We start from the raw sequence: 144,179 nt of genomic DNA, 5'->3' as shown, positions 1-144,179 counted from the left end.
GCTAGGGCTGCTGTCCATAAAGGGGTGCTGTGTTGTCCAGGGGGGGTGCTCTGTCAATCAGGGGTGCTCTTACCCAGTGTAAAAAAATATAAAAGTGCTTTTATTTTTTGGGCATTAGCAATTTAGCTGCGCTATTATTGTTTGGTGACACTGCTGACCAGACCGCAGTTTATCGTCCACATATTTGTGACTCTGCAGGTGGTCTGTCCGCACTTGGCAGGGGTGCTTTGTTGTCCATAAAGAAGGGATTCTGTCTGTATTGTTCATCAAGGGGCTGCTTAAATCATTCAGGGGTGCTAATCCCCAGTGTAAAAAAAATAAAAGTACTTTTTTGTGTGTGTGTGTGCATTAGCAATTTAGCTGCGCTATTATTGTATGCTGACACTGCCGCTGTTTATCGTCCACGTATTTATGACTCTGCAGGTGGTCTGTCAGCACTCGGCAGGGGTGCTTTGTTGTCCATCAAAAAGGGGTGCTGTCTGTGCTGTTTATCACGGGGCTGCTGCCTCATTCAGGGGTTTTCTTCACCAGTGTGAAAAAAATAACAGTGAAATTAAATGAATAATATCAATATCAATCCACTAAAAAAAGAAAATATATATTTTTTGTGTACGTACACTAGCAACTTAGCTGCGCTATTATTGTTTGCTGACACTGCCGACACTATAAGTCGTAGTACAGTGTGTTATTCTTATTTATAAATAATTAATCTTGTGACATCTGAGTGGTATCGCAATGTATTATTCTTATTCATACATAATTAATCTTGTGACACTAAGTGGTAGCGCAATGTGTTATTCTTATTCATAAATAATCTTGTGACACAAAGTGGTAGTGCAGTGTGTTATTCTTATTCAAAAATAATTAAACTTGTGGAACTAAGTGGTAGCGCAGTGTATTATTCTTATTCATAAATAATTTTTTGACACTGTAAGTGGCAGCGCAGTGTGTTATTCTTTTCTTATTCATAAAAAAATCTTGTGACACTGTAGGTCATTGATACCGCAGTATAATATTTAAAATTGGCACAAATTGATGTGTGTGCTGTACCCCACTTCATTCGTGTTTGTTGATATGGAGAAGGATCAGTTGAGACTTGAAAGGAGAGCAGGAACCACATACTAGTGCTGGTGCTGCTGCCATTGCCACCAGTCATGACGATACTAGTCCATCTACATCATCTATTAAAGGCGATGCCCAAGGGCTTCAATATCAAGAACCAATCTTTTACAGTGGTAAAGAAGGAAACATCAAAGGGATAGTTAGCTGCAGAAAGACATAGAGTTGGCTATATGCCAGTTTCACCACATGAAGTGGCAAGGAAAGGCTAAGGCCTTGGCCTTTATTTATGACTGGTGGTTCTGCCTCTTAAGATGATGTAAGCACAAATGAACATGCTGACATAGAAATCGAATGCTTCTGTGGAAGTGCACCAGGATGAGCAGGATATTTGTGTAGCTGACGCTGATGAGGATGTTGATGATGAGGATGTTGATGATGAGGATGTTGATGAGGATTTTGTTTGTGTAAGTTAGGCACCAGTGGATGAAACAGTTGTTGACAATGATAAGTAAAAACCAATTGTCATGCTTGGGCACAAGACAAAAAACTTGGTAGTGTTGACTCATCTGCATCACCAGTGGGTTTTTTGGGAAAGTTTATTTTTTTCTTGGCAAATGCACTTGCTGGAAAAATTGAAGAAGAAGCCACTGCTGCATCACGTGCCACTTGAGCTGACAATTTGCTTACCAACAGCTCTTTGTATCTCTTCAGATCTGTGTCCATTGGGAAGAAAGACACAATGGCCCTCATTCAGACCCGGATGCAAGTGGCCGTTCGTACGTTCGGCGTACGTGCCGAAATATGTTAATTTAAGCGCTCGCATGTAATTTCGAACGCAGCTAAACTTCCTCCCCAAAGTCTACCGACCCCTCCTCTAGCTAATGAGCGAGCCAAATAGCGAGCGTACATCCCCAATGTGGCTTGCAGGGAACGCACGCACAAGTACAAACCGGAAGTGGGCCTGTCAGATTCCGATTACCTGCTCGTTCATTCTGCCTACCTCCTTCAATCGTATCATGCCAATCAATATATCAATTAGCTTAATTGCTCTTCACATGTGTTCGTTATTTTTTTTTTTTTCAATAAACTTTACTCTTGTCCGTGTTTTTGTTTACCCGCAGAATACGTACGGTTTAAACAATGGTTTTCTTTTGCCAAAATACATGTTTGAGCCAATTATCCATTTGTTTTCCGTGTTTTTACCCACGCATATTTTACTGGGTTCATTTCTTTATTTAAATTAGCTTACGCATGTCACTGCATCAAGCCTATCATAATACACAATAGATTTTTTGGCCTGTAGAACACATGACTCATACACTAACCAATAGAATGGTTCCTGTTAATTTCCCAACTACATTAGCCAATCAAAATTATTTTCTGGTCTTTATTAAAACTGTTTTATTAAAAATACACCATTGCCATCATGAGAGCCTCTGCATTCACCAAGCTAGAGCTTCTGGTTCTTACAGAGGTGATGGACAGGCGTATCACCAGCCAGCCTCCCCCCAGAAGCGTGCCACCTATGCGGAGGTTCGCGGTGCCTGCGTTCCTTCGGCTCACACCAACAGATCGGCCAGCTGGAGCGCAGGTGGTCCGACCTTCAACGGCGGACGCCCCGCTTGCTGGCATGTTTTCGCCTGCGTATAGCAGAAAGTAAGTTATGTTTTGTTTGTTTTTCCTGTTTATCTTTGCGGCCCTATCTGCGTGTGTATGTTTTCTTGTTTGGCCTGTTTCTTGTTTTCACTCATATCTGCGTGTGCATGTTTTCTTGTTTGGCCTGTTTCTTGTTTTCACTCATATCTGCGTGTGCATGTTTTCTTGTTTGGCCTGTTTCTTTTTTGCACTCATATCTGCGTGTGCATGTTTTCCTTTTTGTTTGTTAAACAATTAGCGTTTAGCAAGGTGATGTTCTAAACTAACCTCAATTTGTTTCCCATCATTTAGGGGCCGACCGAAGACTACGGCGTCATCGCTGGCAAAGACGTCGCTCTCGTCCCCTCTCTCCAACCCCCAGCCAAACCTCCTCTCCCCAAAATTCCCAAAATTCCCCCTCCACCCCAGCCTGCCCAGACCCTGTCGCCCATCCCTCTTGGCGATTTCCCCTCCATCCCAATTCCCCCTCCCCTCAACCCACCCCTCTCTTGACCACCCCATCTCCCGAGTCAGTCATAACCCCCCCCACCTCCTTGGGAAATGTGACCACCTCCGAGGAGGACGATGGAGTGGTTTCGGGGCCAGCCGTCATTCACAACGGTATGTTTCCCTTTTATCCTTTTTTTTAAAGGAAAATGTGTTGATGTAATCCTTTGTCTGTGCCTTTTCCTTTTTTAATTATTTTTAAAGGTTGGTTATATATCTGTTTGTATTTACATTTCACAGCTGATTTCCCCATACACTTATCCCACATGTCAAAACAGTCAAACTTGTATCTCTGGTTTACGGTTGCCTGATTTTTAAGGTTTTTAAATTTTTTTAATTTTTTTCTTGTTCAAGGTTTTTTTTTTAATGTTGTTTTGGAAACACTATTGTCACTATTTTTCTTGAGTAGTTTTTTAGATTCATAAATTATGGATTCATTTTAGTAAGCACCACAATTTTATAACCCACAGAGGACCAGAGGTGTTTGGCGGACCTAGCCGGGTGTGTCCAACTGATGCGGGGGCATGTGATTGGCCTGCTGGTGGTCCTGGATAGGATGGCGGGGATCCTGCACCCCTAATTTTTATTGTTTTCCCCAGAATTATTTTTCTAAAATAAAATTTTACATTTTGAATACAGTCTCATTCCTTGTCTGAAAATCTTAGATTGTTTAAACTTACATAAGTAGACTATTGCAGCAAGTATTTGAAACTAATGTAACTAAGATTGTGTTATGCTGTTTTTTTAAAGCAGGCACATGAAACACCTAACACTAACAATAGGTTTGGAGAGTTACCAGATGTTTTTTTTTTGTTTTTTTTAAATTTTAACATTCAAAAACATACTGATTCTACATAATACCTTTTGGTGTTGGTTTTTACCCACAAAGCATAGTTAAAAAATGAGCAAATTGACACATTACAGGATTAGCCATTAAGCAACTTTTCCTTGGGTGAACCTGCTTACACTTGCTTGTAATGTCGAAAAGAATTGTTTTGTTTCAAATAACCAAAAATTTATTCACCACAAAATAAAAACACAAAGTGTTGGGTCACAAACAATACACACAGTGATAACAAACTGAAAAAACCAGCAAACACCATAATAAAAAATAAGCTAAAAATCAAGAACTGGTTGATGAATGAGCATGCTAACATGATTCCACAAATGTTGCGTTTCAAAATTGGGTCCAGAATATATATCCAATGTGGCCCCATGAAGTCATTTTTTGGGAGCAGGAAGTAGTCATCGTTTCATTCCAAAATATTATGAAATAAAACACAAGATGGGAAATAAAAAAACGATTAATTTGATTGAAAAATAATTTCCTTTCGACATTGTGTCAAATACCTTATTTTGTGCCAATAATTACCTAAAGAATCTGGCCACCACAACATCGCGTATGGCCCCCCCACATACTGACCTCCAACCAACCTCGGGGGGGCCATCCTCAGGCAAGGTATCCTCTGGCTGCATTGAGACACCACTCCTTATGGCGATGTTGTGAAATATCCCACACAGGACCACAATTTTCAAAACCATATCCGGCAAATGCATGAGCTTGCCACCAGAGCGGTGGAGGCATCTGAATCGGCCTTTTAAAAGGCCGTTACAGTGCTCCAACACTTGCCTGGTGGCTGTAAGTGCGGAATTAAAATCACTTTGTGGGCCTGGTGTTGGAGCCAAATAAGGAGTGAGCAGCCAGGGCGTGCAAGAGTAGCCACTGTCTCCTGTGAAAAAGAAGTGACAATGTCAGGATCACTGTGTATCAAGCTTTGCATTGGTATCTACTAAAGGTCTCCACTTACCCAGAAGCCACGCATCACCAGCTTGTAGGTTGTTTAATTTTTGCCATATCCCTGATTGCCGGATGACGAATGAGTCATGTGCACTCCCGGGTAATTTTGCATTCAGGGACAGGATCTGGAGGGAGGCATCACATACCACCATTACATTCAGTGAGTGATAGTGTTTTCGGTTCCTAAAAATGGCCTCCAGTCGTGCGGGAAGCTGAAGTGGTATGTGAGTACCATCCACAACCCCTATGATGTGTGGGAAGCCAGCTATTTGGTAAAAATTGGCCTTGGCCACACTAAGGGAACCCATATCCAAAGGCATTTTAATAAAATGATGGAGGTGCTTGAAAAGGGCCTCCATCACTGCCCTCAGGATCCTTGAAAAGGAGGATTGGGAGATTCCCGCAACTATTCCCACCGTGGTTTGAAAGGATCCTGAGGCACAGAAATGTAACACCGCCATAAATTGCGTAAGTGGTGGTATTGCTGTTGGACTGTCAATTTGCCGCTCCAGATCACTCTCTATTAATGAGAGAGTGTCTATGATGATTTGGGGCGGAAGACGGTAGCGCCTTAACACCTCATCATCGGGCATTCCAAAAAGGGTGACACGTGTTCTATATATCTGGGGCATTGCACGCCTACGATGCCTACGCCTGGGACGAGATTGAGGTTGGTCGGCTTCCGGGAGCATGGCCACAACAATCCGACCAAGATCAACCTGAAATGGCAAGAATTGAAGTTAAGGTTTGTTTCCCCCAAAAAAGACAGAAAAATACTTATCTTTACGATACAATCCAAAGATGCTTGCATGCCGGGGTATTGTCATGATTTCCCAAACCTAAAATTCAACAGACCAGAACAAGGACAAAATTTGTGTTGCCCATTTTGTAAGCTTAATTTTGTAAAAGACAAAACATAAAAGGGGATAAACACACATTTCTACAAAGAGCAAACCGACATTGCGCCGACTTCCACAATTTGGGCCCCAAACAACAACCCAGATTGTGAACGGTAAATATCTCCCAATTTAACTAGAGAAATCAAGCCAACAAAAATGCGCTAATTAGTTCGCAATTTAACTAGAGAAATCAAGCCGACAAAAATGCGCTAATTAGTTTGCAATTTAACTAGAGAAATCAAGCCGACAAAAATGCGCTAATTAGTTCTCACATTTATGATCCACAAAAACACAGAAAAAAACAGTAATGTCCACAAAAGATGCGTAAAAAAAGTCATGAACATTTAAGAAACAAGTGAAAATCCAAACTTACCAATACACGATATAGAAGTCACAGAACAAAAAGGTCGTTGGGGCAGAGCCAAAAGAAACCTACAAAAGGAGAAAAAATAAAAATTGTTGGTACCAAAAAAACAAAAAAGGATAGCCAAATTTTACAAAAGGAAGACGGTAAAAAACTTACCAAAAAAATACACCACAACTAACAGAACCACACCAAAAAATGCGAACGGAAAGTTAAACCCAAAAAAAACCACACAGAACAAATCACATAACACCGCCAAATACAACTCCCGCCAACAATCCACTCCAACCAACGTAACCTCCAACAAACAATACCCGCCACCTAGACTCGAGTCGGCCAAAGCCATAAATAGTGTTTCTTTTCCAGCTCAAATTAAGGACAGATCACAGGAACGCACAATCAATGATGCGGCCGAATAATAAGGACGCATGTATAAATACGTCACGACCAAAAAAAAACGGTCTGGTGTATTTCTAGTTTGGACCAGAAAAATGGCTACAGACCAGCCAAACAATGGCCAAGAGGCGGCTGGTAAGTATTTCTGGCATTTCTAATCAAGGATTATTTTGAGCCAGAATATAGTGAAAGTTGGCCAGCAAAAATGTAACAATTTTATTGTAAATAGGTGTTGAGGATGACATGGAAGAGGCTGCTGGGCCCAGTATTCCGGCCAAAGCTGGGAAAAAGAAAAGGCAGCCACAATTCACAAGAAAAGAGATGGAGGTTTTGGTTCAGAAGTGTGTGGACATCCTGCCACAGGCAGACAGGAATATGGGTCTAAGCCAGAAGTGGAGAATGTGGGAGGAGATAGCCAGTGCTGTCAATAGGGTGGGTGATTATGTCCATCTAGCCCGGGATGTCAAACGGCGGTAAGTAAAAACCTGACCACCCAAAATAAAAAGGGTCAAATAATGCAGGAATAATGCCTAATTTTTCACCCACAGATGGCAAGACTTCAAATATCGCCTGAAGCAAAAAATAGCTGACAGGGCTAGGCATGCAAGGGGGACAGGTGGGGGTCCCACCCCTGTGTCATTGGAGTTTAATGATTTGGAAGAGCTGGCACAGGGGTGTGTGCAGGATGTGGAGGTATTTGGCGTGTCCAACATGGATACGGACATGCCAGACTTTGCGGCTCCTCATGTTGTCCCAGGTAAATGTTGTGATGTAACCAACTCTGAAATGTTATTGTGACAATATGTAGATTGTAATGTTCCTCTTTTCTCTTTTTTCGCACAGAGACACAGGCGGATGAGTCTGCTCCAGAGGGGAGCCTTGGCCGCAGATTTTCTGCTGGCTCTGCAGGGGAGGAACCAGTACATCCGGCTGAGGACCCTGCAGAAGCCAGTCCTGGGCAATCCCCCTCGCAGGCAGTGGCACTCCTCACAGAACTCAATTTTAAATCGGATTCCCATACGGAGATTCTGCAGAGGATGGACGCCAGTCTGCAACGGGAGGCTGAGGCCCTGGAGCAAAATGCTGCGGCCAACATGACCATTGGTCAGGCCCTGGCTGAAAATACCAGGGCCAACATCAGAATCGCCAATGCCCTGGAGCAGCTCGTTCACCAGCACATGGTGGAGCTGACCTCCCTTCCTGCCGTAACATCAGGATCCTCCACCTCTGGCACAACAACAGCCATTCCTCCAAATGTGCCTAGCCCTGTGCCTAGTCTAGAGGCCACAACATCTGCCTCTGGACAGGCCAGCCAGAGGACATCCCGGACCCGGTCTGGCACCCACCCTACCCCAGCCAAACGGGGAAAGAAACGATGACAGCACTGGCAACTTTTCCCACACTCCTTCTGTGCTTGCCCCATATTCCTTTCTGGCCAAAACTTCCCTCTCCTTTCTTGTGAATTGTTTTTTTTATTTTTGTATTTTTTGTACCAAAATTATCATTTAAAAAAGACAAATGTACCAAAGATTAGTGGGTAACAATGACCCCAAACTTGTACGTGAAAATGCACATGATTTGTTTAAAAATGTGTTTTGAAAATAAAACCTACAAATGGTTCTCTACTGTATTGTGACATTAATTGAAAATTGGTTTCTAGTTAATCGTGTACCACAAGGAAAAAACGAAATCTTAGCTTTGGATTTCCAAAAAATCAAGGGTTAAAAAAAAATGTTACTTTAAGGAACAAAAAAAAAACTCAAGCCCAATGCAAAATGTTATAATACACACAAACATGATGACAATATTGTTACAATATCAAAAAGCACTAACAAAATTGTAAAATACATTCCTACAAAAAAACGCTAATTGATTGTGTAATCCTAAAATTAGCAGCCGAGATTTTCAGCTGTGTACAGTTTTGTGCTATCCCAAAGAAAAAAAAAAAAAAACACATTACAAGCTGGTTTTCAATACAAAGTTGATTGTTTTTCTGACAAGCCGTGATAAATCGATGAAACATCGAGGAGGCCCAGGCCAAAGGACAAGGCCATCGCCATTGTGGTCGAGTAATCCAGACCCCAAGCTGTGTGAGCAGTTTGAACGGAAAGATGATCAGTCAGTGACGTATGACTTGGTATGAACACATTTGACGTTCGCATGAGCTAATTTATGTACGCCCCAAAAACGCCTCGCCACGCCTGCGTTTTTCCATCTCCACCCCCTCAACGCCCAAAAACGGCCTGTTCTGTCAATCACATTTGACATGTCACTTCCTGTTCGCAATTTGCCGAAAGAGTGACAAAAAGCTCGCAATCTGCCGTACGCACATACGCAGTGTTACACTGACGCATGCATGGTTTCTCAACATCGGAATGCAACGAGCGTACTGCTGTTAACAAGTGGCTCTGAATGAGGGCCAATGTCTTTATCCGTTCTTGGATGAAAATCCACTCCCAGCAGCAGCAGGCATAGCACTTAAGGATTCTCAAGAAAGACACAACATAAGACTTGAACCTTAAATCTTGCATTTGCTCTGTTTGGCTTGTCCACATATCTGTGGTTGAGTGGACAGTGGGTACAATAGCATTTTGGAGGCCACTAATTAAGTTTTTTTTTATGTTCTTGTACAGGTTGGGAAATGCTTTTCTAGTGAAATGGAATTTTTGCAAAGGATTGTTTAACAGTCAATTGTTTTTGAAAGCACTATTAGTAATCTTCCTGGTCCCCTTCTGGGATTAAAATCCTCTCCCAGCAGCAGCAGGCATAGCACTCAAGGATTCTTCTGGGGCAAGGACTGATGTGAATGAGGAAAATACTTTTTGTAAATGCCTCCCCTCCTCCCCTCCCCTCCTCCATCATAAATTTGCTTCGGAAATAAAAAAAATTAAATTACATTTACTACCAATCAACCCTTCCTGTCCCTGCCTTCAACTACATACATACTCCAACTCCCTCAGGCCTCTTGAATAATAAAAACATTTGTTTCCTGATGTGCCATGTTGGAAGTAGAACTGCCATGTGTTTGTGCCGCCCATTAATGCCGCTTAGCTTAGTCAGCCAGCTAGCTTGGTGCAAATTTTGTGCCTAAACCAGATGAAAACAATATTGTGAGCTGTGAGGTGGTCAAAATTGACTGGAAACGAGTGGAAATAAATGTTATTGAGGTTAATAATACTGTAGGAACAAAAAAAATTTGATTATAGCAGATTTTATCAATTTAAAAAAAAAAAAAACAGATCCAAAACCAAAATGAAAATACGCAAGGGGCGGTTTTGGGAAAACCAAATCCAGATCCAAAACACAAGGAGATACAGATCCAAAACCAAAACATGGGGGTCAGCACACATCTCTAATTTAAATAGATTCAAAATTGAAAAAAAATTGACCTTAAGTAAATATACCTCTTATTTTCTTAATTTCTACAATTATTCTGTGTACCACTGAGCATCATCTAAATAAAAACACTGTTTATTTTTATTATTACTACAGATTGATCATCTTTTCAATTTCATTATGATTTTATTGAATATGAGTAGTTGTTAGGAATATATAATACTTTTTTTAGTATAGTTTTTTTTATAACTACTGTAAATGTTGATCAACTTGCTTGATTTGCCGCCACTAGCATTAATCATGTTTGTTTTTTGTTTATGAAATCAGAGGGACCACGTAGAATGTCCTGAAAACTGTGTGTCAAGTAAGTAACCATTTGGGAATGCAATGTACTTAAGATATTCTATCCAATTCTGTTTTGCTTTTTTATATATATATTTTGGGTAGAATTGTCCTTAAATAAACAGTATAACATTACCCACTACAGACATAAAAATGCATATGTTACATACATATCCTTTTGATAGACCCAGAACAATCTGAGTTAGACAGAATCAAAATGTAACAATTTCCAAGAATATCCTTAGTTATAAAGAAAAACAATGTATGCGTACAGTAAGCAAAAACAAGCACATTAAACGTCTGGGAACAGCCAGTTTTCTCAAACAACAGATTTCTTTACCTTTATTTTCACTCTGTAAAAACATTTGGTTTACAATTTCACTTCTAGTGGTTTCTAGGGTTAACTTTGATGTTTTGTTCTAAATGAGTTTCAGAGACCATTTATCCAGTTAATCATGAGAGTAGGAACAGATTGAAACTTTTATCCTAGCTGGTAAACTGCCATCTCTTACTTTTATCCAAGTTTTCACATGAGAATGTCAGTAGGGAATGAAGCTGACAAATACATTCAATCAAAGATGGAATATTTTTTTGCTCTTAAGTTGCAAATGGCTTCATTAAAACCAAAATACCACCGTGGGGACTGCACGGAGTGGAACACTGGTACCTAAATGGTGTTTATGAGTAGGCTAAATGTAACGTGAATTAAATTTTAAAGGATAATAGTCAGGTAGGTCATAGATATCAGTAAAGTAGAGTCCATTAAGAGGATGAAAGGACCCAGAAAGTCCCTGATGGCATAACATGTGATAACAGTGCCTACTGTACAGGACGCATATGTAATGTTACATAGAACCTGAGTGCCAAACGGGAACCTACAACTATATTAGTAATATATGTTAACATAGATCTCAGATTACTGCAGAGCAATCCATCACTACAAGCAGTATGTGGCTTGGCAATTATAACATAATAATATAAATTTATTAAAACACCTCGTAATTTGTAGTCTTCATAGATACAATTTGCAGAGTGCTAAGTGTTTCGTTGCTTTTTTGAAATAAAGAAGAAAACACTATTTTTTTGAGAGGTAAACAGAGTGGGAGAGATATTGCTCAGATCCACTTTATAGTCTTTCACAGGTGCATGAAAGGGAGGGGAATAATCTAGACTAGAAAAAGAAGAAAAAAAGAGAAAATGAAAAAAACAGAGACGAAAAGAAAAAAAGAAGAAGAAAAGAAAGAAAGAATGACCAATAGTTCGTGCTATTATCATGTAGCATTAGGGACACCAGTACAGAGACACATTGACATGGCCTGGTGCTTAAACATATCTTTGCAAATATAAGCAACAAAGATCTCTGCATTTGTATTACCATGTAGTATTTAAATCTTAATTCTGGTCTATTGCAGTGTGCAGAGGGGGAGACATACTTACAGGATGGATGGAGAGTGCCAAATGTATTTTGCGTATCTTCCGACTGTGCATGTTCTGTAACCAAATGTACACAAGTACAGGCAGTGCCAAGTAACACTCATTTCAGTTGCATCTACACTTGTGATTTAAGGGGCATTACTGGGCTGTAACGGGACAATATCAAAGTTAAGGGAGGATGTACTGACACATCTGTATGCAGATTTGGAAATAAGCATAGGTCCTGGACAACTTTTCAACTGAATAAGACAAAGTAAGGGAAGCTTGTTTTATTTGCCCCATGCCTGCTGTAATATCCAATATGATAAATCAATCATTATCACTGAACTAGGGGCCTGATTCAGACCCGGACGCTAAGCAGGGGATGCACGCTATGGCCGATAGTCGCCCGTTTGCGCATGCATTTATGTCAATATGCACATGCATGAGTCACTCACTGCGCTCGGGAATTGTGCGCTCGTAGTACACAGACTGGACGCTAATTTGAGTGACAGATAATGCCGTTGGTGGGTGGTAACAGGGGAAGGTGCTTGTGAATGGGGGAGTGGATGTGCGAACACAGGCGTGTCTGGGCGTTTAAATGGCGTTTTATGGGTGTGCATAATTAGCAAAGAAGCATCATTGTACACGTCACTTGGTTGTATTTTAGACAGCACTGATCGCAGTGCTTGTGGTGGGGTAGGGTCTACCTCAAGGGCTGCGTGCAGCTCCGATGGCTCTCGATGTATCCGATTAATCACACACTTCCTGGAGATGATGGCCCTGATTCAGAGCCGGACGCAATTAGCGCTCGCTCGTTCAGAAAAAGGGGGTGGCTATTCAAATGAACTGTTTGCTCTTTCCGGTCTGTTCACGCCTCTATGTCTGAACGAGCGAACAAAACTTGCGGTAGTTTTTTTGATAACTACGCCCCCTGGCCGCTCGCATCCTACGTCATGTCCACTATTTATTAGATTAATCGAGTACATCGACCAACGTATGAACTGCTCGCTATTCTTGTGGTTGGTTTTTCCTACCACAAATTTGCGAGCAGTTCTGACTATAAAACAACCCAGTGACGTGGTCAGTGACGCTGCTGTATTAATTATGCACACCCATAAAACGCCCGTTTTGACCTTTAAGCACGCCTGCATTCTGATCTCCACTCCCACTTTTCAAGCACCTTCCCCTGTTACCACCCACATACACCTCATCCTGTCACTCAAAGTAGCAGGCATTCGCTATATAGCGAACAAACGATTTTCGGCCGCACTGACTGGTTCGCGCATGCGTATTAAAAACCGTACGCATGCGCAGAAGTGCGAACATCGCTCGGAACGAGCGTACTGCCGCTTACGAGCGGCTCTGAATCAGGGCCCATGTGTGCTAAGAGAGAAAGGTGGGCGTCTTTATACCAGCGTGTGTTCACTCTGCGGTCGCTCTCTAAGGTCCTTCCACCAGACAGTGCGATCGCAGCATTTGCATACCCGGCCCCTTTTGGCTACGTGAGAGCCCAGCTTAGCGTCCAGGTCTGAATTGACCCCAAGATACTCTCAATTGAGATCAATATTCTGTATGGGTCTGATGATTTACAGTTGAGCATAAAACAGAGATTTTTAAATAGATTCAAAACTGTATCTGTACAATTACGCTTCCAAGGCTGTTATTTAAGTCACATAACTCTTAAGAAAAGTGCAAATTCTAACGTACAAATGTGTCTGAAGCAGAAATGCAGCCATAGGGCCTGTTTCACTACCGATCGCAACTGCGATTACGCATGCAATCGGCCGATTGTTGCGTTCTGGCATGCGAATGCATCGCAGTGCCTGAGCCGGCCAGTGCGATCGCAGTGACTACGTAGATCCATCACAGACTGATTGACAGGAAGGGCCATTTGTGAGAGGTGATGGGGGGGTGGTTGGAGAAACGCAGGTGTGCCTGTGCGTTTGAACGCCGATGCATGGGCGTGCATAAATTATCCACTGCAATGCCTTATGCAGCTTGAGGACACATAGCGTGTAATGAAGTTAGCAATTTCTGAGTAAGGTCAGAGCTTGTGCAAGTGTGCACGAGACAGCGATGATACTCGATGTTACCGATGGTTTCGCAGTCTTGCTAAACATTACGGATGTGTGTAAGGTAAAGTGGGCGTCCTTATGCTGTGTAGTAGCGACATAGCAATCGCAATGGATTAGCTGACTAACGCAGTGGAATTGCATGCATAATCGCTATTGCATTCGCAGTTGCGATCCGTAATAAATCAGGCCTCTAGTCATCAGCAAGACCTACCAGTCAAGCAGAAATAGCAAATTTCTGAGATACATCTAAGTCTAAATTTTCAACATCTCCAAAGGTGCATGATTGACTTTACTGCCCTTACTTTATTGACTTTACAAGTGAATTCTCTTGATTCTCCAAGTGCAACTGACCACAAGTACAAGATGAAACCTTTATGCACATCACATTCTAAATGGCACAAATTGACTTGTGGAATACATTACAGTGTTTGACAGGTTGTCAGCGTTTGGGGGTGGTAATAGAGGGCTGGTCAGAACAAGGCAGGAGTGTCTGACTGATTATACGCCATTACGTGGGCGTGCATAAATTAACCCTTGCGATCTTCCACGCAGCAAGAGAGCCCTCTGCGTGAGTGGATAGCTGCCGAGTCTGCAGCTAGTCAGACCTCCCGCAAGGGCAAGATGGGCGCTTGATCTGCGTCAATGTTACAGATAATTATGCAGGTATGTGTCGTTGCACGTAGGTAAGAAGGCAAACATTAGCTATGCAAACATTAGCATATTTTCGCAGCTGCATTGCGAACGAAAACACAGCTGTGATCACAATAGCATCCATCTCTGAATCAGACCACTATTACATATACTTACAAAGAAAATATATGCTGTATCAGGGGGAGGAAGACGCCTGTATTTCTTATGGTTGGGGTTTGCAATTGGGAAATTAGATGTGTATTTGTCTCTTCTTTACCATTATTACCATAAATATTTTGTTAGTATTATTTGGAGTTGCACAAACAATTATCCAATTATTATTATATTACAGCAAAATAAGAAAATTACAGTAGTTTAAAAATGTACTGATGAAAATGTATACATTACTGATTTTATCTAATTGATAGATCTAGTGCTTTTTTAGAAAAAATTGTTTTTGTATTTTAAAGTGCCGAGAATAAGTGGTGGCAACTTTTTATTTTTGTCTTTCCAATAACGGCTTTTATATTGTTGCTTAGCTGGCAACCTAAACCTGAAGATTAGATTGAGCGCCAACAAATTCTTTCCCCTCTTTTAGAAGTGATGGAAAAGGCTTCAATGCAGCATAAATGTGGTGCACAAAATGTTGATGCATGTCTGTTACAGTGTGTATATTAAAATCAATAATAATAATTCCTTATACAGCTAAAACCAAAATATATAAATGAGATGTGATAATTTTTCCAGAGCTTAGAGATATCAACAGAGAAACCAGCTCACAATACAAGCTAATTAGCATTTGTTAAGGTGTTCAACTCCACAGCATACCCCCAACAAGAGGCTTTTTCCTCTTGAAGCTTCCTCACAGGTGATTGGACATGAGTTTCAAAGTAAAGGATTGAAACAACCCCTTTTTGAACAAACCTATCAGGTAATAGGATTCTCACAGAGACACAGGTAAGGGAGAGCAGGATGGCATTCACACTGTGGACACATGCTTGCAAGGACACAACAGAGACACAGGCAGAGCAGACTCCCCCCCCCAGAAGGCCAGAATGCAGCTTCATTCCCCAGGGGAGGCCTGGAGATATCTACGCAAAATGGCTAAGTAAACTGTACATTAGATAGCCTATATGGGTATTTGTAACTAGTTTGATTTAATCTGTTTATAGCTTGTATAGATAGTTTGTAGTGATTAATATTGTGGTTCATAGTGGAATCTTTGTTAACGGCCATGTTATCAGCTGATGATGAAGGAACCCGTAACTCGGTAGTGGTCAATTACACTGTACTAAGTTTATAAGTAATGTACACTGTTTAGTAGTTTATACTTTGTGAAACATTATATAATGGAATCAGGTTGATATCAGCTAGTGGTTGTGGTTCCATGGGAGTTGCAGATTGCTAGCCATATTGTAATAGTATTGTGAAGTTATATATTATCATAGTTTGGGCATTTAAAGATGGCTACCTCCATGTGGTGTGAACAAAGGAAATTCCATGTGCTCCATGTTTCCCCATTGAATCATGTGCTTGATTCAATGGAAGTTGTGAATTACTAGTCTCGTGATCATAGTTATAATTCTACCCAGTTTTGGTGTTGTATAGTACAAATAGGTTGTTATAGATATTAGAATTATGATCATTAATGGATATATGATTTACAGAAGTTACAACATTATGCAAGTTTTCTTACTTTCAAAATGGAGTGTATTATGGGAGTTTTCAATGGGAGTTTTCATAATGGAGTTTGCCTAGGGATCATGAGGCTTGCAAACAAAGGAAAAACATGTGCTTCGGCCCTTCCCCCTCCCCACGGTCTAGTGGGTACTGGATGAGGTCTGTTGTAGGATGGTATTGTTGTATATTGGAATCAGCTTGTGTTGTACATGTTGGAATATTAAATGGTGCAGTGTTTGCCTGATGTGTTGGCATATGATATTCAGCTTGCATATTTAATTAACTATGGCATTATGGAAGTCTTCAATGTGAGTTTTCAAAATGGAGTTTGTGTTCAGAGACCATGCGGTTTGAACGATAGGACAAAGGGTCCCAACAACCTCCACTCACACACTCGGTAATTATATATATATATATATATATATATATCTCTCGTCTATATTGTATTTTAACAAGCATTGATTTTATGAAGATTGATTGGAAGAATATAAAACATTTTACTTATAACACGTTGTGTGCATCGTTAATGTATGAAAGGAAATTATCCAAATGATTTCAAAGATATATAATTCTGGTTAACACTTTGCGAAGTTCATATATTTATGTTACTTATAACCTGATAGTTATTATATGAAAAATAGAAATTTGCTTCAGATATATTGGGATTAAACAAGCTGGCAATAGCCTGTGTGGACAACAAGAAAGAGGAAAAAAAACACCCCTTATCAATGTCACTGTGCATAAAAATACAACAATATAAAATAACTTTTAAGGCTGTAAAAACGAGCAATAGTTTTGCATGTGTGCAATGTTTTATTGACCGTGACATGCAATGTGCTTTATTATGAACAAGTGGGCTACTAAGCCCTTATTATCATATCCATGAGGGTCAGCAGGGCTGCCATCAGAAATACTGAAAAAATAGCCAGGAGCCCCTTCCTGTTGAAATGGATGGGGAGAGGGCAGAGGTGGGGGGAGCTGTGGATAATGTGGTTGGAACTACAGCGGGGGATGGGGCATCAATTGGTGTGTAAACTAGTTTCAAATTTCTCAAAGTTTGGTCTGTGGCATACTTGCCGACTTCTGACATTTCCTCCCCATGAGAAAGCCGGGGAATAGAAGCAGGTATGCTGTTATGGGGGGCGGGGCCAGACGATCTGCATCATAAAGCACCGTTCACTCACTGTAAAATGCCGCAATTCCTGCATATTTGATTAGGGGGCGGGGCAGACCCGCTGATCCACAAAACTTTTTTCCCCATTCTTCCCACCTCACTAGGAAGTTGGTAGAATACGGGATAAGTGTCTACTTTCCTGGGGGTGCTGGGGTTCCGTTTACCCGAAAAATCGTGAGCCTCCCTCGACTTCCGGAACAGTAGGCATGTATAGGCTGTGGGGGTTGTGTGAAACCTGGACCTTAATGGGGGGGTGCATGAAGGACTGGAACTGGGGAGGCACCGGGCAAGGAGGGCTAGACTAAGGGGAATAGAAGGACAAGGAAGTTTGAACCTATTGGGGGTACAGGGATGGCTAGACATGGCGGGGATGTGGCATAGGGCAGGAAAGGCTGGACTTTAATGGGGGCCACAGGCAGGGGCATAACTAGTCCTAGGGGGGCCCCATAGCTAAATTTTAACAAGCCCCCTAGGCCTGCACCCCCCGTCCATGCTCCCCCCTGCACCCTTCTCATTCACCCTCTTCTCGACCACCTGCTCCGTGGTCATGAAACTATATGAAATTATACAAATACAGAAATATAGAAGAGAAAACTTCTGTAAATTCACACACACAGAAAACCAGAATCTATACAAAATATATAGGGAAAGCTACGTTGATTCTATATATACATATGTAAAAAATGCCGGATCCAAATAAAAATACATTCAAATAGACAGATCCACATATAATAGATTCAAATAGTTCGATCCATATAAAATACACTGAAAAAGCCAGATGCACATAAAAAAACACTGAAAAAGCCAGATCCACATAATATACACTGAAAAAGCCAGGTCCACATATAAACCAATTCAAAAAGCCAGATCCACATAAAAAGACAGATCCACATTAAAAAACATTGAAAAGCCAGATCCACTTAAAAAATATTGAAATATCCACATAAAGTACCTCCATAACACTTGTGCAGTCATATGGGGATGCCTTCACTGGCAGTTTTTGCCATTTAAATCAGAAGCATGTGCTTACCTGTCATGTCCAGGTTTCTCCAGGTTGCTTCTGATCATCAGCCAGCAGGACCCCATCGCATTCAGCAGAAGAGGAGGAGGATGGTAGGAAATGAAGAAGGGAGAAGTGGAAGATGAAAGGGGGTTGTGGGATGAGGGGCAAGGCAAGAGTAAAAGTGGTTTGTGAAGGTTACAGGGGAAAGGTGGGTGGTGGGGGCAATATATGGGAAACCAATGATGTCTGGATATGGGAGGACTGTAACTGGAGGGTCACTGGACAGGTAAGACTGGACCTGGAGATGTAGAGCAGGGAGGGCTGGACCAAGCAGGGATGCAGGGCAGGGAGGACTGGACCTAGGGGCAACAGGGCAGGGAAGGCTAAACTAAGGGGAGGGCTGGACCTATTGGGGGCACAAGGATGGGTAGACATTGTAGGGGTTAGCACAGGGTAGGGAAGCCTGGACCTTAATGGGGGGGTGCATGTAGGGCTGGAACTGGGGAGGCACCGGGCAAGGAGGGCTAGACTAAGAGGAATAGAAGGACAAGGAAGTCTGAACCTATTGGGGGTACAGGGATGGCTAGACATGGCAGGGATGTGGCATAGGGCAGGAAAGGCTGGAATTTAATGGGGGCCACAGGCAGGGGCATAACTTGACCTAGGGGGCCCTGTAGCTAAATTTTAACAAGCCCCCTAGGTCTGCACCCCCCAGTCCACACTGCCCCCTGTACCTTCTCACTCCCCCTCTTCTCGACTTACCTGCTCCGTGGTCATGCTGCACAGGATAGGCACACTCTCCCTGTTGGCTCCATCTAGGGTTGGCCATCGACCATAGCTGATTCATAATCATCTATGGTTTATGGCCAATGTTGAATGCTTTTGCCATTGATGGGGGAGAACTAGGTGGTTTCCCTCCATCGATGTCTAAGCATAACCTAACGTTTTTGTTTTTTTACAAGGTGCTGGGACATGGAGGATAGCTCTGCCCCTGGCACCCGCGAAGCCCCACCCCCAAGTTCTGATTGGCCCAGGGGCCAGTCAGTCTAAAAAGAGGGATGACCATCAGTTGGTAAAACCATCAATGGTCATCCATTGCATAGTTGGTTGCCATCAATGGCTTCATGCGATTATGCCATTTATGGTAACCATCGATGGCAACCATATTGATGGCCATCCCTAGCTCCATCTCACTCTCCTCACTGACTGATGCTGGGAGGAGGCGGCCATCAGTCAATGAGGAGATCCGGAGGCGGAGCTGACCGAGAGGACACGATAAAAGTGGAGGGGGCCATGAGCATGGAGCAGAATACATGTAAGTAAAGGAGAGGCAGGGCAGGTGCACGGGGGGAGAGTGCAGGGCCACGGACCAAGGCCTGGCATCATAGGTGCAGGTGGAGGGCTGGGCCCCGGGTCGGTCCGGGCCCCATAGCAGCCATACCCCCTGAACCTATGGTAGTTACGCCTATGGTAACAGGGCAGGGAAGGCCATGATCCATGTACCTGGTTGCAGCAGGTGCACTGGCAGCCAGCCAGGAATTAGAAACAACTGCAGCATTTTGAATATGGTGCCAATCACAGCTTGCAAACTGGGAGCCAGTCAGGAGCAGGTGCTGTGGCCACTCCTGATTGGCTGCAGTGTGAAGCCCATCATACACAATATCAATTAATACAGATCAGCAGTCAGCTAGATTCGATCTTGACATATTTCTCCTCTTTAACAGTATCTTTCACTACAGCATCCATGTACTAATCACTAAAGCATCTCTGTACAAATCCCTAGAGCATCTCTGTACTAATCAATAGAGCATCCCTGTACTAATTACTAGTGCATCTCTCCACCAACCACTAGAGCATTTCTCAACCAGCCACTAGAGCTTTTCTCCAAATACTAGAGAACCCCTCCACCAGTTGCTATAGCATCCCACCAGCGACCACTAGAGCAGTTTTCCACCAACTACTAGAGCATTCTGCCACCAACCACTAGGACATTCCTCCACCAATCACTAAAACATCCCTCCATCAAGTGCTAGGATATCCTCCACCAACCACTAGAGCAAGCCTGGACAACTTGTGGCTCTCCATGTGTTTTAATATACCTTACCAGCTATAAGCTACATGGGAAAGCATTCTGGGGATTGTACAAACACAACATCTAGAGAAACACAATTTATCCAAGCCGGCACAAGTGCCCGCTTGAGATTGGTAAATGGCATATATTTGTTTTTATGTGTGTGGTAGGGAATATAGATTGTAAGCTCCACTGAAGCAGGGACTGATGTGAATGCCTAAATATTCTTTGTAAAGAGCTACAGAATATGTGTGCTCTAGTTAAATGACTGATAATTAATAAAATAAATGCAGATAAGGTGCACCTGGAAACACCAGGTGCACATTGTCTGCGTATTGGAAATTGCCGTGCTACATTGTGCAAAATATGGTGTGACATTTGCACTCTTTTGTCTCATTACAATAATCCTGCTCTGCAAAAGAAAATGTTGTTTCTAGTATGTACAAAAACTAGGTATAACAGTGTCCCAGTCCATACTCTACTAATAACTACTGTATTAAACCGAACTTCTGTCTCTCTACCTGTGCAGACTTCTGCTTATCCACAAACCTCTGAGCAGAAATCTAGACATACTCCAGTCGAAGGCTACTGAAGTCCAACAATGCTTTGACAATGCAGGACAGACCACCACTGGGTGATATACATTTTATTTACATAAGACTCCATGGTCTCGGAAATTAAATTGCAATCACTTGGTCACAACATCACAACAGCTGATTTTCATCATTCTGTGATACAAGCTCTTTATTTCCCATCATCAGTCATTACTGTACTGTCTCTTGTTTCAAAATCTTTACTGCCCTATAAAGTCACTGGGACTGTCACAGACCTTGCCTAAATAAGATAATAACAATGAGTGTGTCAAATAACTTCACATTGCCCTTAAACATGTTTTATCTGCACAACTAAAAAAAGCCAACGTTAACAAAAACATACAGTACAAACAACATTTGTCCATCAACCATCTCATCCCTCTTTAGAGTCTCCGGATATCTATCTCTCTGTAGCAATGAGGCAGATAATCTACACACCAGATATTATCAGGAGAAATGCATCTCATATTAAATAACTAATAAACAGATGTGTGTTACTACACATGATATATGTATTTTGTTCTGTCACCTACAACATAGGGCTTTCCTTTACCTTTAAATAATTTAGTCCATTGAATTTAAAGCAGATGAATTTATTAAAGCACATGAAACGTCACATTCCTTTATAAGTATTTTTGTAGGTGATGGATTCTTACAGTACCACGTTACAGTACCTTGAAGAAATAGGAAAAAATATATATATTGCCTGAAGGTAGAGCAGTGAAATGAATGTGCTCTTCATTACTTTCTTGGCTATGTGTCTTTAGAATATAAGAATCCTAAATTATGGATGATGGTCAGAAACGAGCGCACACATTTATTAAATAACTGTTAGAGAGACACAATCTGATATTTGCCAAGACGCTTGTTTGGCAGTTACCATGTGACAGGACCAGCACTGGGCTTATTTTGACAAAGCCTCTGGGATGTGTTAAAAAGTAACCAGAGCAAATCGCGTACTGGAAAGCATAACTCAGTCAGGGAGAACTATATGATTGAGGAAGACGTGGGCAAGAGATGCCTTGCCAAAACTCAGGGTAAATATTTGTATCAGTGTGAAAGCCTCACATGGCTGAGGTCAGTCCCGTGGAATTTACATTGTTTATAAACGTAAGTTGTTCTAATTCGGATTTTTTTTGGCAGCATCACTTAAAAATAAAAGCAACAGCTTTCTTTCAAAAATATTGTGATTTTCATAAAGATGTTTTAACTACTATTATTATTAAATATTTATAAGGCGCCAGGATTTTCTACTGCATCGTATAAAACAAGGGAGGTTATTTATGAATGTGGAATAATGTAAGTGAGCAATGCACTTTTACATACTACATCTGTGCATGGATCTCCAACTCCCAACACAGGTTCTCTGCATCCTCCTGAATACAGTACTATTAAATTTATCCCTTCCCTTACAAGGCCACAAAAGACATAAATACCTAGTCCATTGCAAATTTCATCTCAAAATACTCTTCATCATGCACTCTTAGATTTGTCTGTGACTTACTCCTCCGCTCCTCTCTGATAAATACAAGACTACATGGGTGTGGCAACTAGAACTATGGAATTCCCTGCTATTTCCTACCATCCTATCTGGCTCCTCCCTTTTCTCATTAGATTGTAAGCTCTTTCATGTGCATGGTCATGTAACAAGCAAAGGTCAAAACATCTGGGTCAGAATTTTGCCAAGGGTTAATGCAGGAGTGAGGTTTAATAACAAGCTGGTCATACACAGAAATCTATATAATAATCCGCTAAGGTCTTTCCCATCTGAAACATGCATATTCTCCCCTTCAATGCCTCCAAATCCAGCAAGTGATGGGACAAATATGGATGGAGGAATACTCTGTGCTGGGAAGAGGTAAGTATATACAGCTTGACAGAGCAGGGGTGGGGTTGGACAGAGTGGGGGAAGGGATGGCACCAGCAGTGGGCTGAACAGGCGGATCGGCATATGTCAGGTCTGATATACTAGTCACAATAATAATGAACGGCAATGCAGGAGACTGGGTTTGCGAAGCCTAATATTCTGACAACTTCCTGTAGCCAGAATTCAATTTAAATAGGCTGCCTAATAGAAAAGCCCACCTCCAGTGACATCACATGACTGAAGGTGGAAGCACCAAGCAGAGCCATGTCCTTTCTGCCCTGTAGTGAGGACACTGCACATGAGTCTCAAGCAGACAAAAGGGACAGTCAGGAAGAATCAGCTGACCTATGCCCAAGGAGAGAACAGCATCTGACCCAGTAAGTTCTTGCTGAAGTCCTGCGGTGTCTGACAGATATTTGATAAGTGAAGAGATGTATGTTGGTGTCTTTTTGTTGATAGCCTTACGTGTAAGTAGAAGTATTTTACATTCAATTTAGTAAAATACAGGTAACTAATGTAAGGACTGGCAGAACATAGCAGCAGTAGAAGTAGAAGTAAGTTTTGCTAGAAAATCAGTCTACTGTAGATGCTGCATTTAAATCAGATTATAGAGGAAAGGAGAAGACTAGTAAGGAGACTTTTGCAATAATGTTCTTGTTTGGATGTGTTTCTTAGATGAATGTACAGGATATGGATACAGATTGAATGTGGGGAGCAATAGACAGTTCTGAGTCACAGATGATATCTAGGCAGAAAGCTTGAAAGGTAGGGTTTATTGTCATATGTAAAACCTTGTCACAGTGCTAAACAACTAATCATCATAACAAAGGACAAAGTAAATAACATTTCTATGTGGTCACCATAAGAACGTGGATTATCAGTCAGTGATACTAAAGATAAAATCAGTGACAGATGAGCAATGAGGCATCTGTCAAAGACAGCAAAATTTAGAGACAGAAACAGTCCAGTATGGCATTAATGGACATTTTCCTGCTGCATTAATGTATTTTATTAGGAAGGAGGGAAGGATAAAGAGGATGCTTGCCAAAGCTGCAGATACATTAGGCATCTAACAAGATAGTCAGTCAAGGTGTGTGTCGAAATGATGGATACATGCATTCCAGACAGATGTGAATTGGTTTGGGTTGGTCATAGATAGGGGATGTAGTCTGGAAGCCGATGGTCTAAATGCCGACCGCCGGCTTCCAGACTCTAGACTCTCTAATCCCGGCATGATATTATTGACAGGCGTTGAAAACTCGACGCCTGTCATTTACCATATGCCGGAAGACCGACGCCCAGCATACCGAACGAAGGTAAGCCGGGCATGGACAGCCACAGGGGGAGAGGAGGTTTAGGGTTCCCGGGGGGACTTAGGGTTAGGCACCCCCCTGGAAGGGTTAGGTTTAGGTTAGGGGAAGCGGGGGTTAGGGTTAGGCACCCCTGGGGGGAGGTTAGGGTTAGGCACCCCCCGTGGGACAGGTTTAGGCAGCGGGGAAGGAGAGGTCAGGCTTAGGCACTTCGAGGGGGTCTAGGGTTAGGCACTTGTGGGGGAGGTTAGGGTTAGGCACCCCTAAGGGAGGGTTAGGGAGTAGAATTAGGTGAGCGATACTTACCTTATGGACGATCGGGATCTTCACCCTTGCTGGGCTGCCGCTGTCGGGATTTGAACATGCGGCCGGCGGTAATACCTACTACACCCATGGATAGTGCTTGTGACACACTCCAACTTACTAAATTAAATGTAAAGATGTGCGCAGTGTTTTGGTTCTAAATCATTGTCATTATTTGGTTTTGGCAAAACCACCCTCTAATATTATGGTTTTGCATTTCTTTACAACTTTACAAAAACAGCTAAAAGCATGTAATTTGGACCTGTTTTTGGGCCTGATTCAGACCCACTCGCGAGCGGCTGTCCGCTCGCAAGTGGGTCGATGTTATGGACTGAGCATGCGCACGATGGAGGGAGCTCCGTCGTGCGCATGCGCCAGACGCGACGAGCGAAGGAAAGTCCTTCGCTCGTTGTGTCCGATCAAAGGGGGCGTGCTGTCAATGTTGATTGACAGCACGCCCCCTTTGGTGGGCGTGCCTCCCTGACGGGGGCGTTCCCACGGGAACGCCTCCCATCAAAAGCCGGCCCACTGACATCACTAGTGAAAACCTCAACCGCAGGCTCCGGATCGCAATTTCGATGGTCGCGATGGTCACGACCATCGCGGCCATCACAATGCACGCTCGTATAGCCTATGGGTGGTGACCCACAGCTATACGAGCGTCCAGGAGGACGCTCCATTTTCATGGAGCCCGGCCCTCATTCAGAGCGTGCGCTCTGCTCAGAGCGTACGGCTCTGAATGAGGGCCTTTGTCCCTACATTATTATAAACATCAATAACATTAATTTCCAGATATTTCCAGTCTATTTTGACAACCTCACAGCTCACAATATTGTTTTCAACATTTGCCATAGGCCTCAGCGAGCAGGCTGGCACTAAGCGACACAAACAAATGGCAGTTTAAAAGAAAATAGCACATCTATGAAACAAAGTGGCACAGCGGTGGCAGACAGGAGTCAGTTTAATTAACTATACAACCTATACAATCTTATAGAATGTTTTCATTAATCAAGAACTAATAGCTTAAAAGTAAAAAAATAGTAGAAAATGCAATATATATTACAAGATCACAGGCCAATACAAATTGATAATTGTAGAAGGAATTAATATTTAATAAGTTAATATTAAACTTTTCTAACCAACAAATCACAGGCCCAATTAAATCAAATAACAGGCCCAATCAAATCAAAGAGAGTATTATTACCAGAGGGTGCCTATTACCTGTAGTATTTCCATAAACTCAGTTTGGCTGAGATAATCCACTGGCTTCTTTATTTTCCATAATAGTTTACACGTATTCATACTGTCACTATTACTATTCACATTCATTATACAGGAGTGGTGATAATCACATGGAGACTTGTAACCTTGTCTTCATGCTGTCAGAATTTTACTTTGTATTAGGGATGTGCAGGCTCGGATAGGTTCGAGTTTATACGCCGAGTTCGGATTTTTCCCTCCAAAAAAACGGAACTCAGAAAGAGGCAAAACGTCATCTTGCATGGACAAACATCATCATTCCTGGACAAAGTCTGAGTTCCGTTTTTTTGGAGGGAAAAATCCGAACTCGGCGTGCAAACTCTAACCTATCCGAGCCTGCACATCCCTAATAATCCCTACTTTGTATTAATAAAATTTTGATTCCAGGCCAAAACACCCACTAACACAATCATGGCAAACCCCATTATGAAAAGTAGTGCATAATGAAATTGTTCTTGCGCCCTCTCACCCAGCCTTATGTTGAATATTAAAAAGGACATGCACATTTAAACAAAACAAGCACTTCAGTGACAGGGACTGACACTTTTGTAGCTAAAGTGCTTGGTTTGTTTGGTTAAACCAAGCTTAAGGCAAACAGTGTTGATCATCCTCACAGTTGAAAGAACTTGTCATCCTCATCAGCACCCGAATCACTGTTTTTAAATTAATTCTCACACAATATTAGCTCATCTCCACTGGAATCCACAGTTACAGTCTCTGTTGTAATTGACTGCAAAGGTCTTTATCATTGAATTTGTATTTCATTTAGATGAACATCAATTTTTCCAAATTTTTGTGGAATTAGACTCCTATGCCAATCACTCACAAGATTCCTGTATGTGCTACACACTCTTTCCGAGTACACAATGGAGGGTAGGCAGATGAAGTACCTCATAGCTGCAAGGGGCTGCAAATTGCCTTTTTAATTTCCTCCCAGTATTCAGTGGGACTGTGTCACAAGTAAATTTGTACATTATCATTAAAGTAATCCACCTCATTCTCTTGATGCTTACTGAATAAGATTGATTTATGACAGAGGTGTCAATAAATGTGGGCAATTCTTTTAAGCCTGACTTGATGTCAAAATGTTTCACTATGGTGCACTGAATTGACTCATCATCATCACCAATGAGTCTCTTGGAAAATTTCAGTTTTTTCCTGGCAGCAGCATTTGCAGAAGAAGCTGAAGCAGGAGACATTGTCATGTAATGAGCCTCTTGGGTTCACAACTTGTTCTCAAGGAGCTCCTTGCATCTCTTAAGATCTGTCACATTACATAGGACTAAAACCTAGGATCAAACATGGTTGCCAAAATATACTGATCCAGTTGCAAGATGTTGCAAACCATTTGGTTATGGCAATGCAAAAAAGAAAGAACTTGATCTACAAGTTTAACATACTTAGTGGAATTGCTTAGTTTCATCTCCTCCTTTAGTTTCTCTAGCTGCTTTTCCAGTAGTTTAAGGGAATCACCTGACTCAGACTGGCAGTGTCTGAATTCACTTCGCAGGATACAATTTCAAATGATTGCATAAAACCAAGAGTATTCTCAAGTGTGCTACAGTAAAGTAGTAATATGTTACTCCTCTACCTTTATCATGACTGGATGTGCACATCATGATGACTTGTTGCTGTTCCTTTAGTTGCTGAAGCATAAAAAAGGTGGAATTCCAAAACTCTTAGGCATTATAGACAGTATGCTGCTGCTTATCTCTATGATGTAGTCATCTATAGTCCTGAATGGCTTATCCAGGGAACAAGCAGTGTTAGATTCATCCATGAAGCAGGATTGACAGCCAACTCAAAGTGGTACTCATGGATGGAAGAGATGAAGTATCTTGGATATATCATAGGCAATGATATCATGATAAAACATAAGCTTAATACAAAATTGGCCACAATTCCTAAATAAGAAGCAGGTAACAGCTTTCATAGGAATTACAGGATATTATAGAAAAATTATACCCAAATTTTCAACCATTACTGTCCCTTTGACTGACCCTACCAAGGGAAAAAGAGTCAGTTATGGTTAAGTGGAACCCTGAGGTAGAAATGGCATTTCAGGCATTGAAGGTAGGGGTGTGCATCCAACCAGTTTTGATGACACCTGACTTTAAAAATTAATTTGTTGTGCAGACTGATGCATCAAATGTATGTGATAGGTACTGTGTTGACTGAAAGCAAAGATGGTGTAGAGTATTCTCTTATTTATTTAAGTACTGGAGGAAATTGAATATACATGAGAGAAAGTATGCCACTGTTGAATAAGAAGCATTGGCAATTAAGTAGTCATTAGAAACACTAAGGTTCTACCTTTTGGGGTGACAATTTAGACTGATTACAAGTCATGCGTTATTGAAGTGGATGGCTGAGAATAAATAGACCTATGGGAGAATAACTATATGGTTCTTGGCACTGCAAAATGTAAAGTTTTCAGCAGAGCATAGGTTGGGAAGCTAGCTGGCCAATGCAGATCCTTTGTCCCATGTTTCTTGCTTAGGGACTACAGGTGTTCTGCCCCATAGGTCAAAACAGGAAAGGGGATATATGACAAAAATACAGGAAAGGATGTCAATGGGAGATATATATGGTCTAGGTTTTAGCATCTGTAGGTAGACAGAAGCTGATTAGCATTCTTGATTGCCAGACACCTGTGAAAGGCTGTGTCAGTCTCTGTAATCACTCTTTCACTGCCTGGGGAACTGTTAAGAGATGCTGTGATTACAGAATGTAAGTGCTGTGTTAAAGACTTCTGTTTTGTGAGAGGGATGTTATTTCATGTAAAATGGATGATAAATTTGGCACCCAGATACTAACACTCACCTTTAAAAATGTGAATGAAACTAGATATACATCAAATCCCATTAGTAATAATTCTCAAATATAAATGTGGCTGCTCTCAACCAGTGAACTGCAATGGTGAGTAGCAGGTAAAATAATATAGTGAAAAGTGAAGGAAAATATAGAGTGTGTAAAAGTGAAGCATAATCCAATGATAAATAGACACCATGAATGAAACACAAAATAAATGCTTATCTTAGTTTTCACTTTTCAGTATGTAACCTAAAAGGAAGAAAAAAACAAAATAGTGTGTACTGTTTTTAAAATATAACAAATTGTATCTAAGTAAAAATATTAGTGGTATAATCCACCAAGGGTATACAGTAGCTAGAAACACATCATCCCAAAAACTCTCACCCAATATGGTAAAGTTAAAAAGTTTTATTTAGACAACCAATGAAAAAATCATCGGTAAGTAGCAAACATATAGGATTGAATAATAATGATTGCTTATCTGTCCATAGAGGAGTCCAAGGCCCTGATTCAGACCCGGACGCAATGTTAATTTAAGCGCTCGCACGTAATTTCGAATGCAGCTAAACTTCCTCCCCAAAGTCTACCGACCCCTCCTCTAGCTAACGAGCGAGCCAAATAGCGAGCGTACATCCCCAATGTGGCTTGCAGGGAACGCACGCACAAGTAAAAACCGGAAGTGGGCCTGTCAGATTCCGATTACCTGCTCGTTCATTCTGCCTACCTCCTTCAATCGTATCATGCCTATCAATATATCAATTAGCTTAATTGCTCTTCACATGTTTTCCCTTTTTTTTTTTTTGAACAAAAATTATAATTTATAAAAGACAAATGTACCATATATTAGTGGGTAACAATGAACCCAAACTTGTACGTCAAAATGCACATGATTTGTTTAAAAATGTGTGTTGAAAATAAAACCTACAAATTGTTCGCAACTGTATTGTGACATTAATTGAAAAATGGTTTCTAGTTAATCCTGTACCACAAGGAAAAAACGAAATCTTAGCTTTTGATTTCCAAAAAATAAAGGGTTAAAAAAAAATGTTACTTTAAGGAATACTTTGTTAAAAAAAAAACCAAAAACTCCAGCCCAATGCAAAAGGTTACAATACACACAAACATGATGACAATATTGTTACAATATCACAAAACACTAACAAAATTGTAAAATACATTCCTTCAAAAATACGCTAATTGTGTAATCCTGAAATTAGCAGCAGAGATTTTCAGCTGCGTACGGTTTTGTGCTATCCCAAAGAAAAAAAACAAAAACAAATTACAAGCTGGTTTGCAATCCAAAGTTGATTGTTTTTCTGACAAGCCGTGATAAATCGATGAAACATCGAGGAGGCCCGGGCCAGAAGACAAGGCCATCGCCATTGTGGTCGAGTAATCCAGACCCCAAGCTGTGCGAGCAGTTTGAACGGAAAGAGGATCAGCCAGTGACGTATGACTTGGTACGAACACATTTGACGTTCGCATGAGCTAATTTATGTACGCCCCCAAAACGCCTCGCCACGCCTGCGTTTTCCCATCTCCACCCCCATCAACGCCCAAAAACGGCCTGTTCTGTCAATCACATTTGACATGTCACTTCCTGTTCGAAATTTGCCGAACGAGTGACAAAAAGCTCGCAATCTGCCGTACGCACATGCGCAGTGTAGGGCAACTGCCGATTCGTCGGCAGCTGGATCGCTCTGTCACCGCCGGCAATCGTGCGGTCCCTGCAGACCACGCGATATGCCAGCTCCCCCCTCCTTCATCTGAATGGGATCAAACATCGCATCCCAGTTCAGATGATTCTGCTGGAAGATCTGGGTATGCGATGTACGACCCCATGGGAGCGCGTAGCATGATATCAGGTACGATATCGTGCCCATACACGGCACGATATAGCACCTATATTGTGCCGATCCGTCGGATAGGCACGTATATCGTGCCGTGTATGGGGGCCTTAAGAGTGAGGCTTCCTCATGACGAAGTCTTAAGGCCCCCATACACGGGGCGATTTGTATCAGATCCAATGGAACATACGATTTCCCTTGAAAATTCTACCCTTGACATTCTGTATGATTTGCGTTTAGAAAAGTGTGGTTGTCCAAACGACCATACAATACGATGTATCTTAAACGATTGTAAATCGTTTATAATAATTCGTATGCAGCAAATACACACACGATGCATCTGCAGGAATGTCAATAAGGAAGGGCTTATCTAGGTAGTATAAAAGGCAGCATCCATTTTAGATCTGTGCACACTCTGCTCTGTGACTAGTGAGGCTTGGTTTTATACCCTGCTGAATGCTGTACTTTGCTAGTGTGTTTTGCTTTGTGTTAAGGCTTGCCTTTACAAAGTGTGATTATTCTGCTTTCTGATGGATTCCTATCGCCATAAGCTATAGTACTGTTAGCCTATGGCTATCTGAGGCTGAAAGGTGTAGGACCTGAGGAGAGGAGGATGCGGTCCTGCTGGACTAAGGAGTGGCTGACGAGAAGGGAGACCCACTCCCATATGCCCCTGCTGATGGAGATTAGGGAGAACAGCCCGGACGATTATTGCAACTACCTGCGGATGGATGACACCACATTCCAGGAGTTGCTGCGTCGGGTGACCTCACTATATCCAGAGGCAGGACACCAATATGAGGAGGGCCATTCTGGCAGATGAGAGGCTCATTACGATGCTGAGGTACCTGGCTACAGGGAGGTCATTTGAAGACCTGAACTTTGGGACCCTCTGTTCCCCCAAGGCATTGGGACGTATCATCCCGGACACCTGTGATGCCATTGTCAATGTCCAGTAGTTCCACTACTTCAAAGTAAGTAAAACATTACACATTTTTTTCTTGTGAAATTATTATTATTTTTTTTTTTAAACACTGGGGTTTAATAAAACAACCAACATGGCTGTATATATCTATAATGTTTGTGGGTACATAAATTCCAAACCAACATGGCTAATTTATTTTGTTTAACAAGCCAACATGGTATATTCACTATATAAAAATTGGTATATCCTAGGGGTGAGCGAGTTCGGATTTCTGAAATCCAAACCCCCCCGAGCCACCCTGATCCGAGGCCGATCCGAGTCAGGCTCCACTTTTCCCGCCTGACTCGGATCTGAAATCGAGGCAAAACGTCATCATCCCGCCTTCCGGGTCTCGCGGGTTTTGGATCCTATATAAGGTACCCGCGTTGGCGCCATTTTCTCACTCGGCTGTGGACAGTGAAGAGGGAGGGTGGGAGTTAGGGCTGGCTGGGCTGTGTAGTGTAGTGTAGAGCAGTGTAGTGTTGTGCTGTGCTGCACTGTGCTGCTGTTGTCCATAGGGGCTGTGACCACTCCTCCAAAGTCCATAGGGGCTGGCTGTGTTGTGCTGTGCTGCTGTTGTCCATAGGGGCTGTGTCCACTCCTCCAAAGTCCATAAGGGCTGGCTGTGTTGTGCTGTGCTGCTGTTGTCCATAGGGGCTGTGTCCACTCCAAAGTCCTGTGCAGTGTCCCAGTCCTAAAGGGGTGCTGTAGTGTTGTCAAGGGGGTGCTCTGTCCATCAGGGGTGCTCCCCCCAAGTGTAAAAAAAATAATATTTTTTCTGTTTGTGTGTGCAGTAGCCGCACGTGCATCAACAAAGTAGTGCCAAGCGTGCGCCTGTGTCATAAGTAAAGGGCCGGCTGGCTTGACCGTTAAAGGGTGCTGTAACCCACAAAGTGCACTCCAAACAAAATAAAAAATATTTTCTGTGTTTGTGAATTCTGTTCACTGTGGCTGCACGTGCATCAACAAAGGAGCAGCACCAAGCGTTCGCCTGTGTCCCATACATAAAGGGCCGGCTGGCTTGTCCGTTAAAGGGTGCTGTAACCACCAAAGTACACTCCAAACAAAATAAAAAAATATTTTCTGTGTTTGTGAATTGTGTGCGCAGTAGCTGCACGTGCATCAACAAAGAAGTGCCAAGCGTGCGCCTGTGTCATAAGTAAAGGGCTGGCTGGCTTGTCCATTAAAGGGTGCAGTAACCCCCAAAGTACACTCCAAACAAAATAAAAAAATATTTTCTGTGTTTGTGAATTGTGTGCGCAGTAGCCGCACGTGCATCAACAAAGTAGTGCCAAGCGTGCGCCTGTGTCATAAGTAAAGGGCTGGCTGGCTTGTCCATTAAAGGGTGCTGTAACCCCCAAAGGGCACCCCAAACAAAATAAATAAATATTTTCTGTGTTTGTGAATTGTGTGCACTGTGGCTGCACGTGCATCAAAAAAGGAGCAGCGCCAAGCGTGCTCCATTGTCCCATAAGTAAAGGGCCGGCTGGCTTGTCCATTAAAGGGTGCTGTAACCCCCAAAGTACACCCCAAACAAAATAAAAAAATATTTTCTGTGTTTGTGAATTGTGTGCACTGTGGCTGCACGTGCATCAACAAAGGAGCAGCGCCAAGCGTGTGCCTGTGTCTCATAAGTAAAGGTCCGGCTGGCTTGTCCATTAAAGGGTGAAGTAACCCCCAAAGGGCACCCCAAACAAAATAAAAAATATTTTCTGTGTTTGTGAATTGTGTGCACTGTGGCTGCACGTGCATCAACAAAGGAGCAGCGCCAAGCGTGCGCCTGTGTCCCATAAGTAAAGGGCCGGCTGGCTTGTCCGTTAAAGGGTGTTGTAACCCCCAAAGTGCACTCCAAACAAAATAAAAAAATATTTTCTGTGTTTGTGAATTGTGTGCACTGTGGCTGCATGTGCATCAACAAAGGAGCAGCGCCAAGCGTGCGCCTGTGTCCCATAAGTAAAGGTCCGGCTGGCTTGTCCATTAAAGGGTGTTGTAACCCCCAAAGGGCACTCCAAACTAAATAAAAAAATATTTTCCGTGTTTGTGAATTGTGTGCACTGTGGCTGCACGTGCATCAACAAAGGAGCAGCGCCAAGCATGCGCCTGTGTCCCATAAGTAAAGGGCCGGCTGGCTTGTCCGTTAAAAGGTGCTGTAACCCCCAAAGAGCACTCCAAATAAAATAAAAAAATATTTTCTGTGTTTGTGAATTGTGTGCGCAGTAGCCGCACGTGCATCAACATAGTAACGCCAAGCGTGCGCCTGTGTCATAGGTAAAGGGCCGGCTGGCTTGACCATTAAAGGGTGCTGTAACCCCCAAAGTGCACTCCAAACAAAATAAAAAAATATTTTCTGTGTTTGTGAATTGTGTGCACTGTGGCTGCACGTGCATCAACAAAGGAGCAGCGCCAAGCGTGCGCCTGTTTCCCATAAGTAAATGGCCGGCTGGCTTGTCCATTAAAGGGTGCTGTAACCCCCAAAGGGCACTCCAAACAAAAAAATTTTTTTTTCCGTGTTTGTGAATTGAGTGCACTGTGGCTGCACGTGCATCAACAAAGGAGCAGCGCCAAGTGTGCGCCTGTGTCCCATAAGTAAGGGGCCGGCTGGCTCATTTCTTAAAGGGTGGTGTAACCCACAAAGTGCACTAGTCTCCAACAAAAATAAAAAAATATTTTCTGTGTTTGTGTGCGCCTTAGCCGCACGTATATATCAATATAACATAAATGGAGGACCAAACTTTCTCAGATAAAAATAAAATAGGGAAAGATCAAGAACCACTTCCTCCTAGTGCTGAAGCTGCTGCCACTAGTCATGACATAAATGATAACATGCCATCAACGTTGTCTGCCAAGGCCGATGCCCAATGTCATAGTAGAGGGCAGAAACAATCTCAAATGGCAAAGTTCAGGAAAATGACCTTAAAAAAAACATTTAAATCATCTGAGGAGAAACGTAAACTTGCCAATATGCCATTTACGACACGGAGTGGTAAGGAACGGCTAAGGTCTATCCCTATGTTCATGACTAGTGGTTCAGCTTCACATGACGATGGAAGCCCTCATCCCGCTAAAAAAATCAAACAAGTTAAGTTGGCAAAGCACAGCGAAGAACTGTGCGTTCTAAGAAGATATCACAAATCCCCAAGGAGAGTCCAAGTGTGGTGGCGGTTGTGATGCCTGACCTTCCAAGCACTGGACGGGAAGAGGTGGCTCTTTCCACCATTTGCACGCCCTCTGCAAGTGCTGAAAGGAGCACCCACAGTCCACTTGCTGATATGCAAATTGAAGATGTCACTGTTGAAGTAGAACAGATTGAGGATACTGGTGTAGCTGGCGCTGAGGAGGAAGTTGGCGAGGAGGATTCTGATGGTGATGTGGTTTGTTTAAATCAGGCTCTGGGGGAGACAGTTGTTGTCCGTGGGATGAAAAAGCCCATCACGGTCATGCCTGGGCAAAAGACCAAACATTCCACCTCTTTTGTCTGGCAATAATCTATCCAAATCCAGACAACTGTCTTGCCATATGTACCATATGTAAAGGTGAAATAATTAGGGGTAGGGACGTTAACCACCTAGGAACATCCTCCCTTATACGTCACCTGCAGCGCGTTCATAAAAAGTTACTGTCTAGTTCAGAAACTTTGGCTAAGACCGTAAGCAGTCCAGGGACACCTAAATCCCTTTGTCCTGTTGTATCCAAGCACCTGCAAACCACACCATCAACTTCCTCCTCGTCAATTTCCTCCTTAGCCAGGATCGGAAGTAGTCCTGCAGGCCATGTCACTGGCATGACTGACTCTCCTATCCAGGATTCCTCCAGAGGATCCTGCATTGCTACGCCTCCTGCTGCCGCTGCTGCTGTTGCTGCTGCTGGGAGTCGTTCATCATCCCAAAGAGGAAGTAGGAACACCACTACTTTTACTAAACAATTGACCCTCCAACAGTCCTTAGCGAGGAGGATGAAGTACCACAGCAGTCCTCCTGGAGCAAAACGTATAACTGAGGGCTTGACTGCTATGTTGGTTTTAGACGTGCGTCCGGTATCCGCCATTTGTGCAGTGGGATTTAGTCAATTGATGGAGGCAGTGTGTCCCCGGTTCCAAATCCCATCTAGATTCCACTTTACTAGGCAGGCGATACCGAGACTGTATAGAAACATCAGAAAAAGTGTCCTCAGTGTCCTGAAAAATGCGGTTGTACCCAATTTCCACTTAACCACGGACATGTGGACAAGTGGAACAGGGCAGACTAAGGACTATATGACTGTGACAGCCCACTGGGTAGATGTATCACCTTACGCAGCAACAACAGCAGCATCACCAGTAGCAGCATCTCAGAAATGCCAGCTCGTTCCAAGGCAGGCTACGCTGTGTATCACCGGTTTCAGTAAGAGGCACACCGCCGACAACCTCTTAGAGAAACTGAGGGAAATCATCGCCCAGTGGCTTACCCCACTTAGACTCTCCTGGGGATTTGTGATATCTGACAATGCCACCAATATTGTGCGGGCATTACATCTGGGAAAATTCCAGCACGTCCCATGTTTTGCTCACACAATAAACTTGGTGGTGCAGAATTTTCTGAACAGGGACAGGGGCGTGCAGGAGATGCTTTGGGTGGCCCAAAAAATTTCTGGCCACTTTCGCCATTCAGCGACTGCGTGCCGAAGACTGGAGCGCCAGCAAACACTCTTGAACCTGCCCCGCCATCACCTGAAGCAAGAGGTTGTGACGCGGTGGAACTCAACCCTCTATATGCTTCAGAGGATGGAGGAGCAGCAAAAGGCCATTCAAGCCTATACATCCACCTATGACATAGGCAAAGGAGGGGGTATGCACCTGACTCAAGCGCAGTGGAGAATGATTTCCGTGTTGTGCAAGGTTCTCCAGCCCTTCGAACTTGCCACACGTGAAGTCAGTTCAGACACTGCCAGCTTGAGTCAGGTCATTCCCCTCATCAGGCTTTTGCAGAAGCAGCTGGAGAAAGTGAAGGAGGAGCTAAGACAGAGCGATTCCGCTTGGCTTGTGGGACTTGTGGATGAAGCCCTTCATTCGCTTTGCCAGGATTCCAGGGTGGTCAAACTGTTGAAATCAGACCACTACATTTTGGCCACCGTGCTCGATCCTAGGTTTAAAGCCTATGTGGTGTCTCTCTTTCCAGCCAACACAAGCCTGTAGAGGTGCAAAGACCTGCTGGTGAAAACACTGTCAGCTGAAGCGGAACGTGACACGTCAACAGCTCCTTCTTCATTTTCTCCCGCAACTGGGGCTGCCAGGAAAAAACTTAGGTATCCTAAGCAACCCGCTGGCGGTGATGCAGGGCTGGTAGGACCAAGTTTGGACATCTGGTCCGGACTGAAGGACCTGGCAACAATTTCTGACATGTCTACTGTCACTGCATATGATACTGTCACCATTGACAGAATGGTGGAGGATTACATCTGTGACAGCATCCAAGTATGCATGTCAGACAGTCCGTACCTGTACTGGCAGGAAAAAGAGGCAATTTGGAGGCCCCTGTACAAACTGGCTCTATTTTACCCGAGTTGCCCCCCTTCCAGTGTGTACTCCGAAAGAGTGTTTAGTGCAGCCGTGAACCTTGTCAGCAAAAGGCGTAGGAGGCTGCTTCCACAAAATGTGGAGAAGATGATGTTCATAAAAATGAATGACCAACTCTTTCAGGGAGACCAGCCTCCAGAACGTACAGAGGTAACTGTGGTGGTGGATTGGAGCGGGGACGAGTTAATAGTCTGTGAGGATGAGGATGTACACAACACTGAAGAGGGTGAGGAATCGGTGGATGAGGAGGATGAGGACGACACCTTGCCTCCGTAGAGGCAGTTTGTGCAGGGACAGATTAATTGCCAGCTTGTCTTGTGGGGCCCAAACGAACCAATCATTTCAGCCACAGTCGTGTGGCAGACCCTGGCGCTGAAATGATTGGTTTGTTAAAGTGTGCATGTCCTGTTTATACAACATAAGGGTCGGTGGGAGGGCCCAAGGACAATTCCATCTTGCACCTCTTTTTTTTCTTTGCATTATGTACTGTTTGGGGCCTAGTTTTTCAAACTGCCATCCTGTCTGCCACTGCAGTGCCACTCCTAGATGGGCCACGTGTTTGTGCCGCCCACTCGTGTCGCTTAGCATAGCCTTTTGGACATAAAAACACTATTGTGAGGTGTGAGGTTTTCAGAATAGACTGGAAATGAATGGAAATTAAGGTTATTGAGGTTAATAATAGCATAGGAGCAGAAAAACCAACACATTCTGTGATTTTAGCTGTTTTTATTCTTTTTCAAAAAAAAATACAGATCCAAAACACAAAACCCAGAACCCAAAACACGGAAGGGTGGTTTTGGCAAAACCAATCCAGATCCAAAACACGAAGAAAGATCCAGATCCAAAACCAAAACACAAAACACGAAAAGTGGCTGGTGCACACCCCACTATATCCACAAGTAAAACTGGCTGATAGTTAAAATGCTAAAAGGAAACAACTTCTTAGCACTGTATCAAAAGTGCTATCTTGTCCAGTTTTATGTATCCCAATAGTTATTCAGCTGCATTGTATACAGCATGACAGATTGAACAGGCCACGAAGCACATGGCACAAGTCCAGATTGAGGCCCCGAAATGCAACAATCTGTCCTTGTGCCATACGCTTCGTGACCCTGTCCAACCTGCATCATCAACGCCATTTACCATGCAGCACCTATTGGGAGACATAAAACTGGATGATAGTTGTACATTTGATAATTAAAAAATTGAGGGGGTCCTCATCATCTGCCAACAAGGCACTATACACAACTTCAGAGGATGTGGAGGGGTTGCTTGTTTGAGGAGTAGGATAACTGGTATTGGGTTTGCCCCATTATTGGTGTGGCCTGGTAGGATGTTGATGAGCCATAGTTAAATGGCTGCAGCGTTGTATGGGGGACAGGGTCATCCGTGAGCCTAGTAGTTGTTGTACATCAGGCTTTGGGCATGGATTTGCTGGTTTTCATCCATTTCCCTGAGCGTGCTAGCTATGTGCGTGCCCAGGTGGTCAAACATGCTTTGTTTAAAGCCTGCTTGACTTGGTTCAATAGATCATCTGGCTGTTCCTAGGTTTTACGCTGGTATCTCCAGCGTTTAGGCGCAGGTTGTGGTGTTTCTGGCTTGCTTTGAGAGGCAATTTGTGGGCTGACCGTTAAATCCAGGTTAGGTGTTGAAGGCTATTGGAGGAGAGAGATAACTGTGTAATATTAATAACATCTTTTTAAAATGTTTAATTTTAAAAAATTTTATTCTAGTTCCCAACAACGGTGGAGGAGTGGCAGACCATTGCTGAGGAGTTTGAATGGAGATGGAACTTCCCAAACTGTGATGGAGCAATAGACGGCAAACATGTCCGGATTACCCCACATGCCCATAGCGGGTCCTTTTATTATAACTATAAAGGATTTTACAGCATAGTGTTTATGGTGGTGGTTAATGCCAATTATGAGTTTATTTTTGTGGATGTGGGCAAAAATGGCCGTGCTTCTGATGGGGGATCATTTAAGCAAACACTCTTCTATGAGAGACTTAGCTCCAAATGCCTGAATTTGCCGCCTGTAATGGAAACGAAGCACGGCCTGAACTATGTTTTTGTGGCTGATGAGGCGTTCGCTCTCCATGAGCATTTGCTGAAGCCGCATGCGCAATGGGGCCTTACAAAAGAGAAGCCCATTTTTAATTACCGATTATCCAGGGCTCGTAGAATAGTGGAGAACACATTCGGCATTCTATGCAACCGGTTCCGGGTTTTCCATACCACAATTAATTTGCATATAGACAAAATTGATTCTGTTGTTTTGGCCTGCTGTGTCCTCCATAATTTCCTATGGAAAAAAGAACTAACCAACAGAGGACATCAGAAACAGCAGTGCTGGACGACCCGGAACAATCTGAGGAAACAGTCCCAATGCTCTCTGCGGCACCACCTTCAGTCTCTTCAACAACAGCGACTGTGCGGGCTAAAGAGGTCAGGGAGCAATATCTGGCCTAATTCAATGGAGTGGGGGCCGTACTGTGGCAGGAGGACAGTATCCGCTAATGGACTACAGTGGACATGTAAACTGTAAATTATTAATATACTTACTACTTCACAAGAGTAGTCTTGTTCCATGTCTGGGTTGTCCACTCCAGGGTCCTCTGTACTCTCCACCATTAGGACCTATGATGGTCGCTGCGGCTCCTGCTCATGCAGGAATTTCAGCAGGTCATAGCACCACAGCGTAATTGCATATGTGTCATCAGCCCCTGCTCCGGATGCCCGGGACTCTTGTTGCTTATTTTTCTCCTTAACATATACAGTACGGAGATTTTGGATTTTGGCCTAGATCCATACTGGAGTAGCCTCTTCATGAAAGGGCTTACTAAAATCCACAAGCTCCAAGATTGCAGCGGATATCTTATTTTTATTCCGGTATCGGGACTTTTAACTTGCCACAAACACTCATGAGCGTGGAATAGATCAATAAACCCCAACACAAACTGCCTTTCTCTGACACTTGTCATTCCTGTTGGGAAAAGATATTGAAAAAATGTAAAAGTTGTAATGTTTTTATGTTTTAAATTTGTAAATAATACATTTTTAAACGTTGCCGTTTGACTAAATACATGCAGTTGTTTTTTTTGGGGGGGTAATATTTTACAGAAACGAGGATAACAAGCTTGCAAGGCCAGGAGGTACAAAGGATGTATACTGTATTTGACACATTGGTGGGCTATGACGTTGGTGGTGTAGGCTCATTGGTGTATGCATTGGTGGGGCAGGGGTTAATGCACATTGCTGGGGCAGGGGTTAATACAGATTGGTGGGGCAGAGGTATGCATTGGTGGGGCAGGAGTTAATACACATTGGTGGGGCTGGGGTATGCATTGGTGGGGCAGGGGTTAATACACATTGGTGGGGCAGGGGTTAATACAGATTACTGGGGCAGGGGTTAATACAGATTGGTGGGGCAGGGGTATGCATTGGTGGGGCAGGGGTTAATGCACATTGGTGGGACAGGGATTAATAGACATTGGTGGGGCAGGGGTTAATACACATTTTGTGGGGCAGGGGTATGCATTGGTGGTGCAGGAGTTAATACACATTGGTGGGGCAGGGGTATGCATTTTAGGTGCAGGGGTTAATACACATTGGTAGGGCAGGGGTATGCATTGGTGCGGCAGGGGTTAATACACATTGGTGGGGCAGTGGTATGCATTGGTAGTGCAGGGGTTACTACACATTGGTGGGGCAGGAGTATGCATGGAGGTGCAGGGGTTAATACACATTGGTGGTGTAGGGATGTATATACTCACTTGACAATATCAAAAACAACTCCTAACACACGATGCTGCTTCCTGCTGTCTTGTCCACCGTCGTCTATCACAAAATGGAGGAGGGGAGTGTCCAAGTGTACATCGTACATCGCATCGTAGTGCTGCAAAAGTGCGTAAGATGTATGTGAAATCATACACGATAGGTTGCAATCTTTCTGCAAAACCATCTGATCTACGATGCTGATACATGACGCCGGGGACGGGCATCGGCATCGTAATCGTGTATGAAAACACTACTTTTCACATGATTAATCATTACGATCAGTCAAAAACAGCCAAATCGTGTGAAAAATTGCCCCGTGTATGGGGGCCTTTATTCTTAGATATAATGATTGTTTAATTTGTGCGATTAAGATGCACATTCGAATGTAGTTGAGCAAATATATGCAACTGCGCGTGTGCAAAAAGTTCTGTAAACCCCTAACATGCAGGTGTTACACAGAGTGTACGCACAATGGTGCAGTTTTGATTGATTTAGATGGTATCAGATACAGTAGGTGGTGAAAAAGTGATGGGCAGTGACTGGGAGGTGGTTACTAGTGCAAGCAAAAATGGTCCATTCAGTGGGTGTATTATGGGAGTGTCATGGGCCTTTCAATAAGAACGGCTGCATTCCCAGATGCAGGTTACAAGCAGATGAGACCATGGTCTGATTGAGAAACCTACACTGCAATTGATGGCAGTGTATAAGGATGCACTATTATGGCGGCCACTGGGATGCTCTGTGTACTGTACGGCAGCCCTTGGGATGCTCTCTGTACTGTATGGTGTCACTGGGATGATCTGTGCACTGTATGGTAGTCACTGGGATTCTCTGTTTAATGTATGACATTCATTGGGATGTTCTTTTGTATTTGGAAATATGTTGGATATATGTTACTTTATTATTATGGTGGAATTTATCTGGCTGCCTCTTAAATATTTTGCACCTATTGTTAAAACATTCTTGTGTATGATGATATTATGCTCTTAACTTTTCACCATGAGCCCTGGACTCCCTGGTCTGAATCCAGCTCTGTAGAGTCTATGGCTTCTTGCTACTTCCACTCCCCTACTCACGTTGTGTCACTGCCCTTGTCCTGACTAAAGCAACAGTAATTTAATTATATACTCTATGCTGCTTGGGGACCTTGACTCTTTCACTGTATAACTATCAGTTTGTGCTACCTTCATTTACCTCCTTACATCAGGACACTGCCCTTGTCACATGCAGCCCATCCTCACTTACATATCACTCATCTCCTGATATATAACTGTGGCATCCTGCTTGACTCAATTTATCTCCTTATATCATGACATTATCCATGTCACATGCAGTCTGTCTTCACTCATATCCGGATATACTCTGTGCTACTGGAGCATCCTGCTTCTTCCACTATATAACTCTCAGACTGTGGCTTCCTGATGCCTCCATTTCCCTCCTCACATCATGACACTGCCCTTGCCACATACAGCCATGTCCTTACTAACATGTCACACATCTCTTTATATACTCTGTGTTGTTGGGGAGTCACTGCTCCTTCCACTATATAACTTTCCATCTCTGTCATCCTGCTGACGATGTCCTCACTAAGGGATGTATCAACCCTTGGAGATAAAGTGGAAACGTTGCTCAAGGCAACAAATCAGCATCTAACTATGTTTTATCTAGCACAGAGCCTGATTCAGAGTTGTACGCTAATCACACAGTCGCTGTGTATTTGTACGCTGCGGCTGTGTGATAATATGCTGGCACTGCAGGAGGCCTCTTCTGTAAATAAACTCTTTGTGCCAGCTTCTCTGATCCACTGGTGGATGTGGAGCCAGTGAAACCATTTGCAGATGGGTAGCTCCACACAGAGCAGCAAGAGAGTTAAATGAGATGGTACAGTATGCAGCATTCATGATAGGCTGCAGTGGGGAGAGATGTGTGAGTGGAAGACCCCACTCTCCCTTTCTTTTTATCACATACACTCATTCAATTTACATACCAATTTATTTTAGCAAATGCCAAGTTTTGGGGTTGGGTTAAGGGAAATCAACAATCACTCTGTGTACAGTGAATATGTCAATCTCACAATGCTGGTTCCGGGATACCCGCCATGGGCTTACTGCGCTTTTACATTTTACAAGCGTTTTACAATAGGAAAAGATCTACACAATATCTAATGATATAATTAAAAGTTATGTTTTAGATAACCATTGTTGACTGAGAAAGAGTGCCCCCAAAAAGGAGTTTTACTTCTACCCTACCTCTATAGGGTAGATCTTTTCCTACGTGCATGCTACATTACTCCAGGGGAGCACCAACAACCACTTATTTACAGGGATATTGCCCTAATGTGTAAACTCATGTTGGTGTGAACATACATTCTTTCCTGTTGGAAATTGTTTTTGCATCCTGTGCAGAATCCCCCAAACTCTTCTAGCATTTTACCCATGCAGGTGTTATAACTTTAAATATGCTGGTAAGCAGTATGTTTAAGGTTAGAACACCTGCACCGGTAAAATTATATAAGGAGCATTAAACCTGTGACGGCATCCCGGTGCCAGCATTGTGAGGTTGACATACTTACTGTAACCATAGTGAGTGTCAACCTCATGACCCCATACCCACATTTTGGGTGTCTTTATCTGCTGACTCCTTATGTCATTATTCAGCAATGGATTTTCTGCCTGGATAGAGGGGTATTTGTAATTTTTTGGATAAGAATAATTTTTATTGTTAAGTGCTATTTTTATAGTGTTATCATCATGGTTTGGCACTTCTCCCTCCACCAACAAGACATAGACTACTCACTTGGGTGGAGAGATGAGTCCAGGTGTGTAGTGCATGTCTCGGTGGGAGGGGAAGACGGAGTTTAGTCCATGACCCAGCGGAGGAGGAAGTGCCACAGCGGCACCCCTTGTGCTGGCTTCTGCACACGGCTATGGTAATTATACGCCATAGCACTGATTTTATTATGTTGGTGATTATTTTGATATTTTTAATATAGTCTTACACAGCGCTGTTCACACACTGCTTCAGGCTGCAATACCAACTCAACTGAGCACATAGTCTATATTCAATGCCTTAGACCATGGGGTATAAAGGGACATGTACAAAATCATAAAAAGTTAGTACTGGGATTCAAACCTGGCTCCCCAACACATTTTATCAATGCCTCTAATTTTTTAAGTCAACACATAAACTTACGGTCCTACATCTTCAAACAATTAACCCATCTCCCCTATGCTTACTGCCAATCAAGGGGAATTCTTGTTTCTCTTTCAGATAATTACCAATGTATCAACATTGTGTTTTTATTTTTACCCCTGAACAAACTTTGCTAATTAAATCAATAAAGAAAATATTGTTACAATCTGGTATATAATATTTGCAGTTATAATATGACCTCGAAACTTTGTGTAAAATTATAATCTACTTTTCTCCTGCCATGTAATGTTACTTAGCAATGCTAAAACACACACACATCTACAAGCATTCATCTTCCGTACTAAAAGCATTTTTTACAGAAATGGTAATTGAAAGATATGCTCGACTCGGCTGTTTGACGCTCAACTCACCTGAGACCTCCACTAGTGTGTACTGTTGCTGTCCACTCTTGTCATGCATGGATGTTTTTACTCTGTATGAAAATATTTATGGGACCTCTGGTGCATGATTTATAGATGCACCTGTCCTAACATAATTCAATGCGTTATATATTAATGTAGTATAATATTAACATTGTAGGAGCTAGCACTGCTCCTGTAGTGAATGTTTGTGTCCCTGACTGATTTACAAGTACAGGATACAATGTTAAAAATAAAATACCATTTTTTTTCTAGCTGAACACCTAGTAAGTTTTGAAGCAAAGTATATACAGTATATTAAACATGTGGTAGTCAGCTGTGAGTATAGGCCTTTTAGAAACATTTACCATTTGTACAATATTTTATATAAATAACTTTGTGAAGAATTCATCTATTTCCTGGCTAACGTTTTATTATCAGAAATGTTCTGCATGTACTCACAGGGGTGTAGATAGGTTTAAAGTACTACACACTTTTATTCAACAATGTAATGGGCAGAATCAAGCACTTGATCCGAATGACCAGATCTGTACCCAATTTGCCATGCACAGGTATAACCAATTCAGAAATACCTGGCATAACCACATGGTCATATTTTTCTCATCGTATGGACAGAATTTCAGCCAGTCCTGGTCAACAGCCTAAAGATCCCAACATTTATCTTCGGCAAATATTGTAGGCACTGCAACTTGAAGCGAATTAATTCTATAATATCCCCTTAGTATCACCCATTATTATCTCACTATCTCCATTAGATTATAAACTTTCATGAACAGTGTCCTTTCAACTCCTGTCTTTTAGTCTTCTCTGTATATGTCCACCTGTGCATCCTTGTATCTTTCCTCTTACATGTTCTTTATGACACTTATAGAGCTTGCTTATTACACCTAATGTTCAGTTTTATGATACTTAAATAGGTTGGTGGTCAGAATCCTGATGCCGGGATCCCGACAGGGTTAACATACTGACACTCTCCCTACTCTAGCCCTCCCTTTTTGATGCCTAACCCTAACGTCCGCCCTAGTGCCTAAACCTAACCTCCCCCTCCCCGCACCCTAAACCTAACCCTTCCCCCTTAGTGCCTAACCCTAACCCTACCCCTAGTGCCTAACCCTAAACCCAACCCTCCTCTAATCCCCGATATTTACTTTCGGGATGCCGGCCGTCAGGATTCTGGAGCCGGGATCCCGACCAATACTTTTCCTATTGGTCCTTTACATCTTTATAATATCCTCTACTCCTCAGAGTATAGTGCTGTAAATTTTTGTAGCACCTTATACATAAAGAATAATAATAATAATAATATTATTATTATTATTATTTTTATTATTATTATTATTAGGAACATACTGGAAAATGGAGGTTCCAATCAGTGGCGTAACTAGGGTATTTGGAGCCCAGGGCAAATTTGAAAAGGGAGGCCCCCCCCAACCTCCCGAGATGTGCGCGCGCCGAAAAAATGGGCATGGTCACTTAAAAATGGGGCGTGTCAACATGACACACCCCTTTATTTTCATGCTGAACATTCCTATCCATATGCACCTTAACCCCAGTAGTACCCCTTATACAGTACCCCCAGTATGCAGTTGTGGTCCCTCTTATACAGGCCCATAGTAGTGCCCCTTATACAGTATCCCCAGTAGTGGTCCCCCTTATACAGCCCCCAATTAGTTCCCCTTACTCAGTACCCCCAGAAGTGGCCCCCCCAAATGCAGTGCCCCACGTAGTGTTCCCCCTTATGCAGTGCCCCCAGTAGCAGTCCCCACAATGCAGTGCGCCCAGTAGTGGTTCCCTTATGCAGGCACCCTGTAGTGATCCCCCCTATCCAGTGCCCCCTGTAGTGGCCCTTCCTATTATTGCCCCCAGTAGTGGTCCCCCGAGTGCAGTGCCTCTAGTAGTAGGCCCCTTTTATAATGCCCCCAGTGGTAGTTCCCCCCCAAGTAGTAGTCCCCAGTAGAGTAGGTCCTCCCAATGGCACCCCCAGTAGTAGCCACCCCTCCCCCAGTAGAGGTCCCCCCAGTAGAAGCCACCCCTCCCCCAGTAGAGGTCCCCCCAGTAGTAGCCACCCGCTCCCCCGTTGTGCAGATAGGTTAAAAAATAAAATATATATATATATATATATAAATATACTTACCTGAATCTCTGCTCCTGGTCCTGGTCCTGCTCGCGATGCCACTCCTGCCCGGGCTGGCGGGCTCAGCATTATGGGACAGACGTCATGACATCATGATGTCAGTCCCATTACCCACTGCAGAAGCCAGATGGAAGTCCGGCTCTTGCAGTGGGTGCTGCAACAGTCAATGAGAGTCTATCTGACACTCATTGGCTGCTGTTTAACACACGCATCGCCTCCTGGCGCTATTGGGCAAGCGCTCAGGGGGAGGGAACGGGCTCAGGCGTGCAGCACAGGACCGGTGCTGGAAGCCTAGCGCCGGTCCTGTGTAAATGTGTAGCGCTGACCACACTCATTGCGGTCGGCGCTACACTGGCTAACTAGGGTGGGCGGGCCGGTACCGTGGCTGGCGGCGCCCCCCCGCGCCGCCGGTCCAACGGCGCCCAGGGCACGCACCCTGCCCGACCCCCCCTAGTTATGCCACTGGTTCCAATACAGTGCCATACCCTCTGTGGAAGCATGGAGTCTAATCTGTTGCAAAATTTCACTAGCAACTTCACTGCTACCAATGGAATGTAAATAGAGAGAAATTTGTCATTGAGAACAAGTATGTGAGAGCGGAAGTTTAATATGCAGTTGCCACATGGAGAACTGGAGACACCAGACACAGGGAACAAGGGGGTAGCTGTATTATAGCAGCACGGATCGTACCGCTATAGCTCTTCCTGCTTAGCCTCCTTACCGAGGTGACAGGAAACAGTAGCGATGAGATGTATGAACATCCCATCTGCCTGAGTGGGGGCATGAAAACGCCCCCTTCCGGTGATCCCTGATAGAGTCCACAGTGCATCAGCCTAGTGCTGATGCGCTTAGTCTCACCTCCCAGCCCGGCTCCACTGGGCATGCGCGAGATTTTACAATCACAGCCCAGAGCTCGCAGCCGCCACAGTTAGAGACAGTGCTGTCCTTGCTGTGGTGGGGCAACGACAGATGCAGCTGTCGAAATCAGTAGCTGCAGCTGTCTGAATGGTCAGTACTACTGTTCGGTTATACATTGGGTGGCATAACGGAGCACTGTCTTGTAGATAACAGCACCGATAATGACCGGGGCGCATAGCCCCTATCATTTAACACCCAACCCTACATTAATACATGGGGGAGGATCGGTATCAGCACACATAACGTGCACTGATACCACTAAACCCCCATATTGCCCCTTCATACATCTACCCCAGGATACAAGAGGAAGAACGTGGATGGTTAAATACCCAGCTCACTAAACAAGGAGGCTGGCTGTCAGTATGCAATCATGCAACTGTAAAGAGAGTGTGTACGAGTGTGCAGGCCATTCCCATTGCTGGCAGCATGGCCGGAGAGATTGTGACAAATGATAGCACACTATCTGTACAATTGATACTGTTTCTGTAGATCTATTCATTAAGATAACCTTATGTTTGTTGCAATTTTATATATTGCTACTATTTATTTGTTATATATGATGTATAATTAGCTTATTAATGTTCAATGAATACCGTTCTGTGTTTAATAAATTCATTCTTCTTCATGTAGAACAATTCAATAAAATACTTTTAAAGCAAAAACATGTGAGAGTTATAAATAAAGAGAACCAGGATTCCATTTCTCGATAGTACATTTGATTTGATAAATTTCACCTTTAATCATTGCGCATAATTCAAGATAAAGAAGTTGTCGCTGACATTATGGCAGATTGGGCTGGCAGGTTGTGTCTTTAATTAAAACCTGCTACAGATGCTAATCCATTAATGCTTGTTCAGTTGCTATATTATAAAAAGTAATTATCTGCCAATATATATTACAGTTAGGGGTGGGAATATTTTGGTCAACTTTCTGTCTGATGCAAATTTACATTTTTAATTTAAATCCTAGCACTGGAAAAAATACAAGTGCACCTTCCCACAAGCCAGCAATATAAAATATCATAGCGGCACTATAAATTAAAAATAATTACACCTACGAATTATTCTGGAATCTAATTTGCATTAAATAATAAATTAAGAGATTGGAAATAATATTTTCCCCTGTGCCCCTTGTTAAAGGTCTGTGTGATGAAGAGTTAGAGAAATCTTTAACTTAACTGTAACAGACTTTTGGAAAATGTTATCTACATAGCAGACCTGAATGGACATACTGTTCCAGGTTAATAGCCTGGAGATCTCCAAAACACTTTCTATTGCTTCCTTGAGTCTCTATATTGCTTAATAAGCTTTATAGATATACCCTACTATGATGAGCTCTAACAAGGATGAATAAGCCTGTTTGCAATTATTTATTCAGCCTGTATGAAATGTGAGTATTTTTATCCACTTTAGAATTTCTAGCAGATATGGTGGCCACAGGTGCGTGTTACTGTGTGTTACTTATAATGATATAATGTAAGATAAAATAGCAATGAGATCATTGAATGTGTCGCAAAGCACGATAATTGCGTTCAATTACCTCATTGTTATTGTTATCTTAAATGATGTTATTGTAACGCACAATTTTATCATTATTATCTTGATTTTATAGTGCCAATCATGAAGCAGCACTGCACAGAGAATATTTATCATTCACATCAGCACCTGCCCAGGGTCGTCTTTAGAGAGGAGGGGGCCCGTGTGCATTCCTTAACCGGGGCCCCCTCCTCTCTTCCCGGCTGCCGGCAGCTGACTGATGCAGCTGGCCGGCCACCGGAGCATTAGTAGACTCTGGGCACTAGAGTGTGCCCTGAGTCTACTGCGCAAGCGCAAAACGCCGGAAAAATGGCCGTGGTGGCCATTTTTACAGCTTTTTGTACAGCGCTGACACCCGGCGCGGGACCTTGGAGAGGTAAGTTTTAAATAATATGGGTGCAGGGTGTGCGGTGCGGGCCTCCCCAGCACCTGCCCCATTTGAGCTTACAGTCTAAATTCACTAACACTCACTAGGGTACGTTTATTTGTTGTTATTTTTTTCAAAACCTACCGTTATGTTTTTGGAGTTAGGGAGAACCAGAGCACACACCCACAATCACGGAAAGAACATGTAAACTTCACAAAAATGGTTCCCTCATTGGGAATTAAACTCGTAACCCCAATGCCATGATTCAAGACTGATAACTACTGTGCCACCATGTTGCCAAAGACCATGATATCTACAACCAGAGGTTGATCTGTAATGAAGCATTATATAGTGGCAGCAAAATCTAGGGAATTGCTTACCACAATTCAAATATTCTTGTAGCAAAATTCTAAATGAATGTTTCTGCTTTGTACTGTAGGTAGAAAGAATAATGAATAACGTGACACCATCTGTCTTTTGTACTATATATTACACTAATACAACAATTTAAGAGCTCATAAAGGGCACTATTTTGGTGACTACCTCAGGTGATAGTATGGTTGGCTCTGTCCTTCCATCTTGCCAAGTTATGTAACCCAGAAGGCCCCAATAGATTTCAGATGTACTCGCCCCTGCTGCTCCTCAGTATGAAATTCAGGGTACTAACAAATTACGTAGTACCCAGATGTACATTTTGGAATTACATTTTGTGTAATTAGGTAAAGGCAGTACAAGGGCATTTCTGTGCCTTGTGCCGGGCACCACCCCCCTACCCCCAGAGCATGATGTCATGTGTAGAGAGTAGGGCTGGCAGCCCAGTAATTACAGCTGTGGCCTGAGCTATTTGTCACAAGCCGCGGTGTTGCTAGGAGATGCAAATGCCGGGCTATCAATCACTGAACTCCTCCTACCTCCTGCCTCTCATTCCTGTACTAACCTGATTGGCTTCTGTGGCTTTTTCTATCCTGTCCGAAGGCTGCTCAGGTGCCGGTGATAGAGTTTCACATGTTTCCGTTTCTGGTGGTTGTTCCTGTTTACCGAGTGTCCATCTATCTCAGCCTGTCTTGTAATTCTCCTGCTGCTTGTGTCATCTAGGCGGCACAGGCCGCACCTCAGCATCCTATTGCTTGTGTCAACCTGGCGACACAAGGCGCACACCAAGGTCACCTGTGCGCACAATCCAGTATCCCTGCAGCTTGTGTCATCTAGGTGGCACAGACCACACCTCAGCGCTCTGTCATTTGTGTCAACCCAGCAACACAAGGTGCACACCAGCGTCACCTGTGCGCACAATCCAGCATCCCTGCCACTTGTGTTATCTAGGCGGCACAAGCCGCACCTCAGCGTCCTATCACTTGTGTCAACCTGGCAATATAAAGTGCACACCAGTGTCACCTGTGCGCACAATCCAGTGTCCTGCCACTTGTGTCAACTTGGTGGCACAAGTCGCACACCAGCATCTTCAGTAACCACCATTCTAAGTACTGTCACTTGTGTCAACCAGGCAGTGCAAGTTGCACTCCTGCGTCATCTCGTCAAGCATGACCAGCCACCAAGGCTGTTACTGGACTTTTGTTCCTCATCAGCCCTCAAGGCTGCTACACGGCCCATAGTTCGCATCACGCTGAGCATCATCAGCCCTCAAGGCTGCTACACGACCAAGGGCCGCATCTTGTAAAACATCACCAGCCCTCAAGGCTGCTACATGGCCCAGAGGCCGCATCTCACCAGGTGTCACCAGCCCTCAAACCTGCTACACGGCCCAAAGGCTGCATCTCACCAAGCATCACCAGCCCTCAAGCCTGCCTCTCGGCTGCAGCTAGCCAAGTATTACCAACCCGCAAGGCTGTTGCTGGACTTGTTCTTCATCAGCCCTCAAGGCTGCTGCATGGCTCAAAGGCCGCATGTAATAAAACGTCACCAGCCCCCAAGGCTCTTGCTGGACTTTCCACTGTAGAGATACCTAGTGTCATAACACGATTAGAGCTGTAAGGTGCTGCCTGGAGCATTTAGAGGACACTCTGGTCAGTGGCAAACGCAAAATTTTTAAAGGGGGGTTTCCAAATGCTTGATTTTACGAGTGTGGCCAGTCCATGGAGAGGGTATAATTAGCACTTATCCAGCTTTAATATGCGTCATAAGTGTTTTGAACTTTTTTGCATCATAATCCCAGCATATACAGGATCAGTGATCACACTAAGCCAATAAATGCAGCACTAGGGCCTTCCTACCTGAGCTGAGTGTTTTTGTTTCAGATGTGGTCACCATTCCAGAGTATAGGAGCAAGTTTGGGAGTCTGGGGTAGCAGCAGAAGAACCTAGCACTGCCCTGGACATATATGTACATATTGGTCTCGCTATGCACTGCATAGTGTATTATTATATGGTATTAATAATTAACCCTATTGATGGTCTATAGCATTGCACCCCTAACAGTGCATGTTTACTAGATATCCTAGTTGATGCACAGGTGTATTTATTACTGGCTGATTCATGTTAAAGGATCCACAGGTGGTGCTCATTTCATTTGTGATACCTAAAAGAACATTCTATTGTATTACTATTTCTATTGTGGGCCGGGGAGGGTAGTTTCCAGGCAACCGGAAACCCCCTGCGTTTGCCTATGCTGGTGGCACTAAAGCAGTGAATCTGGCTGCAGGGCACTGAGCCCTGTGTGGTGGCACCACCAGGGCCGCAACTAGGGGGGGGGCTGGAGGTGCACGTGCACCGGGTGAGCCGCTGTACCTGGTGCCAGTGACCTCCAGCCCGGCGCTGCAGAGAGGCTCCAAGCCGGACGTCCGCTGGTAATATTTATTACCAGCGGGCGCCCGGCTCCTTCTCTGCAGCAACGCGGTGCAGCCGGAACCGGAGGCTGGAGTTCTCTCCCGAACTCCAGCTTCCGGCTCTCCCCACGGGCACTATGGGGGAGACGTCATGACATCTCCCCCATAGTTCCAAGGAGCAGCCGGCGGACCGGACGCGACGCTGGATGCAGGAGCGGGGTTCAAGGTAAGTATTTTTTTTTTTAATAAGCTGCACTACAGGGGCATTATTATGGGGGCAGGGGCATTACCACAGGGGCATTACTATGGGGGCATAGGCAATAAGGGGCATTACTAATGGGGCATGAGCACTACAGGGGCATTACTATTGGGGCATGGGCACTACAGGGGCATTACCACAGGGGCATTACTGTGGGGGCATGAGCACTACAGGGGCATTACTGTAAGGGCACTACAGGGATATTACTATGGGGCATGGGCAATACAGGGGCATTACTATGAGAGCATGGGCACTACAGGGGCATTACTATGAAAGCATGGGCACTACTGGGGCATTAATATGGGAGCATGGGCACTACAGGGGCATTACAGTATGGTGGGCACTACAGGGGCATTACTATGGGGGTATTAACATATGGATATTACTATGGGGGCATTACAATATGGGCACTACTGCAGGGGGAATTACATGGGGGGCGCCAAATTACTGTCTTGCCCCTGGTGACAAAAATCCTAGTTTCGGCCCTGGCACCACTCACACACCACAAGTTATGGTACTGAATTAAAGGATCCCTCTTGACCCCTTAGTCCTTTGATCATGCTGCGGGATATGTGTGCACTAAATAAATATTAATAAATAAATCACAAAATGAAATTTAAACAAGCTGTAATTTGGAAAGTGTTTTGATAAGGAGGTGGGGATAAGAAACTCAGGGGGTGATGTACCAAGCGGTGAATAGAGTGGATAGTTGCCATAGCAACCAATCAGCTTCTACCAATTATTTTATAGAATGTACTTAATACTTAATATTTGCAACCTCAAAGCTGATTGGTTGCTATGGCCAACAGGTCCACTTCTCCACTCTTTTCAATGCTTGATACATCACTCCCTCAGTCATTAAGCAAGACGTTGTACCTAAATTGCTGGTAACTGTAATGATTTCTAATAGGCCACAATTCCAGTGCAGAACAGTTTTCGCCAAATGTATGAATGGCGTAGGTCTACGCATGTAATCCATGCCCACTTATACTCGAAAACTGTCACATCATGTCTAATAGATGCCAACTGTCCCTACTTTCCAGGGGACAGCCAGGTTTTAATGATTTGTCCCTGGAAATATCACTAGTTTCCAAAATAAACATTATGCCCTATAAAGTTCCTCAGTCTCTATTTCTTAGATACAGGTCTTACGTCTTGCCATCTATTTGTATTATTTTGTATTTATAAACTCAATTTATCGAGCAGAAGTACAGTATGTAAAAGGTAGAAAAATATTTAATAAACAACTTCAGTAACCATGATATGATAGTTGTTGTAGTACGCCAAGTTCTCCCAAGACAGTATTGCATGTAAGCTGTCCGGATGTACTGGCTCAGCAACAAACTCCCTGAAAACTGTCTTAAGTGCAGCCAACTATTATTTCCTGTGCTATATTTCCCCTTATAGAGACTGGTATTCATTTTCAATGATACTGTAAAAGGTTGTTTTCATGCCAGGAGCTAAGACTTTAAGGGGCAGCAGAACATGTAAATTGTGTAGCCTCTGCCAGTATTACTTCATTGGGAAAGTGTTGCCCAACCTGAGTATGTGCAGCGCCTAACCCCACCCTGCCCACATACAGTATGCACTGCTCTGACTGCCTGCAGTTCATGCAGTTAACATACCATGTCTGAGTAAAAGGTAGTGGGCACATACTGTACAAATTTATTTGCACAGTACTTCTGCAATATGAGGGGTAGAGTGGGTGCCACTTGGTGGGGGCCACTGAGATGTAGGAAGCTCTGGTGCTAAATACCTAGGTGCCTTAACTTTAATCTGACTGCATTTCTACTTACTGAAACAAGGGGGGTTCAATCCAATAAACCCATTTTTCTTAAACAAAATTACTGAGACTGCCTATGTAAAACACACATCAAGGTGCAGTAACACACTTAAAATGCTGAGCACAATAATTTGTTTTCAATATGTACAGTATAATAAGCACTGGAACATTGCTATATAGTATTATATCTGACATTAAAGTGATACATATTTTGCTCATCTTGTGAAACCAAACCTAGCATTCCAGGGTGACCTCACTTCAGATTCCATTCCTAGCACAGTAATGTTACCTTTTATATGAACTCACCTGCAATCTTACAAATACAGCTACAAGATTGATGAATGGATTTTAAAAATAAACACAGTCTCCATCCTTAATACTGTATGCAGAAACATGATTGTGGGTGAGTTGCAGTTAGCCTGTAGAACCCAATTACCTCCATTTTAAATGTGCTGGACTATCTCCCGCATACATGCATTCAATCATATGTAGGCTTACCATACTATCCCTTTAAACCGGGACACTCATGAATTACACAGGTTCTGTGGCTGATTAGAACCAGGTGAAATACAGACTTGAAGTTAGCCAGCCCCATAACCTGTGTAATTCATGAGTGTCTCGGTTTAAAGGGATAGTATGGTAAGTCTAATCATACACCGCGCTATTCATCCAGGAACGATCAATTAAGCGATCAATCAAGATTAGCCCAATTTCTTTAAGAAAAGATGCTATATGGCTATAGGGAAATATTAAGGTGCTAAAAATACATAATAGGGGGAGATGTTCTAAGCTCTGGAGAGAGATAAAGTGGAGAAAAATAGAGTAGCAACCAATCAGCTCCTAACTGTCATTTTTCAACAGTCTGTGAAGTTATAGTTAGGAGACTATTGGTTGGTACTTTATCTCTCACTACTTTATCTCTTTCCAAGGCTTAGTACAACTTCCCCTTAAACACTTAGCGCATGCTGTATACAACAGGAAATTTATGTACAGTATATTACTATATGGCAATGTTGTAAAGTTAAATATGTAAAATACTCAGATCTATCAACAGCTTCTCAGGGGAAAAAAAATATTCACAGCCAAAAATGACAATTAGATAAATTCCCTGGAAAAGATTGTTTGTAGACAGGTATGTTCATATGTCTATGAATAATGTTTAAATAAATAAATTAAATGAACATAAATGAATATGTCAAATTGCAATGCATGTTAAAATATTTTTTTATTTTGTTGTTTGCTTTTTTAGGGAGGGTGTATAATACAGCAGTATTATTGTTACCAGTCCCCTGGTGTGAATAAAATATCTTCTCAGTGCAGTTTCCATTTTGCAAGCAGTGAATTTATATCACTTATCTGTCAGGGAACAGATAGTACCTATTAAGTGAAATAATAAATACATGTCAGACTCGCTGTGTCCTCTAGATGGAGCTGTACTCTGCAATTCATTCACTGCACAACAATGAAGCAATTATTTCCTGTCTCCACTGAACAATTTCTTCTCCGCATGTTGTTTCGGGTTGGTTGTTCTGTTTATTTTAAAGCGTACTTTTGTGCGCAGTGGGTCCCCAAGTGCTTCAACGCTGTCTTGATATGTGGCCTTCCAGGAAAGAAGGACGAATACGATCTGTTCCCATGACACCCTGTGACTTTGAAGTGTCATAAAAAAAGGAACACCTAATCCTTGGTTCTCGTCCAAGTACCACACTCGCTACGCAATTCACAGAACCCTCCTGGGACAAGTGAGGAGTTTAGGTGTGTCTCTCTGAAGTCAGCCAGAGCTGGGAATGAGACAGATGTGTTTAAATTGAGCCATTTCATCTGCCGTGCACTAATAGCATTCATACATAGACATATTGAAATGCACACATTTTATTACCCCAAGTCTCATACAGACTTGTGTTGTTTATCACATCACAAACTTCCATCCAACAGAAGTGCTTAGTATTGTTATGTTCACATTACTCCACGAAGCAGGAAACATCCTGGACAATTAACAAGATAAACTTCCAGTAAGTTATTACTGATCTCCCAGGAGACCCAGTATCTCTATTGTCACACAGCCACTTCACATCTGTATACAATTACCATGCAGCAAAGAATCTATTCACGCTGTATTATATTATGCTTGCCAGTTGTCCTTAACTCATAAGGATGGTCTCAGGTTTTCAAGATTCATCCTCAGACATTTGTGTCCCTGCAAATGACCCTATTGATTTTGTATCAACCAACTGCACAATAAAATTCCATATTACCAGGGTAACCTATAGATATAGCTAGTCCCTTAAACATTGATACTGAAGCTAGAAGACTTTGGGGATGATGCAGCTATGATCACAAGCCAACTGTCATTACTCCCACATTGTCTACTTGCACCAGCCCTGTTCTTGGTGCAAAGGATACATCTGAAAACAGGCAAGTCTGCAAAGCCCACAGTTCAGCTGCCATGGCCTCTCTGTAGCATAATGTAATGTGAACTGGGAGCACTACAGTGTGTTCAACACTTTTTTGGTGCTGGGAATAGTTACACTTTATACTTGACAATTTTATTGGTAGGGGCTGTATTGATTTCACCAACAAACACACTGGCCCATCAATGCTGGATCCTACCATTATCTAAGCTAAATTTGTGTTATGCGTAATCTAATGTCCCTCCTGGCTTTAGATGGAATTTTTTTGTTTCAGTTTTAGAAACTGTCAATCATGACATGAAAATCATTGCATGCAAAGAAGGTAAAATTGATATTTACAGCATTGCTTTTACATAGCTTAGCTGACCTGATGCTGCATTAACATTTATTCAAAGCTTGTAAAACTTTCAGTATTAATTTATGTTTAGTGCTTACACATTTATAGGGCTGATTCAAGGTGCTGCACATCCACATTGTGTACGGATACTGCGACTTATAGCACTGCACATGCTTCATAGCCGAGTATACATAACTTTCAGCAACTATGGAAGATTCAAAATCATACACATCTCCAATTGCAGATGTGCTTGTGTAATGGGGAGGCAATGAGACATTCACATGTCTAGTGGAGCACATCACCACACACCACTAGGCTTTGTGCTCCAATTCCACCTGGTGCACTATAACGCCCAGCATACCCAATTGCTCCTGGCTGCATATTGGCCCTCATTCAGCTGCTAAACGCAGATTCCTGAAGATCACGCAGGTGCCTGACCCATTCTGCGCATGTGCAGAACGGGTCTGCGATCCTGCATGTAGACTGGCAGCAGACTGTCATTGATTGACAGTCTGCTGTCATTTGTGGACTGGGAGGGGGCGGCGATGGCCTCCGTTTCCCGATACGGAGGGGTGTCACCACCGTTGGGGGGAAGGGAAGAGGGCAGGATCTACGTTGGCTAATGGAGATTTCTTGGCTTCTTCCTCTCATCAGCGGCAGCCGGCTGCGTGACCCCATGGGTCACCTTAGCCGGCCGATGTTCGGCAGATAATTCAATGCTTCGTTGGACAATGCAGGTCAGATAATTAATGCAGCAGGAGGTGTGATGCCTACTGTGCATTACCATATCTGCACAGACGGAAGCAGCTTTGCAAGTCCGTCCGAATCTGAATCAGGCTCATAATACTGTTATACTGTACCTTATTAATCCCTGTGTCTACAGCCACCTGTATTTCTGCATAGTTAATAAACTTAAACTTCACGTAACAAATAACCAAAATCCAGCATGCACCATCAGTGCTCCCAGGGCAGAGAGCACTGAGCCCCAACTCTGCTAATACTCTGCTAATAGGTTATGGACCCAGTATCCTAACCCTGGTCACTATGCTAATTAGAGATGTGCACTACAGTTTTTCTGAAATACGAACACACCCAGACTTAGGGGTTCCGAGTCAAATCGAGTCCTAGTATGGAATCACTTTGGGGTTCCAATTGGAACAGAATCCCGGCTAAGGTCTGTTATCAGTTCAGAACTTGGATTTAAAAATCATACATGGATTTTGGATTGAATGTAAACAGGTTCAAATTACATGATTTTAGCTGTTTTTATTTATTTTTTATTATTAATTTTTATTATAGATTATTAAGGAATCCAAAACTGAATCTGAACCAAAACACTTAAGGGTAATTTTACCAAAACACAATGATGAATTAGAACCAAAACACGGGGCTCCGTGCACATCTCTAATGCTTATATGTCTGGCTCTTATATGTGCAGCAGTGGTGGAGTTGCAACTTTCCTGCTGGAGAGACAGTCCAGATATGAAAGGTAGGGAATCTGGGACAAATAAAGCCTGGGGCTTTGGAGGAAGTCAGGATGCTCTTCCATTATCTCCAGAAATGTTGTTACTGCCTCTGTATGCTTCCCAGTGTGCTTAACTGTGAATGTATTCCAAAAACAAGAACGCAAACAGAACACTACCATTATGCAAGACAACATAACAGCTATACTCGATATGGTGACAATATAAACATTTTAAAGTGATATACTCGTGTACATAGCCAGCATTAAAATAACTAATAAAATGCATTTATAATGTAGCCTTAAGTCTTCAGGTGACAATTGACAAAAGCCTTAAAAACATAGGATTCCATTGTCAATACTGTATGTTACTGTATGTATATTTTTATCCTGTGACATAGAATATACTGTTTATCTCTCTCTCTCTAAATATATATATATATATATATATATATATGTGTATATATATATATATATATATATATAATAAAGTCTGTCTGTTCGTTTGGGGCTAGTCTCTTAAAACACTGGATGGATTTTGATGGGGTTTTCACTATTCTATACAGCATTTGTCGAGGAAGGTTTCAGTGAAGCAAGTCATAGAAAAATAAGCTTCTGTTTAGGAGCTGGTCACAGTGCTGAACAGCAAGAGAGCATTTGAAACTGAGGCTTGGAATGAAACAAATCACAGAAAAAACATTTGCGCTGTGTAAGCGACTCCCTGCTGCTGCAGGGCCGAGGGCTGCACTCTGATTGGCTGTTTGAGACAATTAGAGATAATCAGAGATAGCAATGTGCCCTGTTGTTTAGCAGTAGCCTAGAGAGGGGAGGGAGTCAGGGACTGAGCAGGGCCATGATTGAGGTAGATTGAGAGTGAGAGTTATACTGCTATCAAGAATTTTAAAAAAACAAACAACCATTGTAACACCATCAAATAATTTCCAGTCGATGGTAGCAAACATTGGACAGCCACCATCAAATGGTAATAACACTACCATCGGAACAAAAACATTGATGGTTAGTAACTATCGGATTCCGTTGTCCATCCCTACATGCCCGGGGACATGCTGCTGATTATGCTTACTTTAGCTGCAAATACAAATCTCTCATCCATAATCCTCCTACCCTTCCCAGCACATCCAAGTGGCTGGGCAGCAGCAGTGCGGGTTGTGGGGACACTGGTGAGATGCAGGGGTAGGAGTGGGAAGCAGGGGGTTGTGGCGAGATGCAGGGGAGCATCTCACCACAAGGAGCTTAATTATCTGTAAAGCTCGAATTACTATGCACTATGTAATTAACTAATAATAAATAATACTGTTTTTTATATCATCTACATATTACAAAAATACATGATGTACAAACTTTCCCCTATGATATATGATATATCCAAAGTCATAAATCATATGACATACAAAGTGAAAGTGTAGTCTAGCATATCTCCCAACATATAGTCATGTGAAATCATTAGCCCCATCATCATTCCATCCAAACTCTGCCCCAATAGGCACAGATCCTCCCACTTCCGCACAAACTTTGCCTCTTTCAATGATTGCAAATCTGGACTGTCCTGACGGTTGGGAGGTATGGTACAGTCCAGGCTTGTCTTAACAGCAGTGTGGGCCCCGAGCAAAGCAATGCACTGGGGCCCCTACACACCCATTCATGGGAAAAATATGTAAATGGTCAGTAAAATTAAAACCTCCTGCATGCCCATCAGACCTCCCACACATGTTGGAGGATGAAGTGAGACTGAGGTGAGTACTAGTCACCTGGGGGGTGGGGGTTAGATCAGAATACAGTGCACCGGCGGCCGGCTTATAAAAATATCACAAATTTACCAACTGGTCGTGGCTGCAGTGGGGTAGGTTGGCGGGCCCCTTCAAGCTTCGGGCCCTTGGGCAACTGCCCAACAAGCCCAATGGAAGAGATGGCCCTGGTACAGTCACTCACCTGAGAATCAAGCCCTGCTCAAATTCAGCTGAAGTACTAGCCAAACACACCTGCTAAATGGTTATTTAGATGCCAGAGGAATATCAAGGGATCCTGAAATGAGTAAAGCAAAGCTCTATTTTATTATTTTACTTAAACTATTTAAACAGTTATCAAGCAAAACAAACCATATGAAATAATTTAAATATTCATTACAATGCAATGTAACACATTAATTATCCAAATCTAATTAATTTAATATATGAAGTCTGTTATCATGCTGGCAAAATAAAACAAGTGATGTCTACCCAAGCTCTTCATAAAAACTTAAAATGTTCACACCCTATTTAACCCTTATGATGCCAACAGCTACTTTATATAGTCTGTACGTTGATTCAATAGTTGCTATTTATATAATTAAGCCGCCATAGTAACTTTGAAATCCAATGCATCATTCTTTGGAGTAATTCATTTATAACATCTCCCCCTTTAACATCAACAAACACTCTCTCTATCCCTATGGCCTTCAGTCCGGCCACAACCTGTGAAGTACGGCTCTCTGCCAAATGCATGGTTACCACTGTATTTTATTTGTGGTTTATACTTGAGCAATGCTCTCACACTAAATATAGTAGAACCAGCAGATGTAGGATAATAAGTATATGACATAGGATATTTCAAGCATACATAATGTTGAATTCTTTTTGGGTGACCCTCAAAAATTATTTTGGCTGAGAGCTGTCCAGAATAATCTGAACTCATGGATTAATTGTGAATAAATAATGCTTTCGGTTACTAATCATCTATATACTGTACTATTATATGTAGTAGAGATGTGCGCCGACCCTCCTGTTTAGTTTTTGTTTTTTGTTTTGGATCTGGATCCCCCCTGGTTTTGGATCAGGATTGGTTTTGCCAAAACCTCACCTCCGTGTTTTGTTTTCGTGTTTTGGATCTGGATTTTTTTCTTTAAAAAATCATAAAAACAGCTAAAATCACAGAAAATGGGCCTGTTTTTGTTCCTACAGTATAATTAACTTCAATAACAATTATTTCCAGTAATTTCCAATCAATTTTGACCACCTCACAATATTATTTGCTTCATCTAGTTAAGGCCAAAAGGTTGCATCCAGCTAAGTGACACAGTGGGCAGCACTAACATTTGGCAGTTCAGCTTCTAATTTCCAACACGGATACAGTGTGTTATACAGTGTGGGTTGGATACACCAATAGTGCACTTACTGTGACAGCAGTGTCAGCAGAGCGGGGTTGCTGACGGTGTCCTCATTACATGGAATGGCAGTGCTGCTGTGCTGGCAGTGTCCTCAGTGAAGGGTACCAGAGAGGTCAGCAGTGTGGGGGTGCCAGCGGTGTTTTAGTGCAGGTTTGCTGGCTGTGTTGGCAATGTGGGGGTGCCAGCGGTGTCTTTAGTGCAGGTTTTCTAGCTGTGTCGGCAGTGCGGGGGTTGCTGGCGGTGTCCTCAGTACATGGAATGGCAGTGCAGTGGTGCTGGCAGTGTTCTCAGTGAAGGGTACCAGCGGTGTCAGCAGAGCGGGGGTACCAGTGGTGTCCTCATTGCAGGTTTGCTGACTGTGTCGGCAGTGCAGGGGTGTTCTCAATGCAGGGTGCCGGTGGTGTCGGCAGAGCGGGGGTGCCAGCGGTGTCCTCAGTGCATGTGTGCTGACAGTGTCGGCAGTGCAGTGGTGCTAGTGGTGTCCTCAGTGTGAGAGTGCAGGAGTGTCGGCAGTGGTGGTGTCCGCAGCAGGGGATGCTGCCAGTGGGGGTCCTGGCGGAGTCTGCAGCAGGGGGTGCCAGCGGTGTCAGGCGGTGGGGGATGGCAGGCGCCATCTTCTGTTTCTCCTTTGTGCTGTTTTCAATGGGCTTAATGCTGATTGGCTGAGAGCCGTGACAGATGGCGCTCTCAGCCAATCAACGTTAAGCCCGCTCAAAACAAAACTTCGCGACGCGACAGCGTGGTGGCGAGGTTTTGCCTCGGGTGAGGGATTCGGGGCAGGCAAGGAGATCCGAGCTTTGTTCGCATTGCCCCAGATCACCTAAATTCGGGTGGGTTCAGATCTCTGTGCTCCGAACCCGCTCATCTCTGATAGCTAATAGAAACAGTAAAAATATAATAATAATAACAATAATAATAATAATAATAATTTATTTCCCGTTATTTACCAGTTATCTTTCTTATTGTCATATATAACTACAGCAGATTGCACATATATTAATATCAGTGGGAAAAGGGGAAAGGTGCTTATAGTCTAGCAAGTGTGGTAACAGCATTAGCAATTGTGTCTGGGCCCAGTGGGCTCAGCTGCGACCCCTCTATGTAGTATGGCTTGAGGCCTACTTGTTAGTTTCCCTCCAGAATGTTTAGCATCTACAGGATGATTTGTGAGCCTCTAGAAAGGCCGACAACAGCACTTGTAGAAAGTATACAGTACCTCCCAACATTTGGGAGGGGGGAGAAGAGACATTATGTGTGCGTATCACTCCCCCTTATCATGTCATTGGTGTGGCTATGCATCATGTCCTCTTCACACTGGTGGGGTGCCCAGTGCTTCCCGAGCTGATGTGCTAACCCCAGCCTCTCTCTGCAGTGTTTGCATGTGGCATCCATTGGTGGGACCAGGATGTACCAACCTAGTCCTGAAGATGACGTGGGATGTCCAAGGATCTGTCCGATGGCGTTCAGCATTGAGCAGAGGTCGGTAAGTCCACTACTGTGTTTGGCATTGGGGAGGTTGAATCTAAAGAGACTCAAGTGGCAGCAATCAGCACATGGTAGACTAGATGGTCCAAGAGGTTCTTATCTGTCATCAAATTCTATATCTCTATCTTTAACTTGGTATCATCCGTGAATCAATAGCAGATTGCAACTGGTCAGTCACTCCAGAGCTGTGGTGGAGAGCCACATCATAGCTCTGCCCTCTCAAGGTATCTTATATTAGATGCCACAAGGTGGTTTCAGTTAGTCCATCATCAGCGATTTAGCTCCAAAGATGCAGAAGAGGTATATTGACACTGGGGAGTGCAAAAAGATGCCAAGATCAAGCAAGGACATGGGTGGGCTCAACTAGAGAAAGTCCGACCTCTGCGGAAGAGCATTGAGGACGCCAGCTATTTCTGAGAGTCAAGCAGGACCAGGAAAGTTGGCAGCATTGGAAAACAGAGAGCTTTACCAAGTTCCCTTCCAAAACTCTCCTTATAAAACTGGATAGGCACCAGTGGGTACTGGCGCCTACTTACTGTATCTTTAAACACTAGACCACGAGGGAATTCAACATTAAGCAGTGGCCACACTGTTTAGGTCAGATGTTAGACTCGTGTTGCTTGCCTCTGTGTTATGTTTGTATTATTTGATTGGCACTATACAGATAATGTTTAAAGTAAGTTGCCATACTGGGTCCGAAATGGTTTAGGGTCTGTGTTACTGTACGTTCCAGTTATAGAAGAGTGGTGGTGCACTATAGTATAGTATTAGAGAGTTGCGGGTGGTATCTCTCCATATTCCCTCAAAGGGCCCTGTGGCGGAAAACAAAGCTAACCAGTATAGCAAATAGTGAGAACCTGTGTGTCCTTTATGTCCTTTCTTCTTTCCTGGGCATAAGTGGGCCTTCCAATCCATATATGGGTACAGTTTTCCACCCAATGCACAAGCACCCATAGGTGAAAACTCAGTATCTGATGCTAAAAGTGCCAGTCATGATCTTCCACTCCATCCCAGGAAAAAACATTTGTTAGCACCAAGCATTCCTAGCCCAAGGAAAAAGGACCATACTGAATCTTTATTTTATTTCTTTGTAGGAGGTCCTCCTTGTGCATCCCATGGACATTGCAGCACGCCAACAAATACATCCAGGGAACTCCATCAGATGAACTGCAAAGCAGATTATATGTGAATTTCTACTAAGACCATTTCAGGTCATCTACTTGTACTCCTAAAACAACATTTAGAAGTTTGCTATCTGTGGAAGCGAGCCACAACACACGAAACGCGTGATGTATTTATATTATTGGAAAGTCTAACTGCTGTTATGAAAAACCGTCTGCTCCAATATCCGAGGAATTAATGAGAATTGAACTATTATAGTGTTGAATTGTTTATGTCCAGAAAGACTCATTTGGTAATTCTACAGGCACCACTGTACTTATGACATATCTATTTTTAAGCCATGAATGCCAATATGAATGATAATAATTGCATTAATTTGCAGTTATGTGATGGCAGTATTGGTTCAAAAGAATGATCAAAATCTGTTTGCATGATGTGAATAGGGAATTCCAAAGCCTCAACAGCGGGGAAAACAATGTGGTAATGCAAACAACACTGATCCCATTCATACGCATCTGCCTAAAGAGCACTGCAAACTACACTGGAGTATTTTTGCATTGTCATTGTTAGCAAGGCTGAATTATGCATTAGCCAGTCTAGGTGGTTGCCTAGGGTACAGTGGGTCCTAGGGGACATTCCAGCCAAACATTTAAGTGTAATCACATTTTTATCAATCAAACCTTCTTCATGAGTATGCAGAGTCCTGGGAGCAGGTTAGAGGAGGACTGTAAAATCTGATTGTGCCCTGAATCAGTAAGGGTTAATATAAAGACAGCTATGATGAGAGTGCAGCAGGAGTTGGTATTCATACTGCAGTGGGCCTGATTCTGGGGTGAACAGATAAGCAGTAGCCTTTGTCACTGCCGCTACTGTGAATTTATGCTAATGCTGCAGCCGATCGGCTGTCTTCTAAGACATCCACTAGCTGCGAATCTAATCTGCCATGGTGTGCAAAAAGGCGCACCACCATGCAATGCCGATCTGTGTTCCCCAGCAGTAACTATGGGGATGCAAGTGCATTACATCTTCAATGCATACACAGATGTTGTACATAAGTCCACCTCAGACTCAGGCCCAGTGTCTATGTTGGCTCAGCCTCAATCACAGCCTGAGCATCAGGGTTCAGAGGAGTGTGTGCTGAGCCCTGACTGGAGGGAATTATTACCTCTATAGCTGTACGCTAGGTGTTCATAGAACTACACATATATGGAGTTTACAGCTGCACAATTTGTTTCATAAAACTTTACAAATTGTGTATAACTGCACACTATATTATCCCCTGGTTACCATCTAGTACTAGACCAAGCAGCGTAAAGAGAAACTGGAATAAAATGCAAATTGACATTTTTTTTTTACATTGCACTTGCAGTGAAGATACAGCACGATTGGCCTGCGGACTAGAGGGGTGCGGGCCACACCGGGTGAGACCATCCGAGGGGTGTGCTATTTTGGTGTCACCCCATCGGATGAGGCCTGTGGGCTGCCCCAGCAGCTGCTGGAGCCCATTGGGTGCAGAGAACGGGGGGGGTGTGACATGCCATCACGCCCACAAGATTTGCACACATAAGGTGGCGTGTCTCCGGCGCATGAGAGGAGTCCTGCCAGCCGCAGCGGGTATCACCAAAGTAAGTAAAGCCGCTGCCTGCGGAACAGTAAAACTGCTTTTACCACTGCCAGGCAATAAGATCCTTTTTTTACAACGATAAGTGGTAATAGAATTTTTTTGTTATGATTGCATAAATAGCATTTCTAAACTTTTTTTAGAAGGCAAGATGAGTTTAAGGCAGTTTTTACAAAGGGAACTGTTAATTTCATCTCTAGACACCTGCAGGTAACATTTCATTCATTCTGTGGCAAGTTGTAATACAGGCAATTTCTATTATATTATATTTGCACAAACTGTAGCAAAGGTAATACTATGCTAAGGTTTTTGCATTTTTTCCATGTTTTACTTGACACAACTCTAGTGCATACATGACTACTTTCCCGGTCTGGCCGGGAGCCTCCCGAAAATCGGGTGCCGCTCCCGACCTCCCGGATAATTAAGTAGGCACTTGTCCCGATAATTTTCTCTCCCCGCGCCTGCCGGATATAATAGAAAAAATATACCTGTAGCGGGGGCCTGATGATGCGATTCGCGCTAAATCGCATCATCTTGTCCCTGCCCCTGCAACACAATGCCGAGATTACAGGTATTATGTTGCCAGGGGCAGGGCCGCTATGACGCAATTGTGAGGTCACGCCCCCCGACCTGCCCTCAAAAATGTGACACGCCCCCCAGCTGTGCCGAGTTGGCTGCCTCTCCCGGAAGAGGCAGCCAAATAGTTGGCAAGCCTGCTCTAGTGTTAACTGCACATATTCTAATCTTCAATTCTAGACTTACAGTATCTATGAGATATAAGTAAACTTTACAGAGCAGATACTGCACTTAGAGAGTAGAGTATTTCTGTCTCGGACTGAGGGGTGTCATTGTGCTATGACCGTGTTACAGGTCTTAGTAGAAATCTCTTCACGCCTTTGATTCTCTGTAGTCATGGAGAATGCTAAGGATACAGTAATATCAAGCACACAATGAAATTTTGAAGGTAAACAATTAATTTTATTACTAATTACTGTATATGAATAAAGAAAATGTATACAGTTATTACTTGTGCATATTGTACCATTACCACAATATTATGCAATGCTGTAAAACGCAAGCTGTGAGAAAAGATGGTTTGCTTACAGAATAGAGCAGTGTTTACCAACCTTGGTTCTCAAGGCACATAACAGTCCAGGTTTTAGTGATAGCCCTGCGTGAGCACAGATATTAAATAAAAATAACTAAGGTACTAATTAACACACCTGTACACAGGCATGGCTATCTTTAAAACCTGGACTCTTAGTGTGCCTTTAGAACCAAGGTTGGGAGCTCCTGGACTAGAGGAAAGGGAAATGAAAACATGAAGAGGTTCATTTGCTGACCATAAATCTCATCAGGTGCAACACATATACCTTTGTGCTATTGTACCTAGTTAATAGTTATATGGATTTGCACATTCACAAGCGTCCCTTGCTTTCTGTATTCATCTGCTCTAGCTACAATCCCCCCCCCAAGGGAATAATATGTATATACAGGGGCACCGAGAGGGGGGGGAGATGGTACCGCTCCCCGCCCTCTTTCATCACAGCAGCCCAGCACGCTGCTGAGTGCTGGGCTGCACTGGGAGACTGCTCGCGGCTGCTATGAAGCAGCCACAGCAGTTTCCTATGCCTGTGCATAAGATGATCGCGCCCCCCACTGGTTATGCACCCGGGCTGAGAGGGCTCAGAGCGCCCCCCTCGAGCGGTGCTGCAAAACTTTTTTCTTTTCTTGAAGGGGGCATGGCCACACCTCCCACGATTAGGCCATGCCCCCTTTACCCAGGCCCGCCGCGGCGGGCCTGTGTATATATTTTTATGTGCATCATCCAGCAGAGTAATGTTCAGAGGCTGGGCTGCCCCCGGAGACTGGGCAGTTTGTACTGTCACCTCTGCCTCTATGACAGGAGCCGGGTGCTGCAGGAGAAAGTCACACTGCAGGAGAATGTCACACTGTAGCACTCGGCTCCTGTCACTGCAGAGGAGCCGGCATTTTGGTGTCATCCTCTCCGAGGGTGACACCCGGGTGCGGCCAGCACCGCCCTCTTGATGCCACTGGTAATGTTACTGATTCTTAGTAAATTGATAGTCTGGATGTTGGTTCAGTACATAAAGGGACTCATGCAGAGTTGAATGCATGTTGGTTGTGATTGCTCCTGCACTGCATGTACAGAATCAGGGGCCTGATTCAGAGATAGTTGGTAATGCAGCCATGATCGCAGCGTCTCTCTCATAGCGATTGCGGGAATATGCAAATGCTAATCTCAGCCTTCCTCTGTGCAGGATGGTACGATGGAGTATAAGAGCAGTGTCGGACTGGGGCATGAAGGGCCCACTGAGGGAAGCAGTTGTAGTGGCCCATTCTTAAGGGGTGTGGACAGTCACTGCAGGAGGTGCGGCCAGCCCCTACAGAGACTTGGCCAGCCATTACACTTCATGTAATGGACCCTCTAATAGAGTAACAATATTTAATCAAGTGCACAGTCTGGAAGCTGACATTAGGCAGTGGGGCCCACTAGGGATTTCCCCTGTACCCCAGTTGGCCAGTCCGAACCTGTATAAAAGTTGTGAGACTTTCAGGCTGCGTGGTTTGTGCACTTGCAATGGAGATTGTAAACATTACAACATCGATACAACATCGGGCACACTATCATCATTTGGGGTAGCCTAGGGTCTACTCTAGCTACTCTCATCATATACAAATAAACATGGCCTCTGAAGCATTGGATTTGCAATTGGGAATTCAGCAGCATTCCCAGACGGAATCGGTAATACCGGAAATACAGATGGACGGGATGCCAGCTGTCAGTACACTGACAGAGGCATCCCGAAGGTTCAAATCCCGATAGGGGAACGGTGAGTTCTGTTCCCTTGTCCTATTTACCCCCTAACCCTCCTTTCCTGTACCCTAATACTAACCCTCCCTATCCTGCACCCTAACCCTAACCCCCCGGTAAGTGCCTAAACCTAACCCCCCCTTAGTGCCTAACCCTAAACCCCCCAGGTGGTGCCTGAACCTAACCCCCCCTGCCCGGAACCCGGAGCCTAACCCTAACCTCCCCCCTCCCGCAGCCTAATGCTAACACCCCACTGGGATGCCTAAACCTAAGTGCCCCTCCATGTGGCTGATACTCACCTTTCCATGGTGTCCTTACGATCGGGATGCCATCTGCCGGGATCCCGACATTGGCATCCCAAGTCATGTCGGGATTTTGGCGCCGCTTGTCGGGATGCTCACCGCCTGCAGCAGAAGTATAGGAGACAATGGAGGATACAGGGGCACTAAATGATAACTTGCCTCCTGGCGTCTGGGATGAACTTACACCACTGCTCACGTCATCCCTTCCCATACACATCTGTCACACTCCCATAACACACCCATGAAATTACCCCTTTTTGCGATCACTTTAGGTCAACTCCCAATCTCTACCCCTTCTCAAGTGTTAGCAATGCAGTTACGAATGCCATTGTACACTTAGGTTTGCGTGTGTACAGTAAGGGTTTCTCTGTCTTTGTGCTCGTGTGCAATAGCAAAAAAATGCTCAACTGTGGGAACTTCGAAACTGTGTCCCTCGCAGGCCCTAGATGCATATTATATGTAGATTTGAAAGCACCTTTGTGAGTGGGCTGCCCCTATGCTTGGTTTAATGTCCATCATTATCGTCAGTGAGCATTTGGCATATCTTTCTTGCAAACTATTTGTCTGAAAACTGGTGTGTTTACACTTCCAGCCAACTCTACAATTCCTGCAGTACTCTCTACAGCAGTGATTCCCAACCTCGGTCCTCAAGGCACATTAACAGTCCTGGTTTTAGTGATATCCATGATTGTGCACAGATGGTTAAATCAATATAACTGAGGTACTAATTAAGTCATTTGTGCTCAAGTATGGCTATCCCTAAAACCAGGATTGTTAGTGTGCCTTGAGGACCGTGGTTGGGAACCCCTGCTCTACACGCTTTCTCTGAACATTGCCTATTGAGATTGGCCCATTCTAAATAGGATACAAGTAAAGATTGAAATCTGTATGACTCTGTATCACACATAATCATTTACACTTTGGGCTTAATTCAGACCCACTTGCTAGATGCGTACGCTCTTTCTCAGAGTATGCAAATTCGGCTAAGTGACGGCAAGGCAGGCGATCGCACGGCAAGGCATAAGCACGCCCACTATGTCTTGGTGTGCGATCGCTTTGTATATGCAGCCCCCCACCAGCCTGCCTAAAAAGACGTCCACTTGCACACGTCATCTCCAGGAAGCGTATGTAACTGTCGGTACATTGGGGACCATCGGATGCATTCGCAGTGCTTGAACTATACCCTACCGCAAGCACTGCGAGCACTTTAGTGTAAAAACCAGCCATGTGATGTGTACTATGACCTCTCTGCTAATTATGCACGCCTTTGAAATGGCGTTAAGATGCTCAGGCACACCTGCGTTCGCACCTCCACTCCCCCATTTCTAGTGGCCTGCCCCTGTTACCACCCACAAACGGCTTGTCCTGTCACTCATTCAGCTGGGCTGTCTATGCTCGGCAAGAGTACGCTTCCTGATCGCTCTGACTAGTTCACGCACGCGCACTGCGACGCATACCTTCGGCAGCTACGAGCGAGCGCTTCTTAGCGACCAGGTCTGAATCGAGCCCTTAGTTCCAGAGCATGATCAGTACAAAAACACAGAAGACACGCTGCAAAAATGGACATACAGTACAATCAATTCTGCATCAGACCCAAAGTGGCTGCCTCCAGATTATAGGTGACAATTCTAATCTATTATTAAATTATTATATATATTTCATGATCTTTTATCAATGCCACGTCCACGCCCAACTGAACAAGTTTTAGTTAAACAAGTAAATGTTTTTACTAGAGATGTGCGGATCCGGTTCTCAGAAAACCAACAACAACAGTATTTAGGGACTCCTAGTCGAACCAAGTTAAAGTTCGGAATCACTTTGGGGTACAGAGTCGAACAGAGTTTCGGTTCAGATCTTCCTGTGGTTCGGAACTCGGATTTAAAAAACTAACTTGGGTTTTGGATTGCATGCTAACAGGTCAAAATAATTTAATTTTAGCTGTTTTATTATTTTATTTAAAAAACAATACAGATCAAAAACTAAAACACGCCAGGGTGGTTTTGCAAAACCAAAACTCGAAGATGAATGCGGATCCAAAACCAAAACACAGGGGTCGGCACAGATCTTTAGTTTTTACTCAGAAGTTGTTGCATTTGTGCTTTAATATTCCACATCAAATTTTATGCTTTACACATCTCGCACAAAAACAGTCCAATCCAGGTAGATAGATAAGTAGATAGACTGCCAATTATTAAGCAGCATACGGCCTGTTTTATTGCTGGACTGATTCTTTTAATTACCATGTTAAAATCTGTTACTGTTAGATGAGGGATGATGTTTGTAACCACGCCATCAGAAACAATCAGTGCACAGGACGATATTATTTCCTACAACTGAGAGGCCGGGTTGAACCTTTTGGATAAGCAGTATCACTGCCAGCTACCCAGTGGCATTAGTTAATGAAATGATTCCATGCTTGATAAGTCATGCACGGCTTTGATAAATGTATCACAAACTGAGTTTACATGGAATGACGAGGCCCACGGCACATTCTTGCAAAAATAGCATCAGTAGCCCTCAATAAACTTGTTTGATGGTGCAATTGAAAACTTTCTATTTCTATTTGTATAGATTTATATTGATTTACAGTTCACCTTTTCAGCACCTTCTTAAATTCTATAGGTTAACAAGGGTTTTTAACAATCAGGATTTTGTAGCAGAAACTGAAAGAAAATGTTTGTAGCTCAGGGAAAAGAATGCCAGGGTGCAGGGCCATAGCTAGGGTAGTGCGGCTGGTGCCATCGCACAGGGCACCACAGGCAGGGGGCGCTGTTTGGGCCTGTCAAATTTCTGTTTATTATCATTCTCACTTGTAGCTTCCTCTTATTTCATCACCAGCATCTCCTGGCCTCCTCATCTCTTCCCTGGCCCTTCCCCATGAGGCCATGGCCTTTTTATAGGTGCATTATGTCCGTTTGAAAAATGAGGGGGACGTCAATGCTCTTTCTGGCACAGGGCACCAAAAAGTCTAGTTACGGCTCTGCCAGGGTGCTACAGCCATGACCACCAATATATGGGTTTACTGTAGCCCCGGAACAAATGGGGGCAAGGGCAAGTAACCATTCCCTGTTGGGTGCACTCTGAAGAAGCATACTGAAGGGGCATGGTCACGTCTTTGTACTTGCCCATTTCCCTCCTGGTGCCCATTCAGACAGTAAGCACAATTTATCTCTTGAAAATTTATCCAGCAATATTGAAAATCTTAGTCGATTACAAAAATTATACCTCAATTTCAAGAAATATGTTCAAGACTGAATTCATTAAAGGACCATTTAGTAACCGTAGAATATATGGAAACTCTGCTAATTAGTTTTGAGCAGAAACACTTATTTATCTGCACAGAATGCATGGCCCCAGTTCTACTTTTGGAACTGCCCTGTAGAAGTGCTCTTCATGGTATTTGGTGAATTGCCATTTAGATGTGCATTACAGAATTAGTACAAGTGTCATTGTAAAGTCCTACATACAGTAATACCACTTCTCTTCGATAATTTCAACAATTAATTTTTGCTCTATAAAAACAGTACTATTGCCATTTTCTTCAATAAGATATGATAGTAAAGGGAAACAGTTTTTATTACATGTGTCACTGTCCTGAAGTTTAATTTTTTTTATTATTGTTTTTATTAGTATCACTCTTTAAAAAGAGTAACAGACATTACGGGGCATAACCAATTAGATGCAAGTTTACTAAATATCTTGCACATGTGGAGTTTTTCCTGCAGGTGTGAGGTTATTGGTATTCAATATGGTACAAGTTTTTTTGTGTGTGCTCAATTTGTTGAGTACCTTCAGAACAAGGCAATATTTCCTAACATCCATATTTTAAGGAAAAATTGTCAGAACTTACTCTGGAATCTTTTAGACACCCTCAAATGACTAAGCAATTGGAAATTCCCAATTAGCTTAATTAGTCCTTAATTACTCACCTTCTGCAGCACTGTTCTCCTCCTCTGCCTCTTGTTCAGCATCGCAGACAGCTTCTATGGACATGACCGGGCACAGGATAAGTACTACCCTTAACCCTGCACCCCATCCCTGCACCCAGACTAACCCTGCACCCCATCCCTGCACCCAGACTAGCCCTGCACCCCATCCCTGAACACACTGCTACACTACACTTTCACCCCGCCCCCCGCACACTCTACCTACTACACTATACTACTGCCGGTAACCCCGCACCCTCTCCCCGCCCACCCTACACTACACTATCACTACTGACCCTGCACCCCATCCCTGCACACACACTACTACACTACACTACATTACACTACCACCGCTAACCCTGCATCCGCCTCCTGCACACTCTACCTACTACACTACTGCCGGTAACCGTGCATCCCTCCCCACACACACTACTCCACTACACTACACTATATCAATAATGACACTGCACCCCATCCCTGCACACACTACTACACTACACTACACTATCACCGCTAACCCTGCATCCGCCCCTGCACACACTACCTACTACACTACTGCCGGCTACCCTGCATCCCTCCCCGCACACACTACTACACTATACTACACTATCACCACTGACCCTGCACCCCATCCCTGCACACACTACTACGCTACACTACACTATCACCGCTAACCCTGCATCCGCCCCCTACACACACTACCTACTACACTACTGCCGGTAACCCTGCATCCCTCCCTGCACACACTACTACACTACACTATCCCCGCTAACCCTGCACCCGCCCCCTACACACACTACCTACTACACTACTGCTGGTAACCCTGCTACCCTCACCACACACACACACTACTCCACTACACTACACTATATCACTACTAACCCTGCACCCCATCCTTGCACACACTACTACACTACACTATCACCGCTAACCCTGCATCCATCCCCTACACACACTACCTACTACACTACTGCCGGTAACCCTGCATCCCTCCCCGCACACACTACTACACTACTCTATCACCACTGACCCTGCACCCCATCCCCGCACACACTACTACACTACACTACACTATCACCGCTAACCCTGCATCCGCCCCCTGCACACACTACCTACTACATTACTGACGGTAACCCTGCATCCCTCCCCGCACACACTACTATACTACACTATCACCACTGACCCTGCACCCCATACCCGCACACAATACTACACTACACTATCACCACTGACTCTGCACCCCATCCCTGCACACACTACACTACACTATCACCGCTAACCCTGCATTCGCCCCCTGCACACACTACCTACTACATTACTGACGGTAACCCTGCATCCGCCCCCTACACACACTATCTACTACACTATCACCGCTAACCCTGCATCCCATCCCCGCACACACTACTACACTACACTATCACCACTGACTCTGCACCCCATCCCTGCACACACTACACTACACTATCACCGCTAACCCTGCATCCGCCCCCTACACACACTATCTACTACACTACTGCCGGTAACCCTGCATCCGCCCCCTACACACACTATCTACTACACCACCCCTAACTCAGCCAGGAACTACATCTCCCATAAACCCCCCACTTGCTCCCAGCATTCTCCTCCACAACTTGACAGACAGGAGGGGAGCCTGACAGGGAGGGTAAGAGATCACAAGGGAGCAGTCAGAACACATCGGTTGGTGCCCGGCGTTCCGTGCCGCATCTTTTTTTTTTTTTCTCCCCTGTGGGATTTTGCATCCAAATAAATTTGTGACCATTTTTTTTAATTAGATACACTGGGTATCAGGAGCACGCATACCTGCGGTATATGGAAACTCCTGCACTCAATCAGATATGTCCCTATATATATATAACAGAAGATTAATGACTTATTTCAGGACACATTACCTATTGCTGCTACAATGTACATTAGCAATCAAATAGTTGAAATATGATCATCTTGTTTAATTTATTTAATACAAACAAACTGTCTCACAGACCCTGAGGTAATAACCAGGAACAACAGTTGTAGATGGTTGCTGCAATAAATAGCACTGTATTGATTAATCAGTATTGACTGGTCTCTCTGTATATCACGCAGGTCATAAGACTGTCAGAGGACCTCACTCTGTTTATACAGCTGGATTAGATAAAAAGGAAGTTCCTTCATGAAAACACAGATCCTTGTTTATCTGTATTGATTTTATAGGTTGTTATTGACAGACAGCACCCTAAGGGCTTGTTAGTAAACTTTTAGCAAAGTATTAGGACAGCATTAAAGGATAACAGAATACATTTTATTGCTTTGAAAATGGAGCTCACTGGCACTTGTCTTCCCCTCATTCAGTCATCACAGCGCATATTTGGCATCAGTTACAATTATTGGATCAAGACAGGGACAGATCTATGCCAAAATACGCAGTGTTTAATAGATTGGGTATGTGATCTAAGTTCCCAATTCTAATGCAGAATAACTGTTGTAATCAGGTAAGGAAAGGCACCCTTTGATGCACACATATATTTATAGCAGCCTGCTATTAGCAGGGAAGAAATGTGCCTGTGGTCAGCCTATTATAATGGAAACCAATCCCAGGGCTGGGGTCTCTATGGGGTTATAGCCCAAAAAGCAGTATACTCCCCTTACCCTGCCCTCCTACCTCAAAGTGTACCAGCCCAGCACTAAACAGGCTGCTGTATATTCCTTATTTCCTGATCTTTCCTGATTGGCAGTGTCAAATTCACACACACCCTGCCAGGGGTCCATAGAATCCATTATACCCTATACAACATTTTGACACTATTTTTTTTAAATAAAGTTGATTTAATAAAACAGCCTAACTCTCAAACACTAGTTCACCTATACCAGGGGGAGAGCTATAATGGGCTATAGAGACAGGATATAGGCTGGTTCCTGGAATCTAGATCTTAATACGACTCAGTGAAATCGATGGTCCATTGTCAGGCCCCTGGTTTTTGCAACCACCTCAATTCACAAAATTAAACAGATATAACAAGTTAATTAAGACAGGTCGGCAAAGTGTTGCTGTAAAGCTAATTGTAGAGATTTACACAAGGAGTTGCATATAGACCTTTGTTGAACCAGAAGGATTAACATTGGCCATAGCTGTGAATGCTATTAAAGGAATACAACTGAGGTGTTACTGTTCTTAATATATATTAATGGCCAAATGGTGAATGATAATAGGAATTTCAGTTAGGCAAGAGTATCCTGACACACATACAGGAAGGGGTGGAGCAGGAGTGATTTTCTGTGTGGTCTGCAGGGAGCACAGGGATGCATCACTATACAAATCTACTGAAATTCAGGTTTTACATACAGTATATTAGCAAAGTGTTCCATTTCCATCTTGTTTCAGATCTTTTCCCTGGGGTTGAGCATTTTTCTGATTCCTACCAAATCAAAGAAGATGCATATCTCTGAGTACCGTGCCCCTGGTTCATTTTTGCCTTGGATTTTCTGTAATAGCATGCTGCACGCTATTCTTAATATTGATATTCCACATTTTGCACAATTTAGTGTAGAGCTAGAGCTGAGACAATAATGGTGTTAATTCATACTTGCCACAAAACTCCATACACATCGCCCCTTACCGTGTACATTTTCTAATCGTCTATGTCAGGGGTTCCCAACCACGGTCTTCAAGGCACACTAACAGTCCAGGTTTTAGGGATAGCCATACTTCGGCACAAGTGACTTAATTAGTACCTCAGTTATTTGATTTAACCATCTGTGCACAATAATGTATATAACTCAAACCAGTACTGTTAATGTGCCTTGAGGACTGAGGTTGGGAATCACTGGTCTATGTGGCACTCCTTTGTGCTCCATGCTGTGTATGTCTGTTCCCTTCCTGTAGGGGTGGGTGGTGGCACTTCACTAAATTTATTTGTGACCATTGACAAGGAGGTGGGTAGTTCAAGTTCGGCTTCCATTTATAAACCTTACTCTGGCAACAGTAAGGGGCCAGAGTATTTGGCTCACAACCTTGTTACATCTATTGTGCATATTCTCCTACAATTACCTCATGTGCATGACTCTGAAGGTGTGTATCCACTAGATGAGAGTGGAACGACTGTACGATTACAATATTGTAATCGTACAGTCGTTCCACTCTCATCTAGTGGATACGCACCTTCAGAGTATTGTAATCGTACAATCGTTCATCACCCTGTGCAGAGGATAATGTGCCCACACTGAACGATATGTCATTCAGTGCAGGAACCCTCCCTCATCCCCCTGCAGGTCCAGGCGATGATAGATGTCGAAAACGACCAGCAGGAGCGTGCATCACTAGTAATTTACGACATTTTACTGCACAATCTATGAACAATTATTGAGCGATTGAACAATAACGATGCCGTAATCGTTCAATCACTCACTTTAATCGTCTAGGTGATACGCACCTTTAGCTTTGCAGTTATTAAGTGTTGCGATATTGCAACAGACTGAGGTGCAGATTTGCTAAGCCTTGGAGAGAGATAAAGTGGACAGAGATAAAGTACCAACCAATGAGCTCCTAACTAATTTTTCCAACACAGCCTGTAAGCTGATAGGAGCTGATTGGTTGGTACTTTATCTCTCTCTACTTTATCTCTCTCCAAGTTTTCGTGAATACCCCTTTATCTCTATCCACTTTATCTCTCTCCAAGGTTTATGCTGGGTACACACTGGTCGATATATTGGCCGATCAATTGATCGGCCAATATATCGTGCCCCCGTCAGCCAGTGTGCACAGACGATATGTCTGTGAACAACGTCGTTCACACTTCACAGACATATCGCATTGGCTGTGCTGCACAGCCAATGAACAGATATGACTGCAGACATATCTGTCCATCGGCAAGTGTGTACGGGTGATCAGCCGATCGCCTGTACACAGGGGCACTGAGATGGGGTGGAGCAGCGAGAGGGTACTACTTACCCAGGTCCAGCACAGCTCCCCATCCACAGCAGCCCAGCTTACGCTGCTGTGTACTGGGCTGCAATGGGAGACTGTCCAAGGCTGCTAAAGCAGCAGCCCGAGCAGTCTCCTATACCAAAGGGGGGGAGCGATCACGCTGATCGCGCCCCCCAATGGCTATGTGCCAGGCTGAGGGGCACACAGCGCCCCCCTCCCCAGCGTGCAGCACTGCATTTTCTTTCTCGAAGGGGGCAGGTAGGGGGCGTGGCCTAATCGTGGGAAGCGTGGCCATGCCCCCTACCCTCCCCTAGTGTGGCCCGACCCGCTGCAGCATGCTATTGATGGTTGTTCAGTGTGTATGAACGACCATCATCTGCGGATATATCGGCAGATCACTTGATTAGCAGATATATCTGTCAGGTGTGTACCCACCTATAGGGCTCTATTTACTACAATCTGCATTTTGAATGCAGATTGTAGTGTGATATTACCAACTGAATTCGCATTGCAATATCACAGGGATTTACTAAAAATCCCTTGCAGGGACAGAGCTTGCGATAAAGCTCTGTCCCTGCGAATCCCCTCCGCACACTTATCACGGTATTTTCGCAAAAAATACTGTGACAAGTGCCGATGCATGCGCCGAACGAAAGTCGCTAAGACCCACCCCCGATGGTAAACCCCGCCCCCGTGATCGCAGACCCTCAGATACCCCCCACAACCCCTCCCATGACCTTCCCTCCCTAAATTACACTTACCTGCAGTCATCGGTGCTCTGGTGATGTCCTCCATGGCTCCGGTCAGCTGACATCCCATCCTGCACTGAGACTCGGTCAGCTGATGACCGTGCCCCAGTGCAGGCTAGGAGACCAGCTGACCGGAGAGAAGACATCACCGGAGCCCTGATCACTGTTCCTTGGACTCAGGCAAGTTTTTTTTTTTTTTACTAATTTTTTCTTTTTTTTTTACAGTGTATCAGCGTGTGGTCTGTTTAGACCACACAGCTGATCACTGGGGCTGGCTCCGGGCTCTGCTCTGCCCATTACAGTAGAGCAGGAGTCCGCTAACTGGGGAAGACCCTGGATAACGCCACCTCCAGGCTTTCCCCGGTATTTTTTCACAATTTATTTTTAGTAACTTTGGCCAGATCACATTTCCCATTACAATTATGGGAAATGCGATCTCCTTACTAAAAATAAGTGATAATAGGGGTTGGAGTAGAATTTTACGAATTCTACTCCAATTGCCCTTTAGTAACTGTATGTGATACTAAATAATGTGAAAAGGGTGTGAAAACACCCTTTTTCACTTTATTTTATTAAAAACAATGTTAATAAATAGAGCCCTTAGTGCTTTGACTTCTTTATCTCTCACAATTTTATCTCTCTCCAAACTCTGATTAATACCCCCAACACCTCAGCTTAACTCTAATAGCACTTCTATTATTATATCATATTGTCTTGTGACAAGTTAATGTTCTACATTCTGCTGGTTAAGTCTACTTTGTTCTGTGAAGATTTAAATTTGTTTGCCTATGCCTATCTGCCTTTCACCATGTGACAGGTCAAAGGTTTGAATCCTTAATTTTTATTTTACTGTTTAGTTAATCTGCGTATAAGTTGCTGGCAGGCTGTGTTTAAAGGTGGGTACACACCTGACAGATATATCTGCAGATCAAGTGATCTGCAGATATATCTGCAGATGATGATCGTTCATACACACTGAATGGCCATCATCTGCCTGTGCCCTCAGGTCCCGGCGGCCGCGGGGGTGGGACCCGGCGGGCAGTGGGCCGGTTGGGGGCGTGTCCCGTCCCCCCTCTGGCGGCTGCCGCTGTGTGTGTATGGACGGTCTGCAGACTGCCTGTACACAGCTGTCGATGGACAGATATGTCTGCAGACATATCTGTCCATCGGCTGTACATCACAGCCAATTCGATATGTCGGTGAACGCTGACGTTCACCGACATATCGCGGGTACACACTGCCCGATGGGCAGCAGATACATTGGCCAATGTGTCAGTGTGTACCCAGCTTAAGTCTCCTCTACCCTACAGGCTTATCACACACACACATTTCTTATTTTATTTGTTACCACAAGTACAGTGATCTATTCTGCAGAACCACAAGTGTAATATATAGACAATCATTGCAGTCTTTTTCACACAAATGAGATGAACAGGAAGGAACTGTTCGAGTTCTAGGTTCAGGCCACATGGGTGGAGGCTTCCTTAATAAAGTCCATAATGATGAAACGCGTTGAAGCCTACTAAACGTCATTACTGCCAGGTCCGTCACTTCACAAAGCATAGTGAAGCCAGACCGCCGGAGCCACAAACAAATGCCACCTAACAGATTGTGTCTGACACCGAAGTCACGATGCACATCCGTCTGTCCACACAAGACAGCAAAGCACAGGGGAGAAGATTGGAACACTGGCAGCAGCTTTATCGACACTGGCAACGACCTGAGGGCAGAAGGCAAGGCAAGGATTTAGGGTATGATAGGGAGAGACACCTGCGGCATTGCACCATGGCCGCAGGCACCGTCTATCTGACAAAAGAGCTATAACACTACTAAGTGAAATTATGTGGTTTTAAGCACAATTTTCTGATTTTTAATAACAGCATTTTTTATTAGTATTTTGATCATTGTATTGCCACTTATTTACACATATATTCATATAGCATTTTTCAATAGCATCTTGATTATTACTTTGCCATTAATTTACACATACTTTCACTTAGCATATTTCTGTAATGAATCCCAGGTTAGATTCACCTCTGAGGAAGGCAATAGTGCTGATGATTATTGGAGTGATGGGATCAACTGAAGGATAGTGCAGTTGCAGCCCAAGGCTGAAAAACTTTGACAAGGTGGAGATCTGGTGGTCATGTAGGAGCCTTGAGGGCTGGAGATACTTGTCAAGGGTGGAGGCCGGGAGGTGACTTAGCAGCCTTGAGGGCTGGAGACACTTGGCAAGGATGTGACCTAGTCACCAAGTTGCAGTCTGGATGACCAAAGATGTTCCGAGATGCAAAGTAGTGATGGTAACTTTGATGTTTGACTTAGGGCCTGATTCAGACCCGCTCGCTAGAACTGCTTGCTCGCTTGCAAAAAGGGGCCGGCCATGTAAAATCCCTGATCACAATGCAAGGCTCAAGGACACCCTTTTTGTCTTTGCGAGAGGCGACGAAGCGATCGCAAACTAGCTTAATACCGCCCCCTCTACTCTCGCAGAACATGTAATCTCCAGGAAGTGTATAAGACCATCGGTAACATCGAGAGCCATTGGAAGCCCTCGATAGGTGCACGCAAGTTCTGCGAGTACATCAATCAAAAATCAAGCTAGGTGACGTGTACAATGACACGTCTTTGTAATTATGGATGCCCATTAAATGCCATTTTGACGGTCAGACACGCCTGCATCCACACCACCACTCCCCCATTTACAAGCACCTTCCCGTTACCACCCACAAATGGCACATTCTGTCAATCAAATTTCAGAAGTCACTTCCTGCTCGCAGTCCGTTCAAGTTATCGAAAAGTGATCGCAAAGACACGGCCGCACATGTGCATAACGGACTAGACGCATGCGTGGTAGCAAAACATCGACAGCATACGAGCGAAAAGGATGCTTACATCCAGGTCTGAATCAGGCCCTTAGTCCACTTTGAAGCAGCAATGCAGATAATGCTGCCAGGAAGTGGTGCAGCAACTGTGGTGACTGGAGATGCAGAGCAATGGAGATAGCCATGATGTTAAGGCTGAGTCCACTCAGACACTGCACTGCGGTTAATGCCGCCGGGAAGTGGTGCGGCAAATGTGGTGACTGGAAATGCAGAGCAGTGGAGATAGCTGTGATGTTAAGTCTGAGTCCACTCAGATGCTGCACTGCGGTAAATGCCGCCGGGTAGTGGTGCGGCAACTGTTAGATGATAGGTCCACTCTACATCGGAAGTAGTCACAGTGTAAGGCTGGGTAGTGGTGCGGCAACTGTTAGATGATAGGTCCACTCTACATCGGAAGTAGTCACAGTGTAAGGCTGGAGACCCTCAGATGCTGTAATGTGGACTGTGCCGCTGGAGTATGATATGGCACTGGGAAGCTGGAGGCACTCTACAGTGGTGGAAGATCACAATGCGAGATACCAGCTCTAAAGAACCGGAAACACGTGTAACACTATTAACGGCATCCGAGCAATGCATCAACAGGAAAGAAAAAGGAGGAAGAACCAATCCAGACCCGTCAGAGATGACATACAGCCGAATGGGAGGACTTCATGAGTTGACAGTGTGGCATCTCTGTCTCCCAGCAACAGGCCTAAGAGAACTGCCAGGAGCACCATTGTCCAACAAGATGCGGCGGTGTCTTGTGACTGTACCCCCCCCCCTTGACAAGGGGTTAAGGAATTCCTAGACCCAGGTTTATCAGGAAAGTTCTGAAAAATTTTTATTATCAAGGCAGGAGCATGTAAAGCTCTCTTGGGAACCCAGGAGTGCTCCTCTGGCCCATACCCTTTCCAGTGAACCAGGAGAAAATCTGGAAGCCAAGATTTTTTCAACAATAAATTATTGATGCCCCCGGATGAGGACAGGTGAAGGTGTAATTGGCCATCTGGAGCCGTACCTGGAAGAAGAAAACAGCGGCTTGAGCAGAGAGCAATGAAACGTGTTATTGATTTTGAGGATGTTGGGCGACTTCAGATGGAAGGCCACTGGATTAATCTGGGAGATGAGTCTAAAAGGCCCTATGAATTTAGGACCCAACTTCTGTGACCATTGGCGGATGTTAATGTTCTTAGATGATAACCAGACCAGATCTCCCACCTTGAAATTGCATGGTTTCCGATATTTATCTGCCCATGCCTTGGAGCAATAGGATGCCTTGAGGAGACATTGGCGAACCTTCTTCCAAACTGACCGAAGTCTAGAAACTGATGTAGAAGAAGGAGCTCCGATTGAGACTGTCTCAAAAGATTTAACTCTAGGATGCAGCCCAGAATTGCAAAAGAAAGGAGAAATGGAGGATGATGAGTGGCAAGAATTATTGAAGGCAAATTCCTCAACAGGAAGAAGGGAAACCCAATTATTCTTGTATTTGGAGACAACACACTGGATATATTGCTCCAAAGACTGGTTAACTTGCTCTGTCTGCCCATTCAACTGGGGATAATATCCAGAGGACAAACTGAGGTTGACGCCCAAGGCAGAACAAATAATTTCCAGAAACGTTCCACAATTTGAGTCCCTTGGTCTGAAACAATATCAGCAGGCAAACCATGGAGGGAGAGATGATGAATACTATATAAGGCGCTGAACTGGAGTCACTGAGTGTGTGTCTCACCACTTGGGGTTATAATGTAAATAAATATAAAATAAAGCCAGAGCAATATTGAAATAATCATAAATATATAATAAATAATATATAATGGGTTGGAAATCAACAATAGCCCACTAATAATTGCTGCCGTATACCAGAGTAGTCTCTCCGGGAGACAAACCTAAACCAAAGATGTATGTATACACACTACATACCTCTGATCCATACACCGACAATACATGTTTTATCTATATATAACTTATGTAATTGATTATATTTAAATGTCATTTTAATCTTGATGTTTATTAAATTGTTTAATGGTCAAAGATTTTCACACGACTCTGTTTTATACCAGATAAAGATCAGCCATTATTTCATTGGTTATTTAATATATTAGCCACACATGCGCCGTAGTGTGTATACATACATCTTTGGTTTAGGCAAACCATGGAGTCTGAAAATATGTTGCATAAAAATAGAAGATAAATCTTTAGCATAAGGCAGTTTGGAGAGTGGAATGAAATGAGCCATCTTGCTAAAACGATCAACAACTGTCCAAATGACCGAACAATGAGAGCAAGATGGAAGATCCACAATAAAATCCATGGTGAGGTGAGTCCAGAGCTTCGAAGGAGTAGGAAGAGGAAGTAGAAGACCAGAAGGAGCAGTACAAGGAGACTTGTTCTGGGCACAAATGTCACAGGCCAACACAAATTCATGAACATCTTGGATCATGGATTGCCACCATACTGAACGAGATAGTAACTCAGCGGTTTTAGAGATACATAGATGACCAACCACTTTGGATGAATGGAAATCCAACAGGACAGCCTTACGAAACCTCTCAGGGACAAACAACACTCTTGGTGGTTTCTCAGATAGTACTTCAGTCTGACAGTCATTGAGAGCATCTGCTAAACTCCTGGTCAAGGCAAAATATTAGAGGCAGGACTGATGGTTTCCTCCAAGACAGTGAGAGGCTGTACTGGTTGGAAACTTTGTGACAGCACATCCACTTTGAGGTTCTTGGAGCCGGGTCAAAAAGAAATGAAGTAGTTGAAGTGAGTGAAAAACAATGCCCATCATGCTTGTCTGGCATTTAACCTTTTAGCGTTCTCAATGTATTACAAGTTCTTGTGATCTGTTAGCACAGTGATTATATAATTTGCACCTTCTAGCCAGTGCCTCCAGTCTTCAAACGCCCACTTGGTAGCCAAAAGTTCTTGATTCCCGACATCTTAATTTCTCTCAGCTGAAGTGAATTTCCACGAGAAGAAGGAGCAAGGATGCAACTTATTATCTCCAAGATCTTTCTGAGACAAAATAGCACCCATGCCGACCTCGGAAGCATCCACCTCAACAATGAATGGGAAATCCGGATTGGGATGCCGGAGGACCAAAGCAGAAATGAAAGAAGACTTCAGCGAGTTGAAGGCTTGAAGAGTCTTGAGTGGCCAGTTGACAACATCGGCCCCTTTCTAAGTAAGCTCCACAATAGGAGCGACAATGGATGAGAAAGATTTGATAAATCTCCTGTAATAATTGGCAAAGCCAAGGAAATGTTGCACGACTTTCAAGGTGGTAGGCTGAACCCAATCCAGGATGGTCTTGACTTTGCATGGATCCATAGAGAACCCTTGGGAAGAGAAGATATACACCAGGAAGGATACCTCTTGGATCTCAAATTCACACTTCTCAGGTTTAGCGTATTAGTTGTTCTCCAGGAGACTCTGTAGCACCTTCCTCATGTGCTGACGATGCTCTTGCAGAGAGTTTGACTAAATAAGGATGTCGTCAAGGCACATAACTGCAAATACTCCAAAGTAATCTCTCAGCATGTCATTAACTAAGTCCTGGAAGATGGCTGGGGCGTTAGACTGAATGGCATCACATATTCATAGTGACTGGAGTGGGTGTTGAAGGCCATCTTCCATTCATCACCCTCCTTGATCCGGACTAGATTATATGCTCCCCTCAGCACTGCAGTTAATGCCACTGGGAAGTGGTGCAGCAACTGTGGTGACTGGAGACGCAGAGCAGCAGAGATAGCCGTGATGTTAAGGCTGAGTCTACTCAGACGCTGCACTGTGGTAAATGCCGCCAGGTAGTGGTGCGGCAACTGTGAGATGATGAGGCCACTATACAGTGGAGGTAGTCACGGTGTAAAGCTGGAGACCCTCAGATGCTGTAATGTGGACTCTGCCACTGGAGTATGATATGGCACTGGGAAGCTGGAGGCACTCTACAGCGGAGATAGCTGCGATGTTATGCTGGAACCTCAGATGCAGCAGTACGGACTGGGCTGTAGGGATATTACTTGGCACAAGACACAACAGCCTCAGGACTGGAGATGCTGGAAGATCACAATGAGAGATACCAACTCTATGGAACCGGAAACACGTGTAAGACGCTATCACCGGCATCCGAGCAACACATCAACAGGAAAGAAAAAGGAGGAAAAACCAATCCAGACTTGGCAGAGATGATGTACAGCCGAATAGGATAACTTTATGAGTTGACAGCGTGGCATCTCCGTCTCCAAGCAACAGGCCTAAGAGAACTGCCAGGAGCACCACTGTCCAACAAGACGCGGTGGCGATTTGTGACAATTTCTTGATCATTGCATTGTCGCTTATCTACACATAATCACATCTTTTACACCCATACTGTATACTTACACATCACACGCCACACATTATAGTGAGCGCTAAATTTTTCATACTGTATATTAAAGTCTGTATTAATAAAAGGTGGAAAGTTCCAGACATCTCATTGTCTGTGGATTAAGAGATGGACTTGTTTTAGCTCTCTGAATAGTTAGACCCTCCTTACCTGTAATGAGGGTAGGAATAGTAAGAAGATAACCTTTCTGCAAGCTCAAGCTTTACAGATTTATAGCCAGGCACATAGGTGAAATCTCACCCATTACTGATCCACGATCTGCTGACTACGTCCATACAGCTAAAACTTCCGACAAGTTTGCTTCGGACTCATCGTCACATGCAGTTGATCTCGGATCTAAGGTGTGTTGTCGCAGTCAGTTTCTCTAATCAGTGTGTGCAGCGCAGAGCATATCCTAATAATCATCATAAGCCTGCAAACTCCACATCATAGCAGGCTATAACTCTTATTTAGAAACTGCGGAAAATGCAGATGATGAAATCCCATCACCCCCAGCAGGCCCAAGATGACACTGGACCTATACGTACAGTTAAGCTATCTAAAAGGGATAATTACATCAGTGAGAGAGATGAATACCAAGAAAGACTAGAAAAAGCACATGCAGACGCTGATGGTGCAAAAGTATGAGCCTCTTATGCAAAAATGGAGATTGCAATAAAGTTAGAAAAAGCATGTCTGGAAGCCAGTTTAGATGCATCAAGAGAAAGAAGCAGCTGCTGCTGTGGCACAGGCTGAGATCCTTGAAGCAGCCATAGAACGAGATAGCAGAGAGGATCTAAGTAGCCATATTATCTTAGAAGATCCTGATAAACGCACCAGATGATATTTGCTAACTCATACCAGTAAGCACAGCAGCTTACCCTGCTTAGACAATGAGGAACCAGTTGTAAATGCTGAACCTTGACAGGCACATTGATAGTCTCTACAGTGATTTACAAACCTTCTCACATGCAAATTCACTTAATCAGGCTCACATACCAAGTGTAGATCAGCTGTAGGATACGCTATTTTGCTTTCAAGAACAAAAACCTTTTTACAGACTACAAATGCCTGATCAGCAGAACTTGCCCCACTCATCAGACAAAATAAGCAGAGTGATACATTGAATGACGACATCCTAAATACACCTCATAATACACAGGCTGTTAAATCAGAAATTACAGACTTTGTTAAATTCATGGTTCACCGTAAGATAGTTAACACAAGAATTACAAAGTTTGATGACCATCCAGAGAACTACAGATCGTGAAGGTCCAGTTTTAAGAGCTCAATCAATAATGTGAACATCACCGCAAGTGAAGAACTTGATATTTTAGCCAAATGGCTGGGGAGCAAGTCTTCAGAATAAGTGAAAACACTCAGGTCAGTCAATGTGAATAATCCCTCAATAGGACTCAAACTAGTATAGGAACGACTTGAAGGGTTATACAGTAACCCCCCAGTTATTGTAGAAACTCTTCTCAACAAAGCTAGAAACTTTCCCAAAATTTCAAGCACAGATAATCCGAATTTACAAAAACCTGGAGATCTGTTGCTAGAATTAGATTCAGCTAAAATTGATCCATTTTATCAGGACTAAGCTATTTAGATACTGCTCAAGGGGTGAAACCCATTGTTGAGAAACTTCCATATAGCATACAAGAAAAATTAACTTTTCACAGCTCAAGGTACAAGGAAGAAAATTAAGTGGCATTTCCTCCCTTCTCTTTCTTTACAAAGTTCATTTGGAACTTAGCAAAAACAAGAAATGATCCAAGTTTTGCCCTTAACTCCCAAACTACAGCCAGTCCAGGTTATCCAGAGGCGAAAGAACTCCGAAAAGGTACAATAACTCCAAAATACCTATTTCAATACACAAGACAGAGGTGTTGCGACTTCTCAACAGATAAAAAGTAGAGGATCCAGATAGACAATGCCCTCTGAACAAGAAACCAAACTCTCTTAAGAAATGTCATTCTTTCAGAGAGAAACCTTTAGAACAGAGATATAATTTACTTAAAAACTTTGGAATCTGTTTCTGATGCTATTCTTCTACAAATCACCTCTCTAGAGACTGTAAATCTACAATTAACTGTTTGGAGTGTGACAGTGAAAAACATGTAACTGCTTTACAACCAGACACCATTAACCCAAATTCTGCAACAAATTCTTGGCCCTGTGTCAAAGGATGGCAGGGAGAAGGAGAGTGAAAAAATGGAAACTTTATTCACATCTACATGTACTGAGGTCCAAAGAAGGTGATAGCAGTTAATCCTGTTAAAAAATATGCCTGGTCATGGTCTATCTCAATGGACATTCCAAAACATCCATCAGAATGTATTAGATCTTAAGATGAGTCAGAGTTCTATGACCTATTCAACATAGGCGAGAACCCCACTCCGTACACACTTAACACATGTGCCAGAATGAAAGATACATTAGGATGAAGAGCAAGTGGATACATAATAGAGACTGTGGTTGGAAGCCTAAAACCTCCTCTTTTTACACTTATAGAGTTTGATCAATTGCCAAACAATAGGAGTGAGATCCTTATGCCTGACATTGCACATCATCACCCTCACTTGAGAGCTATTGCTGATCACATCCCTCCATTGGATGATGCTGCACAAATTCTTCTTTTGCTTTGCAGAGACATACTGAGGGTACACAAAAAGTTTGTCAACAATGCAACGGCCCTCACAATACACCCTATGCCCAAAGACTCAACTTAGGATGGGTAATAGTGGGTGACGTTTGTATTAAGAATATGCACAGACGGGACAACATCAATGTCTTCAAAGCAAGTGTGCTGGAAAATGAACATGTATCCCTATTTGAACCATGCCCTAATCACTTCTTTATAAAGGAGAGTCTCACCAGCATAGTTCAACAAGGTCAAGTGAATCATACTGACAGAGAGCTTACTATATGTGAGAAGAGTGGTGAAGGTCTTGGTGGTACTGTATTTCAGAAAATGAAGGAAAACAATAAAACTGCACCTTCAATGGAAGACAAGAAATTTCTAAAAATTATGGATAAAGAATTCTTCAAAGATGAATCAAATAGTTGGGTTGCCCCACTCCCTTTTCATTCAACTAGATGCCGTCTTCCCAACAATAAGGAGCAAGTTCTTGTGAGATTCAACTCGCTCAGGCATAACTTGGAAAAACTGAAGAAAATTTGTACAACCAGTGGGAGCGCTTAGATTGGATTTAAGAAAATATTTTACTTCACATAAAATAATTTACAGTTTAAAACAGACATAGAATTAATATCCACAAAAAACCCCACATATAACCAGCTGAACAAAATGGATACACAAGTAGGACACTAAATTAGCAGCAGATTTGGATTAGGCAGTCTCATGCAGTCAATTAACTATTACGTTAGTAGCCAGACGTAATAAAAAATCCCATGTAGTTGTATGTAGGTCTTAATATGTCACTAGAACACGGATAAAGAATTAGTTTACTAAGTCATTTATATGATGTTAGTAATTTGTTTAAAGTTCCAAAGAGTTTCCACTTCTACCAAGTGTCAGCCCTCCGTGAATGAAGTAACTGACACTCGCCACAATGTCCGGCTAAATGGGGAGGGAAATTATATGATTTGTGTTGCTCCGTATGCTCCTACTCCTTTAACAAAGGGAGGAATCCAACATCCAATAACAGACTTTTATGTATACACAGTCTTGTGCATTAATACCCGTGGTGCATATAGCGCTGCTCACCCAGTAACCGGCAGGCCGAATTCTGGCACAAAGGGACCTCTCCTCCCAGTCTGCGGCTTCTCCAATATCCTGGGCAATAAAGATATGTAGCGACCGCTACTCTGCCAGTGTGTGCTGCCTCCGGGAAAAGACTTCCAGTAATGTGACCTGTGTGTCACATGCATTCCAAGGCATTTCTCCGCTCACTCATATTTGGCAGTTTCTTCAGAGGCTTGGAAAAGAATTCAGAAATTAAAGAGCATTTTATAGCCTTTATGAAAAACATATTTGACAAGGGCCATGCAGAACAAGCTCCTCCACTAGAAAAGTGTGAAGAATGTTGGTATCTCCCAATCTTCAGAGTGTACCATCCGCGAAAGCCAGGTCAGATAAGGGTGGTATTTGACTCACGTGCTACATTTCAAGGTACTTCATTGAACAACATCCTCCTCACTGGACCAGATCTTGCAAACAACCTCCTGGGAGAGGTAATTCGCTTCACAAAAGAATTTGTCTTATAACAGCAGATATCCAACAAATGTTTTACTGCTTTGTTGTTAGAGAAGACAATATAAACTATTTAAGGTTCCTGTAGTACTGTAATAACAATGTTCATGATTAAACCATTGAATAACAAATGAAAGTGCATGTTTTTGGTAATAGTCCTTCACCTGCAGTGGCTACCTATCAGACTAGAAGAACAGCTTAAGAGGGGGAAATAGAATATGGCACTGATACAAGGCAATTCATTTAAATGGACTTTTATGTAGACGATGGACTTAAATCCCTGCCTACTGAAGACAAAGCTAAGTCTCTACTCAAAAGAGCTCAAGTGATGTTAAATGTTGCTAATTTGAGACCTCACAAGATAGTTTCGAAAGGTACCTGAGTTATGAAGACGTTCAACTCAGAAGATTATGCAAAGGATTTAAAGATCTAGGCATTGATACTCTTCGAATTCAGTGCAGGCTAGGAATAAGTTGGGATATAAAGACAGACACCTTCACATTCCAAGTGTCAGCGGAAGAAAGACCGTACACCCGAACAGTCAGAAGTCTCTATTACCCACTTGGCTTTGTAGCTCCAGAAACAATACAAAGGAAGTGCTAAGAGAGCTTTCAGCAGATTCACAAGACTGGGATGCACCACTACCTTTAGGAAGGAAACAAGAATGGGAGATGTGTAAAGATTCCTTATATTCCCTAGAGCAAATCCAAGTTCCACGTTGCTATACCTCTGTGTCACTTATTGCAGCAAAATGCAAGGAGATTTGTATTTTCTCAGATGCTTCAACAAAGGCCATAGCTGCAGTCACTTACCTAAAGGTGACAGATCCTATGGGAGCTTGCCAGGTTGGATTTTTTCTAGGCAAGTCTAAGTTGGCACCACAACCTCAACAACGAATTCAGAGACTCCAACTGTGTGGAGCTGTACTAGCAGCAGAAATAGCAGAGCTTATATTAGCAGAACTAGACATCAAACCGGATGTGGTTAAATTCTACACTGACAGTAAGGTAGTTCTAGGTTACATATATAACCAAACCAGAAGATTCCAAGTGTATGTCGGTAACAGGGTGGAAAAGATCAGAAGATCTTTCTTTCCCGAACAATGGAACTATGTGCCTACAGATAAAAGCCCTGCAGATCATGCCACTAGGTCAGTTCCTGCAACACTTCCGATGAGTAAAACCTAGTTAACAGGTCCAACATTTTTGTTATGTCCGAATGATGAATCACTCATTGCCAGAGATTCTTTCAAATTGATAAGCCCTGAATCTGATGCAGAGCTTTGCCCACAAGTAACTATGTTGTTTGCTGCTACTGTCACAAGGGAACAGCTTGATCTATATCATGTTGAACATTTTTCAAACTGTGTGGTACTCATAAGACATATAGCACGACTAATTCGTGTTGCACAATGTCATCGTGATAGACCTGACGACGGAATAAAGAATTGTCAAGGGTGGCACATTTGTGCGAAATCATGTGCTCCAAATGAACTCCATAAAGCAAGACCGCTTATACCAATTTCTACCGATCCAGAGATGCCAGTCATCTTGACTCCGGCCACACTTCTTATACAAAAATTTGGCATGTCAACCATTCCATCTGGAAACTTTAATGATAAAGACTTGTACAAATGACAGTGGAAACAGGTGCAGTGTCTAGCTAATACCTTTTGGAATCAGAAGCATGTGTATCTGACTACTCTATAAAATCATTGCAAATGGCAATCTAAATGTACCAAATTACAAGAAAAGACTGTGTACTACTAAAAGACAAGCAGGTCAATTGAAATGAGTGGCCAATGGGACCAATTGTTGCAACCTTTCCTAGTAGAGATGGCAAGATCTGGAAAGGAGCAGTCAAAGTAATTAAAGATGGAACTCTGGTAAAAATTACAGAATTGTCGGTTTCTCTCATCTGCCAGTCATCTGTGCCTACACCGATTCTCCTATGCACAAGTGCTTGGCTTACCAACCTCTCCCAGTGTTATCCCCCACCAGTCTATCACGCTAGGGATCAGTGCAGTGGACCACGACCTGTGTAATAGGTGCAGCAAAGACCCTGGTAAATACCACCAGTGTGTTAGACTTCGCACCTCTGTCTCTGGTGAGGCTAATATTACTGTACTGTAGCTGATAATATGATAGTATAAGAACCCAGAACCCTCTGCTGGTTTGTAAAAACTGTACTGTCCAGAGCAGCTCCACACTGCTGCTTACCTATGGTTACTTTTCACAAAATCCTGCTCTAAAGCTGTTAATGACTTTTTTTATTATCGGATTAGTGTATTTTTGCAAGTAAAGATAGTATATCTGATGAAATACCAGTAACAGGATGTGTAACTGACATTAATTGGAATAAATATTAATATAATATACCAGGCCATTTCAACATTTTAAGGAGAGAAGCAACGGAAGCTGATCTCCAGCTCCAAGCTCTGAATTCCTGATTCATACTGACTTCAGCTTGGCTGCAGTAAGCCAGTTCTGGAGTATAGTTATAAATTAGAGATGTGCGCCGACCCCCGTGTTTTGGTTTTGGTTCCGGATTCATCTTCGTGTTTTGGTTTTGAAAAATCATCCTCTGTAAATAAAATAATTAAAAACGGCTAAAGTGACATTATTTTGACTTGCTAGTATGCAATCCAAAGAGTTCGGTTTCTAAATCCGAGTTCCGAACTGCAGGAAGATCTGAACCGGGACTTGTTTCGACTCTGTACCCCAAAGTGATTCTGAAGTCGGACTTGGTTCGACTTAAAACCCCTAAATTCGGTTGTTGTCAGTTCTCTGAAAACTGGACCCGCACATCTCTATAATAAGTTGGAGCATCAACCACCCCTCCTCCGCATACTTATACCTTCTACCTAACGCCTCACACATTGTTTGTACTACAAAGCAAACAAGTAAATAAATTGAGCATAAAACAATTACGTTGTTATTTGTGTGGGACTCGATCACATGATGCCTCAGAGATCGTTTAGACTACTACCAACTCCTCCCATGCTATTCACAAATCACTCTGTTATTAGACAATTAAATAACTTGACTCTGATATACAACTATTCACGATACTCCATATATGGGAAGACAGTATTACCATTCTCCCATCAGATCCGGGCGTGCACTACATACCCCTGGCTATGTTTCCCCTGGGCCATGCACAGATAAATGCCCAGACTTATCACAGTGGAGATTCCCGCACCTTTCCTTGTTATGTTCTAAGGTTATTTATTTGTCTGGAGGATCTATCCTCCAGTAATCAATAATAATCATCTTCTGGTGGAGAAAATAAGCCTGCATTCTGGAACTGCAGCTCTTTGGTTCCTTTAAATAGGTTTACGTCGTAATAGAGTATTAAATAATTGACGGTGGAAGAAAAAAAAAACAGGCACCAAGGGACAGGTGAAACCCCCACATCACTCATGTATTACCTTTGTAATAATTTAATCAGATATGAGACATAAGTCATTCTTATCCCAGAATAACCTTAGGCTCTGTGAGGGAGGCAAACACAGGCTCTGTTAAAGCCGGTTGCGTATAAATCTATAATTGCAACTATAACTCACTGAAATGAATCTACTGCTCTAAGTAGAGCCTCCATCGCAGCTCGGATATGAAGCTTTCTTTTCTCAATAAATACACTGCAGCCAACTGTCTACATGTATGCCGGGCTGGTCGGCTTATCTGGAAAAATAGCTTTTATGAAATGTAAAATAATTGATGGACAGAGCAACCTCTTGGCCTACTCATCCCTCTGTTTTCCCTATTTAATATCTCGTCAAATTATTTCTTCACTAACATCTACAAATCCTCTGGGTTTGTCCAGTACACAGATATTTCTCACATGAAAACCATAGACAGAGAAGTATTACTGCAATAGTTCCAGCCTGCATAAGGCCCAAATACACTAATGGGGATATTACTGCAGCAAGTTTTTATTTTGTACCAGTCTTTCAAAGAGTTAACGATCACAAATATATAAATATATATTTCTATCAACTCTTCAGGTTTTTATTTGTTTTATTTTTGCTTGCAACAAAAATAATACTCAGTTCATATATTGTTACTTTTTGAAACATAAGGCATATTTCAAATGATCTTTCTGGCCATTATTAGAACGTCTGCTGGGGTTTGGGGAGGTAGCCTATATTTTTTTTTGTGGCCCAAATTCCCCTATTGTTTTCTTGCTACTTTATGATGTCCCCATTCTAGCTTGTCATAGCATAGTGTTGGCAGCAGTTTTTTCAGGGACGTTAACCTGCAATCACTGGGACCTACTGTATACCAAAAATATTTATGGCTATGCAATGCTTCTCCATCCCCACCATTGCCCTCCGCTCTGCTCTTCTGAGAATACTTGGGGGCCAAACAGGTTTGTGTGAATATTTTCAAGAGCAGATAAGCATGTAAAGGCCCTAATCACCACCCTGCTGCCAGAACACACCTGCGACGGCTATAGTTTTATCGCTGAATGTAATTAAATCCTGACAAGCAGAAGCAATGCATGGTTTGTTTAGTGATGTTCTGAGAAGTTCTGCACTATTCATTTATTTTTATAAATGTAACTTTTTCTTTAAGTCATCTGCAGTTTTATTGTGAACCCTTTGTGAGCTGGACCTATGTCCTTCTCTTGGGCTGTAGCTTCAAATATACAAAGACACATTGAAGTACATCCTACATGTATTTCCATGCTCCCTCCCTCCCCCTTTTACTTTAACGTTCCTTCATCTCATGAAAGATTTTATGTTCGTCATATTTAAACTTTTTTTTTTAATTCCTTCTCATTGTGCACAAAAGCATATCAGGCACTCTTTCATAGGCGTGCACAGCACATTTTATTAGGGTGGGCACCACCAGGGGGGCATGCCTAACACCGCCAATCAGGTGTGTCTAATACTATTTTGCAATTTCACAGCAAAATGTTTTTTCTCATTTCTCCCTAATTCATAATAATACAAAATACAATATACTGTATATGAAAAAACAGATACACACAGAAGCGTATTATAGATCATATAAAGTACTATACAAAGACCACATGAAAAAGGTGAATCAACCAACTTGGGCACACATGTTATACAGTATACTGGACACATGATACACAGCTAGTGAGGTAGCCATCTTAGGCACACAAGGGACCTCATTTACAGGCGGTCATTAGTTGCAAGCGGTCGCACTGAATCAGGGCGGCCGCTTGCATCCTGAATGACCGCCTCCTTGTCGATCGTTAAGCTGTGGGTTACCACCCATAGCTTAACGACCGACCAGGTTGATGGTCGCGATGGTGATCACCATCACGACCATCGGTGCCTTACGACCAGACCCTATGGTTGGGTCTGGGCACTCGTAAGCCCCAGGGAGCTTTCTGCTCTGATGGAGCAGGAAGCTCCCCTCTGACATCACTGATGATGTCAGTGCGGCCGGCCACAAAATGGTAGGCGTTCGTAAAGAAACGCCTCTGTTTTGGAAACAACCCCCCTGGCCCGCCTACCAAACTGATGTCAGTGCGGCCGCCCACAAAATGGTAGGCGTTCGTAAAGGAACGCCTCTGTTTTGGAAACCACCCCCCTGGCCCGCCTACCAAACAGGGGCAGCAGGGGCAACATCGACAGCCGCCCCTTTGGTAGCGAGTTCCGGAGCGATAGAGTTTCTCTGTCGCTCCGGGGCTTGCACATGCGCAGTGCGGCCGAGTTGGTTGCGAGCACATCGGCGCTTGCGACTGACTCTGAAAGAGGTCCAAGATGCTTACGTTTTTAAATAAGTACCAATCTAAAACAGTAATTCTCAACTTTTTCTTCTCTGTACTGCCTGCTCCCTATATGCTCTATTTATGCCCCCCAATTTTTTTTTAACTATTTTTTTTAAAGTGATCAACTTGTGGTCTATTTAGACCACACAACTGGTCACTTGGGCTGGCTCCTGACTCTGCTCTACCCTGCCTGTCAGTGCAGAAAAGGAGTCAGGGAAACTGGGAAGAGCCTGTATAACGCCATCTCAGGGGCTTTCACAGGGCTTCCCCCGTTATATTTTCACATTTTATTTTTAATAAATATGAGCAGATTACATTTCCTATTACAAGTATGGGAAATGCGATCTGCTTACTAAAAATATGCAAATTGATGGGCTTGGAGTAGTTTTTCACGAATACTGCTCCAAAAGCCCTTTAATACATTTATGTGATCCTAAAATAAAACACCCTTTTTAAAAAAAAATTTATTAGAAATAATATTTAGAAATAGGGCTATAAGGCCCTCATTCAGAGCCGTACGCTCTGAGCAGAGCGCACGCTCTGAATGAGGGCCGGGCTCCATTTTCATGGAGCGTCCTCCTGGACGCTCGTATAGCTGTGGGTCACCACCCACAGGCTATACGAGCGTGCTTTGTGATGGCCGCGATGGTCGAGACCATCGCGACCATCGAAATTGCGAGCCGGAGCCTGCGGTTGAGGTTTTCAACCGCAAGCTCCGGAGTGATTTTGGCTCTATCAGAGCCAAAATCACTCCCACTGACATCACTAGTGATGTCAGTGGGCCGGCTTCTGACGGGAGGCGTTCCCGTGGGAACGCCCCCGTCAGGGAGGCACGCCCCCGGCACGCCCACCAAAGGGGGCGTGCTGTCAATCAACATTGACAGCACGCCCCCTTTGATCGGACACAACGAGCGAAGGACTTTCCTTCGCTCGTCGCGTCTGGCGCATGCGCACGACGGAGCTCCCTCCGTCGTGCGCATGCTCAGTGCATAACATCGACCCACTTGCGAGCGGACAGCCGCTCGCGAGTGGGTCTGAATCAGGCCCTAAATCCTTTAATATGTTTTTTTATTTTTTTTTATTTTTAATTCATTGGATTGCAAGCTTTGAAGAAAGACAGGAATCCTCCCCGCTGGATCTTGGTGGTCAAAAACAGGGTTAAAAAGGCTACAGGATACAGTATGTCAGGTAGTGCTTCCTTCAGGAAAGGACTTTGGGCCTGATATAGAGATGCAGACAATGCCCGTCGCTGCTGAGATTCCATATGCAGCGGACATGCGAAAATCTCCTAATGACTCGAAAACGAAAACATTGGAAACATTGGTCACACATTGGTCGCATATTAAAACTCTCAGCAAGCCTATGCTGTCTCAGAATGAGCATCTCACCTAAGGCGCCACGGCCTCTCCAATTGCGAATGAATTCGCAAAGGCTCAGTAAATCATGAACAGAAAACACGCCTGACACGCTGTGTTTTTTCTATCCCTCCCCATTACCTTCCCCAAACGCTAACTACCTGTCACTCACTTTGTGAAGAAATCCTTTCTCTGGCCGCCATCGCCTAATCCATCACTGTACGTGTGCATTGTGGCTTTGGAGCATGCGTAGTAGTAAAAAATCACTACACTTTGTGCCACATGAATGCTATGGCATGAGTGTCTTTATTTTACAGTGTTGTTTTACAGGTGAACTACAGGTTCATGATGGCACATGCAGTTCTACAATTATCAGGATGCCCAGGCAATCATGGATAACACTTTTCTTTGTTTCTCCAGCAAAGAAAACACAATTTTTAACCATATCATTACCTCACAGCCACCACCGGGCATGCGGGAAGAGCCCTAGATTCTGAGTTGTATGCAAAAGCGAACATACAGTAGCAGGATTTAATGCTGGTCGCCTGTCTGTGACTTTATCCATATGGCCTACAAACTCCTCCCTTTGTGTATATTCATGCGGCCGAATGTACAAGGACTGAGACGCCCACTTTTAGTGCGTGTGCACACTGTAATACTGATTGGTGCATCCTTATACACCACCATTTGTCGTGCCATTGAAATATGCATCAGCCCTATGGCAGGTGTAGTTTCTCCATCTGACCATGGCTTCTTATAGTTGAGTCTGTAAATGCAGCTGCTGGCATTGACACGCCCACAACACTCCCATAACACGCACACTGAATGGCACATTTTTGGGTGCACGTAGCCACCTCCCAGTCACCGCCCAGGAACCCCCATCACTTTTCCGCCATGCCACCGTTCTGATACTGTATGACCCGAATGCAGCAGCACATTTGTGTGTACACTCTGTGTAATGCATGCGCCATAGGGGTTTCCAGAAATTTTTGAGAGTGCGCAGTAGCAAATAATCGCTCAACTATATGAATATCGGCATTGCGTGCAGATTGCGTGTGGAATTCAGAGCCATGCTGACTGGGCTTGGGCTGTTTAATGTTATCGATGTGTCGCCACCAGCCCAGCTCATCATGGCCTAGTGCTGGCAGCAGGGCTTCTTTAATAACACTACACACAGTTTTTTCTGCTGATTTTGCTGCTATCCACCAGGAAAGGGGGCACCCTCTTTTCTAAATGTATTAAATGTATCTGCATGATACACATAACCCGTTCACTGCTTGTTTGTTTCTGAAGACTGAATTTTTAGAAAATACTATGTCTTTTTGGTCATTCATCCTGTTTTCTCTGCACAGCATAGTGGGGACGGGGCCACGATGGCGCAATATGGTCGCTACGCCCCCATGCACCGCCCACTTTCCCGTCCACCACACCCCCTCTCTGCCGACCTGGCTGCCCTCTCCCAGAGGAGGGGGCAGCAAAGTAGGTAAGTATGGCTTACAATGTGTGGGATTAATATTGTAGCCAACAGGCCTAAGATTTTTTTAATCTAGAAAACCTTCCACATTAAGGGGGAGATTTATGACATTTTGGAGAGAGATAAAGTGGAGAGAAATAAAGTGCCAACCAATGAGCTTCTAACTGTCACCCAGCACAGCCTATAGAATGACAGATAAAAGCTGATTGGTTGGTACTTTACTGTGGGGTCTATTTACAAAGCAGTGTTAGGAGACAGAGTGAAAAGTGATAAGGTGCCAGCCAATCAGCTCCCAACTGTCATCTCACATGCTGTGTTTGAAAAATGACAGTTGGGAGATGATTGGCTGGCACCTTATCACTTTTCATTCTGTCTCCTAACACTGCTTAGTAAATAGAACCCTGTATCTCTCAAATATACCTCACTCCAAGATTTGACAAATCTTCCCATGATGGGACCTCTGACACAAGGTAGTAGAGATCTGGGCTTTAGATCTTCCACAAAACCCCATCTATGGTAAATTGAATTGCTTGTGTACTGTTTTAGTCAGTGTCTTTTGATGAATGATAGGCTTTAAGAGCGCATATCATCCTCCAGCATACGCATTTTATACAGTATGCAGTGTTGCACTTACTGTATCTTAGGACAGGTACTGCTCTGCACACTACATACATTTTGTCTTATTCCAGACGCAATATAAGTCTGCGTTTTTAATGTAAATTGCATCCAATGCTAATTACAAGAAACATTACAAATCTAATAATAGGGGTCTATTTATAAAGCATTTAATAAGTAGATTTTTCACTTTTCAGCAGTTATTTTTCCTATTTTATCACTTGCCACTAGGCAAGTGCCCTACCTTTCCCATCTTTAGCCAGTAAGTAACATCTTGCACGGAAAATTACCTGAATAGACTATAAAATGACAACATCTCATGTATAATTTTTTTTTGTAGCTGAGTGTTATTGGTGCTCCGTACCTCCCTCCTCCTGCCGCTTAGTATTATATTTCAGCCTGTAATGATGAAAGTGCTCCTCTTTGCAGCTAATTCAGGAGAGATATTCGGCTCGAGCCGGAACATTTTCATGCAAATAGTGCAGTATAGTTTCCAACCCCCTAATAGCTTCTTACAAATGATATGCCATTACAACGAGGTTTATTTAAACAAATTTAATACATCTTTAATCAAGCTAGAGAGCATTTTCAAAGGTCACGCTCCAAATCAGGATCTCCATACTGAGCTTATCAAAGTATTAGCTCAAGGGGGAGGGAGAATTATTTCCTGGACAAGTAATTTTAGGCAAATCTTTATTTACATTTTTATTCTGTTATTAAATTGTGCTCCTTCCCTCCTCCTTAGAGTCTCCATTTATGAGCCTATCAGAAACTCAGTATATAGAGCAATATTCAAATCAAGGAAATTCTCAATAGACAATACCATGCTTTCTATAATACTGGGTATACAGTAATTAGTGTCTACTGATGTAGGAGGAATGTTTGACCCGTGGATCACAAAACATTATACTGTAAAATTGATACTGTGAGAAAAGTAAATCAGCAGTCCAAGGTTGCTCTGAACAGCAGATTCTCAATATATCCCATGGAGCTCTAATTGGATTAATCTTTTAATCCTTCCATTTTCATATTACTCAGTTAAAAGTAGATATAGGTAGTGCCCTGAAAGGTGACTCCAAAATCTTTAGGATTGGTACCTGTGAGCTTAATTTTGTGTTGTAATTATTAATAAAATGTTCACATAATTTGTTCAGATACCTAATTTCCTAACAGTTTTTTTTTTAAATATACTTAACATACATTCAGACACCCTTCTCTATATCACTTTGTGCTCTCCTCTCTTGTATTGCATTAAGGTGGGGCTTCTTGCCTTAAAATTATAACATTTTTATAAAATAAAATAAAAATAAAATTGCTATATCAGTAATAGGCAACCAGGCATACTGTACTGCAGGACTGCAGGAGCCCCATTGGGAAGCTCGCTGACCATCAAAGGGGACGCACATTACCCTTAATATGGGCCATCATGAAATCTTTTAGGCCATGGCACACCATGACATCTCTGTCAGTGAATTCATATCTTTAAACCTGAATGTTACTTACAGGATGCATATGACTTATATGTATTATAGTTTTTTATGCCTTGTTATTTAATGTGTGTATTCAAGTCCACACAGAAAATCAGAACCAGCTGAATGTCCCATGACATCACAAATACCTACAAGTGGTTAAAGTGGGATAGTTATATTGAAACTGGAAAGGAATGGATATTGTTTCACAGGGGATTTCGCTAGACATTGTGGTCTCAAAACAGCGAGGAAATAGGGGAAAAATACAGGCCCATTAACTGTTTTGTAGTCAGTCCCTGCATTTAAAGCCCCTAATACCAGGGCTTAGGGCTTTGTAACTTATCATGGGAAAATAAATTTTTTTTAAAAACAAACAGTACTTTTTACTCAGTTCTTCTGAGGGGGTGCTGGATTTGTGTTCCCGGCCTGGAATCTGCGTCTGGGTTAGTAGATGCAGCTGAGTGCAAAAAAATTGGTGGCTTGATGTAATTTCTACGCATGTACAAAGTGGGGAAGGTCTGAGGTGACCAAGAAAAATTTTAGATAGGCTTAGAGAGCAACTGGAAATACAGGGTCACACTAGATGACAATCCAAAGTGGAATGGAGCAGAAGCGGAACTTAGTGAATAGGACTCCAACTAGCAGTAGTAGGTGTGGAGGAACTCGTATGGAGTTTAGTAGCTTGAGATCTATCGAGAACTCAAGGAAGGTTAACTGAACTCCATGGTAATGGAGGGCTCAAGATTAAACTCCAAGCTGGTACTGGAGAGATGTCAGCTGAACTCCGGGCTGGTACTGGAGAGATGTCGGCTGAACTCTGGGTAGGTACCGGAGATATGTTGGCTGAACTCCGGGCTGTACCATAGAGATGCTGGCTGAACTCCAGGCTGGTACCAGAGAAATGTCGGCTTATCTCCGGGCTGGTACTGGAGAGATGTCAACTGGAGCAAGAATAGCTGAAATGCTAATATTAGAGGCAGGATCAGAGATTACACTAGGATCCCTCTGAGGAGCAGAGAAGATCTATGAAACTGATTGCACTGGCAGCCTATTAGCTCCCCCTAGAAGATCTTTTATAGGGGCTGATTGTTGCTGATTGGTTGGGATCACCGGGGAAGCAGGAGCAAGGACTACAACAGTCAGGTGATATGGAAGAACATGGCTGCCCCCATATTCCCGGAGGTACTGAAGACTGGACAGGTGGGCTCTGTCTGCCCCTGCTGCATGCAGACACCAGCACAGTGAAGAGGAGCCGCCCTCAGCCGCTGGAGTTTTGGGAGAGAAGATGCCTGCTGCTGGGACCAGAGCTGGAGGAAGCTGCTGCCAACCCCCCTGGGCATGCTGTGGAGGAGAGCAGTCAGCGCCCGGACAGGTAAGCAGCGGGGTCTGAGTCTGAGGTCTCTAGCGTGGGGCCTGACAGTTCTTGATATGGGTTAACCTGGGAGGTGGCATTTAATTTTCTACCAGAGAGCTCCATCGGGAGATGCCCATGGATAATTTTAAGCAATGAAAGTATTGGGTGTGTGGACTCATGACTCTCAACTACTTCTAAAACAGAGACTTATTGACTCTTTTTTATTCTTGGTACAGTTTTTTAATATAGAGAGATGTCACATACATGACATCACTAAGTGATTGGTATACTCTTTAATAGAGAGGTTTTATAGTTTTATATATATCAATATATCATCATTGATGATATTTAAATTTTTTGTCATATGAGGGTTTACAAGGGTTGTTTCCCCTTGTTCATTTGTAGAATCTGGTTACTTGAAAAAAGAAAGTTTCCACAGAAGTATCCAATAAATGATAGGTTATCCTATTGTAGCAAGTAAGATTGCAAATAACCCAAGCAAGCCTACTGACGCGTTTCTTCTGGCTTAACCAAATTTTTTCAAAGTAAATAGGTGCATGTTTTGTTTGAGAATTGTGCATTGATGGATTGAGCGGACGCTGGCCGTTATTTCTTTACCACCATACAGTACATTATTTCTACTCCTTTGTTTACAGCTTTAAATAAATACCTGACATAATTAATCTGCCAAATCTTTGTGTCTGTGTCTTTATTTATAATAGGTATGATTAAGTAAAGGTATGTTAAGATTTAGAGCTACCATTATTTATCTGAATGTACTGTGCACAGTAAAAATAAGAGGTATTGGTTCATATTTTGATCACAACATGTGTGTACAGTCACATCTTTACTACAGACATCACTGAAATGAAGGCACTGATCCATATCACAATACTAATGAATAATGATTTCACTCTGTATCGGCAATACAGTTCAGGGCAACGTGCAAGTAGTGCCACCGAATGGTCGGGTGAAGGCACTCTGCAACCAATATCTTTTCTATTTTTTCTTTGCACACTATAGTGATGTACAGGAAAATAAGCAAAGATCGCCTGCCATAATAAGCGGTAAGGTATGCAGTCGAACATTGAGGTGATGTCCATTGGTACATCACGCTGAGTTGTACATCCCCTCCCCATCGATATTGTCTATAGTCATAGGCCTATGCAGCCCCAGGGCAAGGGATGCCACACCACCTCCAATCCCCTGAGACTGCTTTTGTTTCCTCCCCACATATCAGTTGGCTCCCTGCGAAGTGGCAGCCTTGTTTTAAAATCAAGATGGCCAATGTGAAACTGATCTATTCAGATACAGCAATTTCACATTGGCTATGTTGGATTTAAAAAGAGACTGACACTTCCATGGTAGAAGGCTGAGATCCGGGATGGAGATGCTTTAGACAGGGGTTGAGGCTGCCTAAGGGGTGTATGCATGCACACCCTGTACACCCCGTCCGCATGGCTATGTCTATAGTTGTAAGGCGACTGAAGTCCAGAATTTACAGAGATTGCAAGCATAAGGAAAGCATCAATATTGGTAATTTTATAGCATAATGACTAAAATTGATACTGATGTGTGTATGTTTGTGTGGTAGGGAATGTAGACTGTAAGCTCCAGGTACTGATGTGAATGACAAGTATTCTCTGTACATCACTAAGTCAAATGGTGGTGCTATAAAAATAAATGATTAAAATAGTAATAACAATAATATACATGGAGTTCACATAATGCATATACCTTCACACCTACTACCCAAAGAGATGACATTAAGAAAAGTTTAATTTTACATATAAGTTACATTTTGTTACAATATCAACTACATTCTGAAAACTCACAGTTAGATCATTCAATACTGTCTTGAATTATTTGCCATCAGTAAATAAACGTATGAAATTATCTACTTTTGAGGTAGTTGATTTAATATCATTTGTTTTTTTCCTTGTTTGCTTAAGACAACTTTCCTGTGTGTGACCAGTATATCTTATTTATTCTGGAAAAACTGCCTTTGTTTCATCAGTCCTAAGTTTTGGTTAAGGTGAAACATCAAAAGTTCCGGCATCTGCCACGTCCCGTCTGATAAATGACATGAATAACATTTCAGACGTGCTGTTAAATATTTATGCACAGACTATGAAAGTAAGGAGAGCACAGAAACCCCTCGAAGAATAAATATATTTACCTAAATAAATTACTAAGACAAATACACTCCTGTGTGCTCGGTATCAATAAACACTAGATATTCTCTAAATTGTTGAATATAAATGGCTCATTTCCTTACGATGTACACAGAAATATATAACATAACACATTTCCTTTGCTTTGCATATATATTTCAATATTCATCATAAAATTCTGTGCTTATATGTCAATATACATTACTTTGCATACATTAAGCTTTGCGTTCAATCCGTATTTAACCATTGCGGGTACTGTGTGCTCTTTCATGGGAATATGGCGATTTTATTTGCTAATTAACCCTTTCACCGCCCATCCTTTCTTCTCCAGATGACATTTTCACAAAATGAATTGCTTACTTTGACACTGCTAACTAAATAAAAGGAGGCCAGGACTGATAGTATGAAAAATGGATTTTCATTACCGTTTCATTGATTCTTGTAAATAAGGGCCTGAGGCGTGCTCCAAGAGTCTGGAAACAGTAATAATTTAATCTGAGGTGACACAGACCAAAATGTATGTGGACAAAAATTATCCTTGAATATTAAACAACAGCCTCAAGACAGAGGAAAGTGTTACAGACGAATTTAAATGCATGCAGATCGCTGGGTAACATATTTAAAAACAGAAATGAAACATTCCCGTCATAAATCACGTAGGCTGCTATAGATATGGCTTGTTATTCTGGCGTTTAAGGAAACCTGAAAGGTTAAGGGAGTCGGTGCATTAAATTGTACAAGGATAATTACTACTGTTCTTGTGGCTATTTATAAGAAATTGAAAATACGGTCAGATCAGTTGTAACACCACGGTGATTGGAGGAGGAAGTGACAAGCTCATGAGTCAATAGTTTTAACTGGACAAATGTCTACTGTCCAATGATGCAGTATCCCTTTGATGGAAAACTTGGGTTAATATATATATATATATATATATATTAGGGGTGTGCACCGGCCACTTTTCGTGTTTTGTGTTTTGGTTTTGGATCTGGATCTTTCTTCGTGTTTTGGATCTGGATTGGTTTTGCCAAAACCACCCTTCCGTGTTTTGGGTTCTGGGTTTTGTGTTTTGGATCTGTATTTTTTTGAAAAAAAGCATAAAAACAGCTAAAATCACAGAATTTGTAGGTTTTTCTGCTCCTATGCTATTATTAACCTCAATAACCTTAATTTCCACTCATTTCCAGTCTATTCTGAACACCTCACACCTCACAATAGTGTTTTTATGTCCAAAAGGTTGCACCGAGGTAGCTGGATGACTATGCTAAGCGACACGAGTGGGCGGCACAAACACGTGACCCATCTAGGAGTGACACTGCAGTGGCAGACAGGATGGCAGTTAGAAAAACTAGGCCCCAAACTGTACATAATGCAAAGAAAAAAAGAGGTGCAAGATGGAATTGTCCTTGGGCCCTCCCACCCACCCTTATGTTGTATAAACAGGACATGCACACTTTAACAAATCAATCATTTCAGCGCCAGGGTCTGCCACACAACTGTGGCTGAAATGATTGGTTCGTTTGGGCCCCCACAAAACAAGCTGGCAATTAATGTGTCCCTGCACAAACTGGCTCTACGGAGGCAAGATGTCATCCTCATCCTCCTCATCCACCGATTCCTCACCCTCTTCAGTGTGTACATCCTCATCCTCACAAAGTATTAACTCGTCCCCACTTGAATCCACCACCACAGGTCCCTCTGTACGTTCTGGAGGCTGGTCTCCCTGGAAGAGCTGATAATTCATTTTGATGAACATCATCTTCTCCACATTCTGTGGAAGCAACCTCCTACGCCTTTCGCTGACAAGGTTCCCGGCTGCACTAAACACTCTTTCGGAGTACACACTGGAGGGGGGGCAACTCAGGTAAAATAGAGCCAGTTTGTACAGGGGCCTCCAAATTGCCTCTTTTTCCTGCCAGTACAGGTATGGACTGTCTGACATGCCTACTTGGATGCTGTCACCGATGTAATCCTCCACCATTCTGTCAATGGTGACAGTATCATATGCAGTGACAGTAGACATGTCAGAAATTGTTGCCAGGTCCTTCAGTCCGGACCAGATGTCCAAACTTGGTCCTGCCTGCCCTGCATCACCGCCAGCGGGTTGCTTAGGATACCTAAGTTTTTTCCTGGCAGCCCCAGTTGCGGGAGAAAATGAAGAAGGAGCCGTTGACGTGTCACGTTCCGCTTCAGCTGACAGTGTGTTCACCAGCAGGTCTTTGCACCTCTGCAGGCTTGTGTCGGCCGGAATGAGAGACACCACATAGGCTTTAAACCTAGGATCGAGCACGGTGGCCAAAATGTAGTGGTCTGATTTCAACAGATTGACCACCCTGGAATCCTGGCAAAGCGAATGAAGGGCTTCATCCACAAGTCCCACATGCCGAGCGGAATCGCTCCGTCTTAGCTCCTCCTTCACTTTCTCCAGCTGCTTCTGCAAAAGCCTGATGAGGGGAATGACCTGACTCAAGCTGGCAGTGTCTGAACTGACTTCACGTGTGGCAAGTTCGAAGGGCTGAAGAACCTTGCACAACACGGAAATCATTCTCCACTGCGCTTGAGTCAGGTGCATACCCCCTCCTTTGCCTATGTCATAGGTGGATGTATAGGCTTGTATGGCCTTTTGCTGCTCCTCCATCCTCTGAAGCATATAGAGGGTTGAGTTCCACCGCGTCACAACCTCTTGCTTCAGGTGATGGCGGGGCAGGTTCAAGAGTGTTTGCTGGCGCTCCAGTCTTCGGCACGCAGTCGCTGAATGGCGAAAGTGGCCAGAAATTTTTCGGGCCACCCAAAGCGTCTCCTGCACGCCCCTGTCGCTTTTCAGAAAATTCTGCACCACCAAGTTTATTGTGTGAGCAAAACATGGGACGTGCTGGAATTTGCCCAGATGTAATGCCCGCACAATATTGGTGGCGTTGTCAGATATCACAAATCCCCAGGAGAGTCTAAGTGGGGTAAGCCACTGGGCGATGATTTCCCTCAGTTTCTCTAAGAGGTTGTCGGCGGTGTGCCTCTTACTGAAACCGGTGATACACAGCGTAGCCTGCCTTGTAACGAGCTGGCGTTTCTGAGATGCTGCTACTGGTGACGCTGCTGCTGTTGCTGCGTAAGGTGATACATCTACCCAGTGGGCTGTCACAGTCATATAGTCCTTAGTCTGCCCTGTTCCACTTGTCCACATGTCCGTGGTTAAGTGGACATTGTGTACAACGGCATTTTTCAGGACACTGAGGACACTTTTTCTGACGTTTCTGTACAGTCTCGGTATCGCCTGCCTAGTGAAGTGGAATCTAGACGGGATTTGGAACCGGGGACACACTACCTCCATCAATTGTCTAAATCCCACTGCACTAATGGCGGATACCGGACGCACGTCTAACACCAACATAGCAGTCAAGGCCTCAGTTATACGTTTTGCTTCAGGATGACTGCTGTCGTACTTCATCCTCCTCGCTAAGGACTGTTGGAGGGTCAATTGTTTAGTAAAAGTAGTGGTGTTCCTACTTCCTCTCTGGGATGATGAACGACTCCCAGCAGCAGCAGCAACAGCAGCAGCGGCAGCAGTAGGCGTAGCAATGCAGGATCCTCCGGAGGAATCCCGGATAGGAGAGTCAGTCATGCCAGTGATATGGCCTGCAGGACTACTTCCGATCCTGACTAAGGAGGAAATTGACGAGGAGGGAGTTGACGGTGTGGTTTGCAGGCGCTTGGATACAACAGGACAACGGGATTTAGGTGTCCCTGGACTGCTTACGGTCTGAGCCAAAGTTTCTGAACTTGACAGTAACTTTTTATGAACGCGCTGCAGGTGCCGTATAAGGGAGGATGTTCCTAGGTGGTTGACGTCCCTACCCCTACTTATTTCACCTTTACATATGGTACATATGGCAAGACAGTTGTTGTCCGGATTTGGATAGAAATATTGCCAGACCAAAGAGGTGGAATGTTTGGTCTTCTGCCCAGGCATGACCGTGATGGGCTTTTTCATCCCACGGACAACAACTGTCTCCCCCGGAGCCTGATTTAAACAAACCACATCACCATCAGAATCCTCCTCGCCAACTTCCTCCTCAGCGCCAGCTACACCAGTATCCTCATCCTGTTGTACTTCAACAGTGACATCTTCAATTTGCATATCAGCAAGTGGACTGTGGGTGCTCCTTTCAGCACTTGCAGGGGGCGTGCAAATGGTGGAAAGAGCCACCTCTTCCCGTCCAGTGCTGGGAAGGTCAGGCATCGCAACCACCACCACACTTGGACTCTCCTTGGGGATTTGTGATATCTTCTTAGAAAGCACAGTTCTTCGCTGTGCTTTTGCCAGCTTAACTCTTTTGATTTTTTTAGTGGGAGGAGTGCTTCCATCGTCATGTGAAGCTGAACCACTAGTCATGAACATACTAGGGATCGACCTTAGCCGTTCCTTGCCACTCCGTGTCGTAAATGGCATATTGGCAAGTTTACGTTTCTCTTCAGCTGATTTAAATGTCTTTTTCAAGGTCATTTTCCTGAACTTTGCCATTTGGGATTGTATGTGCCCTCTACTATGACATTGGGCATCGGCCTTGGCAGACGACGTTGATGGCATGTTATCGTCTATGTCATGACTAGTGGCAGCAGCTTCAGCACTAGGAGGAAGTGGTTCTTGATCTTTCTCTATTTTATTTTTATCGGAGAAAGTTTGGTCCTCCATTTATGTTATATCGATTTGATATATACGTGCGGCTAAACACAGAAAATAATTTTTTTTTTGGTTTGGACTGGAGTGTACTTTGTGGGTTACAGCACCCTTTAACGGTCAAGCCAGCCGGCCCTTTACTTATGACACAGGCGCACTCTTGGCACTACTTTGTTGATGCACGTGCGGCTACTGCGCACACAATTCACAAACACAGAAAATAATTTTTTTTTGGTTTGGACTGGAGTGTACTTTGGGGGTTACAGCACCCTTTAACGGTCAAGCCAGCCGGCCCTTTACTTATGACACAGGCGCACGCTTGGCACTACTTTGTTGATGCACGTGCGGCTACTGCGCACACAATTCACAAACACAGAAAATAATTTTTTTTTGGTTTGGACTGGAGTGTACTTTCGGGGGTTACAGCACCCTTTAACGGTCAAGCCAGCCGGCCCTTTACTTATGACACAGGCGCACGCTTGGCACTACTTTGTTGATGCACGTGCGGCTACTGCGCACACAATTCACAAACACAGAAAATAATTTTTTTTTGGTTTGGACTGGAGTGTACTTTCGGGGGTTACAGCACCCTTTAACGGTCAAGCCAGCCGGCCCTTTACTTATGACACAGGCGCACGCTTGGCACTACTTTGTTGATGCACGTGCGGCTACTGCGCACACAATTCACAAACACAGAAAATAATTTTTTTTTAGGTTTGGACTGGAGTGTACTTTCGGGGGTTACAGCACCCTTAACGGTCAAGCCAGCCGGCCCTTTACTTATGACACAGGCGCACGCTTGGCACTACTTTGTTGATGCACGTGCGGCTACTGCGCACACAATTCACAAACACAGAAAATAATTTTTTTTTTGGTTTGGACTGGAGTGTACTTTCGGGGGTTACAGCACCCTTAACGGTCAAGCCAGCCGGCCCTTTACTTATGACACAGGCGCACGCTTGGCACTACTTTGTTGATGCACGTGCGGCTACTGCGCACACAATTCACAAACACAGAAAATAATTTTTTTTTGGTTTGGACTGGAGTGTACTTTCAGGGGTTACAGCACCCTTTAACGGTCAAGCCAGCCGGCCCTTTACTTATGACACAGGCGCACGCTTGGCACTACTTTGTTGATGCACGTGCGGCTACTGCGCACACAATTCACAAACACAGAAAATAATTTTTTTTTGGTTTGGACTGGAGTGTACTTTCGGGGGTTACAGCACCCTTTAACGGTCAAGCCAGCCGGCCCTTTACTTATGACACAGGCGCACTCTTGGCACTACTTTGTTGATGCACGTGCGGCTACTGCGCACACAATTCACAAACACAGAAAATAATTTTTTTTAGGTTTGGACTGGAGTGTACTTTCGGGGGTTACAGCACCCTTAACGGTCAAGCCAGCCGGCCCTTTACTTATGACACAGGCGCACGCTTGGCACTACTTTGTTGATGCACGTGCGGCTACTGCGCACACAATTCACAAACACAGAAAATAATTTTTTTTTGGTTTGGACTGGAGTGTACTTTCGGAGGTTACAGCACCCTTTAACGGTCAAGCCAGCCGGCCCTTTACTTATGACACAGGCGCACGCTTGGCACTACTTTGTTGATGCACGTGCGGCTACTGCGCACACAATTCACAAACACAGAAAATAATTTTTTTTTAGGTTTGGACTGGAGTGTACTTTCGGGGGTTACAGCACCCTTAACGGTCAAGCCAGCCGGCCCTTTACTTATGACACAGGCGCACGCTTGGCACTACTTTGTTGATGCACGTGCGGCTACTGCGCACACAATTCACAAACACAGAAAATAATTTTTTTTTTGGTTTGGACTGGAGTGTACTTTCGGGGGTTACAGCACCCTTAACGGTCAAGCCAGCCGGCCCTTTACTTATGACACAGGCGCACGTTTGGCACTACTTTGTTGATGCACGTGCGGCTACTGCGCACACAATTCACAAACACAGAAAATAATTTTTTTTTTGGTTTGGACTGGAGTGTACTTTCGGGGGTTACAGCACCCTTAACGGTCAAGCCAGCCGGCCCTTTACTTATGACACAGGCGCACGTTTGGCACTACTTTGTTGATGCACGTGCGGCTACTGCGCACACAATTCACAAACACAGAAAATAATTTTTTTTTTGGTTTGGACTGGAGTGTACTTTCGGGGGTTACAGCACCCTTAACGGTCAAGCCAGCCGGCCCTTTACTTATGACACAGGCGCACGCTTGGCACTACTTTGTTGATGCACGTGCGGCTACTGCGCACACAATTCACAAACACAGAAAATAATTTTTTTTTTGGTTTGGACTGGAGTGTACTTTCGGGGGTTACAGCACCCTTAACGGTCAAGCCAGCCGGCCCTTTACTTATGACACAGGCGCACGCTTGGCACTACTTTGTTGATGCACGTGCGGCTACTGCGCACACAATTCACAAACACAGAAAATAATTTTTTTTTGGTTTGGACTGGAGTGTACTTTCGGGGGTTACAGCACCCTTTAACGGTCAAGCCAGCCGGCCCTTTACTTATGACACAGGCGCACGCTTGGCACTACTTTGTTGATGCACGTGCGGCTACTGCGCACACAATTCACAAACACAGAAAATATATTATTTTTTTAGCACTTGGGGGGAGCACCCCTGATGGACAGAGCACCCCCTGGACAACACTACAGCACCCCTTTAGGACTGGGACACTGCACAGGACTTTGGAGTGGACACAGCCCCTATGGAGAACTGACTGCACAACACAGTCCAGCCAGCCCCTATGGACTTTGAAGTAGTGGACACAGCCCCTATTAACAACAGCAGCACAGCACAACACAGCCAGCCCCTATGGACTTTGAAGTAGTGGACAACAGCAGCACTACACTACACTACACTACACAGCACTAACTCCCACCCTCCCTCTTCACTGTCCACAGCCGAGTGAGAAAATGGCGCCGACGCGGGTACCTTATATAGGATCCAAAACCCGCGAGACTCGGAAGGCGGGATGATGACGTTTTGCCTCGATGTCAGATCCGAGTCAGGCGGGAAAAGTCGAGCCTGACTCGGATCGGACTCGGATCGGGGGGGCTCGGGGGGGTTCGGATTTCAGAAATCCGAACCCGCTCACCCCTAATATATATATATATATGTAGAGAAACGGTACTCCGGCACTCGCTCACTCTGTGTCAGTGGACAAACAGTCCTATCTTGCTCCGGTGCCCTCCAGGAGGACAGCACCCCCAATGCAGAATATACTTGAAATCATAGGCGGCACTCGGAGGCTGATGACATGAAACCCCCAAGCGAGGGACTTTATTCAGTCAGTTTGTCGACGTTTCGGGGTCTTCCACCCCTTCCTCAGGACAACAAGATGTTGTTGTCCTGAGGAAGGGGTGGAAGACCCCGAAACGTCGACAAACTGACTGAATAAAGTCCCTCGCTTGAGGGTTTCATGTCATCAGCCTCCGAGTGCCGCCTATGATTTCAAGTATATTCTATATATGTATGTATATATATATATATATATATATACACACTATATATATATACACTATATATATATATATATATATATATATATATATATATATACTGTATATATATATATATATATATATATATATATACAGTATATATTGCTGCCTGTATGATAACTATTGGAATTAATATTTTGTATGCAGATTCTTCATTTTTAGATTTCTGTTTTTGACTGTTGTTGAGCATAATTAAATGAGAATGAAATTGCATTCACGTTTAAATGGGAAAGTGTATTGCCCTTAAATCAGTGAATTTCATATGACCCTTTTTCTACAGCAAAGAATGAAAAAAACAGTATACTGTAGGTTTCAAAATTGTACTGAATATTCACCTCCATTATTTCAACAGTTAACAGTAAGAACTCCATCATTCAGGTGAGGTGTAGATGGTCGGTTGATGGTCGGTTCCATTTTATTGAAGACAAATTATAGCAATGGCTGCCACACATATGAATAGTAGTTAACTGTTAAGCTGCATACACATACAATGATTTTGTTACCAACGATTTTATGAATGATTTTATGAACGATTTTCTGTCAGATTATCTGTCAGATTTTTTAAAGTGTATTGAACGATTTTTTTTGAACTACAAACGATTTTTGCATATTCCCTTAATGAAAATCGTTGAGTTGACAAGTCTGACTGAACTACAAACTACAAACGTGAACGCGCATGAACGATAATCGTTCATCGTTTGACTCAGAAAGTGAATGATTTTTTCAAATGATTATCGTTAATCGATATTGTTTAACGATAATCGTTCAAAACATCGCTGTGTGTGTATGCAGCTTTAGCCACTACTATACAGGCATCTTTATTAATATACAGCAGATGGATAAATGCACTGTGATTATGCACTTAGATGCATATAAAATACATTTATTCATAATGAATACAGCACTGACCTCTTTCACTAAGTTCAAATGGATAGGAAATATAGCCATGCTTGACTACTTTTGAAAAAGCATTTCAGGGAGATTGTGAAAGCCACACCTATGAGCTTGCACTAAAGTGGACGTGTACATCTGAGAGACGTGTCATAAAACTGACTTAAGCCGCATATCCACTAGGCGATTAAATTGAGCGATTGAATGATAACGACATCGTTATCGTTCAATTGCTCATTAATCGTTCACAAATCGGGCATGAAAATGTTGAAAACGACCAGCGATGGTCGTTTTTGACATCAATCATCGCTTGGGCATGCCAGTTAATCTGACGATAGCGACAGACAGGGCCGTAACTAGAGTAGTGCGACCTGTGCCATGGCACAGGGCAGCACAGGGCAGGGGGCGCTGTTTGGGCCTTTCAATTTTCCTGATTATTATCATTTTCACTTGTAGCTTCCTCTTCTTTTATTCCCAGCAGCTCCTGGCAGCCCCATGAGTACCCCTATCTCTTTCCTGGCCCTTCCCCATGAAGCCATGGCCCTTTTTCAGGTGCACTATCTTATGTCCCTATTTAAAAAATTAGGGCGGGGAGGGGGTGCCAATGCACTCTCTGGCACAGGGCACCAAAACATCTAGTTACAGCTCTGATGACAGATTGGCATTGTTCGGGGATGAGGGAGGGTGCCTGCACTGAATGACATATCGTTCAGTGTAAGCATTACAGTGGATGAGGAATGACTGTACGATTACAATGTTGCAGTCATTCTACTATATGCTAGTGGATACACACCTTTACATCCAAATGTAAAAGAGCTCAAAAGCAGTTAGTAAGATCTATGTGTTGATAAAAAGACATTGATATATTACAGAAAATACATGTAGCCATAGGGATCACTGTGTCTTATAACCAATGTAGGGAAATTATACTAATGATCCCATTTGAATGTAAATATCTCTGTTTATTTTTACATATAACATATTCATAATGGGGGTAGAATCAGGGAGATTACTAGACTCTTCAGGGAGACAAGGAGATTGCTACTGTTTCAGGGAGTCTCCCTGACAATGAGGGAGAGTTGGCAAGTATGAATATAGCAGTTTCATGGAGTCACTCCTCCTCCCACAACAATGCCAAATCTATTTACAGTACTAAGGTACTTTCCTTTGTTTTATACACATTATTCTGACATGTAAAATCCAACTTTATACATTGTACCCTGTTTGGATCTGAACCACTTTGCACTATTGAAATACAACTATTACAGGATACAGTTATCATTTTGAGAAGTCATACAATATATTTCCTATTCACAACCTAATGAAATAGGAAGTTGGAGATCTTCCTATTGTTTTGTTCTTTGGGCATACTTGCCAACTCTCCCTCATTGTAAGGGAGACTCCCTGAAATAGAAGCAATCTACCTGTCTCCCTGAAAAGTCTAGCAAACTCCCTGATTGCACCTTACCCCCATTATGTAGCTGTTATATTGAAAAAAAAAACCCAGAGATATACATTCAAATGGGATCATTAGTATAATTTCCCTGCATTGGTTATAAGGCACAATGATCCCTATGGCTACATGCATTTTCTGAAAAGTATCAGTGTGTTACCATCAACAATTAGATTTTACTAACTGCTTTGGGGCTCGTTTACAGTTGGATGTAAGTCAGGTTTATGACACACCCCTCAGATGCACCAGTGCACGCCCACTTTACCACCGCGCTCATAGGTGGTGCTTTCACAAATTCCCTGAAATGCTTTTTCAAAAGTAGGCAAGTATGGTTCTGGGACTTTATTACTAACACCAGCATTACTGACTCCTCATTGAAGTATACATGTTTTACTGTGCACATACTTTACACCAGCATAAATCTTTTTTTTGTTTTGTTTACAAAAAAATGGCATACCCTCCCAATACTACAGTCAGCACTAGTGCTTTTAGCCTATTGCTGGTAGTGGCAAAATCTTGGGGGAAAAAGTGTGGTTTTTGATTTTTATTTTTTTTTTACTTTTGGACTACAGGTACAAGCGGTTCCTACAGGTTCCTCTAGGGCAGGGGTGGGAAACCTTTTTTCTGCCAAGAGCCATTTTGATATTTATATAATTATTTGTGGGCCCGGTGCAGGCCACGCCCCCCCGGTGTGATGCCACACAGGGGTGGGGCTACAATCAGCGATTGTGTAAATCATGATTACAGCAATGCCCTCAGGATGCTCCGGGGAGCTGTAAGGGCAGCGGTGTGACCATCTGAAGTGTCCTGAGGACGCTCCAGGTGGCACTGCTGCATAGATTCTGGCTGCAGGGTGCCATTCTAGGCACCCTGTTAGCCAGATGAGGCTAGCAGAAAAAAGGTCAGAGGGCCCGAACAAATGATTCCGGGGGCCTTATACAGCGCCGGGCGTAAGGTTCCCCATCCCTGCTCTAGGGAATACAGCAACATTACTACTATATGGCTGGTGGACCCCAGGTTGTGAGTTTCCTTGCTGTAGCACCACCAGCTCCTGCTGGCAAAGCCTAGTTGTCACAGCACGCCAGAACCGGAAGCTCGCTCACTGGGTTCAGCGACGCTGTCTCCCAGAGTTTCTGTGCTCCTGCTGCGGGTGTGTGTCCGTCAGTGCCTGCTACAGTGACATAGTGGTGGCCGGTGCTCCCCTCCTTCTGGCTTTCCCCTGCTGATAATGTAGTACGGGCGGCCTTGGCTTCCATAGGAGTGTGCATACCAACCTGTTTGAAATTTAAAGGGGAGTTCCAAATTTGAATCTCCTTTCTATATAAAGCGAGTGTCTGAGCACTCATAAGTGCGAATATTAGGTTAAATTCTTTACTTCAGCGTTCCTGTGCTAACTTAAGTGCTATTTATTTGACATTCCATTTCTGACGTCAGCTACTCCCCTGACTTGTTTCCGTCTCATCCCTGGTACTACGTTTAGTGATTCCTGGTTTTTGACCCCGGCTTTCCTGTGACCTGTTATAACCTATTCCCTGGTTCTGTGACTACACGTCTGGTTCCGACCACTCAGACGACTACTTTACTGTACGCTCTCTGGTGTCTGGTACTGTTTCCTGATCCAGTGTCTACCAGCTCCGTACTTGGGAACCCAGACAGAGGGCTACAACCTGCATGTCGGGCGCAGAGAAGCCCAAACACCCTTACGGAAGTCCCTGGCAAAAACCACTGCCAGGTTAGATTCCATGCCTCTGTCTGAGGGTCAAACAATCCCATAGTATGGGTAAGCATCCTCACTATCCATCCGTGATGCGTGACACTAGTTTTGGTAGTGGCCCACTTTTTGTCTCCCTGATTTGCTGCTTGCAGCACTACAGTATTATGCCATTTTTTTGTAAATCTTTTTAAGAATACTGCTGCATGAATGTTACATTTGTGACCAACTCTGTATAGGTAGCACATGTATTTTTTTCAGGACGCATTTTACGTTTGCAATTACATGCAATTTGTGTTTGGTGAAGCTATTGTGATGGACAGTAATGGAATTTTTCAGTAATGTAATTATTTCCATAAAGGTCTAGAAGCAAATTATGAAACAATTACACAGCTCTTCTGCTCAGTTTCACCACAATTCATGTTTTTGGTTGGCTATATTTATGCATTCAATATAATTAAACTTGTTATAAAAAAACACCTTGCCCCATTTGCAATAGATGTTAGATACAAACAAGAGGCATGGTGCATGCAAAGTTATATCATTTGTAAATGGAATCTGGCAACACAAGGCAAATGCATAACCAATTTAGTCAATTTAGACCAGATTGCTCCAAGATTAACATGTGCATAAACTTCCTGTGACCACCAAAGATTAGCAAATCCAATAAAATCCCATAACAATTTTATTCTTCTTGCCAGAAAAAAAAACATCTGTGTTTGCACGGTCATCAGTCGTACACACTGATCAGTCCCATTGGTGTGTATGGCCAAAACAGACACAGATCCAGGTGTTCAAGAATCAGACGTAAACACTGGATCTAATAGTTTAAAGCATGTCTCTCTCTCTCTCTCTCTCTCTCTCTCTCTCTCTCATATCCAGCTCTTTTCGAGCTGCTGGACTGCCTCCAGTGGTAGAGTGACCTCCAAACTCTTTGCCCAATGCGGGACATTGTGGCCCACAGATGGGACAGTGCTCAAAAAGTGGGACTGTCCAACCAAAATTAGAACAGTTGGGAGGTATGTGATATTGGAGACTACAGCAGCACAAACAATGTCATATATGTACTTGAAGTAAATAAGGGAACTGACCAGCCCGCATGAGGTGATGGGGGATGCAGTCAGGAAGCCGACGGTTCGAAATGCCGACTGCTGGCTTCCCGACTGTCTAATCCCGGCAGGGGTCTAATGACAGGCATCAATATCCCGACACCTGTCATTTTACCTACGTCGGGAGACCGACCTCCGGCATATCGATCAAAGGTGAGCCGGTTGCCAGGCGCAGACAGCCGTGTGGGGGGGGAGGAAGGTCAGGGGAAGGGAGGTTAGGTTTAGGCACTTAGACGGGGGTTAGGGTTAGGCACCCCTAAAGGAGGGTTAGGATTATGGGGGGTTAGGTTAGTTAGTACTTACCTTTAGAATGGTCGGGTTTTTCACTGGTGCCAGGCTTTCAACGTCGGGATTTGAACCACCGGACATAGGAACGGCGGTATTTCATACCGATCCCGGTGATGGATAGTGTAATGGTATAGAAGCTGCACCTTCGAGAAAAGTAACCAAAAAAAATCCAGGAGTGTCTTGATGAAACAGGTATACAGACAAGTGTTCTTTGTATTTTATAAAGTAATTGTTTGGATTTGCGGATATTCAACCTCATTCAGTTTGTATCGCAAGTCTGTGTTGGCAAGCACCCGGTTGATGTTTGCGTTCTCCGCATGCATATGCACCGCAGTACGCGTGCATGAACTGGCTGCTGCGATCGTGAAAAGCAAACGCAGTGGATACGCAGAGCCATGGAGAAATGATTGACAGGAAGTGCCGTTTGGGGGTGGAGAGTGGGGTGGTAGAAGAAACGCAGGCGTGCCTGTGCGTTTGAACGCCGCTACAGGGGCATGCATAATTAAGTCCCTGTGATGGCAGGGACTTAATGGTGACAGGAAGTTTTGCAGTTTGTGAGTCAGGTCAAGCTCAACCACAACTGTGCGTATGGGTCTGATGTTACACGATGTTACAATGTTTTCGCTGACTTGCGGATGTATGTAATGGGAAGTGGGCGGCTTTATAAGCTGGTGGGCGTCCTGGTACAGTTCTGCGATCGCATTAATTTGCATAATTTTGCAATGCGTGGGTGCGTGCGATTGCAGACTTGTGTTCCAAGCTGAATGAGGCCCATTGTATGTGCTGACTGAGCCTGCGATCATGTCCATGAATAAAGTCAGAGATTATAATCTCTGATCAGAGTATAACATTTTGCAAAGAAAAAGTGAACAAGCCAGTTCTTAATCAGTAATCAGTCCAAGAATGGTGAGAGGCAGCCGGGGTCAAAGCCAGTATACCAGTCTGAGAATGGTGACAGCAAGTTGAGAGCATATCTGATATACACAGGAGCACAAATCGCATGGGTGTAAACTGAGCAGAACACACAGCACCCAGGAAGCAGGAGAAAAGCTACTATAGACACCTGCATACAGGTCTGAGGGCTAGATAAATGGCTTGTGTCCATTTAAACGAATGCAATAATTTACAAGCGATTGTGTGATGATATTATGTAGTAGAACTCAGAAGAACAACCTGACATGAGTGTCAAGGATGTCTCCGGCTGACTGCAACAGGCAATCGCTTTCTTGAGGCACATGGTTTTCAGAGAACCGAGCCCACCCGAACTTGCCCAATCCAAGGGAATCCAGAACCGCTGTTCGGCTCTCCTCACCAATTCCAGACTTCAGGCAAAACGTCATCATCAGGCGTCAGATTCTCATGAGTTTTTGTTTCTATTTAAGTCCCTGTGGCTGTGATTTTTGCTTCATTTAGCACTGTGCTGGGCTGGCTGCTGGTCTGGGCTGTGTCTTGTCTGCTGTGCTGTGTCCATCCATTTAATCCAATCTAGTGGCTGCTGAGCTGACCTATCTGTCCAGTGTCCATCCAGTCCAGTGCTGAGCTGACCTATCTGTCCAGTGTCCATCCACTCCAGTTCTGAGCTGACCTATCTGTACACTGTCCATCCACTCCAGTGCTGCTGACATATCTGTCCAGTGTCCATCCACTCCAGTTCTGAGCTGACCTATCTGTACACTGTCTATCCACTCCAGTGCTGCTGACATATCTGTCCAGTGTCCATCCACTCCAGTGCTGCTGATGTATCTGTCCAGTGTACATCCACTCCAGTGCTGCTGACGTATCTGTCCAGTGTCCATCCACTATAGTGCTGCTACATATCTGTCCAGTGTCCATCTACTCCAGTGCTGAGCTGATATATCTGTCCAGTGTCCATCCACTCCAGTGCTGAGCTGATATATCTGTCCAGTGTCCATCCACTCCAGTGCTGCTGACGTATCTGTCCAGTGTCCATAAACTCCAGTGCCGCTGACATATCCGTCCAGTGTCCAACCACTCCAGTGCTTCTGAGGTATCTGTCCAGTGTCCATCCACTCCAGTGCTGCTGACATATCTGTCCAGTGTCCATCCACTCCAGTGCTGCTGATGTATCTGTCCAGTGTACATCCACTCCGGTGCTCCTGACGTACCTGTCCAGTGTCCATCCACTATAGTGCTGCTACATATCTGTCCAGTGTCCATCTACTCCAGTGCTGAGCTGATATATCTGTCCAGTGTCCATCCACTTTTTTTTATAAAGTAAAACATTTTTAAAAAAAAATTAGTATTTTTTGTACAACTTGTTGTGTGTGCTGTATCCCACTGTGTTCACATAAGTACTGTGACTCTGCAGGCCATACCCCACTGTGTTGACATAAGTACTGTAAGTGTGTGACTCCGCAGGCTGCTCCCCACTGTGTTCACATAAGTACTGTGACTCCACAGCCCATACCCCTCTGTGTTCATATAAGTACTGTGACTCTGCAGGCCGTACCCCACTGTGTTTACATAAATACTGAATCCATGAATCCGCAGTAAGCAGTGATTTTCAAAGAAAAGGTAACGTAAAAAATGTATACTTTAATGCTACTTTACATTACTTTAATACTTTAATAAACAAATACTAGCGCACACTAGTATCATCAAATTGTATAATTAATTTTCAATTTGACTAGACCTTAAATCCTTAGGATTCAACTTTATTGGGATTTTGGTTGCTTGTTTTTTAATAATGCTTTCCACTTCTCTCATTTGCTTTTTTTTATGGTTAATTATTCAACACTAATCATGTGTGGAAATTGTATACTCTCCTTGTGCTTGTGTGTGTTTTTTCCACCCATGCTCCAAAAATTGACTGGTAGGTTAATAATTGGCTCCCTACAAAAATTAACCCTAGCTTATATGTGTGTGTGCATGTGATAGGGAGCATAGATTGTTGTAAGCTCTACTAGGGCAGGGACTTATGTAAATGGGAACATTTTCTCCTTAAACCACTCCTCTCCCCTCATAAATTTGCTTCAGAATCAAAAAATCAAAAAGTGTACTTAAATTTACAAACTAATCAATCATTCCTTCCTTTCCTTGCCTTCAGCTACGTACATACTCCACCTCCCTCAGGCCTCTGGTCTGGTTCTTGATTTATTAAAACATTTTTGGTTTCTAATATGAAGTTATATAGTTTATAAAACAGCAAAACATGGGACATGTTCACCTAGTTTTAGTAATTAATTAATTTCTGCCCTGGCAGTCTAGTGTGTGCTCTCCTTCCTGTGTGAAATGGTCCCTGAATCACCATGAGAGGGACTAATATTGAATGCAAAACCCATGAAATCCAATGCTGGGATGTTGACGTTTTGCCTCAATTTGGAATCCGAGCCGGGGCTCGGATCCCGTTGGATCCCCCTGATCCTTCATAAATTTGTTTCAGAATCCAAAAATGTAACTAAATTTACAGACGATTCAATCCTTCCTTTCTCTACCATCCACATACATATGCCACCTCCCTCAGACCTCTGATCTAGTTCTTGACTAATGATAACATTCCCGGTTTCTAATATGGAGTATAGTTTATTAAACAGCCATCCTGTCTGCCACTGTAGTGCTACTCTTTTTCCTAGATGTGCCATGTTGGAAGGTGAACTGCCACAGCTGCTGCAATCTCTGAATGCCAAAAATGTCCAGAATTTTTTATGGCCACAGACAGCATCTCCTTTATGGTCCTTTAATTTTTATAAAAAATGATGAACCACCAAGTTGATTTTGTGGGCAAAACATGGGACATTTTCACCCAGTTATAATTAATTAATCAATCAACATTCATTGAGATTTGTAAGCAAATATGTTGGACAATTTATTGACTTTTCAGATACCATCAGCATCATTCCCTTTAATTTAAAGTGGTTACTATTCTTAATGATCAGACATAGGAGTAACATACCATTTCCATTACCTTAACAAATAAGTCTCTAATTTACATTTCAAATGTGTAACTAATATTCATATTATTTAAAAATAAATAAATGCACAGTATTATAAATTTTGTATGGTGAAAACAACTGAACTACAGATGGTCTAATGGTTAGCATTACTGCCTCACAGCACTGAGATCATGGGTTGGATTCCCACTACTGTGTGGAGTTTGTATATTCTCCCTGTGCTTGCGTGGGTTTCCTCCGGGTGCTCCGGTTTCCTCCCATACTCCAAAAATATCCTGGTAGGTTAATTAGCTCCCAACAAAATTAACCCTAGTGCGTATGTGTGTGTGCATGCGATAGGGAATATGGGGCCTGATTCAGACCCACTCGCAAGCGGCTGTCCGCTCGCAAGTGGGTCGATGTTGTGCACTGCGCATGCGCACGACGGCGGAAGCTCCGTCGTGCGCATGCGCCAGACGCGACGAGCGAAGGACTTTCCTTCGCTCGTTGTGTCTGATCAAAGGGGGCGTGCTGTCGATGTTGATTGACAGCATGCCCCCTTTGGTGGGCATGCCGGGGGCGTGCCTCCCTGACAGGGGCGTTCCCAAGGGAACGCCTACCATCAGAAGCCGGCCCACTGACATCACTAGTGATGTCAGTGGGAGTGATTTTGGCTCTGATAGAGCCAAAATCACTCCGGGCCTTGCGGTTGAAAACCTCAACCGCAGGCTCCAGCACGCAGTGGCGATGGTCGCGATTGTCAAGACCATCGCGGCCATCAAACTGCACGCTCGTATAGGCTGTGGGTGGTGACCCACAGCTATACGAGCGTCCAGGAGGACGCTCCGTAATTATGGAGGCCGGCCCTCATTCAGAGCATGCGCTCTGCTCAGAGCGTACGGCTCTGAATGAGGGCCATAGAGCCTGATTCACTACGGATCACTGTTGTGATCACAACTGCGATTATGCATGCAGATCTGCTTAGAAAATATGCTAATAGTTGCAATCACAAAGCCAGGATAGAGACACCCACTACCGCTATCTCACATCCGTAAGACCTCGCAGGCCTGTGAATACATCAGTACCATCGAGTAACATCGGATCCTCACACAGAATTACAGCAAGTCTGACCTTACTCAGAACTTGCAACTGTCGTTGCACGCAGTGAGCACACAAGTTGCGTATGCCATCACAGTGGATAATTTATGCATGCCCAGGAAACAGCGTTCAAACAGACAGGCACGCCTGCGTTTCTCCTACCACTACCCCGTCACCACCCCTAAACACTGACGTTCCATCCCATCATCTGTGATGGCTTTGTATCTGCATAAGTGATCGCAGTGCGATAGCAATACTAGCTCACGCATGCGCAGTATGGCCGATCTGTGTACACTGTTGCAATAGCGATCCGTAATGAATCAGGCCCATAGACTGTAAGCTCCACTGGGACAGGGACTGATGTGAATGGCTAAATATTCTCTGTAAAGTGCTGCAGAATATGTAATCGCTTTATAAATAATGTAATAAATAAATAAAACTAAATGAGAAGTACACAGTACAACATTATTATGATCATGTCTAAAAGTGCATATTATAGTATAGGTTGGAAGCCTTATATCTAATTATAGGGGGCGATGTGTGACGTTCATCGAGTTACCCACCTAATAACAAAGGAACAGTTTTTGAATGTTACAAAATATGATATATATCAGACTTTTTCTCAAACTGCAGTCTGAGATAAGTAGAAGGTTGGTTTCCTGGATTTAAACAAAATGGTTTAACCTATCACTATTCCGGCACATTTGAATTTGGCATGGTTTAGTTCCCAGGCTCATGTTAGAAGTTAAAAAAAAAGCATAAAAATGGGCAAACTGCCACACACATATAAACTGATCAAAACTGCATGTCAGAACTGCGGGTAAAGACTACTAACAGCTCCGTACATATTTATATTCAAGATCCCAATCTCGGCACATTCTCTATCAAGACTGATAAAGCACACAGACCCTTGTATGTGAAATCACATCGCTGTCGGTCACGCACCGTTTAAATGTAATTACGGAATTGTTTATTTAGGTATGCAGTTGTTAGTTCTCCTTTCTTTGCAGTAATGCATTTTCTTCCAAAAACTTCAATCCATTTTATTCTTTTTTTTTCACCTCTTCCCTTTTTTTTTTGTTTATAAATGTTGCAAAGGGGAACACTGACTAGTTGTTACTGGCAAACTCCACAATTGCAAAATGATCAACGGCCAGAGAACTTCTATGTAAGGTGACCTGGCACAGGCGGCCTGTCCAGATGGAGTTCTGCTATTTTGCTGACTGTATTCTGACTACAAAGAAATAAAAAGGAAGTACATAGGTGACCTATTTTGAAATAACACTTACTCTGTTGGTTAATTTGCAATGGGTCCGCTGGGACCCACATGTCAGTAAACCTTACATAGACTAGCAAATGGCAAAAGAACAAAAGATTTGAAATCATGTCAATGTTAATAGAAAGCCATCTTTACATCATATGTGCCACACAAGAGGTGGGGATGTCGAGAACTTTCTATGATGTTGGAGACATTTCTTCAAGGGAAAATAAATTCTATTGAAATCTAGTGTTTATTTAGCTAAGACACAAACCATTAACCCATTAATGTAGATACATTTCCCATCTGGCAGTTTGTAAAAGAAATCCAAAATGTCACCACTCATTTCATACTAAATAAAGAACTAGGGGCATGAACCAGAGATTTACGGAACTCCGATGTCCATGTAAATCTCAGATGATTGGAGATCTGTACATGCACAGGAGCCGCTCTTTGCAGATAAGGTTCTGCGCTGTCGCTAGCAGTGCCCTGAAAGCTGCAGCATGATTGACATGCTGCTGGCATTTGGGGGAGGTGATGGGCAGCTTTCCTGAAAATGGGGGCATGTCGGCACCGTTTCTGGAAGTGCCAAAGTCAGTGACTGCGTCCTTGTATCCATCTTCCCTGGCCCTGCTGCATGATTTTGTTGGATATCCTGAGTAGCCTGATGGTTACTCAAATGTCCGATGGTCATGCAGTTGATCAGATGCGTGCCTTTTTAACTAAGACATCATCTGCGGCTTTTGCTTATTTTAGCAATGATGTGGCAGCTGCTGTGCTATACTGTACATCTCTGAATTAGGCCCTAAATCCGGAAGCCATTTCCATTTACAGTTGAGACAAAGCAGTTTGTCATCTAACATTATTAAGGCAGAGAAGTCCTTATTATTGTAGATGTGTGGCTGAAACTCACAACCTGTCTGTCAACTATAATAATCTGCACAATGTTAATATGATACAGGGTCACCACATACTATAGAGAGTAATTTATGTAGCAACATATACACTGTAACAGTAACCATACAGAATTTACAGTCATACAATGTTACAGAGATATAAAGTAATATACAGTGTTATCAAGAGATATAGCACTATACATTGTAACACATATACTGTAAAATGTTACAGGGTCATACTATATAATATTGCAGTTATTATATGAAATGTTTACAGAGTCTTACTAAACAATGTGATAGAGTCCAACTGTGCAATGTTAAAGGGACAAACTATACCATGTTACAGGGACATACTATACAATGTTACAGTGTTACAGGGACATACTATACAATGTTACAGTGTTACAGGGACATACTATACAATGTTACAGTGTTACAGGGACATACTATACAATGTTACAGTGTTACAGGGACATACTATACAATGTTACAGTGTTACAGGGACATACTATACAATGTTACAATGTTACAGGGACATACTATACAATGTTACAGTGTTACAGGGACATACTATACAATGTTACAGTGTTACAGGGACATACTATACAATGTTACAGTGTTACAGGGACATACTACACAATGTTAAAGTGTTACAGGGACATACTATACAATGTTACAGTGGCATATTATACAATTTTACAGTGTTACAGAGGCATACTGTACAATGTTACTGGGGCAAACTGTACAATGTTACAGATGCATACTATACAATGTTACTGGGGCAAACTATACAATGTTACAGATGCATACTATACAATGTTACTGGGGCAAACTATATAATGTTACAGTGCTGCAGGGGCATACTATACAATGTTACAGGGGCATACTATACAATGTTACAGAGGCATACTATACAATGTTACAGAGGCATACTATACAATGTTACAGGGGCATACTGTGCAATGTTATACTGTGCAATGTTACAGTGTTACAGAGGCATACTATACAATGTTACAGGGGCATTCACTAACAATGCTCTATTATGGCTGTCACTAGGATGTCTATGTACTGTATAATGGTCTTTAGTATGCTCTTTATGTTGTATAAGGGTCACTGGGAATCTTTCTGTATTGCATGGTAGTCACTGGAATGCTCTGTATATTGTGCAGTAATCACTATTCTCTGTCATGTACAGAATGCCACTTACTGGGAAGCTCTCTGTATTGTGTCAAAGTCACTGGTAGTATGTGTAGAATATATGACTGTTGAAAGTGGAAAAAGGGGAAATGCTTTTGACTTAAGTATCTTAGATATAGTGACTTTGAGTTATATGCTAATTACCAAGAAAACATAAGATGTCACAACTTGTTATAAGATGTCACAAGGAAGTATTCTATAAAACTCAATGCAACATGGATTAAAGTGGACCATCCATATGGATTTAAATAATTAATAAAAGAGTAAAAGACTGTAAGGTAGGAGGTGTTTTTTTCAATAAAATACTTATGTCTGTTTTTATTTTAATATTTTTTTACAGGTGAACTGCAGGTGCCAGCGGGCCCTGGAAGCCAAGACATGCTGGTACTTGTGGCTTTGGCAGCGGTTTTTCAGTGGTTTTATTCCACGTATATCAGTGGGATGAAGAACCATCAGGAATTCGTAGAAAATCTATGTTTTGCAAACTCACTATTTAGAAACTTTACACCGTAATCTCAGTCGGAAGATATTGGATTATGATTTTATGACAATTGATGAAAAAAGTTCTGATTCTATTGTACCTCACATAGAAATCTTGACACATTGTACCTCTGTGTTCCCCAGTGAAAGTTTAACCTCTGTCTACGCCAACTTGTAAATAAAAACCGGAGGAGACATATTTATGTATTGGGCTATATTACTATAAAATTGGGACAAAGAAACTCTTTTTGAACATCTGCCTAGAAGTATTAACATATACTGATGCTCAGCCCTGCTCTTATTATCGTGAGATATGAACTGTCAGTAAAAATTAGAAGTTGCAGTTAGTAACGTGTTTTATATACAATAGTTTATGCTAAGATCTGTTTTCAATCATTTTCTACTCTTATTATTGCACAAGTCTGTTGCTCTTTAGCCAATGGAAGGAAGTTACATATTTCAGTTGGTGTTCATTTTTATATTTAAATGAAATGGACAAATTTATATATATCACTTCTATACCAAGCAACCATATGTTTCACACATATATGTATCGTGTTTTCACTCTATTCCATTGTATTACTCAATGTTAACCCTTTTCTTCTAGAGTGTATATCATCATTGCTGGGAGTACTAGCATTGATCCTTCACAGAAATTGTGACAGGTAATATAATGTAAAATCTAAGCAAAATTACAATTGTCTTTTACTGTTTAGAATATTCCAAAATTACTACTCAGTTTTCTTTTTGCACCTTGTAAGTTCTCAGCATTGTAATTTGAAGGGCTGTGGTTACATATATGTCATCTAGACAAGTGTCTACTGTACCAATGTTCACATGTTTGGTGCCGATGTAGGTGCATTTCCTTGGGTCCCTACCACAGAAACTTCCCTGAAACCGCAGCCTGGGTACTAGTTCAGTTCTCTCAATCTCAGTTGAAGGTGTGTTAGACAAGGGAATAAGTTATATTTTGAAAGCTGACTATTATTGACGGTTCTGCCCTAAGTATTTAAAACAGCAATAATATTCAATGCAAAGCCATGTGGTTTTTGCATTTAATATTATTGCCATTTTAAATTCTGCAACAAAACTACTAACAATCGGAAACTTTGGATTGCCGCCGGTTAGTAAATATTAGTTTTTGACAATGCTCTCTCCTGAATTGCTAAGAATGCTCAGTCTTAATATTTGTCTGAAACAGACTGGAAGTGTTTGCTTGTAGAATAAGCATGTTAAATATGAACAGGTTTAGCTACGTACATGAGATTCATTAGTGTGCAAGAAAGTGCTGAGTATTGTTTTCCCAACTGGTTTGTATAGATTGGACAGGTTCTTGTTTTATATAAACCACTAATGTGCCCTCTCTATATGGATACAGTTTATGCATACCATGAAGGATAACTAATTGCATACTCCAGGTTTATGTATCAAGCAGTGAAAACAGTGGAGAAGTGGACCAGTGGAAAAATTGCCTATAGCAACCAATCAGCTTTAAGGTACAATTTATAAACATTTTATTAAAATGATAGGTAAATATGGACCATCCCACTTGCAGATATGACTATAGTATGGTGGGAAAGAAGGGATGTATCTTGGAGTGTGCATGGCAATGAGTGGATGTTTGGAGGAAAGAAGAGCGGCTTCCACGTCCCCAATTGCCCCCGTGCCCACACCTCTAATAGTCACAGCTACATCATTATGTACGTGGCGTTGTCTTGATATGTAAATTTGGAAAGTATGTAATTGTAAAATAAAATATGAAGTGCAAACATTTCTGAACAAACCAGCCCACTGCCTCGCATACTTGTCATAGCTCCATGTTTGCTTAGAACTTGTTACTTTTTGTATGAATAACTGCTATTTTCTAAATGAACACTAAAGTAAAAACTGAACAGTAAATGTATGAAAGAACAGGCTTAGAAGGAGATGAGTAGTTTTCCCTGTGTACCACACCTCAGTCAGAAAACATTAATGGCTGTTCATTCCATCTCTTGTAGCCCTGCCCACTGACTAGTGCACTATACTGGAGAATGGCAAAATCCAGATGGATCACTCCCTTTGGAGCTAATTCAAGACATTACCTTCAACCACGGTGGGATAAATACATGTCTACTTTATAAATTCGGAGTGTCTTTATACATTCTTTATGCTGCCTGGAAAACATGAGAACTACCAAACCCATCTAATATTTACTGGTTTAGCGCTTGTTTAAGAAGATATACTCATTACAGTTTGTGATGCAGCAAGGCAGGGATATTGTGGAAAAGACATGTACAATTCTCTTAGTGTAAATAATATTTAAGATATATTGGACAGGCCTATTACTGTACAATGCACACTCCCAGCAGAAGCCAATGTGAGAAAACTGCTCTGAACTGGGATAATAAAAGGCCAGAAGAGGAAGAAGTGTCTAGAGCACCCTGAATAACCATGGCCTGTGGATGTTACACAATGGGTGCTTGTCCTTTTCTATCTATCTGTTCCTTAATCTCAACTGTTCCTCCTCCAGCGTCTCCCACTATGCCCCCTATCCCACTGTCCTCTTATGCCACACCTTGTGGTAGGGTCTCGTGGCCGCAAGCCCCAGAGAGCTTTCAGCTCAAACAGAGCCGAAAGCTCTCCCACTGACATCACTTGCAATGTCAGTGGGGCCGCCCCCAAACGGTAGGCGTTCTCATGGGAACGCCTCCGTCTGGGCAGCCACCCCCTGGCCCGCCCACCAAAGGGGGCGTGCTGTCACTCAACATCGACAGCACGTCCCCTTTGGTGCGAGACCCGGAGCGATGGATTGCCCGTCGCTATCCGGGTCTCGTGCATGCGCACGACGGAGCCGGCTACGTCGTGCGCATGCGCTCTGGGCCACCATCGACCCGGTTGCGAGCGCTCATCGCTTGCGACCGGGTCTGAATCAGGCCCAGTATCCGAAGGGCTAATGTCTTCAAGGGGTCTACAGTATGTAGTAAGCTTTGAAAGAGATAACGTGAATAGAGATAAAGTACCAACCAATCAGCTCTTGTCATTTTTCAAACACAGCCTCTAAAGTGATATTAAGGAGCTGATTGGTTGGTACTTTATCTCCATCCACGTTATCTCTCTTTTCAAGGCTTAGACCCCCAAGTGTGAAGTCGCAAAACCCAATATTTTCCACCCACAGCCACGTCCGTCATCATTAGTATCATGATTTGCACCAGCCATATGCTGGGTGCAAGAGATACTTTGCACCAAGCGATATGTAAGAAATAGGCTGCCCTTCGCTGTACATGTGACTCAAAGGAGCATGGAAGTTTAGCTACATGCCCACAACCCTCCCACGACATAAAGATCCACAAGACAAATCTCTTGCGCATTCCCATGGATGCCACCCAATTTCCAGCCAGTAACACCCATTTCATGCACAACGAGTTCCAACGAAGAGCCATTCGACTTGGCCAGAGATTAGTAAATTAGTGTCTGCACATTGGCTGTATGCTAAACTTCTGAATTTCTATCCGTGAAAAGACATGCATACAACTCAGAATTATCCCCATTATTGGTCAGGAATTTCCTCATTATTGGGGCCAATTTATTATTTGGGAAAAAAGCCCTTTTAGTAAATAAATAGGGTTTACTTCATTTTCAGGGGGTATATTGCTATTGCTGACTGTCACACCCACTATTAGAAATGCATGGAGAAGTCTATAGTATTGCTGAAATATACCTGTCCTGTTTACTGCCATATCAGGAAAGCAAACATACATTGATATAAGTTACTGCTGTTCTGCACCATGTTAGTAAATCACCCCTAGCCAGTAAGCAGCTGCTTGTATTTTCGAGGCATATAAATAGTTAAAACAATATATCCTAAATGCCAAATGTTATTAATATTAAAAGGAAAATCAGCACAACTTGGCAGACCCAGATCGTTACCTTGTGCCAAATAAAACGAGAAGGAAACAGTTATTACATTTTACATTGTACCTGTAAAACAATCTGAATCGAGCATTCTGTCATTATTCGAAAAACAAATGGAAAACATTTAAACCAGATGAGCAAGTGTATGGGGAATATCGGCACCTTCAGCCACAGGATACACTGATCACCTATTTCAAGAGAACAAGAGTGGGTGGCCGGAAGAAAGGAACTCTTTCCATTTAACCTGTAATTTGACATCTGCAAAGTATTACCCAGTGCATTGTAATTGCTGTATCTCACATGAATTACGGGGAAGAGGACAGTACTTTAAATAGATGTTAACTTCATTATAGCCTTAGGAAGAATAAAAAACACATATTTACTGAGTTCTAACCCCCTTTTCTGTGTTTTTTTTTAAGAACTACTGTAGTTTCATAGTGTTATTACATGTTTCAAAATGTACCAGAGGTAATATCTTTTAAACATGAAATTTAATATTTTACTGTGGTTTCGTCCCTAGCAACCAGCGTGTGTTCTCTCTCTAATGAAAAGCAGAAGAGGTGGTAGAACTGAAAACAGATTTGAAAGTTGTATATAGAGAGAAGGGAGTAAAAAGTAACTGAATCGTTATAAAAAGCTAATGAAACGTGTTTGCAATAGGTTTGTTACAACATAATACACAATGTTACATCAGAGTCACAATTCCCTAATGCTGACTGAAAAAAATTGACAGAACAGGGAATTGGGTCACCGTGAAAACTGTTTGGTTGTCTCCTATAGTGTATGCTGGTCTAAGACATTATGAAATTTGTTTATAGGGAAAAGTGGGAAGCATTGCAAATATACTTCTATAAACCATGCTATCCAATTCATGAGATTGACTTTCATTTTAATATTGATATACAGTCACCTAGTTTGTTTTTTAAGGGGTCCAATGATCAAATACTGTGATTTTGATAAATGTGTTACCTTCAATTTACCAAAGCGTCGGCTAAGTCCTTGTAAATCATACCTCTCCAGAGATGCCTTCACCTCCATTCTGCTGCCATAAAGGGGTATAATTACTAAAGTTGATTTTTGAGTCGATTTTTATGTCGATTTTAATCAACTTAAATTTACTCAAAATCGACTGTATAAATCACTGGCCTAATAAATCTCTCATTTACTAACATTCGATTTTGAAATCGATTTCAAAATCAAATTTGATGTGGGTTGATTTTCAAGAATGTAAAAAAGGTTGATCTGGAATGTGCACTTCAAAATCATCTACAAAATCGACAAACATTCCTATTGGCCAAAACATACAACATATACTGTAAGGCACAGAGGCGCATTATAAAAAGGCTGGCACACACCCAAGCAAATTGAAGTAGTGTTTTGTGCAGAGATGTGCGCGGACCCCTGTTTTTTGGTTTTGGTTCTAATTCATCATTGTGGTTTGGACTTGGTTTTGGCAAAACCACCTTGAAATGTTTTAGTTTGGATTCGGTTTTGGTTCGGTTTTGGATTTCTTAAGATTTCTTAAGAATCTATAAAAAAATCAATAAAAACAGCTAAAATCATGTAATTTGGACCTGTTTACAAGCAATCCAAAATCTGAGTTTGTTTTTTAAATCGAAGTTCTGGACTGATCGCGGTCCCGAGCCAGGACCCAGTTCCACTTGGAACCCTGAGGTTCGGGTATGTTCATATTTCAAGAAAACCGAACCACACATCTCTAGAGAGAGGAGGGTTTAGCAGGAGAGTGGTGATTTCATTTAGGTGCTTAAAAGTGATTTCTGAGAGTTTCATCCTGTCAATTACTGTATTGTTATTGTCATTTTGAAGATTGTCTTATTGTTTGTCTTGTCTAATTTTATTTATTTTTTTCTTTGTCAGTGTTTCTGTTTGTGCCTGGGGAGTGTGTGTGTTTAAGTTTTGTGTTAGTTTTTAAGTGTAGTTTATGTATTTAATTTTCTGTTTGTTATGGAGGCTGCCAGGAGTAAGGCGAGAGAGCATAAGGAGGTGGAGGAGAATGATCCAGTTGGTTAGGATACTGTGATGGAGGAGGCAGAGAGCCAGGACTCCGATTCCGGGGAGAAGACTCAACCTGGCAAAGCTAAATCTGGCCTCAATGTCAGGTTTAACTTTGAGGAGAATTGTGCGTTGGTAAACACCTTAATGTCTAACTTTGAGGAGTTATTTGGTCACCGGGCCCAACGCACATCTGCAAAAGAAAACGACCCATGTGACAGGCAGCAGTTAATGCAGTGAATTCTATTGGGCATCTAAAAAGTGCCATGCGCAAGTGTGTTAAACCATTTTTCAGACATCCAACACTGTGTCAAAGCCAAGATGGCCCTGGAAAGGCGCTCTACACGCAGCAGTGGAGGAGGGTCACCTGTGGAGATGGATTATAATGAGTATGAGGAATGGGTCAAGGGTTACAGTATGCCGGCGGAAACTGGTGTCAGGAGTTACAGTGCATGCTACAGTGCACCATATGCTTGTGTCTCCTTTTATAGGCATCATAATTAAGTTCCCACCAATATAATGGTGTTTAGAAGCTAAAATCACCTATCTATTAAAAGTACTGTAGTGGTCTATTGGGCCTGATTCAGAGCCGGACGCTATTTGCGGTCGTTCGTTCAGAAAAAAGGGGTGGCTATTCAAATGAACCGTTCGCTCTTTGCGCTCTGTTCATGCCTCTAGGTCTGAACGAGCGAACAAAACTTGCGGTCGTTTTTTGGATAATTACGCCCCCTGGTCGCTCGTATCCTACGTCATGTCCGCTATTTATTAGATTAATCGAGTACATCGACCAGCGTATTAACTGCTCGCTATTCTTGTGGTTGGTTTTTCCTACCACAATCTTGCGAGCAGTTCTGACTATAAAATAACCCAGTAACATGGTCAATGACGCTGCTGTATTAATTATGCACACCCATAAAACGTCCGTTTTGACCTTTAAGCACGCCTGCGTTCGGATCTCCACTCCCCGTTTTCAATCACCTTCCCCTGTTACCACCCACATACGCCTCCTCCTGTCACTCAAAATAGCAGGCATTCGCTATTTAGCGAACAAACGATTTTCGGCCGCACTGACTGGTTTGCGCATGCGTATTACGATCCATATGCATGCGCAGTTGGGCAAACATCGCTCGGAACGAACGAGCGGCCGCTTACGAGCGGGTCTGAATCAGGCCATATGTGAAAGTCTATGTGAAAGTATTGATGATTGGTCGATGGTCGATGGTCGATTTTTGTTAGGATTCGGTTTTATAGTAGATTTTGCCTTTAGTTAAACCTCTCGTGTGTGAATCAGTGACAATAAAACATACTCAATTGAAATAAAGACACAGAGACTTGTATTTGGCAGAATTTGTTAGCTATTTTATTTAAATAACAGATAATGAAATTAGTTACTAAAATTAATTACATTTAAATATGGTAACAAAGAAAAAACGGCTAACAACAACAGCCCAAGCCTAACACTATAAACACTCTAACCACAATACATACACTCAAGCCTTCTACATTGACTACCCACCCGATCAGGAGATGATGCTGCCCCCGGCAGGGTGGTCCAGCAGACATAAACAGTCAACGAAGGTGAGCGAAACAAAAAGTAAACCAATATTCACAGCGCTAATAGGTAACCTGCCGTTCTTTCCTGTCTAAAATAGCCAACAAAGAATCACCAAACCAAAACCAAAGCGAGAAAATAAAGTAAAATTTAGGGAGGGAGGGTGGGAAGACAGGAACAAAAGAGGCTGACTCCGCCTCCAACAAACTCTAATATCCCTGCTAAAAACCTACAACCCTAAAACCCATAGGCCCTTATTATCACATGACTCCCCACACAGTTCCACCCCCAGCCTAGGAGGTTTAACCCACTCCACTCCTATACAGTTGTTTCGTTTATCAAATCTCCGATTTGCAAATCACACAGAAAACTACCTAAAAATACACCAAAAAGCCTAAATCAACCATTAGTAAATAAACCCCCAGATGTTTTGTGAATGTTTTTATATATAAAATAAATTACTGAATAATAGAAACATGTGATTTATTTACTAATTAAGTACTAATAGCGATTGAGACATAGAAACATTCATTCACTGGCCTTGGTTCTATACCCTGTACTTAGGTCATCCGTCCTGTGCGCATTAACATGCACACCTACAGTACATTACCGTTTTTTACAAAATATGAAAAGCCGCACGGTGCAAAAGTAGAAACGTTACATCACTGTTCATCAATCTCTGTCATTAAATATAAATATATATTTTATCTACTAAAATGCTTCTATCCAGTGATATTTGTAAAGATGGTGAATGCACAGAAGGTAGCCACAGCACTGGCACAGTGCCAGTCTTTGTTTTCATTACACAGCGCAATGTTTCTGAAGATATCACTGGACAGATGGCATTACGGCATGCTAAATAGGGGAAGGGACCTGCTTGCTATACCACTTGTGATCCTGCTCTTGGTGCACAACCTCCACCCATTATAAATACATGTATGGCACTAAGATCTTGTAAGAAGATTCCAAACACAAGAAATGCCAAGTAGCCAAACAGGTTCTAAGCAGTTAGGCTGACTAAGACTGAAGATCTGGTAATAAAAAGTGGCACCGAACTGGTATAAATAACTCCCTCATAGAGTAGGAGAACATGAATTGGTTAGACTTGATCATGGGAAGGAGCAATCAAAATACTGGTGTGCACTTGCGCTTAACCCTCATTCCAACATGGTGACTGACATGGAATGGAGATCCTGCCTGATGCCACTTCTAGAGAGGCATCAGACAGCACACTGGAACACTTGTAAAGAAGAGAGATGGTTCATTTAGATTTTTGTGGAAAACAATGTGGATTAGAGAAAACTCAATACATATACCAGAACCATGCTCAACCTCTACCAAGAGTAGAAAACTCACTTAACAGCTTATCATTGTGCCAAGTTTTTTTCTGTCCTGTACTAGTGGGCAAATCAAAAGTGGAATTTGAACATTCTCAGAAATGGGCATTTCACCATGAAACACAATGTTTGGCACAAGGCAAGTTAAGGTGCCAAGTAGAATGTATTATGTTTCTTGATGAAATGCAGGACAAGACAAACATTTTGTGGAACAGATGGAAATTCCGATAATCTCTTCTAACTGTTAGGAACAGCAGGTAACTGTGTTTGTTGCAGTTGCTTTTTCTCTGCCTGCACATTGATTTTTTTCTTGCTGTCATATGGTTTGTGTGTTATCTGGGGACTGTCCATGGGCTGGATAATCATTGTTACCAACTGCTTTAAATATCATTCCTTAGCAGTGATACCTTGCCGGTTGTAGGGGTAAATGTAATAGCCTGCGGACTGCAGGCTTCGGCCGATGTTTTAAAGTAGAAGTCGTTTAAGAGGCAAAAAAACAGGTTTTTGAAATGAGGAGAAACGCGTCAAGGTGTTGACCTATCATTCTGAACTGCTGCTCCGTATTCAGATGGACCATTGCCGCTATAGGAGACTGAACACACTGGTGTGTATATCCCGGTCACAGACCATTGCGGACCTCGCAGCTCTTATCCTCCACTTTGCGGCACCTCCCCGCTGTCACCACCGCTCACCTGTTTCAGCTGATCGCGGGTGTCGGAGCTCACATCATCGCTCCTTGCCCCCTGTTGTCCGCAGGTGGCAGGCATCATCTTGTCCGTGGGATCCACTCTCTGATACTGTGCATACCAGCCCTGAGTCTGGAGACTCTTGTCACGGGTAGGCTGAATTTCTATTGCCGACTGTTGCCCCTGTGGAATTTTTTGCTGGCCGGGCTAGTATTAACTATCATATGTCCACTCACTCAGCTGGCTCACTTGGGACTTCAATACATCAGCAGCGAGTAGCCTCTTTTGGTCTAAGGAGATGCGGATAACTTATACCACTGGGAAAATTGTTTGCTATTTATACTCAATCATTATACCCAGTTATAAGCATTTAGAGGAACTTTTGTCATCCACCCAGGAACTTGTTCATTTTATTTTTTTATTTTTTTTATTTTTAATTCCATTTTTATTCAGTTTCAAGAGTGGTCTACTATATCACTGCATTGTTTTAAATTTATGTTCTGGGGAGCTGCAGTTCTAACAGGTCTATTGTCATTGCAATAAATGTAATTTATTACATTTCTGGTTTGTTTATATGGTCAGGTGATTATAGGCGCAGACACTAGTGTTTTTTACACAATGATCCCTATGGCTACATGCATTTTCTGAAAAGTATCAGTGTGTTTTCATCTACAAATAGATCTTACTAACTGCTTTTGGGCTCATTTACATTTGAATGCAAATCAATTTTGTGACACGTCTCTCAGATGTAGCAGTACACGTCCACTTTACCGCCGCTCTCATAGGTGATGCTATCACAATCTCCCTGAAAAGAAGGCAAGTACGACCTATTGCCTTATCAGTAACTTTGCTCTGTTTTGCCGAACTATGCTATAGGTTATCTTTGGGTAATACATAGTGCATGCTGTGGCTTGACTTTCACTGCATACCACTATTGCATAATGGGCCTGATCCATTACTGAACGCTATTGCGATCATAGCTGCGATTACGCACGCAGACCCACTGCAAAAATATGCTAGTGTTTGCAATCGAAATGCATCGCAGCCTAACATAAGGATTCCCACTTAATCTTACTCACATCCGTAATACATTGCAAGTCTGCAAAACCATCAGTTACATTGAGTACCATCGGAGCCTCACGCACAATTCCAACAGGTCTGACCTTACTCAGAATTTTCTAACCGCATCGCACGCAGTGAAAGCTCAAGCTGCGTATGCCATCGCAGTGGCTAATTTATGCATGCTTTGAAATGCCTGCATTTCGCCGACTAGCCCCCCGTCGCCACCCTCCCAATGGTCACTTCCTGTCAATCACTTTGCGTTGGGTCTACGTGTACACTGTGATCGCAATGTGATCGCAGTGGAGTTTTCACGCACGAGGCACTGCGATGCATGCGCACTACACAACAATCTCCCATCTGCGTGTGTAATCGCAGTTGCAATCCATAATGAATCAGGCTCAATGGGGCAGATGTATGAAGCTTTGGAAAGTGATAAAGTGCAGAGTGATAAACGACCAACCAATCAGCTCCTAACTGTCATGTAACAAGTTGTGTTTGAAAAATGACAGTTGGGAGATGATTGGTTGGTCATTTATCACTCTCCACTTTATCACTTTCCAGAGCTTCATACATCTGCCAAAATGTCTGCTGAATCCATTGGTAAAACATCTTCCAATTCTCCAGGAATACCTTGTTGTGGTTCTTGCAGGTCACTCCTTGTCTATACTAGTATCTAGCTGCTGTGAAACTGCACTTGAGAAATATCACAACTTCAATTACAGTTTATGTCCTGGGGACAACAAAGAACCAGAGAACACATAGAGGGGTATTCAATATGAAACGTTAACTTCACTGTCGAAGTTAACGTTTCATATCAGAGTTTTTACCTGCGTTAAAGTATCGGGCGCGCTCCCGCTTATCCCCGTATTCAATATAAAATTAACAAAAACAGGAAACTCCGAAGTTGGATTTGCGTAAAGTTAAGAATTTTTCCTTAAAAAAATTGTAAGACCCCCCCCTAAAGTTGTAAAAACATGGGGGAACACTATGGGTACCCCCGTTTTAGCCTTTAATTGAAAGTGGGGGATTTAAATAGCCGCAGCAGGTGTTTTTTTCCCGACATTGAAGAAGTGTTGCAGAAGAGCACTTAGGTTATTTTTTTCATTTTTTTAAGTGGTCCCATGAAATTTGGGGTACATGAAAATAGGTACTAGCATATTTTTAAGTCCCTAAAGTAAATTTGTAAAAATTCTGCATTTGTGCCACTGCCGCTATAATTGTATTCTTCAAACCACCTGCCGCATACTTGCAGAATAGCCCTGAACCTATTTCCCTATTCTTAAACAATTTTTTCCCTTTTTTTTTTTTTACCCCAATTTTTAAATACATTTTTTGGGGTGTCCCTATTTTTTTAAAAAACTTTTTTTTACACAGTTCTTTTTTAAATGTCATTCCCAGGGGTGCAGGCTATTTTTTTTAAGCCTGCACCCCTAAACCCCAATTCTGCACTTTTTTTCGACACCTATTCAATGGTGAAAAGTTATCCCCGTTTTTTATCAAAGACTTTTCAAAACTGCGATAAGTCTTTGAAACTGAATACGGTGTAAAAGTCAAACCTGCGATACTGACGTCAAAAGTGCGATATTAATGCAAAAACGATGTTATCGCTCCCATATTGAATACCCCTGATAGCATTCTACAGTGGTTGCTAGTTGAGTTTTGTAACACATGCCAGCAAATCACAAAATTCTATTCACTTGTTGCTACATACAATTAGACCCTATAATGGATTCCTCTACTCAGGGCAGGATTAAGGCTTGTGGGGGCTCAGGGCAACTGAGTTGTGGGGGCCCCATCCATAAAATTGTCACGGCCTCACACAGCGACTCCTATACCTCTTACCTTTTCTCAGCTCTCTCCACTGACCTGCAAGGTCGCAGCATACTACATTATGTCCGTGACACTGATGGGAGCCGACTGCCGGCAGCATAACGGATATAATCTAGTACAGTGCCAGGAGCAAACTCAGGATGTTGAATGGGGCGTTAGAGAGAGAGAGAAAGAAGGAGGGAGGGGGGAGAGGGAGGGAGAGACAGCAAAGGTAGAAATGCGGTCAAACCCCCAAAATGAGGGTTTGGCTGCATTTATCATATGCACCTAGTCCTGGAATGTGATGCACTCCAGGGCTTGGTTGCGGTGGGTAACGCCATCTTCCTGATAGCGTTACTCTATAGAAGCCTACTGACTACTATCGGGAGAGTGCTGCACACCCCATAGCGCGTGTGTCCTTCTGCGCATGCGCAGAAGGACACCAGAGGGGCTTCTGGGTCATAGACCCACAGGTCCTTCCAGCCAAAAGGGCTGCTCTTACCAAGAGAACGGTCCTTTGCTGTATTTGTCTTGCATACCGGGATTGCTAACACCGGCATGCATGCGAAGAGTGGCGGGATGCATCCCGCCCAAGCAGGGAGACAGAAAGACAGTGGCAAACGCAGGATTTCTAGAGTGGGGTTTCCAAATGCCTGATTTTAGAGTGAGTGTGGCCAGTCCATGAAGAGGGCAGAATTAGCACTTAACCAGCTTTAATATGCATCATACAAAATATATTGTGTTGCATAATTCCAGCGATCACAGTATGCCATTAGATGTGGCAGTAGGTCCATCCTGTCTGAGCAGAATGTTTTTTTTTCAGATGTGGGCACCATTCCAGGGCATGGGAGCAAGTGCGGTAGCCTGGGGGAGAACCTAGCACTACCCTGGAGACTTATGTACATATTGGGCTCTATAGCAGCACATCCCGAACAGTGAATGTTTTCCAGATATCCTGTTTGGTGAACAGGCTATTTATTACTGGCTTATACATGTTAGAAGATCCACAGGTGGTGCTAATTATTTAATTTGTCATACTGAAAAGAACATGCAGCTCTAGGAAAATTCTATTCTATTACTATTTCTATTGTAGTTATGGTGTGGGCTGGGGAGGGGGGTTTCCAGGCAGACGGAAACCCCCCTGCATTTGCCTATGAAAGAGGGAGATGGGAGAGAAAGGGAGAGAGAGAGAGGAAGGGAGTGCGACATGGAGAGGGAGGGGGACAGCAAAATAGAGGGAGAGGGATAAAACAAGAGAGAGGTAAGGGAGAGGGAGGGAGGAAGGGACAGAGTGAGAGAGAGAGAAAAGGAGAGAGGGAGGAGAGAGAGAGAGAAAAAAGGAGAGAGGGAGGAGAAAGAGAAAGGGAAATAGAGAGGTCATGAGGGAGAGCGAGAGAGACATAAGGTGCGTACACACTGGGCGATATTACTGAGTGACTGCATGATTATGACATCGTATTCGTGCAATCGCTCAGTAATCGTGCACAAATCGTGCACTTTTATGTCAGAAACGACCAGCGATGCGCACTCCCGCTGGTCGTTTCCGACATTGTCCATCGCCTGAACATGCAGCACAATCTGCCGATAACGACAAATTGGCATGTTCAGGAATGATGGACAGTGCCTGCACTGAACGACTGATCGTTCAGTGCAGACACTACAGGGGATCAGGAACGACGGTACGATTATGATGTCGTGTACGCACCTATAGAGGGGGTGACAGAAAGGGAAGGGGAGGGAGAGAGAGAGAGAGAGGAAGGGAGAAAGGACAGGAAAAAAGAGAAAAACAGGGAGAGAGAAAGAAGGAGGGAGGGGGAGGGAAGAGAGAAAGAGATAGAGGAGAGACAGAGGGAGGGAGAGAGAGAGAGGGAGGAAGAGAGAGAGGAAGGGGGTAGGGAGAGAGGATGGGAGGAGGGAAGAGAGAAAGGGAGAGAGAGACAGGGAAAGAGAGAGAGAGGGAGGAAGGGACAGAGAGCACACACACTACCTGTTTTTGCAGACTTACAGCATCAGGCAGGTGTCGCAAACTCTCAGATGGATAGTGGACGCAACCCGTATTCAGGGAATTGACTAGACCTATTCCTGAGGCGCAGAGTCTAATGTGAAGGCGGTATTCACCAAGGACCCTCGCAAGAAGGTATGGACTTAGCTGCGTCCGACACACAGGTCGCGGCCCTCAGGTTAGCTTTCCCTATACAGGTGCTTGGTGACTAGTAGAGTGCAGGGAACTTGTAGCATAGTAGACTAGCCAGGTCAGAACCAAATACACGAGATGGTACCAAGGAGCAGACATAAACGGGTCACAGGGAATAGCCGAGGTCAGAACCAGATATCAAACATGGAACCAGGGGTCAGGCAGAATCGGAGTCACGAACAGCCCAAGGTCAGAACCAATAGTCAGGATATACACAGGAACGCTGGAGTATGGTAATGGAGCCTATACTCTGGCACTGGAGTGCTTCCAGGAACTTCCTTTTATAGGTCAGAGTTCAAACTAGCCCCAATCAGCGCTTCCTATTTTGAGTGCCTGTCACTTGAAATCTTTTAGCAGAGCGGTGCGCGCGCTCCTATGGTAGCAGTGGCCGCCTGCACACAACTGCCGGGGAAGGAGAGGAACAGCTGCCAGCGGGTGCCAGGGATCTCCCGCCCGCTGTCCCACGCCAGCCAGGACTCCAGCGTCGCCGGACCAGGTAAGAGAGACCTGGATTCGGTGGCGCCATGACAGCAGGCTTCTGATGGGGTGGGCAATTCACGGCATTAGGCTTCGCCCCCTACCCATACACCCGCGAGTCGCGGCAGTATGTCAGCAAGGGGGTGGGGCTTCTATCATCAGCCATTGTCCATCAGTGACTGTGCTGTTACTGATACCGGGACTTGTAGCTGGCGTCAAAGAGGGTTCATTTGCCACAATGTGGGGGCCACAAATGTGTGGGGGCCCCTGGGTGACCGCCCCATCCGCCCCCCTATAATCCGGCCCAGCCTCTACTCAATGAGTAAGATCAAACTCAGGGCCTGATTTAGATTTGGTGCTAGAGTAAAGCTGGGCATACACGTCCAGATAAAATGCCTGTCAGACCGACAGACATTTTATCTGGCAGCCTGCCAGCCGCTGATGTCCGCGGCATACACTGTGAGATTTCTCAAAGTGTATTAGCCCGACATCTGCGCTCCGTCCCCAGGGGAGGACACAGAAAATGTCTGTCTGTCGGCCGTGGCGGGGCATACACAGCCCTATGCGGCCAACAGTTTACCACTTAAATATCGCATCGGACGGGCATGCTGCACAATCCGACATGCCCGACCGAGCAATATTTAACCCTCGGTCGTCCGCACACATGCTACAATTATCGGGGCGATCCATGGATATCGGGCGGATCGCCCAGATAATTGTAGCGTCTATGGCCAGCTTTAGAAAGAGCAAGGAACTGTGCATCTTGGTAAAACACTGTTGAACTGCAAGTGGGGCAGATGTAAAATGTGAGTTAGATTTGGGAGGAGGGTGTCCAAACTAAAATGTAAATTGCAGTGTAAATATAAAGCTGTCAAACATTTGTGGGCTACATGCAAAAGCAGTCATTATTTACCCTGCATGCAAAAAAAAAATATGTATTTGCACCCCTTGCATTGCAGCATGATTTGTCCAGGTGCACAATTACTTGCTTTATCTTACTCTATTCCCAAATCTGAATCAGGCCCACAGTCCCTAGAAATACAGTAGGTGTTGTGATGGGAAGGATGGTATTTTACTAAAACTGGTCTGATTAAATAGTTTTCTCCACTCCCTACTGCCAGACCCTGTTTAATACATTGTTGGTCATTCAAGAAATGACTTCTCTGTAGCATTTGGGTCCACTGTGCACCTCTTTTTGTGCAAGTCCACTTAGATGCCAGCCTGCCCTAATTTTGCAAAGCTAACAGTTAGTATAAGTAAGGAGACACCAATACTTTATTCCGTGGCATTTCTGTTTGCAAATGTTTATTTTACTTTGTGTTTTATTAACATAAAACTTTGTTTTCCTGCATTAAATGCACCTGTATAGTGCAGTTGTTATTATATTATACTGTAGGTATAGGATCACTACTGATTACTGGCACCTGCAGAGCATCATATAGTGCAGAAAAAACCTTATGTGACCTAAGAGGCTCTGTGGTAACTTGCATCTGATCTTCACCTCATGAAGCTCATATAAATTTCTCACCACACTTGCATGTGGACACAATACACTTTTCACAACCAAAAGGAGCAACATTTTGCTCCCACGCTGTCACACCCATCTAGGTATTGGGTACAGGATCCCTGCGGTCAGGATGCCAGCAGCGGTATCCAGACAGTCAGAATCCTGACGCCTGAACGTAAGTAGCCTAACACTAACCCTCTCCGGGCTCCATCTCTGCCTAGTTGGCACCTGTCTTTGGCTTACAATGTGCCTGGAATGGAATTCTGCAGTCTGGAAACCCGCATGGCAATTCTTTACTACTCAGTTGATTGTAATCATCATTAGTACAAATTTTCAACCACCGTTCACGCACCCGTAATCAGGGGCATTTTAACTAGAGATATGATCAGACCCCGCTTTTCTTTACATTTTGCATCTTATTCACTTCGCAGGTGCAGCAAAACACCACTCACTGTGTACAAGAGACACTGGGCTGTGCCTTTAACTGAGCAGGAATTCATTTTAAACATGTACAAAGTCACAGATATAGCACATTGGAACTTTGCGCAAGAGAAAGCCACAGCCGCTGCATAACACTTCTTACAAAGATTAAGGCTAGGATGTACTAAGATCAGGTAAGTGGGGTCCAGTGCTGTGCGTCTGCGAGGCGGCGGTGAAGCGTCGGGTGCGGGGTGCGATAAGAAGCTCATAGGCTTCTATAGGGTAATGCCAGGTTTTTCTGGGGTTACCCTTTGCACCGATAAAAGGGCGGCCGGGGCTTAGCACATATGGAAATGCAGTAAAACCCCCGAAAACGGGTTTTTTACCGCATTTTCCCTTTAGTACATCCCGGCCTAAGACTCAGTCGCACATACATACAGTATACAAATGTTGCACATCAAATTGATCAGTGTAAAGTAATTTTGTCACTTCCAGTTGTTTCATTTATGTGAATTAGACGCACATTTTGAACAAGAAAGACACACAGCCAAGTCACCCTGGACCTGGCGCACTGGGAGCTGTTTAGCGCGACTGGAGCCATAGTGTATGAGGGCACAGCTGTACATCTTTGTTATGGTCTGTATAAGCCAAAGTAGCGTGAACACGACCTTACTGTACTAGGCCAACACTTGCAGGCTCCCTCCCATTCCACCTCTCTAAGCATAGGGAAAAAGTGACCAAATCTAC

Source organism: Taudactylus pleione, unplaced genomic scaffold (genome assembly GCF_031769625.1).
Source record: "Taudactylus pleione unplaced genomic scaffold, aTauple2 ptg000156l, whole genome shotgun sequence".
NCBI lineage: Eukaryota > Metazoa > Chordata > Amphibia > Anura > Myobatrachidae > Taudactylus > Taudactylus pleione.
This window is presented reverse-complemented; position numbering follows the sequence as displayed.